The sequence below is a fragment of the Chrysemys picta genome, chromosome 12 (assembly GCF_011386835.1).
Source record: "Chrysemys picta bellii isolate R12L10 chromosome 12, ASM1138683v2, whole genome shotgun sequence".
Taxonomy (NCBI): Eukaryota; Metazoa; Chordata; order Testudines; family Emydidae; genus Chrysemys; species Chrysemys picta.
This window is the reverse complement of record NC_088802.1, coordinates 15,550,240-15,672,888: the sequence shown is the minus strand read 5'-3', so window position 1 is coordinate 15,672,888 and position 122,649 is coordinate 15,550,240. Positions and strand designations below refer to the sequence as shown.

General features: G+C 51.0%; 3 protein-coding genes across 3 annotated transcripts in view; all 3 read left to right on the top strand.

The window, feature by feature from the left end:
- Window positions 1-5,373: 5,373 nt before the first annotated feature.
- On the top strand, window positions 5,374-64,787 carry LOC101931954 (butyrophilin subfamily 1 member A1). The gene is given in 12 exon segments (XM_065565096.1): window positions 5,374-5,551; window positions 8,278-8,349; window positions 8,548-8,664; window positions 11,461-11,808; window positions 36,342-36,623; window positions 42,173-42,289; window positions 48,350-48,382; window positions 48,616-48,648; window positions 51,196-51,216; window positions 55,158-55,178; window positions 55,282-55,308; window positions 63,743-64,787. Coding segments are annotated over 11 exon segments (1,563 nt in total). The 5' UTR covers window positions 5,374-5,551; window positions 8,278-8,345; the 3' UTR covers window positions 64,303-64,787.
- Window positions 64,788-76,250: 11,463 nt separating this feature from the next.
- LOC135974851 (erythroid membrane-associated protein-like) lies at window positions 76,251-90,379 on the top strand. Its single transcript, XM_065563889.1, has 5 exons — window positions 76,251-76,281; window positions 76,376-76,408; window positions 76,502-76,534; window positions 76,628-76,660; window positions 89,231-90,379. Exons 1-5 carry the CDS (start codon window positions 76,251-76,253, stop codon window positions 89,827-89,829), a joined length of 729 nt encoding a protein of 242 aa, XP_065419961.1. The 3' UTR covers window positions 89,830-90,379.
- A 27,775-nt stretch (window positions 90,380-118,154) lies between these two features.
- The window catches only part of LOC101950682 (E3 ubiquitin-protein ligase TRIM39-like), a 17,951-nt gene continuing 13,456 nt past the window's right edge, over window positions 118,155-122,649 (top strand). The window contains exons 1-2 of the mRNA XM_065565032.1: window positions 118,155-118,673; window positions 120,333-120,428. Coding sequence (XP_065421104.1) covers window positions 118,257-118,673; window positions 120,333-120,428 — 513 coding nt within the window. The 5' untranslated portion in view covers window positions 118,155-118,256. The remainder of the gene's footprint in view (window positions 118,674-120,332; window positions 120,429-122,649) is intronic.

Below are 122,649 nucleotides of genomic sequence, written 5' to 3'. Positions count from 1 at the left end.
AACCACCTGATCAGCATCCTATACAGCAAACAGGGAAAGATTAAGAATGAGCTCTCAAAACTGGATACTCTCATAAGAAACCAACCTTCCACACAAACTTCCTCATGGATAGACTTTACAAAAACTAGACAAGCCATTTACAAGACAAACTTTGCCTCTCTACAAAGGAAAAAGGACACTAAACTATCTAAACTGCTACATGCCACAAGCAGCCACAACAGTAGTTCCCTTAACCCACCCAGCAATATTGTTAATCTTTCCAGCTATACTCTTAGCCCAGCAGAAGAGTCTGTCCTATCTCGGGGCCTCTCCTTTTGTCCGTCCAGACCCAAGAACATGATACAGTTCTGCGGTGACCTAGAATCCTACTTTCGACGTCTCCGACTCAAAGAATATTTCCAACATACCTCTGAACAGCATACTAACCCACAGAATCCCCCCTACCAGCACTACAATAAAAAGGATTCTGCGTGGACTCCTCCGGACGGTCGAAACAACAGACTGGATTTCTACATAGATTGCTTCCGTCAACGTGCAAAGGCTGAAATTGTGGAAAAGCAACATCACTTGCCCCATAACCTCAGCCATGCTGAACACAACGCCATCTACAGCCTCAGAAACAACCCTGACATCATAATCAAAAAGGCCGACAAAGGAGGTGCTGTCGTAATCATGAATAAATTGGAATATGACCAAGAGGCTGCTAGACAGCTCTCTAACACCACATTCTACAGGCCATTATCCTCTGATCCCACTGAGGATTACCTAAAGAAACTACACCATCTGCTAAAAAAACTCCCTGACAAAGCACAGGAACAAATCTGTACAGACACATGCCTAGAACCCCGACCAGGGGTATTCTATTTGCTACCCAAGATCCATAAACCTGGAAATCCTGGATGCCCCATCATCTCAGGCATTGGCACCCTAACATCAGGCTTGTCTGGTTATGTGGACTCTCTCCTCAGACCCTATGCTACCAGCACTCCCAGCTATCTTCGAGATACCACTGACTTCCTGAGGAAACTACAATCCATCGGTGATCTTCCAGAAAACACCATCCTGGCCACTATGGACGTAGAAGCCCTCTACACCAATATTCCACACAAAGATGGACTACAAGCTATCAGGAACAGTATCCCTGATAATGTCACAGCTAACCTGGTGGCTGAACTTTGTGACTTTGTCCTCACCCACAACTATTTCACATTTGGGGACAATATATACCTTCAAGTCAGTGGCACTGCTATGGGTACCCGCATGGCCCCACAGTATGCCAACATTTTTATGGCTGACTTAGAACAACGCTTCCTTAGCTCTCGTCCCCTAACGCCCCTACTCTACTTGCACTACATTGATGACATCTTCATCATCTGGACCCATGGAAAAGAAGTCCTTGAGGAATTCCACCATGATTTCAATAATTTCCATCCCACCATCAACCTCAGCCTAGATCAATCCACACAAGCGGTCCATTTCCTGGACACTACTGTGCTAATAAGCGATGGTCACATAAATACCACCCTATACCGGAAACCTACTGACCGCTACACTTACCTACATGACTCCAGCTTCCATCCAGGACACACCACACGATCCATTGTCTACAGCCAAGCTCTAAGATATAACCGCATTTGCTCCAATCCCTCAGATAGAGACAAGCATCTACAAGATCTCTATCAAGCATTCTTAAAACTACAATACCCACCTGCTGAAGTGAAAAAACAGATTGACAGAGCCAGATGAGTACCCAGAAGTCACCTCCTACAAGACAGGCCCAACAAAATAACAGAACACCACTAGCTGTCACCTTCAGCCCCCAACTAAAACCTCTCCAGCGCATCATCAGAGATCTACAACCTATCCTGAAAGATGATCCTTTACTCTCACAGATCTTGGGAGACAGACCTGTCCTCGCTAACAGACAACCCCCCAACCTAAAGCAAATACTCACCAGCAACCACACATCACTGAACAAAAACACTGACCCAGGAACCTATCCTTGTAACAAAGCCCGATGCCAACTCTGTCCACATATCTATTCAAGTGACATCATCACAGGGGGTAATCACATCAGCCATACCATCAGGGGCTCGTTCACCTGCACATCTACCAATGTGATATATGCCATCATGTGCCAGCAATGCCCCTCTGCCATGTACATTGGCCAAACCGGACAGTCTCTCTGCAAAAGAATTAATGGACACAAATCTGACATCAGGAATCATAATACTCAAAAACCAGTGGTAGAACACTTTAACCTGACCTGTGGGTGGCTATTTTACAACAGAAAAACTTCAAAAACAGACTCCAACGAGAGACTGCTGAGCTGGAATTGATATGCAAACTAGATACAATCAACTCAGGATTGAATAAGGACTGGGAATGGCTGAGCCATTACAAACATTGAATCTATCTCCCCTTGTAAGTATTCTCACACTTGCTTCTTATCAAACTGTCTGTACTGAGCTATCTTGATTATCACTTCAAAAGTTTTTTTCTCTTACTTAATTGGCCTCAAAGAGTTGGTAAGACAACTCCCACCTTTTAATGTTCTCTGTATGTGTATATATATCTCCTCAATATATATTCCATTCTATGCATCTGAAGAAGTGGGCTGTAGCCCACGAAAGCTTATGCTCAAATAAATTTGTTAGTCTCTAAGGTGCCACAAGTACTCCTGTTCTTTTTGCGGATACAGACTAACACGGCTGCTACTCTGAAACCTTAGGCTCCAAGTGAGTTTAGGTTTTTGCTACTAGTAGCAGATTCTGATGGGAAGCAGTTCCTGACAGGATGACCAGCTTTACCTGCCTGCCTCTCAGCCCCTTCTCAACCTGTGCTCCAGTGCTGGAGTTCCCCCCCTTCTCCCTCGCTCAGACCCCCTGTCATGAATCCTGCCTTCCCCTGTATGAAATATGGAGCAATAATATATGAGAGCAACAACAAGGGCCTGATCCTGCAAACCTTCCCATTTCACACATCACGTTGGTCTCAGGGGGTGCTGCTGTGACCACAGGCACCGACTCCATGGGTGTTCCGGGGCTGGAGCACCCATGGAAAAAAATTAGTGGGTGCTGAGCACCCACCGGCAGCTCCCCAACCCCCTTGCCCCTCCTGTTCCAGCTCACCTCCACCTCCTCTGCGAGCGCACCATGGCATCCTGCTTCTCCCCTGTCCCTCCCAGGGCTTGCGCCGTGAACCAGCTGATTCGCGGGGCAGGAGGGGGAACGTGGAGCGCTGGGGAAAGAGGCTGGGGCAGGGATTTGGGGAAGGGATCCAATAGGGGCAGGGAGGGGGTGGAGTTAGGGCAGGGACTTTGGGGATGAGGTTGGAATGGGGGCTGGGCCAGGGGTGGGGAAAGGATGGAAGCGGGACGGGACAGGGGGAGGTGCGGGCACCTACTGGCGCCAGAGAAAGTTGGCGCCTATGGCTGTGACTAAGGGCTGCTGGGGAGATGGGAGAGTTGCAGGAGGTGTCGGTGGCTGTGAGCATCTGTGCTGAGCAGCAGGGACACGGCACCTGATCTGGGCTCTGCTCCCCCACGTGCTCCTGTTCCCTGTTTTGGAAGGAGCGGGGCTGAGGGGAGGAGAACTCATGTGATTCACAAGGATCCAGCCCTTTGGCTCAATGCCCAGGGACTCTTCCTCTCCGGCTTCCTGCTGATTACAGCAGTGACGGGACCCTGCTGCTTCCCTGCAGGAGCTGCCTTCAGCACCAGCCTTGAGCCCCCCAGAGACGTTACTGAAATTCAGTTTTGGTCAGGGGTTGGGGGACTTTCTCCGATGGCTGGAACCAGCTCCTGGGGCAGGCCCGGGCTCTGCCAACACCAGTTCCAGAGCCTGCAGCTGAGGGGAACAGGGGCGGCGAGTTGTATGGGCCCGTGGTGCCCAGGCTCCATGAATATTCAGGGCCCGTGGGCCTGGCTCCACCAATGTTCGGGGCCGGGTCTCTCCTCCGGCCCCACCTACCATGCCCGCATGCCTCCCAGCCCCTCCTGATGCCCGCAGGTGATTTAAAAGGGCCTGGGGACCCCCAGCTGCTGCTGCCACCACCACCGGCAGCACAGTGGGACTGCCCATGTTACACAGCTCTCCCGGAATGGGGGTGGTTGCTTTATCGCCAAGAGCGCGGCTCCTGGTGATAAAGCGCTGCCTATACTGGCGCTTCTCAGCACTAAAGTGAGTTCTCAGTGTGTTTTTTTTTCACTCCCCGAACGACTATAAAGTTTTAGCGCTGAAAGTAGCAGGGTAGACACAGCCTAACGTGGCTGGCTGCCTGCCTGCTCTGCACCTCTCTGGGAAGCGGCCATTACATCCCTGCGGCCTTGGGGGGGCGCCACATGTTGCCCCCGCCCCGAGCACCAAGCCACTGCCAGAGGGGTGTGCGGGTCGCTTTCAGGAGCTGGCGCCGCCCGAGTTAAGCGCCGACCCACTGACCCTCCTGCACCCCAACGCCCTGCCCCATCCCAGAGCCTGCACCCAAAGTCCCTCCCAGAGCCTTAGGCAGGGGGAGGGGAGGTCTTGGACCCGTTCTGGGCACCACCAAAAATTATCCAAACCTGCAGGGAGAGACCCGGGGGAAAGGGCCGGGGCCAGGCAGGAAAGTGACTTTGCACCAAAAGCCCCTCCTTGTCCCAGCTCTGCTCCTGGTGGGGGGGGGGGGGGGCGGTGGTCTGCAAGTCCCAGAGCCGCTGCCCTCCCTGATCCCCCCGGCTCTGCTCCCCTGAGCGCCTGCAGAAGCCGAGCCAGCTACAGCCGGGCAGTTCCTGAGTCACATTCAGTCCATTCTGATCTCCGCCCCCCACTCATTGATCAGCTGTTGCTTCCCACCCATCCCCACTCAGTCACTCCGGATTTGAGATCCCCTCCCCCTGCAGCATTCCCCCCCCCCTTCCACCTTCCTCATTCTGCCTCCATCCAGGAAGGGGTGCCGTGCGGTAGGGTGACCAGACAGCAAGTGTGAAAAACCAGGACAGGGGATGGGGGGAGGGAGGGGGGTAATAGGAGCCTATATAAGACAAAGCCCCAAATATCGGGACTGTCCCTATAAAATCGGGACATCTGGTCACCCTACGTGCGTGGGGTGTGTGTGTGAGAACTGGCTGGTGCTTTTTGCTGCTGCTGCTTTATTTCCTCAGCCCGACAGAGCTGTGGCGGGCGGTGCTGGGTGGGGGAATTACTGAGACCCCAGCGATCCCTGGGGAGCAGGAACAGCAGCTGGGGGGCATTGACACCCCTACACTGGCTCACCCAGGAAACTGCCCATACCAGGCACACCCTGCCAGCTCCGGGCCCTGCGGGGGGGGGGGGGGGAGGACGGACTGGTACTTTAAGAGGAATTTGCTCCGCCCCAACCAGGCAGGGACACGGACCGTTACTTTCACTTCCCCTTACTTCTGTACTTTCAGTTTTGAAGCATGTGGAAGGCCCAGGCGTGGGGCTCAGCCCTGTCAATTCAGCTACAAATGTAACAAAAATAACGATGACGGGTTGGGTCTCAAACCCTCCAGCTTCGTGACCCCATGTGCGGAAATGGTGCTGCAGACTCGGTAAGTGACATGGGGACCAGGGCCGGATTTAGGGGTACGTAACCGAGGCGACTGCCTGGGGTGCCAGGCTTGGGGGCGCCGGGCTCAGGGGCTGTTTTTGTTGTTAGCGATAAAAGGAAAAATTAAATGTTTGAAGTACAAGGTTTCAGGATTTCCTTATTTCGGCTCATTTGTCACTAACCTCCTGGAACGTTCTAGAACTTTGTAGAATTTTGTGGAACCTTCCAGACTTTCTGTTTCAAAGCTTCTTTCTGTGATTCAGCAGGGAGGGGAGTTCCAGGCTCTGAATCCCCAGCTGCACGGCTCTGAGATTTCTGAATACACGGCACTGAGGTCCCTTCAGATAGGCTGTTAACACCAATGGGCCTCACTGAAGGGATTCTCAGGGAGAAACAAGTGTAATGTAGGAAACTGCTCTCTGTAGGAATTTGCTACTTAGGGTGCACTCAGCAGTGTCACACAAACTGAGCATGCTCAGTAACATCGGCTGAAGCCACTGCCCTTCACCTGGCCCTTACTAGGGATAAGATTCCGCTTGCAGCTTTTTACAGGGGTTAGAAAGGGGCAAAGGGGGCAAATCGGAGCAGGGTCTGAGCAGGGGGTGAAAATTGCCTGGTCAGGGGGGTCAAGCAGCTAAAAGCAGGGTTAGGATAGGGGCTGAAGGGCAAAATCAGGGATGGGGGCGGAAGGAGCCGGAGTTAAGCCCAGAGGTGAGGCGCTGCCAGAGGGTGACAAGAGGGCAAAACCCCAGTACAGGCAGGGGCAGATGGTGTGTGGAGCAGAGAGGATTTTTTATTTCCCCTCTCACAGACAAAACCTCTCAGCATCGGCTTCCCAGGGCTGGGTTCTTAAAGGCACAGACATCCCAATGCCTAGTCACTGCAGCTCCTCTTTGATGTAACCTTTCTAAAGCTCCTAAGGGTTTCAGGAGCACAAGGCGCATTGGTCCTAACTCCCCTGTGTTTGTGAAAATCTCCCCCTCTGAGTGTAAATTGCACTGGTCTGTGTCCTTGAGGCCCTTTGCATTCTGGGGTGGGGGGACACTCACCCCAAGGGAGGGTAGGGGATGCTGCTGTTTCCCTTAGGGGGGTTTCTGGCAGGGAGGGGGGAACTTTACCTCTCACTGGCAGGCTATCAGCAGCCGGCACCGAATGCAGGTGCTCAGTGAGTGACTCACCTGCCAGCCCTGCGCTCACCTACTTCCTCCCCAGCGCGGCTGCTCTTTGCCGGCCCCTGCTGCTGTCCTGGCCTAAGGCAGGTTACAGCCATTTCCCCTTGTCACAGCCCAGACCCAGCCAGAGCTTCCACCAGTGCTATGTGGTGTGAGCCCCGAGTGACGTCAGCCCTTGTCAGCAGCCGCCCGCCCTTCACAGCAACGCTGCCTCTTGCAGGCGCTGGCGGCCATGGAGGCCTAGGGCCACATTTCCAAGAGAGCTCAGCTCTGAACTGCTCCCAGGCAGGTGCCTGTGTGACGTGGGCAGGTTCCCCAGGGGCTCTGAACAGCCGCACTCGGGAGGGCAGGGCAGGCAGTGACGCAACCCCTTAGGTCTGGATTGCACCCCAAAATATCACAGACACTGCAGAAAAGGTTCACAAACATGATTTGGGGGCTGGAGCAAACACCTCACAGTAGGAGACTGAAGGAGATCAATCTGTTCAGTTTAGCAAAGAGAAGATTGAAAGGTGACTTTCTGTCATGGATTCACAAGGGCTGGTCTGTGCCCTGGCCTTCAGCCAGGCCCTTGGGAGTGACCCCTTGATTGTGCTGGACCCCACGATCCACACAGTTCCACAGAGGCAAGTCCATGGCTTCAGTGACTCAGAAACTGGGCCTTTGAGCACCAGCGACCCCTGGCTTTCTCCACGGCTCCCTGCAGCAAGTCCAACAAGCCAGACTCCTGCAGGAGACTTGTTCTACCCCTTCAGGGCTCAGTGTTCTCAGTGAGTATCTGCAGAGACACCAGGCACCTTTTCCACACCAACTAACCATGTGTTAGTCACCTGGCCTATGGAGTCTGAAAGTCCTTAGGTCAGCACAGAGAAGCAAAGTTTAAGAGAGGGTTCAGCCTGGCCAGAGCTGGGGCTCTGCCGAGCCGTGCTCCTGGAGGGTCCCGCTTGGCTCGCTCTCTCCCTGTCCCTTTTTTGTCTCTCAGTCCCAAGTGAGTCCCTGTGTCTCTGTCAGCCCAGTCCTTTAACACAGACACCTGGCACCTTCTCCCTTTGTGCTCCAGCTCCCGGCTATTGCTCCTCTTCCCTGCAGAGAGGTGGGGGGAAGAAACTTGCTCTAGGAGTTGATGCTTAATCGTTGAGGCTTCCCATTGTCTTTTCAAGAGCCTCCATTGATATGTGTTGATTCCAGCCCAGACAGTCCGAGTGGCTCTATATCTCAGACACCTAGCCTGTTCGGCCACGTCCCAGCGAGAGAAGCAATTCTTTCCCCCGAAGCAGCAGCAATGCCAAGGGGATTGGTACAGAGTCCTACTGATAGTTCATAAAAATATTTCAGTAAAATTCCCCACCTGTCACACCTTCATGAAGAAAATACAGGGTACTAAAGGGCTCTTTAATACAGTGAGGAAAGGCATAACAAGAACCAATGGGTGGAAGTTAAAACTGGACAAATTCTAATTAGAATTAAGGCACAGAATTGTAACCATGAGGGTGATTAATCACTGGAATAAACTACCAAGGGAACTCGTGAATTGTCCATCTCTTGCTGTCTTCAGATAAAGACTTGGTGACTTTCTGGAAGATGCTTCAGTCAAACACCAGTTTGGGCTCAGTACAGGAGTAAATGGGTGAGTGTCTTTGGCCTGTGCCACAGATCAGACTAGATGATCTAATGGCCCCTCTGACCTTAGTCTATGAATATTGGGAAGTGCGCTAATGTAAACATAACTGATCCATGGACCAGGGCTATGAAAGTCAGACAACCTGGCACTGTCACTGCATCCCACTCACTCGCCGTCTGGTTTGTTGTTTCTCCTGTTCCTCAGACCAAGCTACGATGACGGGGAAGGTTCCCTCATTCTCCCCCGGCACCACAGTGAGCTCCGTTCTGCCTGGCTACGTCACTCTCTGCCTCGCTCTACAGGTTCACAGGCTGGTGTCAGGTAGGAGCTCTGGGATCCTCTCTGGGTTTGCTGCTGTTGCTATTGCTGGTCATCACCATCCACCTCACATCACTGCCTTGTCTTGTAAATCACGTCTGATCAACCTGCCAACAACCAGCAACATGGAGAAATCATAGGGCACACCTGGGTCCCCAGTAACCATGGTTACTATCTATACATCATCTTGTCAGGCCTTGACACTACATCCATCCTACTGCTTTGGCTGATTTCTGGCAGCTTCTAAAACACAGAACACAGTGAACACCACTACAGGGCTCGCAAACTATTTAAAAGGACACCATTCAATCCCTATACACTGCACTGACAGACTGTATACATCACAAATCAGACTCTTCAGCCACAAAGGAGTCCTGAATCCTAGGCTCTCCAGTTTAGACGTAACAACCCACAAGTCATTCATGCTGCATTAGGCACATCTAACTAGGGCTCAGAGCTAGACCTCATCTCACAGTGAGGATGTGAGGATATTTACTGGCTTCTTCATTCTGTGCCTTCAGTGAACTCCTTATATTGTCCCACTCAACCCCTGGGACAGCTCCACAGCTACTTGGGCATTCTGGTTCCCCCCTTGCTGTGGTTTCCATCCTGTTAATTTAACCAGCTCTCTCTGTCTCTCCTGATGCTGAGTCTCTGCACCGAGATACCCACATCCTGTGCTGTTCCACAGTGACCGATTCTCTGTTTCTTGCTCTTTTCTATCTGCCTCCTTCTCCCTCTCCATTATCTGACCTCTGACTTTACCTTTATAGCCATTGCCTGCATAGTGATGACCTATTTTCATATCTTTACACCTTGTCAGCCTTTACACCACCCCTCCTGCAGATGAGGAGGCCCCTGTGCTGGAGCAGCATGAAAAGGCCTTTGTGTATCAGAGAACCAGGCCCCCAGTACCATTATCCCCAGGGTGTCCATGAGAAGTTAGAGCTTTATTCAGAGATAATAGGGACAGTGTATAACACTCACATGTGAACTGTGTGTGACAGATATTGCAGCCATGTGCGGCATTTTGGGGTCTATCAAATTTACTTTATGCATGTTCTGTTTATTTTTGTACCCCCTTTATTATTGGTATCTATACATGCTATATGTATCTTTGTGGGTTTGAGATTGTAATCTATGCCATGGGGGAGGTGTGACGGGTTGGATGACAGAAACCCCCTTGGGAGCTGCCACCCGATGTGCCAAGACTACTTCTAGCCCTGCTTTCCCTGCCAGCTCAGGACTCGAGCATCTGTCTTGCTGAGCCAGACACTCCCGTCTGCTCCAACAAAGACCCAGGGTCTGAACTACTTGCCCCAAAGTTGCAGGTTTACCTGAAAGCAGCTAGAAGAAGTGTGCTTGTCTTTAACACCCAGATGCCCCACTCCCAATGGGGTCTAAACCCAAATAAATCCGTTTTACCCTGTATAAAGCTTATGCAGGGTAAACTTATAAATTGTTCACCCTCTATAACACTGATAGAGAGATATGCACAGTTGTTTGCTCCCCCAGGTATTAATACATACTCTGGGTCAATGAATAAGTAAAAAGTGATTTTATTAAATACAGACAGTAGGATTTAAATGGTTCCAAGTAGTAACAGACAGAACAAAGAAAGTCACCAAGCAAAATAAAATAAAATGCGCAAATCTATGCCTAATCAAACTGAATACAGATAATCTCACCCTCAGAGATGCTTCAGTAAGTTTTTTCCTCAGACTGGACACCTTCCAGGCCTGGGCACAATTCTTTCCCCTGGTACAGCGCTTGTTCCAGCTCAGGTGGTAGCTAGGGGATTCTTCATGATGGCTCCTCTCCCCCTTTGTTCTGTTCCACCCCTTTATATATCTTTTGCATAAGGCAGGAATCCTTTGTCCCTCTCTGGGTTCCCACCCCCTCCTTCTCAATGGAAAGACACCAGGTTAATGATGGATTCCAGTTCAGGTGACATGATCACATGTCACTGCAAGACTTCATTGCCCACTTGCCAGCACACATGTATACAGGAAGACTTACAGGTAAAACAGAGCCATCTGCAGACAGTGGTCCTGGTTAATGGGAGTCATCAAGATTCCAAACCACCATTAATGGCCCACACTTTGCATAATTACAATAGGTCCTCAGAGTTATATTTCATATTTCTAGTTTCAGATACAAGAGTGGTACATTTATACAAATAGGATCACATTCAGTAGATTATAAGCTTTGTAATGATGCCTTACAAGAGACCTTTTGCATGAAGCATATTCCAGCTACATTATATTCACTCATTAGCATATTTTTATAAAACCATATAGACTGCAACATCACAGGAGGGTTACCCCATCTCCTTCAGAATTTGCAAACCATGGGGGGTAATTACTTGTGGGACAGGTAACAGCTCCAGAGAAGTACCACCCCTAGGGAGAATTGCATAAACTGGGTTAGACCAGGTCCCAGAAGCCCAAGAGAACAAAGATTTTTGGTATAAAAGCTGGATTTGAACTGACCAGAGGCCCAATATCTTGGGCTGCAAAGTGACAGGACCTGTTAACCAAGAGGACAAACCCTAAGAGAAATGTTTGAAAGACTTTGGAACCTACCAGAGAGTCCCATGTGCTACATGAGAATTTTTTGGGATAAGTGTAACATGTGTTCAGACCTTTGATTGCTTTATGCTTCGTCAAGCTTTTGTCATTAAATGGTCTTTCACTTCTGACGCAGGGCGCTCTCTTACTGTGTGCCTGACTGCTGAATTAATGCCAAACCCCAGCCCCTCACCAATTTAATTTCCTTTTTTCATTGTACATTTCACAGCACAATTCACAGTGACTGGACCTGACCGTCCAATCGCTGCCTTCATAGGTGGGGAGGCCGTCCTGCCCTGCCACCTCTCCCCCAGGATGAGCGCTGAGAACATGGAGCTGAGATGGTTCCGATCCCGGTTCTCTGCAGTTGTGCACCTGTACCGTGATGGGCAGGATCAGTATGGACAGCAGATGCCAGAATATCGAGGAAGAACTGAGCTCTTGAAAGATGACATCACCAATGGGAGTGTTTCCCTGAGAATACGCGATATCCGACCCTCCGATGATGGACAATACAAATGTTTTTTTCAGTCCGGTGTCTCTTATGAAGATGCTATATTGGAAGTGCAGGTGGCAGGTCAGTGACTTGTTCTGATGTTTTAATGTCTTCAGCAGGGTAATAAGTGGAGTCAGGAGGGTTCATTGTGAGATTACACAATTTTATTCATTATAGTGGGTCAGGGTCTCTGCTCTGGATAAGGTTGATTCTAGTTTGCTGTTTAATATCCGTTTTTTCTAAGTTCTCTAAAACCTTGACGCATACTCAGGTTGTCTTGAAAATTGCTGTGACTCATTGGACTCTGGGGTGGGACTAGTGGCCCAAGTTTGAGGGCATTAGAGCAAGGAGTTAATGAGACACACTAACACCCCTAAACAGTCAGGTGACATTAACATGTTGTGGTTATTACAATTATTTTGTGCACACGGGGGAAACAATGGCTGATCCTCCCCAAACTGATGCCACCAGTTGGAATTGGTCTCAGCTCGTGTCTGACCCCTTCAGGGTAACAGGGCCCTGTAGCCCAGAGCCTGGTCTAAGAGTGGGAGAATTGAGGAAGTCCCCGCTCCCAGGACAGGTAGAGACAGTGGGCCTGACCCCTGAAGTTGCTGTCAGAGAGAACTGCAAGGGAACACAGGTGCGGCTAGTTCTGTAATGAGGACATGAGGTTTAGGCCAGGTGTAGTGAACACCTGGGTTTACACTCAAACACTGAGACTACTCCACACTCACCACCCCCAACTTGCAAAATGTTATCACCTCGTCACCCTTGCCCTGTGGGTGTGGATTTCTTCTGGGACGTTACCTTATTCATAGATTCATAGATTCTAGGATTGGAGGGGACCTCGAGAGGTCATCGAGTCCAGTCCCCTGCCCTCATGGCAGGACCAAATACTGTCTAGACCATCCCTGATAGACATTTATCTAACCTACTCTTAAATATCTCTAGAGATGGAGATTCCACAACCTCCCTAGGCAATTTATTCCAGTGTTTAACCACCCTGACTGTTAGGAACTTTTTCCTAATGTCCAACCTAAACCTCCCTTGCTGCAGTTTAAGCCCATTGCTTCTTTTTCTATCCTTAGAGGCTAAGGTGAACAAGTTTTCTCCCTCCTTCTTATGACACTCTTTTAGATACCTGAAAACTGCTATCATGTCCCCTCTCAGTCTTTTCTTTTCCAAACTAAACAAACCCAATTCTTTCAGCCTTCCTTCATAGGTCATGTTCTCAAGACTTTTAATCATTCTTGTTGCTCTTCTGCGGTGCCCTCTCCAATTTCTCCACATCTTTCTTGAAATGCGGTGCCAGAACTGGACACAATACTTCAGTTGAGGCCTAACCGGCGCAGAGAAGAGCGGAAGAATGACTTCTCACGTCTTGCTCACTTACCCCTCACCAAGCCTTGGTGATCACTGGCATATCTGACAGCAGGCTGCTGACAATCCCCACGGCAAGGAGTCTGAGCCCTGCTACTGACAGAGCCTGCACCGCTTAGTGCTGAAATGAGGCATGATTGATCCCTCAAGGTACATCTGCACCTCTCCTGATATCACTGTGACAGTTCTGCCCAAATGCTCCAAATAATCCCTCCACTGGTCATTACAGCTACACCAAGCATAGTGGATGCAGCTTTAGTGCATGCAACCAATTCCCAGTGGTTGTTGCCAGCTCCAAAGGGGCAGAGTTAAGGTTGTTTGGGTGTTTACCTTCCTAAAGGATTTCCTAGTTTTAGAGGTCTGAGTATTGCTGAACTCAGCATTCTGGAAGTGCATGAGATAGTACAGAGTTAAGGTTGCCTGAAGGTAACTAAGGTTACATGTACACTACAGTCGGGCTCGACAGAGTGGAGATCGATGCACCTGCAGTCGATTTAGCGGGTCTAGTGAAGACGCACCAAATCAACTGCAGATCGCTCTCCAATCAACCCATGTACTCTACCCCCGATGAGAAGAGTAAGTCAACGGCAAACTGAATAATAATAAGTATTATTCATGTAGCTGGAGTTGCATACCTTAGGTCAACTTACTGCGATAGTATAGACCTACCCTAAGTTTTTGTCAGTGAATAGACATGAGGAAGGATTACAGGAAGGGGGCATTGTTTGTGTCGTGTTCCACAGATTTGAATTGCAGCATGTATCTGCCTGCACTGCAGCTGCATTCCCTGTGTTCAGTGTAGCTGTACTGACCAGTGGAGAGAGTAGTGGGGACAGGGTCTCAGAGCTGTCACTGTGCTATGGAAGGACAGTAGATAATATCACCAGGCAGTCTGAATTCTGTGCTAACCAAGGTTTTGTCACTGAATTTTCTAGCTTTTTTAAATAGAAAGGGAAATGTTTGTTGTAGGAGTTAGTGGCCATTTAGGTGGTTGTAGTCATGGGCGGTGGGTATAATAGGCATGAGAAGGCTAAACGTTCCCTGCTACCGACCTGCCACTAGATGCCTGTGCCAGTGGCCCTGCCACTTCACCACCACCCCTCCAGAAGTCCCCGCTGCTCACTGTGTCCCTCCTCCTCTTGGGAGGGGGAGTGAGGAAGGAATGCGGCAAGCCAGTGGGTGGCCAGCCAGGGGCGTCTGGTGGGGGAGTGGGGCAGCTTGGTCATGTGCTGCCTGGTGCTGGGGGGGCTGGTGGCTTGGGGTTGAGGGGCAGTGTCTTGGCTTGGCGCTCGGGTGGTTGGCGGCTCAGCCCAGCGCTGGGGCTGGCCTACCGCTCGGGGGGCCAGCGCCTCAGCCCAGCACTGGGGCTCAGGGGCCGGTGGCTCAGCCCGGTGTTGGAGCCATCTCGGCTTGGCTGGGGGGGGCTTCAGGGTCGGGGAGGCCGACTGCTCAGTCCAGCGCTGGGGCTGATTGCCCCGTGGTTGCTCAGTGTCCCTCCCGCTGTGCACTCTGGTAGTGCAGTGGGGATAATGGTCGTGCTGTGCAATGTTTGCAGTGTGTAACTTGTAACAGGGCTGGTGAGAGAAATCTCATCCCAGGTCTCTGTCCCAACACCTTGACAGTTTATTATATAGTGGCTAATTTAAGCGTGTGAGAGGAAACTGGTGTGTCTGTCTCCTTCTCCACCATCCCCCACAACATTTAGCTCCCCTCTGCCCTACGTTTCTGGGTGCCCACATCACAGGCAGCAGCTGATTTGTGGGCCACACACTCCCTCGGTTATGTGAGCTGCACACTGAGTTGGGTTCCTCACCCCAACTACCAAGCCGAACTGGGCCCCCCAGCCCTGGTCCAGCCAGACTTCCCCAGCCATGTTGCAGGCCCACCCAATGCAACTCCCCCTCCCCCACACACTCTGGTAACCCCACACAGGGGTGATATGTATTTTAACTATTCATTTCCTGCCTCCTTTCATTTCATTTCTTTTCAGGTGTTTACATTTTCATCACATTCAGCCCCCCACCCCACTTCCCCTTGATCACAGATTACATGAAGAGGTTAGACACCCCAAGAGTCTCCCAGATCCCAGGCCATACAGGGGCAAAAGAAGGAGTGCAGAGGGGTAGGGCTTCCCCAGATCCCAGCGCGGGGAAGGGGAGAATTTGGGGCTGACAGGACTCCCTGCCCCGAAACCCACAACTTTTACACCACCCCTCACCATACCATATTCTTCCTATCCCACTCCTTACCCTTACCTGAGGAGGCTTCAACCCCTCTTTCCCTCCCTACTACAGGCAAGCCTGTCCTGTAGTAGGTGACTTCTGGGTACCCTTCTGGCTCTGTTAATCTGTTTCTTCACTTCACCAGGTGGATAGTGTAGTTTTAAGAACACTTGATAGAGATCCTGTAGGTATTTGTCTCTGTCTGAGGGATTGCAGCAAATGCAGTTGTATCTTAGGCCTTGTCTACACTACGAGAGTAGTTCGATTTTACTTAAATCGAATTTTTGGAATCGATATTGCAAAGTCGAACGTGTGTGTCCACACTAAGGACAGTAATTCGACTTTGTGAGTCCACACTAACGAGGAAAGCGTCGACATTGGAAGCGGTGCACTGTGGGCAGCTATCCCACAGTTCCCGGAGTCCCCGCTGCCCATTGGAATTCTGGGTGGAGCCGCAAATGCCTTCTGGGTAAAAAAAATGTGTCCAGGGTGCTTTTGGGTAACTGTCGTCATCCGTCCATCACTCCCGCCCTCCCTCCCTGAAAGCGCCGGCGGGAAATAAGTTCGCGCACTTTTCTAGTCAGTGACAGCGCGGACGCCACAGCACTGCGAGCATGGAGCACGCTGCAACCATCGCTGCAGTTGTGGCCGCTCTCAACGCCTCGCAGCTTATCATACAGGTTTCCCTGAGGCAGATGCAGAAAAGTCAGGCGAGGAGGCTACGGCACCGCGGTGAGGGCCTGAAGTCTGAGAGTAGCACAGTCCTCTCAGAAAGCACGGGACCCAGCGCCGAGAACATCACGGTGGCAATGGGTCATGTTGATGCCGTGGAACGGCGATTCTGGGCACGGGAAACAAGCACTGAGTGGTGGGACCGCATAGTGCTGCAGGTCTGGGATGAATCCCAGTGGCTGCGAAACTTTCGCATGCGGAAGGGAACTTTCCTGGAACTTTGTGAGTTGCTGTCCCCTGCCCTGAAGCGCAATGACACCCGGATGCGAGCAGCCCTGACTGTCCAGAAGCGAGTGGCCATAGCCCTCTGGAAGCTTGCAACGCCAGACAGCTACCGGTCAGTCGCGAACCAGTTTGGGGTGGGCAAATCTACCGTGGGGGTTGTTGTGATGCAAGTAGCCAAGGCAATCGTTGATGTACTGCTGCCAAAGGTAGTGACCCTGGGAAACGTGGAGGCCATCATAGATGGCTTCGCAGCGATGGGATTCCCAAACTGCGGTGGGGCCATAGATGGAACTCACATCCCTATCCTGGCACCGGACCACCAGGCCAGCCAGTACATTAACAGAAAGGGATACTTTTCCATGGTGCTGCAAGCACTGGTGGACCACAGGGGACGTTTTACCAACATCTACGTCGGATGGCCGGGCAAGGTTCATGACGCTCGTGTTTTCAGGAACTCTGGTCTGTTTAGACGGCTGCAGCAAGGTATTTACTTCCCGGACCACAAAATAACTGTTGGGGATGTGGAGATGCCTATAGTCATCCTCGGGGACCCAGCCTACCCGCTAATGCCCTGGCTCATGAAGCCCTATACTGGCGCCCTGGACACTGAAAAAGAACTCTTCAACTACCGGCTGAGCAAGTGCAGAATGGTGGTGGAGTGTGCTTTTGGCCGTCTCAAGGGGAGATGGAGAAGCTTGCTGACTCGCTGTGATCTCAGCGAAACCAATATCCCCATTGTTATAGCAGCTTGCTGTGTGCTCCACAATCTCTGTGAGAGCAAGGGGGAGACCTTTATGGCGGGGTGGGAGGTTGAGGCAAATAGCCTGGCTTCTGATTACGCACAGCCAGACAGCCGGGCGATTAGAAGAGACCAGCAGGAAGCGCTGTGCATCCGGGAGGCTTTGAAAGCTAGGTTCCTGAGTGAGCAGGGTAACCTGAGACTGTAAAGTTTGTGTACAGAGAAGCAGAACCTGCCCCCGTTTCTTTACCCAGTTAATGTTGACTATCCTCTCCAGTTACATACCCCCTTCACCCCCCCTTCCAACACACGTTTCGAAATAAAATCAGTTCTACTTTGTTAATGAACACCGTTTTCTTTACTACTGTTTTCGCGGGAATTTTTTAAAACTGGGACGCAGATTGTGGTGCGGAGCGGGTGTAGTGTAGTGACGCAAATGAAGCTTCTAAACTCAAGGATTGACAGGCTCCGCTGTGGTGGGCTGGTTCTTTCAACGGAGCCTGTCACCCCTCCTGATCGGGACTGTGTGTATGGGGGGGCTATGTGACTTTGTGGCAGGGGGAGGACGGTTACAGATCTCCTGCTGCGTGGCTCTGTGATCCTGCATAAGGACCGCCGCTTAAGATCTGTAACTGCCCTCCCCCGCCACAAAGTCACAGAGCAACCCACCCCCCACTACAGAACATGAAAACCACCTCCCAGACTGACCAGGGCAACTAGTCACTGCACTGTGTATGTGCCCTGCTGCTGTACCTGCCCCCGCCTATGTACCCTGCCAAAGGTGACTGTCCTGTCCAATTACCAACCCCCTTTCCCCCCCTCCTCCAAAAGAACATGATGGAAACAGTAGTTAACAGAAACGTATTTTTTATTATCAACTACACATGGAACTGGGAGGTGAAACTTGGACGGGGGCTTGTGTCAGGCGGGAAGGAAAGAACTTGTCAAATTTTGGGGAATGAGAGCCTTCTGCTACTCGAGCTCTCTGCAGGGGTGGAGTGATAGTTAGCACGGACTCTGCCGCCTCTCCTTCTGTGCACTTTGGGTGAGGGGGGTATGGGACTTGGTGGCGGGGGAGGGCGGTTAGAGATGGACTGCAGCGGGGCTCTGTCCTCCTGCCTCCGTTCCTGCAGAACATCCACAAGGCGCCGGAGCGTGTCCGTTTGCTCCCTCAGTAGTCCAAGCAGGGTTTGAGTCACCTGCTGGTCTTCCTGCCGCCACCTCTCCTCCCGATCCATGTTTGCTTGGTGCATTCGGGTCAAGTTCTCCCGCCACTGGGTCTGCTGTGCTGCCTGGGCTTGGGAACAGGCCATAAGCTCCGAGAACATGTCCTCCCGTGTCCTCTTCTTCCTATGCCTAATCCTCGCTAGCCTCTGGGAGTGTGATGCCAGGCTAGGTTGTGAGACAGTCGCAGATGGGGCTGTGGGAATGGGAAAAAGGGAGTGAATTCCTCAGAAAGATAAATGTAGTTGTGAACAAAGAACATAGTCTTTCTCTGTGAACAAGACCATGCACAGCACCTATCACATGCGCACTCAGCACAAGGTCGAATTCTCGGCCTTCGCATTCAGTGCCTGGGGTGTTGCACAGCACATTTGAGAAGCTTCTCAGGACAACGGAATTTCTGTTGCAGGCAGACATGGTAAGCCGTAGACTTGTGGCAGCTTAAAACTTTAATATTAGCACTGGCCTCATTTCACATTGAAATCAATGTCAGTCCCTGCTGCCAGCAATCCGGCAAGCAGGAACTCTGCTCCTGTCCCACACCCTCGCGGCTGTCCCCGGGAACGATCCCTTTCGGCTGCCCCTCTCCCGCCTCCACCGCGTGGCTGCAAACCAGCGGTTACAGTTCTGTAAAGGAACGGGCAAGCAGTCCCAACACTAACATTCCACTACCTCATTCAAAGCAGGTCACCATGAGCGACATCACCCTCATGAGGATCTCTGACAGCGAGAAAGAGAGAATGCTCCGGGAAAGCCTCCAAAGACCAGGGCCGTATGCCGCCCTGCTGTGCAGAGCAATGATTCCCGAGTACTTGCTTGTCTCGTGGCGCGGCAATGTGTCGTACTACGGAGGACCCAATAAGGCCGCTCTCCCCAGGAACCTAATGCAACGGATTTCCAATTACCTCCAGGAGAGCTTCCTCGAGATGTCACAGGAGGATTTCTGCTCCATCCCCGGACATATAGACCGCATTTTACTCTAGCTGCTGTAGCAGTGACTAAACAGTAGAGCGGCTTGGGCAGGACAATCATGCAAAACTGGACATTGCTAGATTTTTTTTCAATAGTTGCACTGCCCATGACTGAACCGTTAAGCGCCTAGGGCAAACTAATCATGAGAAACCCATTCTTTAAATTGTTAATATTCCTGTTCTGTTAAAAATAAATGTTTAGATGTTTACAACACTTACTGGCTGATCCTTCCCCAGATTCTGTGTCCGGGGTAACGGCTGGGGACGGTTGGTAGGGGATCTCTGTAAGGGTGATGAAGAGATCCTGGCTGTCGGGGAAATCAGCGTTGTGAGCGCTGTCGACTGCCTCGTCCTCCTCATCTCCTTCCTCATCTTCCCCGTCTGCTAACATGTCCGAGGATCCGGCCGTGGACAATATCCCATCCTCAGAGTCCACGGTCACTGGTGGGGTAGTGGTGGCGGCCGCACCTAGGATGGAATGCAGTGCCTCGTAGAAACGGGATGTCTGGGGATGGGATCCGGAGCGTCCGTTTGCCTCTTTGGTCTTCTGGTAGCCTTGTCTCAGCTCCTTGATTTTCACGCGGCACTGCGTTGCATCCCGGCTGTATCCTCTCTCTGACATGTCTTTAGAGATCTTCTCGTAGATCTTTGCATTCCTTCTTTTGGATCGCAGCTCGGAAAGCACGGACTCATCGCCCCACACAGCGATGAGATCCAAGACTTCCCGATCAGTCCATGATGGGGCCCTCTTTCTATTCTGAGATTGCACGGCCATCACTGCTGGAGAGCTCTGCATCGTTGCCAGTGCTGCTGAGCTCGCCACGATGTCCAGACAGGAAATGAGATTCAAACTGGCCAGACAGGAAAAGGAATTCAAATTCAAATTTTCCCGGGGCTTTTCCTGTGTGGCTGTTCAGAGCATCCGAGCTCGTACTGCTGTCCAGAGCGTCAACAGAGTGGTGCACTGTGGGATAGCTCCCGGAGCTATTAGCGTCGATTTCCATCCACACCTAGCCTAATTCGACATGGCCATGTCGAATTTAGCGCTACTCCCCTCGTCGGGGAGGAGTACAGAAGTCGAATTAAAGAGACCTCTATGTCGAACTAAATACCTTCGCGGTGTGGACGGGTGCATGGTTATTTCGATGTAACGGCGCTAACTTCGACATAAACGCCTAGTGTAGACCAGGCCTTAGAGATTGGCTATAGGCAATGAATCGTGTGATGTAGTCTGGATGAAATCTGGAGGCATGTAGGTAAGCCAGAAGGGTACCGAGAAGTCACCTACTACAGGACAGGCCTGTTAGAGGGCTTATTCCTTCACCTGCTCACTTCCCTGGTCCTTCTCGCATGAACAGAGAGCAACAATACCCGAAGTAAAAAGGTGCAAACAATTTGATGTTTATTGGGGTGAACTTCCAGCAAGCATGATTCCAGTTTCCTTCCTCAGTGTCCCCCTTCCCAGCTCTGACACCACAGAGCCTTGCCTGTGTCCCTGTTCCCATTTCCTGTTCCCATTCCCCCCTTAGCGAAACATGATTCCAATTCCCCCACCCCCATTCCTCCCTTACTTCCTGATTTACTATATAGTCTGCAGTCAAACTTGAGTTCTGCTTAGCTATACCTTAACCAATCAATCATTTTATTTAAATTTAACTAACCAACGTTAACATATTGTAACATGATTATTTAACCAATTATATCCCACCACCTTAATTGGCTTACACCCAACAAAATTAATTATACAGCAGACAGAAACAATCACAGAACCAGACAGAGATTATACAGACAAACAATAGGGAAGTGGAGACTACAGTGATAGAACAACACAGAAATTAGGATTTCACATCCCAGCTATTGATAAGTGAGTTCTTGCCAGACAGGATGCTATCAAACTAAGTTTCCTTTTACATCTTCTAGGCTCTTCCCTTTCTCTGGAGGTGATAGTGTTGCCAGCCCAAAGGGCCCGAGGAGGCAAACAGCGAGGTTCGTTGCCCGGTGTGCTTGGCCCCAATAAAGACACCGAGGGGAGAAAGCAAGCCAAGTTTATTTCAGAGCTCTGAAATGGCACTAGGAGACCAGCATGTCTCAAATCAAGTGCAACAAATACAAACAAATTTTACCTTTTATATTCCAAACTGTTTGCATACATCTCTTTGTCTGGCTGTTCCCCCTTACCCCTCCCTTCCAGACAACAGTTACAATAAGCTCTACATTGGGAAACTTTCCCAGTCTCATGCATATCTGTGACCTTGGGTTTAGACGCCTGCAAACTAACTACCCCCTCCCTTCCCTCGCTCCTTATCTCTACTATTTCTGCTAGTGTAAGTGAAACTGTAGCCATCTGCTAAAAAAGCGGACCATTACATATTCTGCTTCAGCATCAAGGCAATTAGCATGAAAGTAGGTGAGAGTTCACAAGATGGAGTTCTGTGGTTCAGGTAGGCCCAGAGCAAAAGAGTTTCATCGGCACTTTTGGCCTTCCACTCTCCCGAGTTACCTGCTAGCTATGCCTAGTGGACCCCAACAATCCTTCCTTTGAGAACACTTAACAAACCTTTGTCGGAGTTTTCTCATATTCTAAAGACAAAATGCGATTAAGCTCCATGCAATCAGGATTATCAATGAGAGGGTATAAGGGAACTTCTGGGGTATGGGAGGTACAAATCTTATATATGAGCACTTTACAGCAAATGAGCAAAAGAAAAAGAACAAAACATATCACCACATCTGTGAGCAAGATGCGAACAATGCTTCCCCCTATACCCCCTAGTTCCCCTAAACCAGGTATCCAACCCCAAAGGGAATCCAAAATAGTGGGTTCTCTTTCCTGGGCCTTCCACTGGTTAAAGGCCCGTTCAGCTGACAAGATGTGCTTGTTAATGTCCTGTGAAAACTCTAGGACATAGGTACAACACTCTTCTCCAATGTGGGGAAAGGGTAAAGAATGCAGCGCCGGTTTGCCAACCGGTGGCATTCAGTAAAGGAACAGTGAGACTTATACCAGGACCAATATAAAATCTACACTTACTAATGCCTGCAAACCAGGTATGTTTACTTGTACTGGTTTGCTGATAACATATGAGACCAGTGGGCGGAGAATGTAAACGAATAGGCTGGGGCTTATGAGTGCTACTATAATGGGAAATCCAAGAGCCATTGTGGAGGCCATAAGGAGCTTCCGCAGTACAGTTAGATCGCAAACCTAAATTGTCAGAGGTGCTGCTGCTGGTAACCATCCACCTTTGACCATAGTCTGACCAATTTTGGGGTACTACTCTCCAGGGTAATCCCGCTGAATGATGGGGAGTCTGGGCACATATCCAACAGTTGGAGAGATTGAACTCACGGGCAAAGGCAATTTTCAGGGCCTTGTATGTGCTGGTAGCCATATCTGCAGGGATGGCTCCCGATCCTGCATGCGATGTGGGTGAAACAGTAGGTAACAGAAGAATTGCCTTTGTGATAAAAAGAAATCCTGTGAGAGACCCTAAACCTGAACCCATATTGTAATTACCACAACCCAAATGCCCAGAAGATAATAAAAATTGTTGACACTAAACAAGTCAAAAAATAACAAGACCAAATACATAGGCCAGGTCGGCCTTCTGTGAGAAAATAAAACCAATGCTCAGGGTTCTCGCGGGGAATATGCTGTGGCTGTTCAGAAAGATCACAACGCACTCCCAGTGACCCTTACTGTCTTTTGAATAGCAGCTTAAGTCCCAAATCGTCGCTGGAAGCTTTCTCAGTAGGTTGGACAGTCCACTGTTTAGGAGTGGGCACTGCTTTCAGTCGAGAGTGATGAATCCAGTTCTTGTGTCCTTCGATCTTTGCCGCTGTATGGGTGACAAGCAGGACGGTGCGGGGTCCCTTCCACTTCTCTTGGAGAGGCTCGTCCTTCCAGGTCCGCACGAGAACGGAGTCACCAGGCTGCAGGGAGTGGACCGGAGTATCCAGCAGAAGAGGCTGTGAATCTTTGGTGTACCTGTGAAGAGAAGAAAGAACAGCAGACAGAGAGCACATGTACTGAGACAAGAAACCACACCCCACTTCCCGTTCCCCTGCCAGAACTGGTACCATTCATAGGCCATGCTCTTCCAAACATAATCTCGAAGGGACTAAGCCCTATCCTACCCTTGGGGAGAGCACGAATGCAGAGTAACACAAGGGGCAAAGCATCAGGCCATTTAAGAGAGGCCTCCTGACAGACCTTTGAGAGGTGTCGCTTGAGTGTCTGATTTGTGCGTTCCACTACTCCACTGGCTTGTGGTCGCCAGGGTGTGTGGAGTTTCCAGGGGATTTGCAGAGTACTTGTTATCTTTTGAACAATTTGAGATGTGAAGTGTGTTCCATTATCAGATTCCATCCACTGGGGAAGGCCGAAGCGAGGAATGATTTCCTTGACAAACTTAAGAGCCACTGTTTTGGCAGTATTGTTGTGACATGGGAAGGCTTCAGGCCATCCGCTGAATCGATCCACTAAGATGAGAAGGTACCTGTACCCTTGGGTCCTGGGAAACTCAGTAAAGTCTATTTGCCACACCAATCCTGGGCCTGGGGTAAGTTCCAGGGTGGCTGGTGGCACTGCTACTCCTGGTCGAGGGTTATTCTTTTGGCAGATTAAACATTCAGCTTGTACCTGGGATGCTAGGGGTTTAAGTCCAGAGGTTAGAAAATATTTATTCATAAGCTGGGTAAGAGCCTCTCTGCCTGCGTTTGTGGTTTGATGCAGTTTCTGCAACACTGGTCGAATTAAGCCCTTGGGCAGGAAGATTTTTCCCTCTGTGGAATAAAGCCATCCCTCCTTTTCCTGGAGACCGAGACTGTCAGCCAGGTTTCTGTCCTCTTGGGAGTACTGAGGGGCTGCAAGCTCACCTACTGATGGGATGAGGGCATGCATTTGGGCATTCTCCTCAGTTGGTGACTTCAGGGTAGCAGCTCGCTTAGCTTCCCTGTCTGCTCTGGCATTGCCCTTAGTTACATCTTGATCTTCCCTTTGATGGGCTTTGCAATGCACCACTGTTACTGCTGAGGGGAGTTGTACCGCTTCTAAAAGCCGGAGAATTTGAGACCCATACTTGACCGGAGAACCTTGGGCTGTTAGCCTTCCCCTTTGCTTCCACAGACCAGCGTGAGCATGCAATACCCCAAAAGCATACTTTGAGTCAGTAAAGATATTAACCCGTTAGTCTTTTGCCAGCTCGAGTGCATGAGTCAGGGCCACTAGTTCAGCAAGCTGGGCAGATGTTCCCGCCGGTAAACTCTCAGCTTCCACGGTATCATGAAGAGACACAACAGCATAACCAGCCCTCCTTTGCCCATCCACAACAGTACTACTGCCATCTGTATACCATTCCAAGTCAGCATTTGGGAGTGGCTGATCTTTTAGATCTGGGCGGCTAGAATACTGAACATCTATGATTTCTAAACAGTCATGTTCCTGCTTTTCTGTCTCTGGTAGCAGGGTAGCTGGATTAAGGGAGGGACAGATCTGCAGGGTGACTTCAGGATTCTCTAACAGCTTCGCCTGGTACCGAGCAACTCGAGTCTGTGTGAGCCAGAGACCACCCTTAGTGTCCAGCAAGGCTTGAACCATATGGGGAACATACACTTGCACAGTTCCTCCCAGTGTCAGCTTTTCAGCTTCCCCAAGCACTAGAGCAGTAGCTGCGACCGCCCTCAAACAGGCTGGCCATCCCTTTGAAACTTGATCCAGTTGTTTAGAGAAGTATGCCACAGGACGTTTCCAGGCACCTAATAGCTGGGTAAGCATTCCCAAAGCTACCCCTTTTCGTTCATGCACATACAGTTGAAACGACATAGATAGATCCGGCAGACCTAGGGCTGTTGCTTTCACCAGCTTCCTTTTCAAGATTTTAAATGCCCTGTCCGCTTCTGGGGACCAGTGAAAGGGGTCATGTTCCGCTCCCTTAACACATTCATACAGAGGTTTAGCCCACAGTCCAAACTCTGGAATCCATATTCTGCAAAAACCTGCCATGCCCAGGAATGCCCTAAGCCGTTTACGGTTGCTGGGGATGGGAACTTGGCAGATAGCCTCCTTCCTTTCGTTTGAGAGCTGTCTCTCTCCCTGCCTGATGTGAAATCCCAGATATTGAACCTCTGAAGGAGCAATTTGGGCTTTGCTTTGTGATACCCTGTATCCTCGCAGTCCAATAAAGTTTAGGAGACTCACAGTAGCTCTGAGACAAGGGATTAGACCCACAGCAGCAATTAACAAGTCATCTACATCTTGCCTGATGGTATCCCGAATACGCTGCAGGAAAGCCCCTGAACTTTCTTTCGAGTCCTGGATTAGTTCATAAGGCTTAGCCCAATTGTTATGTCTGACAGCTGAGTGTCGGAGACCATGCATAAGCAGTTCCTTATAGGAGTTAAGCAGCCTCAAATCCCCTTCCTCATTCGGATTCCACCGGTGGTCCACTAGAGGGACAGCGATGTCCGGCAAGGGCTTGCCTTCTCTATCCTCATCATGCCTTTTCTGTGCCTCCTCCCTGGCTTTGGCTATGACCTGATTCCGCTCCACTTCAGACAACAAGGTTCTCATAAGTATATTACAGTCATCCCAGTCAGGCTTATGGCTAGCTAGACACCCTTCAAAGATAGAAATGAACTTGCTTGGATTCGTTGAGAATTCTCCTGCCTCTGCCTTAAAAGCAGCTAGATGGACTGGATTAAAAGGTACATGCGAATATACAGACACTATCTGGACTGCCCGTTCCTGTGTTCCTGGATGGGCTACCACACTCTCAGTAATCAACGGATACAGTCCCACTGGGGGGGTACTCTCTGAAGCCTGTGGGGGTGGAGGAGCCAAAGGGGACACCAATTCTGGCATTACAACAGTGGGAGGGTTCTGGGGTTTAGCAGCCGTTACTACCGAGTCTGTCTCGGTAGTGCCAAATGGCACTTAAGCAAAATATCAGTCTTATTTCTTAACACCATAAACGTATACGCATAGAGATGTTCATTCCATTTACCTGTCCTCTGACAGAACAAAAGCAACTGAAGGATCGTGTTGTAATTAAGTGATCCTTCCGGTGGCCACCTTTCTTGGCACTCTAGCTGGTACTGAGGCCAATCAACTGTACAGAACCTTTTCAATTTACTTTTAATCAACTGGTCTGTTCCAAACACTTTCCAGTTCACCAGAATGCATGCTAAGGGTGTACACTGTACCCTGCCGGCTATACTCTGTCCCTGCCCCATACTCTAGGGAGACCCTGGGCGTCCCCAGGTCAAAACAGGTAAAGTCCCCAGTGGACTGTTCCTACCTTATCCAAGGGTCCGGTTCTGCACTGTCGCCCGCAGCTGCTTCTCCACTGTCCGTGTGCGTTGCACCGTTGTGCCCTCCGGGGTCGATCAAATCACGTCTCAGCTGAGGCCCCCGATGAAGTCACCGGTGAGCTCTGGGCGTCGGTCGTCGTCGAAATCCGTCGGCTGCCAGGAGGGATCCGGGCAAGGCTAAATTTCAGCCTCGAGCCCACCCAGGGATGCCAAAACTGTTGCCAGCCCAAAGGGCCCGAGGAGGCAAACAGCGAGGTTCGTTGCCTGGTGTGCTTGGCCCCAATAAAGACACCGAGGGGAGAAAGCAAGCCAAGTTTATTTCAGAGCTCTGAAATGGCACTAGGAGACCAGCATGTCTCAAATCAAGTGCAACAAATACAAACAAATTTTACCTTTTATATTCCAAACTGTTTGCATACATCTCTTTGTCTGGCTTTTCCCCCTTACCCCTCCCTTTCAGACAATAGTTACAATAAGCTCTACATTGGGAAACTTTCCCAGTCTCATGCATATCTGTGACCTTGGGTTTAGACGCCTGCAAACTAACTATCCCCTCCCTTCCCTCGCTCCTTATCTCTACTATTTCTGCTAGTGTGAGTGAAACTGCAGCCCTCTGCTAAAAAAGCTGACCATTACATATTCTGCTTCAGCATCAAGGCAATTAGCATGAAAGTAGGTGAGAGGTCACAAGATGGAATTCTGTGGTAGGCCCAGAGTAAAAGAGTTTCATCGGCACTTTTGGCCTTCCACTCTCCTGAGTTACCTGGTAGCTATGCCTAGTGGACCCCAACAATAGGAATATCAGGACAGGATTGTATTCCTAACAGCCCAATAGCACCTTATTTCAATGTGACTAGTTTGGAATGTGAGGATGTGACCATACACTTCCTAGTTTATGGCTGGCCTCTGCTACTTAGCCGAAGGCTTAGCCTAAGAACCAGGCCTCAGACTGTCACAGTAAGAGAAGGTCCTTACACCGGCAGAAAGTGATTTTGATTCTTTCTTTTATACCTCTAAAACTAGCTAAGTGATAAGAATACACCTAAATTCTTAAAGTATAGGCCTTTGCAGACAGGCCTGAATATCTATATCCTAACAAGGCCCAACAAAGAAAGTAACAGAACGCCACTAGCCGTCAACTACAGCCCCCAACTAAAACCTCTCCAGCGCATCATCAAGCATCTACAACCTGTCCTGAAAGACGATCTCTCACTCTCACAGATCTTAGAAGACAGGCCTGTCCTCACTTACAGACAGCCCCCCAACCTGAAGCAAATACTCACCAGCAACTACACACCACACAACAAAAACACTAACCCAGGAACCTAACTCTGCAACAAACCCCAGTGCCAACTCTGTCCACATATCTATTCAAGGGACACCGTCATAGGACCTAACCACATCAGCCACACCATCAGGGGCTCGTTCACCTGCACATCTACCAATGTGATATATGCCATCATGTACCAGCAATGCCCCTCTGCCATGTACATTGGCCAAACTGGACAGTCTCTATGCAAAAGACTAAATGGACACAAATCTTACATCAAGGATTATAACATTCAAAAACCAGTAGCAGAACACTTCAGTTTCCCTGGACACTCAATAACAGACTTAAAAGTGGCAATTCTTCAACAGAAAAACTTCAAAAACAGACTCCAATGAGAAACTGCAGAACTGGAATTAATTTGCAAATTGGACACCATCAAATTAGGCCTGAGTAAAGCCTGGGAGTGGATGGTCACTGTAAAAACTAAATTTCCCCCTGCTGATACTCACACCTTCTTGTCAACTGTTTGAAATGGGCCATCTTGATTACATTGAACTCATTAGCACTACAAAAGTGATTTTTCCCTCCCTTTTTGTCAACTGTTGAGAATAGCCCACTTCCACCTTAATTGAATTGACTCATTAGCACTGACCCCCCCACACTTGGTAAGGCAACTCCCATCTTTTCATATGCTGTGGATTTATACGTCTCTACTGTATTTTCCACTCCATGCAGCTGATGAAGTGGGTTTTAGCCCATGAAAACTTATGCCCAAATCAATTTGTTAGTCTCTAAAGTGCCACAAGAACTCCTCCTTGTTTTTGCTGATACAGACTAACACTGCTCTGAAACCTGTCACTGTGGGTAGCTATCCCACTGTGCTATTCACCACCATCTGCAGCTAGGAGTTGTGGGAAGGCAGAGTGGATTGCAGTGCATCATGGGTGTGGGTTCAGCATCCCATGATGCGTTTTTCCATCCCAGCATTCCATGAGACTTGGACTGCGTTTCGCTGCATTTTTTAACTGCCCCTGTTTACTGTGCATCCGCCATCTCTACCTGAAAGGATGGCCCCACATTGCTCTCTACTGTTGTGGTTGCTGTTATGAACACATCGCAGATGGTCATGCAGTATATCATGAGATCCCGATCTGAACAGGAATAAGAGCTGCCCAACCTTCTATGTCCCATTTAAAGAAACAACACTAGATCACTATTGGCATTCACGGAGCAGCTGCACATGGTGGACCGTCATTTTTGGGCTCAGGAAACAAGCACTCAGTGGTGGGATCGCATTGTTATGCTGGTCTGGGATGACGAGTAGTGGCTGCAGAACTTTTGGATGCAGAAAGCCACCTGCCTGGAACTGTGTGTGGAGCTCGCCCCAGCATTGTGACACAAGGACATCAGAACGAGACCGACCCTCTCTGTGACTATGAACGGAACATGGTGCAGTGCCGTGCAAAGATAAAGGAAATGAGCAGAAGGCAAAGGAGGCAAACTGTCACTCTGTTGCTACACCGAAGACCTGCCGCTTCTATTAGGAGCTGGATGCCATCCTTGGCAGTACCCCACCGCCAAGAGCCCTGTGGATACTTCAGTGGGGCTGGAGACAGCGGACAGCAGACTGAACCCTGATGATGAAGTCGTGGACGAGGAGGTCGAGCTGGAGGATGATTTGGAGCACATTGCCGGTGGTGTGACGAGTCAGGATCTCTTTTCCACTCCAGAGGGGTCCAGCCAGTCCCAGCAGTCTATCTCTGGCGTGCGTGATGCAGAAGAGGAAAGCCTCAGTAAGTGATCTTTTTGAGTTGATGCTGCTCATTTATATGGGGTTCAGCTGTCCTTTGGTCTGTGTATTGTAGAAGTGGATGAAGGGATACAAATCTGCAACACTAGCTGTGTTTCAATGTGCTCCACATTTCCGTGTGAAGTTAAGAAGTGCAATGGAACAGTGTGTTAATGCACGCCGACATTTCAGAGGAATCCTCCAGAGAGATCTCCAGCAAACTTTACAGGAGGTACTCGCCAATCCTCTACCAAAGGTTTCTTGTCACAGCTGCTTTGTTCCTTCCACCGTTGTAGGATACTTTCCTGCGCAACTCGGCAATCACTTGTGCTGGGACCAAATAGGCACACACGTGAGCAGCATAGGGACTGGTTCTGAACCTTCATGCGTGTAGTAGATGCAACTTTGCTTAACCTCAGGAGTGAGATACCAACTTCAATAAACCCCACCTGTGGAAAATGGGGGCAGAATTTGCATTATTGTCCATGGTCGCCCTCAATGATCCCCTGAAAACATCTTCTAAACCCTTCCCTTATCTTGAATGCCCACAATCTGTCCAGGCCTCACTTATTATGCTTAGGGTGTTCGTGGAGATGTGTGCTTTCCAGGGTTCATAGAGAAAGTGATTGGTATGTTACAAGAGGTGAATTTTTCTGTAAGGATTGAATACTGTGTGTGAACTAACAATGATGCTTCTGTGTATTGTTTCTTGTGCTAATGCAAATGTTGCCTTCAGGGGAACTCCCTACACACTGTCCGAGCACCATCGCCAGGTAAGGAAGTGACCAAGGTGGAGCAAGGAGAACAAATTCCAAGAGATGCTCCAATCCTCAGAGAGAAAAGAGAATGCAGGAAGTGGAGAGAAAAGGAAAGGCAAGACAGAAAGAATGAGGAGCACATTCTAAAGGGACAGGAGCGAATGACTAATGTGATGGAGGAGCAAACAGAGATGCTGAAGTCCCTAATCATGCTTCAGTCAGTGCAGATGCATGCTCACCTCCCCTTGAAGCTGACACAAAACTGTTTTCCATGCTCTCCACAAACTCTGCTCACACATTCCTTGCAACTTCCCGGCACATCTTGGTACCCTGTTCATTCCACCCCTTCGGACACCTTCCAGAATCACAGCTAGACGTATGCACAGCTCTGAGAGCCTCCACTGCTCTTCACTGTTATCTCCCTTCCCACCAAGCCTTGTGTGTGTGTTAATTGATGTTTAACAAAAACAAAGTCTCTGAGAGATAACCAATCTTTATTAGTGTCCTACACGGAGTGATTCATGCTGGTAGAAATACATAGAAGTAGTTTAATCACAATGGTTAAGCAAAATGAGATAACTGAAGTTAGTCAAGCATGGCAGATTGATGTATAAAAATACAGATTACTGTTGCTCATTATCAGAATATTGCCTCAAAGCCCCTTGATTCTCACAGCCCCCCGTTGTGCCCCTCTAATAGCCCTGGTATCTAGTGCTCAAATTCGGCACCCAAGCAATCTGCCTCAGTGCTCCATCCTGGGGAAACTTTTCACCCTCCCCCTCACAAATATTATGTTGCACACAGCAGGCTGCTATGACCATGGGAATATTTTCCTCATTTATGTCCAACCTGCCCTAAAGGCAGCACCAGCGCACCTTTAATCTGCCGAAAGCACATTCTGCAGTCATGCTGCACCTGCTAAGCCAATTGTTGAAGCCCTGCTTGCTGCTGACCAGGTTTCCCATGTAAGATTTCATGAGCCATGGCAGTAAGGGGTAGGCTGGGTCTCCCAGGATCACTATGGGCATTTCAACATCCCCCACTGGAATCATTGGTCTGGAAAGAAAGTCCCTGTTTTCAGCTTTCTGTACAGGCCAGTGTTCCTGAAGTTTAGTATATATTAGTATATACTAATACTCATATATTCTCACTTATTTATCTGTTTAGTCATGTAGGCATCTGTGGTCATCCCTCCCCATCAGCCTTCAGTGTGGCCACACACCCTTGCTATCACATTTCTGTAAAGGCAGTCCTTAGTGGGGAATTAGCAGTCGCTGGAGCTCAGGCCCTCTGGGCAGGGCAGAGCACCAGACAGTCTAGGGAGCTTGGGCACTCAGGTCAGGGAGGAGCACCAGACAGTCTATCACCTGACGACATGGCTCAGGCAGATGGCAGACAAATGCAGGCCTCTTGGTCTAAGGTGGGTAGGTGGCCACCCCGGGGTGGGGCAGCCACTGGGGATAGAGGGACCCGGGAGCAACCTACTCTACTGGGTCCGAGCCCAGGGCCCTAGCAGTGACAGAGGGCTCCACCACTGGGTCGGTGGGGATCCCACCACAAGACGCTGATCAGCACTCTGGCACCACCACCATACTATTGTCTGGTGTCCCTGGGCTACTTCCTACAACACCCTTGTCATGCACCTTTATCTTGTGGGGTGTCCTCCCTCTCCGTGGGTTACACATCTAGTGGCAGTCCCATCAGCTCTTCAGTGTCCTTGTTGGTTGAGATCTCTGGCAGCCCTTGCGAGTCCTCAGTGCTGCAGAGGTTCCTCTTAGGTGCAAGACCCAGCAGGGGGTGGGAGGCATCTGTCTCCTTCACCATCTCCAGCCCCACTGAGCTGCAGCGCCCACCTTTTAAACTTCCTGTCCGGCCCCTCTGCTTCCAGCAGGATGGTTGTGTTTTGCTAGGCTCCGCCCACTAGGGGGTGGGTGGTTTTTTTCTCCCTGTCAGGCCTGGAGTGAGGGTATGCGCCCTTGCTACAAGTCACTTTCATGGAGATATACCTATCTCATAGAGCTGGAAGGTACCCCGACAGCTCATCGAGTCCAGCCCCCTGCCTTCACTAGGCAGGACCAAGTACTGATTTTTCCCCAGATCCCTAAGTGGCCCTCTCAAGGACTGAACTCACAACCCTGGTTTTAGCAGGCCAATGCTCAAACCACTGAGCTATCCCTCCCCCATAACTGATGCCCTGCATGAACTCTATGGGTTCAAGTTTTTTGTTTGTTTTTGCTTTGTTTTTCCCCAGATTTTGCAGATAATGAATGTAGTATTTTGTTATTTATATGCTATTTCCATCTAGTGCAGGGGTTCTCAAACTGGGGGGTCGGGACCCTTCAGGGAGTCATGAGGTTATTATATGGGGGGTCACGAGCTGTCAGCCTCCACCCCAAACCCTGCTTTGCCTCCAGCATTTATAACGGTGTTAAATATATAAACAAGTGTTTTCAGTTTATAAGGGGGAGTATCACTCAGAGGCTTGCTATGTGAAAGGGGTCACCAGTACAATAGTTTGAGAACCACTGATCTAGTGCATGTTTTTGCGTTATTTGTATATATAAGTTTTGTTCATTATGTGTTTACATTTTATATAAAAACAATAAAAATAAAGTTTAAAAGAAAAAGACTCCTGAGCGGGGAAGGCTCCAGACATACATCCCTTCTCTACCTCTCCATAGAGGATCTTCTGTGTGAAATTTCTAAACAGCGTAAGGCCTTCTCTGCACACCAGCTGCAACCGAAATAACTAAATCAGTTTGAATTCACACCTTTGGGTAAATTGAAGCCTCTTATTTCAGATTAAGATCATTTTATTTCAGTTTAGCTCATCAGTAAAAGTGTGATCTGGGGCAGAAGGCATTACCTTAACCCTGCATTTCTTTATCATCTAATGTCTATGTTTTGTGGGTGTGTTTTTTGGCTCTCAGAGGAGTCCAGTTTTCTGCTGCCAACTTCTTTTGTGCTCTGCAAGGGTACAAGGCACAGCCGAGGCAACCTGAACTTCCCAGTAACAAAGTTTGTTGTTGGTGAATTAATTGAAGTTTTGTCTATACAGACACATGCACTGGTTACAATGAAGTAGTGCAAAACCCTATATGGACACTTTTAAATGACTTGGAAATGGCTTATATTACTTTAGCTTGAGTCGATTCCTTCTTGATTTAATAATGTCCACACAGGCGTGTGCACTGGTTTAACCAAATCACTTTAACTAAACTGGAGCAAGTTTGAGCATAGAACAGCCCTGACATTAACATTAACTTTACTTGCTGTATATTAAATGGGAATCTGACCAGCTTAACTGACCAGCCGCACTCGTGGACTCACATTTGATTATTAGTTTAATAGGAAATGGCTTTTGATAACAGTGTAATAAAACTTTTTGCTCATTACACTGGTCTACAATTTTTGAGAAGTCGTCTGCTTCAGAGATAAAATGTGCTATTTATTATGTATTTTGATGTGCTGAATTCAAATATGACAATTAAAACAACTGATTGGCTACTGTTTCTAAGATATTTAAGTTTTTACATTTTATGTCTATGTATATTGTGTAGATAGTAGAGTTTTAATCATAAATTGTAAACCTAGGTCTTTTCATGTGTTTATGGTTGCTTTACAGGATAATATTTCACCTGACCTGTTTATGTAACACTTTAAAAATCAGCAAAAGGGTTATAGAAATCAAATTTATTATGAAACAAAAGGCAAAAAACTATTCTGTACGTAGTTTAGTCCTATTCAGTGTCTACTCGGCGCTTCTTGGCTTGTCTCTTGTATTCATTAAATGGAGCATCTCTTGTCACTGTAAAGGAATAGTCTGCAAGCATTGATGGGCTCCATTTGCCCTGATAGCGTTTCTCCATTGTTGCAATGTCCTGGTGAAATCGCTCTCCGTGCTCGTCGCTCACTGCTCCGCAGTTCGGTGGAAAAAAATCTAGATGAGAGTGCAAAAAATGTATCTTTAGTGACATGTTGCAACCAAGGCTTTTGTATGCCTTGAGGAGGTTTTCCACCAACAACCTGTAGTTGTCTGCCTTGTTGTTTCCGAGAAAATTTATTGCCACTAACTGGAAGGCTTTCCATGCCGTCTTTTCCTTGCCACGCAGTGCATGGTCAAATGCATCATCTCGAAGAAGTTCCTGAATCTGAGGACCAACAAAGACACCTTCCTTTATCTTAGTTTCACTTAACCTTGGAAATTTTCCATGGAGGTACTTGAAAGCTGCTTGTGTTTTGTCAATGGCCTTGACAAAGTTCTTCATCAGACCCAGCTTGATGTGTAAGGGTGGTAACAAAATCTTCCTTGATTCAACAAGTGGTGGATGCTGAACACTTTTCCTCCCAGGCTCCAATGACTGTTGGAGTGGCCAATCTTTCTTGATGTAGTGGGAATCTCTTGCACGACTATCCCATTCACAGAGAAAACAGCAGTACTTTGTGTATCCATTCTGCAGACCAAGCAAGAGAGCAACAACCTTCAAATCACCACAAAGCTGCCACTGATGTTGGTCATAGTTTATGCACCTCAAAAGTTGTTTCATGTTGTCATAGGTTTCCTTCATATGGACTGCATGACCAACTGGAATTGATGGCAAAACATTGCCATTATGCAGTAAAACAGCTTTAAGACTCATCTTCGATGAATCAATGAACAGTCTCCACTCATCTGGATCGTGAACGATGTTGAGGGCTGCCATCACACCATCGATGTTGTTGCAGGCTACAAGATCACCTTCCATGAAGAAGAATGGGACAAGATCCTTTTGACGGTCACGGAACATGGAAACCCTAACATCAGCTGCCAGGAGATTCCACTGCTGTAGTCTGGAGCCCAACAGCTCTGCCTTACTCTTGGGTAGTTCCAAATCCCTGACAAGGTCATTCAGTTCACCTTGTGTTATGAGGTGTGGTTCAGAGGAGGAGGATGGGAGAAAATGTGGGTCCTGTGACATTGATGGTTCAGGACCAGAAGTTTCATCCTCTTCCTCTTCCTCGTCTGACTCAATTGAGAATGATTCTGGTGCATCAGGAACCGGCAGTCCTTCTCCGTGGGGTACTGGGCGTATAGCTGATGGAATGTTTGGATAATGCACAGTCCACTTTTTCTTCTTTGACACACCTTTCCCAACTGGAGGCACCATGCAGAAGTAACAATTGCTGGTATGATCTGTTGGCTCTCTCCAAATCATTGGCACTGCAAAAAGCATAGATTTCCTTTTCCTGTTCAACCACTGGCGAAGATTTGTTGCACAAGTGTTGCAGCATATGGGTGGGGCCCACCTCTTGTCCTGATCTCCAATTTTGCAGCCAAAATAAAGGGGATAGGCTTTCTTAACCATAGTGGTTATACTGCGCTTTTGTGATGCAAAAGTCACTTCACTACAAACATAGCAGAAGTTATCTGCACTGTTCACACAAGTACGAGGCATCTCTGCTCACTTTGGCTAAACAGAAATGTGTCCCTTTGCAAAATCAAACACTGACAAATAAGAGAGCACGACACTGTATGACTTCTAGAGCTGATATAGGGCAATTTGTTCAGCAGAGTGATGTAAGCTTCGTTATGATTGCATCATCCATGACTTCTAGGAATAACATGATGCAATTCATATCATGTATGACGCAATACCAGCTTCAGATTGCATCATTCATTGTTTTGCCTAAAAGGCAAGTACTGTCCAAACCCAGTCATAGATTTATTCATAGATCCAGTCAAAGATGTATTTTAGTCATTTCTGGTTTAAATTGAGATCTCTTCCCTTTATAACTCACTTATCCTCCGCCATTCCCAAGTCAAGGGTCGTATATACTGACCCAATAGCATATCTTGAAAACTAGAGCCAATCAACAATTTTAAGCATCATTTTCATTCTCAGTGACCCAGAATTAGTAAAGTTTGACTACATTTATTTCAGAAGCATTTTGGCTGTAGAGCAGTGTTATGGGACACTGTAGGATTATCACAAGTTCATTTATTTTTTCTGTAGGTTTGGGCTCTGCTCCTGTCATCTCTGTGGAGGGACATCAGGATGGAGGGATTCAGGTTATATGTCGATCATCTGGATGGTACCCAAAGCCCGAGGTGCTGTTGAGAGATCTCCAGGGTCAGAATTTACCATCAACCTCTGAAAACATATCCCAAGAGGCCAATGACCTGTTTCAAACAGTGATTGCCACTGTTATAACAGAAGAGTCCAACCAGAAAGTGTCCTGCTGTGTCAGGAACCCGCGACTCAACCAGGAGAGAGAGTCAGCGATTTCCATAGCAGGTCAGTGCCCGTCCATACCACACGTGGATAGACTGAGACGCTGCAGACATGGGCAGAGAGTTTTTTATCATTGTGTCTCCTGTTTATTGGCCTGGACCTTCAATGTGCTGAGCATGTCTTGGAAAGTCCTGAGCAACCTCTCAAGTCTCTTTGACTCTAGTAGGAGCTGAAGGTGTTTAGCACCTTACAAGCTGGGATGCCATGGGCCAGGTTTTCATAAGAGCTCAGCACCCAGCAAACATCGTTCTTCTCAATTGGGGGTGTGGGCGGGGAGAGGATGGAATTCTCCTTTGATCTTGTGCTGTAGTGAGGACTGTGTCGGAACTGCAAGCTGTCACTCTCAATTTAAGAGTGGGGGTTGGGGTGCAGGTTTTCCAGGTCCTGTTTGCAGGCTAGTGGGCTCTGCAGCAAAGCGAGCAGAATCAGAGTTTGTCTACAGGAACAGTTAGTTTGTGGCAAGGTGTAAATCTGCCTCACTGTAGCCTGGTGCGCACTGTCTGTGTGGACCCTGCTACATGCACTAACAATTCCATAGTGCACTTTGATCTACCCTGCTTTGAAATGGGAACAATTCGAAGTGCACCAGGAAACTTTTAGTGTGGTGTAGCAGGATCCACACAGCCTGTTAGTGTGCAGCAAGCTAGTGCAAGGTAGATTTACACCCCAGCCTGCCGCGCACTAACTGTTCCTATAGATGAGCCAAGTTGAAGCAGGGTGAGGTGAGTTGTGCCCGCTGGCTTAGGGAGCAGCCCCTCTCTCTGTTGTGGGTTCTTGTGTAGGGTTACCATACGTCCGGTTTTTCCCGGACATGTCCGGCTTTTTGGTAATCAAACCCCCGTCCAGGGGGAACTGGCAAAAAGCCGAACATGTCCGGGAAAAATACCACCGGCCGGGCACTTCCCCTCCCGGGCTCCGTCGGCGGCGGCTGCTGTGCTCCCTACCCTGACTCTTCTGCTCTGTTTTAAGCCGAGCTGCCCGAGTGCTACCGGCTTCGGGCAGCCCCCATGCCTCCGGACCCTGTGCCCCCGGAGCCCGGGAGGGGAAGTGCCCGGCCGGCGGCGCAGGGTCCGGAGGCATGGGGGCTGCCCGAAGCCCGAGCGCTCGGGCAGCTCGGCTCTTAAACAGAGCCGAAGAGTCAGGGAGCAGCAGCAGTTGCCGGAGCCCACTGTAAGGCAAGCCAGGGATGCCGGCAAAGCTGGGAGTACAATGCGCCGCTGATTGCACAGGTGGGGGGCAGCGCTGGGGGAGCTGCTCCGGGGAGTCACCAAGAAGCACTGACTGCAGTGGGAGAGAAGGGGAGGGCAGTGTAAAAAAGGCAGGAGTGTGCAGAGGGATCGGAGCTCTGGCTGCGATGGGTATCGGGCTGCCTTGCCTGCAAGTGGATCGGAGCACCTGGGGCTGGGGTGTGCTGTATGGCACTCAGCTCCCCATTTGTGATGAGACACAGCAGTGTGGTGGATCACTGCGAAATACCTGCCCAATCAGAGCTGCGGGGGCAGGGCTTTTCCCAGCCAATGGTAGCCACTGAGCTTGGCTTGTGGCAGGCCCAGCACGTGGAGACCCTGGTTGCCCCTGATCCTAGGAGCAAACACAATGCCAAAACGAAAGTGTAAATTCACTGCAGAACTAAAGACGAAGTTCCCATGTTTTCGAAGTGGTAGAGATGAATGGGAAGCTGAGTGCATGGTATGTAGACCTGGTACTTACATCTCTGTGAAAAATAAAGGTGCTAATGATTTACAAACTCATGTGGACTCAGACAAGCACAAAAAAGCAGTTCAAGGAGAGAGCTCATCAACAAAATTGACAGATTATTTTGTAAAACCAGGCAGCGAATCAGAGGATGCTGTTACTGCAGCAGAGGGTGCGTTTGCATTTCACACTGTTAAGCATCATAATAGCTTTAAGTCAATGGATTGCACATCTGTCTTGTTGAAGAAGACATTCCCTGATTCTGAAGTGGCACGGAAATTTTCAAGTGGTAGAACCAAGACAGAAGCAATTGTTATCTCTGTGCTTGCACCGCATTCTGTTGATGTTGTTCTGAAAACGTTTGAAGAAAATGACATAGCTTACTGTGGAGTTGCTACAGATGGAAGCAATCACGGTTCAGTGAAAATATTTCCAGTAATTATTCAGTATTTCAACTGAAAGAATGGCGGTTTGCAGTCAAAATTGATTGAGGTCCAGAACACACCTAATGAGACTGCCTACACAATTGCTCATTACATAAAAGAAACGCTTGAAAAAAAATGGTTTGTTTGAGAAGTGCATTGCATTTACAGGTGACAACTGCAATACAATGTTTGGAGGACTCCGGCGTGATGAAGATGGAAAGAACGTGTTTGCAAACTTAAAGAAGTTGTTGCAGAAGAGAACATTAATTGGTGTGGATTGCCCAGCACACATTTTGAACAACTGTGTTCACCATGCAGCAGAAAGAATGAACATTGACATTGAGAACATTATTTTTAAAATTTACCAGTACTTTCATATCTACACTGTCCAAACTGAGCGGCTGAAGGAGTACTGTGAGTTTGTTGATGTTGAATACAGAAAGCTGCTTTCTCATAGCAAGACACGATGGCTGTCATTATTTCCAGGCATTACAAGGCTGATACAGATGTTTCCGGCATTGAAGTCGTTTTTTTTTTGTCACAGGACAAACCACCCATAGTGCTTAAGACATTTTTTGAATATGAATTAAGTGAGATTTACCTCTGGCACATGCATTCACTCATGAGTGTATTCCAAACTTACATCCAAGAAATCGAAAGGGAAAGTAATTCTGTCGTGGAAGTGCTGAACAGTTTGAACTCGGTTCAGACTATCCTTCTTGAACGCAAGACTCACAACTTTATGTCCCTGAAAGTTAAGGGACTACTGGCACAAAAGCGCATGGAAGGAATTGATGAAGAGTGTGACAAATTCTGTGCTGAAGTTAATATGTACAGCAGATGCTTAGAATATTTGGAGATGTGGCTTAGACCCCTGGAAGACTTCTCTTGTTTCAGGTGGATTACCCTGAGTGAGACACCGAATTGGAGTGATGTGGAACCTTGTATCAAGTACCTGACCGATAAGGGGATGCAAATTGATGACGTGAAGTGTTTTGATCAGTTCAGCAACCTGAAGAAGTTTACAGAAAGTTGCAACAGTGATGAAGAGTTCAGTAATTTGCTAGCACACCAGAAGTGGACCAAATATTTTGAGAAATCCAAAAACATTGAGTGTCATTCAGAACTGTTAAAGATTGCACAGTTCTTCTTTGCTATTCCTTCTCACAATGCAAATGTAGAGCAAATTTTTTCACTGCTGCAAAGCCAGTGGACAAAGGAAAGGACCAACTTGAATGTTGAGTCGTTGAAAGGAATTCTACTTGTACAGTACAACTTCAGACAAACTTCTTGTAAAGACTTTCATGCCTTCTTAAAGAGCAATCAACCACTGCTTAAAAAAATTGTGATCTGCAGAGAAGTATGCGTGGGCACATGAGGAGAAAGAAAACTGAAGAACTGGTGAGAGGAAAGGACTCACTACGTATAAAGAATTACATCCGGGAGGAATTTTTAAATAGCTCAAAATGTCTGGGATTTTACCAGGCGGGGAGGAGAACTGGGTGCTCCAAGACATCTGGGGAGCTGGGAAACAGAACAGTGTGAGCTGCGTGTCCTGACTGCTCCCGAAAACTGAGCGCCGGGGCAGATCCTCCACTGGTGTAAACTGAGCAGCTTAATTAAAGTCATGGGAGTCTACACTAGTGGAGTGCCTGACTCTAGAATTGGTGCAGCTGTTCCACATGGCTGGGAGGGAGGAGGGGGAATGCGGGGCGCTCAGGGGAGGGGGCGGAGTTGGGGCAGGGACTTTGGGGAAGGGGTTGGAATGGGGGCAGGGAAGGGGCAGAGTTGGGCAGGGGCGGGGGTGGGGGAAGGGGCAGGAAGGGGCGGAGTTGGGGCGGGGGCGGGGCCCCGTGGAGTGTCCTCTTTTTTCAATGTTCAAATATGGTAACCCTATTCTTGTGTGTTAAGATTATGGATTCTAAGAAATAAAGTCATGTTACTCTGCAATCTCCCAACAGGAGTATTTATGTTTGTAGCTAACATCTCTGTGTGTGCTTGAACATCACAGTCAGTAGGCCTGGGGGAGGGAATTCTCCTCTGTTCTAAGTGAGAGCTGCTGGGTGCTGAGTGTTTATGAAAATCTGGCTAAAAAAGTCATTTTTCCCAAACAGCAGAAGAGACCCCTGGGTATGGTCTGAGCATTGCTACTTAGATTACATCTGAAAATACCAGCAATAAAAGTTCAGGCCCAAAATATGCAGAAACAAAATCTTACCTAAGAGCATCTTAATTTTTAGGGGGAAAAGGTTGTGATTTTATGTATTATCTGCCAAATAACTTGGTTAATACCGAACGAATATTTCATCTACATAATAAAAATGTTGCATTTGTAAAGCACTGTTCATCTGAGATCTCAAAGTGCTGGTTAGTCTATGATATGCCCAGTATTACCTGACTGTTGTGTTCACGGCATACACACCGAGAGTTGAAAACAAAACATAAATACTCTTCCTGTAAGGCTGCAATGTCACACTGCTTTATTTCTAAGAATCCAGAACACACCAGAGCCAAATACAGAGAGAAAAAAAAAAACAGGCTGCTCCCTAAGGCAGAGAACCAGAACTCAGCGCACCTTGCTCTAGGCTGGCTCTTTGCAGAGTGACTTCAGAGGACCCAGATGCACACTCCCTACAGAGCCCCCTAGCCTGCAAGCGGCACCAAGAAACTCCTCTGTATTTAAAGTGTTAGTTCATAATTTTTACAGTTTTCAATACACCAATCACTTAACAAGGACTCTCTAGTCAGCCTTTGCTCCAAGGCCCAGGGAAGAGGACTCTAGAGGAATTTTTACTCTAAATTTCCAGGCTCAAGTTTTGTTTTTATTAAAATTCTGTATTAACATATCTTGGGCCTGACTCTCTTGTGTAACTGAACCCCAGTGAGCACAGGAGAGTCGGGGGTGTCAGGTCACAACTCTCTGATTCTGAGGGCCAGTCTGCACTGGATGCAGCCTTGGCATCACTTAGAGCAGCCTAGGACAGGGGTAATCAATTATTGTTTGTCAAGGTCCAAATTTCTTGGTCAAGGTGTAGTCAAAGTCCAGACTCCAGTGAAAATAATAAAAAAAAATAACAATGATAATAATAAATAAATAAAAAGATTCCAGGGTCCATTCAAAAACATCTGGTAGCCAAAATTTGGCCCTCAGTCCACCTACTGACTACCCTGACCTGGGGAATGCTTGAACTAATGTCAGTGGGAGGTAGGTGTAGCATAGCAGAGTCCCCCCCACCCCCTCCCATTAATTAACCATGTTCAGTAACCAGGCTGGGACTTTCATTGGTTTAAATAATAAAGCACAGAGGAGCCACATCTCACTGTGTATTTCCCTGTGAGACTCTTTTAACTAGTCACAGAGTCACCATTATCACAGTGTCCTGCCTTCATTCTGCGCGTTTGCTCCCAAATCAATGGCACTTTCTCTTGCAGAGCTGTTTTTCCCGAAGGTCAATCCCTGGATGGTGACTCTATGGGTGATCCTGGCTCTCCTGGCTGTTCTCATCCCCCTGGCCAGTTACTGCGTCTGGAGGCAACACAGAGCGAAAGGTGAAGTAACGAGAGGGGGGAACTTGGTGAGAGAGAGACAGAGCCATTTAAAAACAAAACCAAAAGGAGTGATAAAGGCATTGAGGGGCTTTGATTCAATGTTTGGAGGAGTTTCAGGCAATGGGAGCTGGGCTGAGGGTGAGGGGGGAGCTGAATGAATTATGACTTCACATGTGAACCGAGAAGTGTCAAGTGGTTGTTGGATCTCACTCAGGGATCCCAGTCAAAGTGATTCTGAACTGTTCCATGGGGATCAGCCTGGCTCCGTTTGAAACACCCATGTGGGGCTCAGTGAGCTGGGCTTGGAGCTCCAACATATGGCACTTGGCTGCTTGCAGGATAAACAGAAAGCAAAGTAGGAGAAGAGGGGTTTATTACGGCCCAATTCTGCCCCCTACTCTGTGCTTGCAAGTAGGAGCTGTGGATGGGTGAAGTAGTGGCTGTGCAAATGGAAAGGTTAGCAATTTAGCTACACTAAGATTTGGGGTATGTCTACACTACGGGATTATTCCGATTTTACAGAAACCGGTTTTTGGCAACAGATTGTATAAATTCGAATGTATGCAGCCACACTAAGCACATTAATTCGGCGGTGTGCATCCATGTACCAAGGCTAGCGTCGATTTCCGGAGCGTTGCACTGTGGGTAGCTATCCCATAGCTTCCCATAGTTCCCGCAGTCTCCTCCACCCATTGGAATTCTGGGTTGAGATCCCAATGCCTGATGGGGCCAAAAACATTGTCGCAGGTGGTTCTGGGTACATCCTCCCCCTCCCTCCGGGAAAGCAATGGCAGACAACTGTTTCGCGCCTTTTTCCTGGGTGAACAGTGCAGATGCCATACCACGGCAAGCATGGAGCCCGCTCAGCTCAAGACAGCAGTCATGAACATTGTAAACACCTCGCGTCCGTGCAGTTTATGCTGAACCAGAACCTGCAAAACCAGGCAAGGAGGAGGCAGTGACTGCAGCACGGCGACGAGAGTGATGAGGACATGGACACGGAATTCTATCAAACCGCGGGCCCCGGCGCTTTGGAGATCATGCTGTTAATGGGGCAGGTTCTAGCCATGGAACGCCGATTCTGGGCCCGGGAAACAAGCACAGACTGGTGGGACCGCATAGTGTTGCAGGTGTGGGATGATTCCCAGTGGCTGCGAAACTTTCGCATGCGTAAGGGCACTTTCATGGAACTTTGTGACTTGCTTTCCCCTGCCCTGACGCGCCAGAATACCAAGATGAGAGCAGCCCTCACAGTTGAGAAGCGAGTGGAGATAGCCCTGTGGAAGCTTGCAATGCCAGACAGCTACCGGTCAGTCGGGAATCAATTTGGAGTGGGCAAATCTACTGTGGGGGCTGCTGTGATGCAAGTAGCCAAAGCAATCACTGAGCTGCTGCTACCAAAGGTAGTGACTCCGGGAAACGTGCAGGTCATAGTGGATGGCTTTGCTGCAATGGGATTCCCTAACTGTGGTGGGGCAATAGACGGAACCCATATCCCTATCTTGGCACCGGAGCATCAGGGCAGCTAGTACATAAACCGCAAGGGGTACTTTTCAATGGTGCTGCAAGCACTGGTGGATCACAAGGGACGTTTCAGCAACATCAACGTGGGCTGGCCGGGAAGGGTTCATGACGCTCGCGTCTTCAGGAACACTACTCTGTTTAAACGGCTGCAGCAAGGGACTTACTTCCCAGACCAGAAAATAACCGTTGGGGATGTTGAAATGCCAATAGTTATCCTTAGGGACCCCACCTACCCCTTAATGCCATGGCTCATGAAGCCATACACAGGCAGCCTGGACAGGAGTCAGGAGCTGTTCAACTACAGGCTGAGCAAGTGCAGAATGGTGGTAGAATGTGCATTTGGATGTTTAAAAGGTCGCTGGCGCACTTTACTGACTCGCTCAGACCTCAGCCAAACCAATATTTCCATTGTTATTGCTGCTTGCTGTGTGCTCCACAATCTCTGTGAGAGTAAGGGGGAGACCTTTATGGTGGGGTGGGAGTCTGAGGCAAATCACCTGGCCACTGATTATGCGCAGCCAGACACCAGGGCGATTAGAGCACACCAGGAAGTGCTGCGCATCAGGGAAGCTTTGAAAACCAGTTTCATGACTAGCCAGGCTATCATGTGAAAGTTCTGTTTTTTTCTCCTTGATGAAAACCCACCCCCTTGATTGACTATTTCTCGGTAAGCAACCCACCCTCCCCCTTCAATCCCAGCTTGCTTTCAAAGGAAATAAAGTCACTATCGTTTAAAAATCATGAATTCTTTATTAATTGATTATAAAAAGAGGGAGAGAACTGACAAGGTAGTCCAGGTGGGGTTTGGAAAGAGGATAGGAGGGAAGGAAAAGGCCACTAAAAAAGTTCAATATAATGACAGCCTTTTGGTTGGGCTGTCCTCTGGGGTGGAGTGGGATGGTGCACGGAGCTTCCCCCCCCCCCCCCCGCGTTCTTACACGTCTGGGTGAGGAGGCTATGGAACATGGTGAGGGGGGAGGGTGGTTATACAGCGGCTGCAGTAGCACTCTGTGCTCCTGCTGTCGTTTCTGAAGCTCCACCAGACGCCGGAGCATGTCTGTTTGATCACGCAGCAGCCCCAGCGTTGCAGCCTGCCACCTCTCATCTTGAGCGTCCCTCCTCTCATCTCGAGCGTCCCTCCTCTCATCTCGAGCGTCCCTCATGGCCTCACGTTCACTGGCATCTTTCTTGTACTTTGCTACCGTGTCCTTCCACTCATTCAGATGAGCTCTTTCATTGCTGGTGGATTCCATGATTTCCAAGAACATTTCGTCTCGCGTCCTTTTCTCTCGGCGCCTTATCTGAGATAGCCTTCGGGACGGAGGAAGGAGGCTTGAAAAATTTGCAGTTGCGGGAGGGAGGGAAAAAAGGTAAAGTATTTTAAAAGATACATTTTACAGAACAAGGCTTATATTCTTTCACGGTAAACAACACTATTCACATTACATAGTACATGTGATTTTGGTACAAGGTCGCATTTTGCATATTAATATTGAGTGCCTGCGGCTTTGGTGTTAGAGAGCACAGACGCAGTTCCGGGCAACAGAATTCAGCTTGCATGCGGCCATGGTAAGCCATTGTCTTTCGGCTTCTGCAGCTTTCCTACAAGCAGCGCCCGCCTTTCCCACATACCAAGCAAAGCCCGTTGAGTGCTGCAGGTTTCCTCTTAACGTGCAGCTGCAGCAGAAACCAAACTAATTCCCCCACATCCAATTCTCTGGGATGATCGCTTTATCCCTCCTCCCCCCACCGTATGGCAGGTATCAGGGAAGATCCCTGCAGAAACCAAACTAACCCCCCCCCATCATTTTAGCCCTCCCCCCACTGTGCGGCTGGTATCAGGGAAGATCCCTGCTAGCCAAACGCGAAAAGCTCAGCGCCAATGATCCCCCTTCCTCCCCCCCCACCCCCGCTTGGCAAACTGCAGGGAAGGATTTCTTTTCAGCCAGAGGCAAACAGCCCAGTAGGAACGGCCACCTCTGTCCCCTATTAAATTCCCGTATTTCAACCAGGTTACCATGAACGATATCACTCTCCTTAGGATAACACAGCGAGATAAAGAACGGATGTTGCTTGAATGCCAGCAAACACCGGGACCATACGCTGCCAGGCTTTGTCATGCAATGATACCAGATTACTTGCTACTAGCATGGCGTGGTCAAGTGTCCTACCATGGAGGACGGAATAAGGCTGCACTGCCAAGAAACCTTGTGGCAAGGCTTTTGGAGTACCTCCAGGAGAGCTTCATGGAGATGTCCCTGGAGGATTTCCGCTCCATCCCCAGACACGTTAACAGACTTTTCCAGTAGCTGTACTGGCCGCAAATGCATCCCAAGTCCTCAGGGCAAATTAATCATTAAAAAACGCTTGCTTTTAAACAATGTTTTATATTTACAAAGGTACACTCACCGGAGGTCCCTTCCATGGCCTCATTGTCTGGGGGTTGGGAGGGTGCTTCAGTCAGGCTGAGAAAAAGATCCTGGCTGTTGGGGAGAACGGAGTGTTGGGTGCTCTCCACAAGCTCATCGTCATCCTCCTCCTCCTCCTCCTCTTCCCCGTCCGCAGAATCCTCAGGTATGGCTGAGATTACCCCTGCCTCGGAATCCACGGTCAGAGGTGGAGTAGTGGTGGCGGCCCCCTCTAGAATTGCATGCACCTCAGCGTAGAAGTGTCATGTCTGCGGCTGTGACCCGGAGCGACCGTTTGCCTTCTTTGTTTTTTGATACGCTTGTCTGAGCTCCTTAACTTTCACGCGGAACTGTAGTGAGTCCCTATTGTGGCCTTTCTCCATCATGCCCTTGGAGATTTTTTCAAATGTTTTGGCATTCCGTCTTTTGGAACGAAGTTCTGCTAGCACAGAATCCTCTCCCCATATGGCGATCAGATCCAGAACCTCCTGTATGGTCCACGCTGGTTCTCTTTTTCGATTCTCGGACTGCATGGTTACCTGTGCTGATGAGCTCTGCATGGTCACCTGTGCTCTCTATGCTGGGCAAACAGGAAATGAAATTCAAAAGTTCACGGGGCTTTTCCTGTCTACCTGGCCAGTGCATCCGAGTTCAGATTGCTGTCCAGAGCTGTCACAATGGTGCACTGTGGGATAGCTCCCGGAGGCCAATACCGTTGAATTGCGGCCACACTAACCCTAATTCGAAATGGCAATACCGATTTCAGCGCTACTCCCCTCGTCGGGGAGGAGTACAGATATCGATATTAAGTGCCCTTTACATCGAAGTAAAGGGCTTCGTTGTGTGGACGGGTGCAGGGTTAATTTGGATTAACGCTGCTAAATTCGAGATAAACTCCGAGTGTAGACCAGGCCTTGCTCAGCCTGAGATCCTGCTACAGGACCAGGGCAGTGAACTTTCTATTGTAGTAGAAGTGCTCAGCTGTAGTTTTTTCTCTGGTCACAAAGGGGAGATATTGGCCTTCAGTGATCTGTGAGTGTATAGGGAGCTGAGGGTTTCAAAGCTGCCAAAGGGGTCTGAATGCTAAATTTTTGTTTAAATGAATGGGCACCGAGTGTGCAAACCTGCAAGGCTGCTGTGAAAGTCCCACCCAGAGGGTTTTCTTGCCTGAAGAGCTGTGAACTTTATGTAGAAATTTGCAAGTGTTGGAAGAATTGGGAAGGGGAAATGTCTGTTCAAATGATTTCCCAGTGGGATGGAAGCAGGTAATTCAGAGAAGCAGAGAGGAGCTGTGCTGTTTACTTGTGAAAGTTGGAACGGGGTATTGTACCTTCAGAACTGTCACCACTAGGTGTGAATTGGTTAGTTCCTGGCTTTAACAGATACATTATGTGGGTCGAGTCCACATTTAGGTGACAGGGATTCACTCATTTTGAGTTGTATGTAAAGTTTGTCTGTGTGCCCAGAGAGAGCTATGCTGGGCTCATTTCCAAACACGAAACAATCAACTGTCACTGCCTTGTTCCCTGGGCCTTTTAGAGAATTCTCCGCACCAGCTGCACTGGTGAGCTGTGGCTGGGATGCTGTAATAACACAAACACACTCAGGATTTGCACGGCTGGTCTGAGACGCTGCTCACACTGGGCACAAGATGCTCTCGCTCAGGCTGTGCTCAGCAGTGACTGGCAGACATGACGCGACCTCCATTTCCAGCAGTGTTGGTACCCAGGGCTGACACCAAATGGATGAGCTCCACGTGGGAAAGAGCTGATCTTAGAGGCGATGCCTGTAGGGGCCCATCCACACCCCCCTCCCTGGCTCATGCTGACCTGAGCACCCAGCTAAAGAAAGACACCTCCACCCTATTCTTAGCTAGGGAACCACCCAACTAATAGGCCTTACAGGGAGCTATTCCCATGTGTCACTAGGATCAGGGGACAGGCACCACCCACAAACTCAGGAGCTGGCCTAGGAAGGGGGTGCACGGACCGTCACAGATGAACCTATTAGTGTCTCTCCATTAGTTTCTCTATTGCATAACTACAGCAGAGCTTCATAAACAATAACAGGAACTTCACCATAAACATGATGGAATGAAATCTCACCTCTCCCTCTTTTCTCCCCCTAGAGACGCTGCGATCTGAACTGGAGCGAGAGAAAGGTCAGTGTCTGGGCCAGTTACATTAACTGATGTAAGGGTTATTCCCATAAATGTGACAGGGGACTCTCACCTCTCCCCCTCTTCTCCCCCCAGAGCAGTGGTTTTCAACCTGTGAACCACAGACCCCATCAGGTTTGCAGACTATGTCTAACATTTCCAAAGGGGTCTGAACCACCATTCAAAATTTTGTAGGCGTCTGCAAATGAAAAAAAGGTTGAAAACCACTGCCCTAGAAATGCTGTGATCTGAACTGTAAAGCGAGAAGGGTCAGTGTCTGGGGCCAATGGGGTGGCGTAAAGATTACATGAGAATGTTTCCCAAAAATGTGGCGGATCAGTAAACTGGAGATTACCAGGCAGATGAGACATTTGGAATGAAGCTAAAAGGAGGCTTTGACTTAGGCTTTGTCCACACTACACAGCTTTTAACGACACAGCCATGCCGCTAAAAGGCGCGTAGTGTAGCCGCTGTTTGTCGGTGGGAGAGAGCTCTCCCACGGCCAAAAATCTTCCACCCCTAATGAGCGGCCTTAGCTTTATCAGCAGGAGAGCTCTCCTGCAGACAAAGCGTTGCTCACACCAACGTTTTTCGCTGGCAAAACGTTTGTCTTTCGTGTGTGTGTGTTTTTTAACAACTCTGAACTACAGAAGTTTTGTCATTCAGTTGCCAGTAAGACAAAGCCTTAGTGTAAAGATCATCACAGGACGGGGATTCCCTCCCTTGCCCTGGGGACCCGGCTGTGCCTGGAGGCCCATGGGAAGTGATGGCTCAGGCTGCGGCTATGGACTGAGTGGGCTGCAGCACCTGAAGTGGGGGCACAGCAGAGCAATGGGGGGATGGGTGGGAAATGAGCAGAGCCCCCATTTCAGCAGGGGTGGTGGGGGGAAGGTATTTGCACAGAGACAATTCAGATGGGGTGGGAGGGGGCTACACGTGTGTTGTGGAGAAAGTACAAAACACATGTGGGTTGGAACAATTACAAATAACGTGCTGGTGTTTGAATGGGTGATGGGGAATGTCTCCGACTTGTCACCAGAGCCCAAGCAGTGAGCTCAGGGCTGCTTGTGCTGACACAGACGGGCTCTGAAGGGGAAGGGGCCAATTGTCCTAAAACCCCATGGAAATTACAGACACAACACCCTGAGCCCAGGCCCTGAGTCGCCCTAGACAAGCTGGGCCAGGGGCCAGGGTTATTGCTGGGGACTGTTAGACGTGTCCAGTGTTTAACAGAATCCCACACATGGGATCCCCTCCCACCCTCCCCCATGTCCTGGCTTTTCATGGCCATGTAACATGAGAAGGGACAGGATTTCACTCTCAGTGACTGTGTGTGTGTGTGTGTGTGTGTGTGTGTGTGTGTGTGTGTGTGTGTTCTGGTATCAAGGAGACATTTGATACTGGGAGGAAGGAGGCGGAATGTATCTTCTCTCTTCCCGCCCTGTTTTACCCTGCACAGAAGTCACCCTGTATTTGGATGGAGGTGGGGGGGGGGCTTGAATTCACTGTTCCTCACCCAAACAACCTTTGAAGACAGGTAGCTGCCCCAGTGCCCCTCTCCCCAGTATCTGCCCTTTCATCCAGCTGTGAGGGAGAAGCACAGAAGTTGGATATTTCTGTTAAAATAATCAGCAGTGAGCTAATTGCAAATGGTGACAATTAAATTGTCATGGATCAGGTTTAAGTGTCACCATCCCAACCCCATTGTGCTGAGTGTGAGCAGCAAAGAGCGCTGCCTGCAGACTCAGGCAGATCGCACTGGGCTAGAGCACTGCTTACACCCAGGTCACTTGCTCAATGCTACCTTCATACCCAGAAAGGCTGGGCACGTTTTAATACATGGAGGGTGAGATTTTTCACTCCCATCTCAACGCCGTTATGTTAGTAAAAGGACCAGAGCAGCATAAAAGGGCTCCAGAAGGCCTGTATCCAGCTGGGGGAGGATTCCTCCAGTGCAGGCAGTGCAGAGAACAGCTGCAGGCTGCCCTCTGAGGACCCACTTACAAACCCTATTGTAGGGGTGTCTGGGAGAAGGGACTGGGAACAAGAGGGATATGTCAGGGCGGAGCCACAGTGCACAGACCTGCAGAGATTCTGGGCCGTGCTGCTGCCCATATGCACCCAGGGAAAGGCTGCTGGAACTAAAGGTATAAGCTAAACTAGAAAAACTCACTCTCATTACGGAATAACAGCGCTGACATGGGCGTTATACCGGTGTAACAAGAGCGGTTTAAATTCCCACCTTACCATGTACTGGTGTAACCTTCCCATGCAGACAAGCCCTGAGTTACAGAGGGGGCTGCTTTGGCATCCAGAGCACCCAGGATCTGGGGATGTGGAGTTTGTGGTAAAAGCCACAGTCGCCCTCACCTTAAACCCTAACCCTGAGGTCACTGCCCCAGCCTGTATCCTAAGGGATCAAACGGTGAGTTAAGTGGAAATCAGGCTGTTACCAATTTCCAGTTTTCACCAAAATCCGGAGGGGTCTGCCCATTGATAGCTAGAACATGCCTTGTAACGCTGCAATTGATTGGACGTGGTTATGAAAAGTGATCCCATTCCAGACAGATAGAAACACCATCGAGTTCAGTGTGGGGCCTCAGCCAGAGGGGAAAGGAGACAGCCATTTACTCAGCGTTTTACCTGCACGAGGCCTTGTGTCCCCAGTATAACGCTGGCAGTGGGAATAGCTAGAGGCAGAGCCCCCCTGTGTGTGTTCTACTTTCTACCAGTAGAAAAATGACTCCTATGAGTTTGCAATACTTATAGATAAATCTTCTACCTTGTAACCCACCTCTCCTGTTCTTCACTTCCAGCGGCGCATCATGCAGAGAAAGGTAAAGTCCCTTTGTTCATTGCAATGGGAGGGGAGGGGAATCTCAAACTTTGCAACAAGTTTCATAGACCCCTGATGCAGGTATTGAGAGCTTGCACTGTAAACAGAAAGTCAGTTTGGTTTGTGTGGTGCACAGAGAAGCTCGGCTCCTTGTCCCTCACACTCGGGACACGGAATGAACAGACCCAAACCCCACTCACTGAACTCACAGGGGTTTATTGCTCCCACACAGCTGGGGGAGGGAGCGGGTTTGGTTCACTATGCGTGTAGCCAGCACTGTGCCCAGGCTGTGAGCTGGCTGTAGTCGTTAGCACTCGCGGTGTGATCTGTCAGGCAGAAGATGGCAGGGACATGGTGGCTGATGATGTCCTCATGCTGCTTGCTACACTGTCACTCTGCGCATCTGTTCTCCTGTGCCATTGGTTGTGGGCTCCACCCCCCTCCCACCCAGTCCCTTCACCCCAATGATAGAGTAATCTGCTCCCAGGGAGAGTTCCCTTGAATTCCTCCTGACCCCCGTCAGTGTTTTGGTTTGTGCCCTGAAGCTGGAGGGGGTTTCTCTTCCTTCCAGAATGCTTGTGTTTTTGAAAATTATCACAACTCTGGATATTTTCATTTCTCTATCAGTTCATGGGCCTTTCTGAATCCTATGTCTATTTGGGGTTTTTGATTGCTTGTCCGTTTTGTTTTAACCCTACTCACTGTAAAACTGCATGTTCTGATTAGCCATATAAATGTCCTTTAATTTTATTTCTGTTAAACTCTTGACCTCAATGCTATCTTGTGGCAAGGAGGTCCACGGGCTAATTATGCATCATGTAAACCATATTATTTCCTCTTATAGTTTGAAATTTGCTACCTTTCAATTTAGTTGAGTATCCTCTTGTTCTAGTAGTAGGAGGGAAGGTAGGGCTGAGAACCCAATTTCTCTCTCTCCCACTCACTGTTTTCTATTTCTCTGTCAAGTCTCCTATCGAAACTAAAATGTCCCATCTCTTTCAACCACTTTTTATATGGCTTTGCCTTCAGGGCTCTAATCATTATTATTGCCCGTCTCAGTAACATCCTTTCTGAGATAGGGCGACCAGTACAGGTGAGGATGTATATAAGTGTGATTTTCATTCCTGTTCTTTGTGCATCTTGACATTCATTCTTTAAATACCGCTGCACATTGAGCAGAGCTCTTCACAGAGGTGTCCACAGTGATGCCCAAGTCTTTTTCCTGAGTATTTTAAAGCCAATAACCTGCATGCCTAGGTCTAATTATTCGTGTAATGTGCATTACCTCACATTGATCATCACTGAATTTCATCAACCATCATGTTGTTCAAACTTGGTCCCTCTGAAATAACTCAGACTTCTTTGGTAACCTAAATCATTGTTTATCATCTGCAAATTTTGCCACTTTAGGACTTATCCTTTCCAAGTCACTGATAAATAGCACAGGGGTTCTCAAACTTCATTGCACCGCAACCCCCTTCTGACAACAAAAATGACCCCAGGATGGGGGAACGAAGCCTGAGCCTGCCTGAGCCCCACCCCCTGGGTGGGGGGCCAGGGCCAAAGCTGAAGCCCAAGGGCTTCCGTCCCAGACGGGGGCCTGTAATCTGAGCCCCAGTGCCCAGGGCTGAAGCCCTCAGGCTTCAGCTTCAGCCCCGAGTGGTGAGGCTCAGACTTCAGCCCCAGACCCCAGCAAGTCTAAACCAGCCCTGACCCACAGTTTGAGAACCGCTGAAATAAACTAAACACCAGTCCTAATACATGACTTTGAGGCACCCCACTGCTAACCTTTTTCCATATGAAAATTGACCATTTATTCCTGCTCTTTGTTTTCTCTCATTTAGTGGGTTTTTAATCCAGGACAATACTTTACCCCTCACCCCATGAAGACTTTGGCTATGTCTGCACTACAGAGCTTCTAACGCTACAGCTGTACCGATGCAGCCGCACCACTGTAAGATCTCTAGTGGAGCCACTCTGAACCGACGGGAGAGAGTTCTCCCATCGGCATAATGATTCACCTCCAGCGGGCGGTGGTAGCTATGTGGGCAGGAGAGTTTCTCCCACCGGCATAGCACTGTGCACACTAACACTTATGTCAGTGTAACTTATTTTGCTCAGGGGGTGGAATATTCACACCTCTGAGGGCAGGTCTTCACTACAGGGGGGGGTCGATTTAAGATACTCAAATTCAGCTATGCGAATAGCGTAGCTGAATTCGACGTATCAGAGCCGACTTACCCCGCTGTGAGAACGGCGGCAAAATTGACCTCCATGGCTCCCCGTCGACGGCGCTTACTCCCACCTCTACTGGTGGAGTAAGAGTGTCAATTCGGGGATCGATTGTCACGTCCCAACGAGACGCGATAATTCGATCCCCGAGAGATCGATTTCTACCCGCCTATTCAGGTGACATAAGTTTTGCAGACATAAGTGGTAGTGTGGACAGCCTTAGTTTCCTTAATAACCTTTTGTGAGGAACTCTTTCAAAGTCTTTTATGCCATCATCAATTATGCCATTGGGTTCTCCTTTGTGTCATACTGTTCTGACATACTCACTGGCATTGAATAGATTAGTGAGACACAACCTAGTCTATTCTAGGAATTTATATTGGCATAGCTATATTTTTCTGAAGTCTGAATCCACACCCCTGAGAGATGTAGTTTATAATTACCAAGCTAACGCCTGGTGTAGACAGTGCTAGGTCGACGGAAGAATGAATCTAGCTACTGACTCTGGGGGAGGTAGGTTACCTGTGACGATGGGAGAATCCCCACCCTCAGCATAGGGAGTGTCGATGCTGAAGCCCCACAGCAGCAGTGGTGCAGCTGCACTGCTGTAGGGGTTTAAGTGTAGACATACCCCCAGTTTTCTTTTCCAGCTGTGCTAGTTGGACTTTTCCCCACCATTCTCATACAGCTGATTTAGAATTCTGGTTTAGTTCTTGTTTCAGCCAGTTTACCAGGCCTTGACGTAAGGCTCACTGGGCCGTAACACTCAGAATTACTCCGGCCAAATTTTTAAAGCTGGGGACAACATTCCCAACCCTCTGAATCTCCGGAAGTGTAGCTGATTTTAATGAGTGATGCGTATGATTGTTAGCAGCTCAGCCATATCGCTCTGACGTCATTTCAGAACTCTTGGGCGTTTGGCACCTGGCAGGGATCTACACTGCTCTTGGTGGCTGCTGGCTCTTTAACTTATCAGTTGTTCCAATATCTCCTCTTCACTCCTCAATCCCTGATATTCAGTTCATGAACAGAGCAGCTCCAGGGCAGGTCCCTCCCCAACATTCTCTGGGGTGAAAATTGATGCAAAGAAATCAGCCCGTCTCTCAGCATTGTCCTTACCCTTCCCAATTGCTCCCTTTCCCCCCTGCTGATCCAGGGGACCCATCGATTCTCTCACAGGCTTCCTGATTCTGCTGGACTGAAATAATTCCCTGGTATATGTTTTATATCTCTGGCTGTTCACTCTGCTAATTCCATTTAGCCTCCTAATTCCCATCATGCACTTCACCCGATGTACTGCATGCTCCTTTCTGCTGACATCACAGGGTTAATATTTTCCACTTGCTGAGGGATCCCTGTTTGGCTCTAACACCTCTTGCACCTGGCCAGGTGGGGTTACAATATTCCTCCCCTTGCTAATTCCTTCGCTGCTCAGGAGGTGCCAGGCTCTGGTTGCTGACGTAGCCTCTGGGCTGAGTCTAAGGATTGTAACTTCCCTGCTTTAAAGTCTTTTTGACTCACTTCTCTTCTGCCAGATAATGTGATAATTTAGGGTGCCCAGAGAGCAAGTGTGAAAAATCAGGACAGGGGATGGGGGGTAATAGGCGCCTATATAAGACAAAGCCCCAAATATCGGGACTGTCCCTATAAAATCAGGACATCTGGTCATTTTATGTGATATTGACTCATTTCTCTTTGTTTTATTTTTAGACAAACTCCAGGCTGAGCTCAGTAAGTTCCATTCCCCCTAGTATCACCCTGTGTGACATTGTCTCCTGCTCAGCGTGTCGGTGTTCAGGGATGTTCTCACCCCTCTGTCTGTGTTTGGTTGCAGGGTGGAGAAGTGCCCAGCTCTATGCAGGTACTGTACATACCGCTGATATTTTATCCATGCTGAGACCCACCTCCCCCTGGGAGCTCTCTGCTCCTTTCCTTGCACAAAGCATTTTCCTATGACATTCAATAGGCTAGAAACAGCAATATCACTGGGGTGGATGGAAAGGGGCAGGCAAAACCCCAGGTTTATTGCAGAGCAGGGACATGCCCCCTTTTGGAAAGGGCTGATTGGTGAGGGAATACTGCTCCCTGGTGTCACCTTTCCAGGGCGGTACCTGGGCTCTGCAGGATGGACATTCTTATCTGGCCTCATTTGCACTGAACTGTTCAGCTCTCTCTTCCCAGCAGCAGGGTTTCTATGCTCAGACCGGGCTTTAGCCCACAATTTCCTTCTAGCGTAACAGGACCAGACAGGAGCTGTTCCGTGTCTGGATTTGGGGTGAGTGAGGCCCTGTCCCCACTGCAAGGGCAGACAGGTTTTTATAACCAGCTTGTGACGCTCCCCTGACCCAGTTGCAACAAATTGTGCCCACGCGGCAGCTTTTCGACCTCACAGCTGAACTGTGTGTGTGTGTTTGCTCCCAGCCTGCTGCCTGACTGTGTGCACGCCCTGGTGCATGCTGGGAGAGTCTGGGCAGCTCCAGCAGGGATCAGGGAGCCCAGGGGACATGCACACACATTGCAGCACCACTGGCCCAGGGGTCCATGCACTCTGGGGTATCCTACCACATAGAGCTGGGAGGGAGGGGGGCACCCAGGGCAGTTACACAAACAACACTGGGGTTCCTGTTAGGGACACCACCTCTGAGGTGCAACAAAACAGGAAATCTGCCTGCTTCATGTACACCACCTGTCCCCTCACCCGGGCACTGTCTCCCCATCCGAATCCTGGGAGAGGGCACCAGCCCCCAGAGGCTCCTGCTCCTGGACTGCCCCAAATACCAACCTCACCCAGCGGGACATGGTACCAGATCTACCTCACTGCCCCTGGCGGTGACTCCCACAGCTGGTACCTGCACAGTGTTGACTGGGCCCTGCTGGCCCTGAGCTCCGGATCTCACTCACTGCTCCAAGCTGCCCCCTGTCTGCAGCTCCCAGACACTCTATATCCAGTATCAGAGGGGTAGCCGTGTTAGTCTGGATCTGTAAAAAGCAACAGAGAGTCCCGTGGCACCTATACCAGAGCTGCCTTTGTATAGTCACCAACACCTCGCAGCCCCCGCTACTGCCACCGACACACCTGGGACTTGTCATGTCCTGGGCAGACTCACAGATTTCCCAGGAGAGTGACATGGACAAAGGGACAATCCTGGGAAAACCTGGACAGGTCGGGTTACCAATTTTCTAATCTCACAAAACCGAACACCCCTGCCCTGAGGCCCTGCCCTTCCCCTTCTCCGAGGCCCACTCCATCCTCCCTCCCTCTGTCGCTGGCTCTTCCCCACCTTCAGTCACTTTCACTGGGCTGGGGCAGGGGTTTGGGGTGCAGGAGGGGGGTTAGGGCTCCGGCTGGGGGTGTGGGCTCTGGGGTGGGGCCAGGGATGAGGGGTTTGGGGTGAAGGAGGGGGCTCCAGGCTGGGGCAGGGTTTTGGGGTGCGGGAGGTGATGAGGGCTCAGGTTGGGGGTGTGGGCTCTGGGGTGGGGCTGGGGATGAGGGGTTTGGGGTGAAGGAGGGGGCTCCGGGCTGGGGCAGGGTGTTGGGGTGTTGGGGTGTTGGTGGGAATGAGTGGTGTGGGCTCCAGGAGGGAGCTTGAGTGCGGGAGGGGACTCCGGGCTGGGGCAGTGGGTTCGGGGTGTGGGAGGGAGTGCGTGAGGGGGTTCAGGGTCCCGGCAGCACTTACCGTGGTGTTGTAGTGACCAGGCAAGGTACTAACAAACTTCAACAGGACTTTATTTTTAAAGTGGAAACCTCTTTACCAAGCTGCTGCTGCACCCTCGGTAGTTATCTCTCAGCCTCCTCAACTCCTCCCCCCTCCTTCCTGTTTTCTGTCCTTTCAGACTCCCAACAGCCAGTGCTCCCAGTTCTAATAATTACAAACAACATCTAAACACCACATTCCCTCCTCTCAAGAAACTCTCCCAATTAAAATAAACATTGGTGTTCTAACCACAGGAACAAATAGGAAACAAGACATTATACTGTTGGCAGAAATATTACACTGAAAACACTGTAGATACTACATAACATAATCTCTAGTCCAGACAGGTGGTCGTCTGGGTCTGATAGACCATCTCTCAAGCCCCGGTTCCAGTGCAATGTCTTGTTGTGTTGGTTCTACTGTGAAGTCATCCAATGCAGACTGGCATAATCTCCTCTTGGTGCATAGGCAGGTGCAAGATAAGAAGCATTCCATACCCGCCCATCAGAAAGTCGATAGATGTAAGGTCCCTTCTTCTCTATGATTTTAAGAGGAGCTGTGAATTTATGGTCCTCTTTGCGTAAAATTCCAGGTTTTCGTATTCTAACGAAGGAACCACACTCAAACTTTGGTTCCTTAACACCCCGCCGCTTGTCTGTGAAAGCCTTAGACGTTGCTTGGTTCCGTTCAAATGTTTTTTTCACATCATCCTCGGTTGGGGCCTCAGGTCGTGCCTTTAACAATCCAGCAGTGTTCAGTTTAGTATTCATCTGTTTCCCATGTCGTAACTCTGCGGATGATCTTTGCATTGTGGCATGTTGTGTAGCCCGATATGCTTGCAAGAAATCGGTAGTGAAGGGTATCCACAATTGCCCTTCCAGTTTAGCCATTTGCAAACTCTCTTTCAAACTTCTGTTAAACCATTCGATTTCCCCATTGGCTTGAGGGTAATATAGGGATGACCTTCTGTGTAAAATTTTCCTCTCTGCTAGAAAAGTTTCAAACTCCAGGGAAGTAAATTGGCGGCCGCTTCCAGGAGCCGCACAGAGCTAGGGCAGGCAGGGAGCCTGCCTTAGCCCCGGGCCCCCACTGCGCCACTGACCAGACTTTTAACGTCCCAGTAGGCGGTGACAACCGGAGCCACCAGGGTCCCTTTTCGACCAGGCATTCCAATCAAAAACCGGACGCCTGGCAACCCTATGGACAGGTGCCAGCCCTAGGTCCTGTCTACACGGCCCAGTAACCCCTTGCTGAGCCAGGTACAGGCAGCCATGTGCCAGCCCAGGCCCCTGGCAGGGACGCTGAGCTGCCAGCTGCCATAGTCACTAACAGTGTTAACTCTGCCATGTGACACACACCACGCTAGAGTCCCCAGGACCCTGGGCCCAGCTCCAGAACAGCTGTAACCTAGAAACAGAGCAATGCAGGGCTGGAAGGGACCTCGAGAGGTCACCTAGTCCAGCCCCCCAGGCTGGGTCAGGGACTAGACTATCCCTGGCAGGGGTTTGTCCAACCTGTTCTTATAAACCTCCAGTGACGGGGATCCCACAACCTCCCTTGGAGCTGGGTCCAGAGCTTCACTGCCCTGAGAGTTAGAAAGTGTTTCTTCATCTCCAGCCTCAACCTCCCTTGCTGCAGATTGTGCCCATTGCTCCTTGGACAGACCCTCGTCTTTCCAGCTGGGGGCACTGGCTCTGTCACCAAGTGTGAGCATCACTGTTCCTGCACTGAATGGCTGGCGGCGCTGGGCTGGCTCAGGGGGACAGTGAGGGCAGCTGGGCAGGGCCGGCTCCAGGCACCAGCGTAGCAGCTGGTGCTTGGGGCGGCACATGGAAGGGGGCGGTACGTCCGGCTCTTCGGCGGTAATTCGGTGGCGGGTCCCTCACTCCCTCTCGGGGGGAAGGACCTGCCGCCGAAGAAGCGGCAGCAGTAGAGTCGTGGCGGAAGTGCCGCAGATTGCGATCGCGGCTTTTTTTTTTTTTTTTGGCTGCTTGGGGCGGCAAAAACCCTGGAGCTGGCCCTGCAGCTGGGGCCTTTCACTCCCCAGTCACCGATCTCAGCCCAGGCTGAGAGTCCGGTTCCCAGCAGACAGGAGCTCACATCGTAACTCACATTAACGGCAGCCTCACCGGCCACCTCCGCTGGGAGGCCAAGAGCTGAATGGGCCTCAAGGATGATTCCTCCCCAGGGAGAGGCTCCAGCAGGTGTCAGGGCTGAGCCATGTTGGCAGGACAGTGGGGGGCTCACACGGCTGCTGTGACGTCCTCGTACCCTCAATACACAGAGTTCCAGCAGTCAGGGTGTAAACCCCACTTGTACCCCCAGCACTGAACTCACTGACACTTCCCCAAGGGCCCCTCTCCTCCTGGGGTTGGGGGGGGGGGTTGAGTAAGGGGCACTGGAAGAGTGGGACCAGGGGCCATGGCCAATCACTTTTACCAATGGGAGGGCTATTCCCTCCCACTTTTTACCAGCTGTAAGGGTGAGGGGGGAGAGGGCCGAGAGGAGCAACCAGGGGGTCAGTGTGTTGGGGGGAAGAGGTGGTGTGAGGGTGGTGGCTCGGGGAGAATGGGTGATGTGAGGGCGGGGACTTGGGTCAGGGAGAAGGGGCGGTATGAGGGCGGGGGTTCAGGGAGAAGGGGTGGTGCGGGGGCAGGAGCTAGGGAAAAAGGGCCGGCATGAGAGTGTGGGGCCATGGTTTGGGCACCGGTGACCCCTCTACTTTTAGAGAGGTTCCATCACTCCTGGGGAGAGGACCATCCCGGATCCTGATCCACGGGCACATCTGTGTATTTGCTGGGTGCACAGAGCTCTCTGGGTGGAGACACTTTTACGCTCACCCAGGAACCTTTGCTGGGAGGCCCCAATGCCCAGGAGGCTGAAGGCTCTCACTGCCCTGCCCTGGGGGTGAAGGGAGGGGCTCTGGGGCTGCTGTTCCCCATCCCAGGAATGGGGCGAAGGGGACGTGGACACAGACAATGTCCCCGCTTGCGCTGGGAGGGGCAGACCCGTCTCCACCCAGGCTTCAGAGCCTGAGCTCCAGCCTGAGCCTGAACGTCTACGTGGCTATTTTTAATTCTAAAGCGGGAGCCCCACAAGCCTGAATCTGTCCAGCCCGTTCCGAGACTCGCTTCTGCAGGCTGTGTAGAAGGACCCAAAGTGTCTCCAGAGTCTGGGTGTGAAAGTTCCCAGCATGTCTGACCCAGGACTGGTTAATGAGAGCGAGGGGGGTGGCTAATAGTCGTTAGATGGAGACATCTGAGTCCCTGGGGCTCTGAGATGGTCTCTGTGACCATTATCCACTCTGGGAGATGTCCAGGAGCAGCGGCAGAGGGTCTGTGCCACTAGCAGTGTCCATGGGACAAATCGCTCTGGGCAGAGAGTTCAGGCTGGAGCCAAGTATCCATTTTCAGCCTGATTTGTGGGGGTGAGATCAGGGGCCCAGGGGGCATTTGTCTGCAAAGGGCAAATTAAACAGCAGCTCTGGAGTGTCCTGACCCTGGCCTGCCTGTAACTGTGCGTTTCTGGGGTTGTTGACAGTCTCTCATTGCAAGTCACTGGGATTCAGGCTCCTATGTTGCTCAGACAGGTTTGCAGTGGAGCTGGGTGAAATGTTTTGGACAAATAGTTTATTTGCTGCAAAATTATTTTTCGGGTCAACAGAAACTATTCGCGAATCCACGTCGAGTTTGCTGACTAGTTTCAATTAAGAGAAAAAGGTGCTGCTGCTTCCCCTCTAGCCTTTAGCCCAGCGGCTGGGTCCTCAGCTGGGAGCCCAGGTTCAATCCCCCCGGGTGATGTCATGAGGGCTCAAACCGCTGGGCTCCAGGTGTCTGATGATGTCCCCCAGTGTCTAAACACTGCCATGGGTACTGGGCCAGAGCGTACGAATGAGAATGACTCTGCAGCCCAGGGGGTCAGGCCCCGACCTGAGAGCCCAGAGTCCAGCTCCTCTGCTCCAGTGACCCTATAATTATTGATCCATAACCCCAGTGATGGGAGGGGTTACGACCCCTGGCACAGCAGTGTCTATGGTCGTGTCTGCTGGGGTTTCCTTGCACCAATGTAGCTGCACTGGTGCAAACCCCTAGTGCAGACGCGCTGTGCGGGTGTTAACTGGGACTGGTCCCCGGAGCAGCTTCTCCCAGATGGAGGGGGCAGGAAGTGGGGAAATGCCCCCTCCCCACTGCCCTGGCCTCATTAGCAACAGCCCATTAGTCCGCATTTATCCCCCCCCCTCCAGAATCTTCCACTGTAATGCCCCCCAAGTGAGTCCAATCTAGACAACTGCCCCTGTGGGGGTGGGGCTGGGCCGGGCAAGGGGAGGGGCTGGCTGTGGGGTTTTCCTGGCTGGAAGGTGGTGTCCACCAGCATGGAGTGTCCCAGCTGCTCCCCCTGGGGCAGGGCTGCACCCCCAATGTGTGTGGGGCCAGAACCGACCTGCTCTGAGCGAGAAACCAACCACACATGGCCCGAAAGCAACAGAGATTCCCTGGGGCCTTCCTCTCCATCACCTCCTGCCCCTTCCTTACCCTTCCCTCACCCCTGTGAGGAAAACTGGACCCTGCGTCTATTCTGACCCCTCACCAACATCCCTTCCTTTCTTCTCACTCCCTTTCTGCTCCCCTGGGCCCCTGCCCCTCTACTCTCACTTTGCCTCCTTGGCACGTGCCCCTGCCCTCCACCCATCTCTGCCCCAGTGGAACAGCCCATTCCTTCTCCCCCTGCCATCCTGGCATCTGCCCCTCTCCCCCAAACATTCTCTGCACCCTGGAGCCCACCCATCACTTCACATCCCCGCTATGTCCTAGCATCCACCTCTCCCCTTTCCCTCCTCTATGCCATGTCTCCCACCCCTCCCCTCACCCCCATCTGATTCCCTGGTGCCTACCACTGCCATCACCCCCCCCCACCCTCTGATGGCCACCCCACCCCTCACCCTCCTCTGCTGTCCTGGCTTTTGCCCTTCTTACTCCCCTCAGCCCTCCTGACACCTGCCCCTCTCCCCACACTCTCTGACCCCTGGCACCCACCCCTTCCCTCACCCCGCCCTGTGCCCAACCCTCCTCTAGCCCCACTCTGACCCCCTGGCACCTGCCTCTGCCCAATCCCCTCTCCTAACACCTCCCTCTACCCACCTGCCCTGCCTCTCTCCTCTCCCTTCTCTGCCATCTGGTGCTTGTCCCTCCCCTCCTCTGCCCTCCCTGTGCCTGCCCTTCTGCTCAACCCCCTCAATCCCCCTGGCACCTGCCCTTTCCCTGCTCCCCGCACCCTTCTGCTGCCTACCCCTTCCTTCCCTCCCCCTGCCCCCCAACACCTGACACTCTCCTTTTCCCCTTCCTTCCTGGTGCCCACCCCCTCAGCACCCTCTGCCTTACTGACCTGCTCTCCTCTTTCCTCTCTGCCACCATCACCCATGCCACCTTCTCTTTATTTCTCACCCTGCCCGTCCCCTCGCCCTCTGGCTCCATGACATCTGCACCCCTCACCACCCCTCCAGTCCCCTGGTGCCAGCTCCTCCTCTCCCCCAAGTCCCAGCTCTACCCTTGCCCCATCTGCCTCCCTGGTGCCTGCCATTTCCTTTGCTCCCTCTGCCTGCCTGGTGCAAGTCCCTTCCTTCACCCCCCTCTGGGACCCCTGATCTCAGCCCTTCCCCTCACCTCAGCACTGCCCCACCGCTCACCTCTCCCTCTCCTAACCTCTGGGTCTAGGGTGACCAGATGTCCCCATTTTATAGGGACAGTCCCGATTTTTGGGTCTTTTTCTTATATAGGCTCTTATTACCCCACACCCCCTGTCCTGATTTTTCACATTTGCTGTCTGGTCACCCTATCTGGGTCCCACCCCTCCCTTAATCTTCCCTCTGCCACCCTGGTGCCCACATCTCCCTTCACACTGCTGTGCCCCCAGGGCTCACCCTTCTCCACACCCCTTTCTTTGCCCCCCCTTCTGCTCACCTGCTCCCACACCCCCCATTCTGCCCCTCTGGCACCAGTGCCTGCCCATTTGCTCCCCCGCATGGTTCCACCTGCCCCACTCCTCATCATCTCACCCCCTGGCAGCTCACCCTTCCCTTGATTTCCCCTGCCCCACTGGAGCTGCCCCCATTCCCTCACATCCCTCTGCCCCCTGGTTCCTGCCCCTTCCCTTGCTTCCCTGTGCCCCCTGGGGTCTGTCCCCTTCTTCTGTCCTCGTGCCCACCCCTCCCCTCACCCCCTGCAGCCCCCAGGAACCTGCCCTTCACCCCCCTCAGTCTTCCTGGTGCCTGCCCCTTCTCTTGTCTCTCCATTGCCCTTGTGCCTGCCCCTCCCCCTATGTCCCTCCCTCCACCCCCTCTGCTCCTGTCACCTCCCCCTCCCCTTTCTTCTCCCAGCATCGGCCTGCCCCCTCCCCTGCCTCCACTGACACCTTCCCACCCCTCCCCCGCTCCTCCTGCCCTTTCCCCCCATTGTCTCCTCACAGGCAGACGGGCCCTGACTCCCCTCAGGCAACAAACCCCCCTCCCCCTCGCCCAGCGATTAACGGGGGTGCAGGTTAATTTCCATTTGATCCAGTGACCAGCCCCTGCCCCCGGCCCTGACTCTGTGACTCTCTCCCCAGTGGACGTGAGGCTGGATCCAGACACTGCAAATCGCTGGCTCATCCTGTCTGAGGATCGGAAACGTGTGAGACATGGAGACACACGCCAGGATCTGCCCAACAACCCTGAGAGATTTGATCCTTGTCCCTGTGTCCTGGGCGCTGAGGGGTTCGCGGGCGGGAGGCGTTACTGGGAGGTGGAGGTGGGAGACAAGAATGGATGGACTCTGGGGGTTTGTAGGGAATCTGTGAGCAGGAAGGAGTGGCTTACATACAAACCTGAGATTGGATGCTGGGTCGTGTGGCTGTGGGGTAGGGGATACAAGGCCGGCACCTCCCCCTCAACCCCCCTCCCTGTGAGCGTCAGGCCCAGCCGGGTGGGGATTTTCCTGGACTATGAGGCGGGCGAGGTCTCGTTTTACAATGTGACTGACAGGTCCCATCTCTTCACTTTCACTGGCACCTTCTCCGGGACGCTCCACCCTTATTTCTGTCCTGGTCTAATCGCTGGGGGTACAAACGCGGCTCCCCTGATAATCTGCCCGGTCCCAGCTCAGGCCGGAGGGAATCTCTGTCCCTGACAGTGACCCCGCGGCACAGTCTGTCCCCTCCCAGCCCTGCTGCTCTTCCTGTGGTGGGGGCCAGTTACTGCAGCAACTGGACTTCGTGCTGACCGGACGCTGCCAGTTTCCCTGTTCAACTGGAGCTTCCAGTCGAAAACCGGACACCTGGGAACCCCCAGCCCTCACCTTTCCCCGTCCCCTGCCCCAGGGGTAGCAGATGGGGGTGGATGGGGGACATTTACCCCTGTCAGAATTTTCTACCCCTGTGAAAACTCAATGTAAAATATGAAAGAAAAAAATATTATTTTAATTTAGAAAATATTATTGTAACAAGGTGTAAATATAAGAATATTTGAATTTACATTTCAACAGTATTTCAAAAGCAAGCATATAAATATATTTGTAGAAATGGAATTATTTAATTTTTTTTTATTTTTCCCTCAAATCTATAGTGAAGTTTAACTTCTCTAAATAACATCATTTGTATTTCAATTGTGGAATTTCAAGAAATCCAAAATATTTATCTTAACAAAATAAACTATTAAATTATCAGATTGGGTTGTTCAGTTATGATGTACATGTGTCATAAACATCACAACTACACACATGTGCAGCTGCTCTCTGTTCTCTCTCCCTCTCTCTTTATTGTCTTGACTGATTCTCTCTGGAAGGTAGAGAACACATGTTCACCTCCTGCACTACACCTTTGAAAATGAATAGTTGAAAAAATGATAGAATTAATTAAGTATTATATTTAAATTAACTCACACAAGATTATATAATAATCTTTGAACTTCTGTCTGCATTAATTCATGTGATTTTTAACTTTCTAGCTACATATAATTGGTAATCAAGATATGATCCTTCCTTTCTTTTTCTCACATCAATTAACAAAACACGGTCCCCAACCTCAAATGCTACCTTTCTATAGATAGAAATCTCTTCTACAATCTCCATTTTTTAGTTTATTTTTCTTTAGACATATTATTTGCAGGCAATGTGCTGTCACTGTGCACTGTTGATTTCAGTGTACTGCCAGGCTGTTCATGGTCTTGGTTATAAGGACACAACAAATGTAGTTTGATAAAGAAATAGAGAAGGGGTTGTATTCCTTTACTCAATCATCACAAATTACTTAATTGTATTAAAGATGCTGGCACTTAATTACACATAACATGAAATTTGGTGAAGCTTTTTGGCAAACCTTTCTTCTCAGCCATAAATCAGTTGAAAGGGTGATATTTTTGTTGTCGTGTGAAGTTTAGAGTACAAAGAAAAGAAAGTTGTTCCAGGAAATTCATCACAATTCCTCTGGGTTCTGTTCACCACCTTCTGCAATGCTCTGTAAAAATAGTGACCGATTGGTCTAATTCCTTGAAATCAGTGACTGAGCCTAATTTCTTGAAGATCGAGTATGAGGGGAGGCATATCACATGGCATTGCTAGGACTACTTTTTGTTTTAAACATGATGTGTTATGAACATTTTCAATGTAATAATTCAGTTTTGAAGATTTATTCACAATATGCCATTCATGACAGAGTGCCCTAAACGTACCTTGATTATCTGAAAATAAATACCCTAAATTTATCTTTTGATGGATTCATTTGTGGTTTTTATCCCGTCTGCTGGTGTCTAGGTGGAATGGGCTCCTGAAGCTATGTGTTCTTCCTAGTTTTTAACACAGGGAAATTTTAATCTAAAAATAGATAATTTTTCCCTAAAATTTCCTTCAGAAATATCTGCGTTCCTTTCCCTATTTCTCGAATTATGTATAATTACTGTGGTTTCTTATTAACTTGTGTTATTACATGGGAAAATGTGTTGGCAAATAGGTTAATATACAACATGGTTTTTACTCTCTGACAAGACATAAAAATGTGTTGTCACTCACAATTTACAGCATGAAGTGCCATGAAGAGATTGCAGGCAATGTTCATTTTTAAATTTCTAACTATGAATGGGCTCCCCCATCAGTTCCTGCAACCCCTGGCTGGCAGACCTCTGTGTGAATTAAGCAGCAGGCAGTCTGCCAGGGAACCTCCACCAAGTGTCTTTATGACTTTTTATGATGCATCACAACAGAGCAGCAGTTACGAGGAGCCCCCTTCCTGCTCCCTGGTTCAGACTTTTATACTGCTGCTTTCTTCTCAGCGCTGAGCTAGTGACCTCACCAGGCTCCCTACAGGTGCAAGTGATCCCCTCTGCCCTTCCAAACCCAAACTACTCTAACTGCACCCGGTGCCCTGGGTGTTCTCAGTGACCAGGGTGCTGGCTTCCAAATGGCTCCATTTGTAGTTGCTAACAGCCCGTGTCACACTGCCATGATTGTGTAATTGACCATAGAGTCTTCAGATGTATTTAACATGGGGAAAGATGCAAAGTGTTTGATTTAACGGGGAGCCATCCGCTCAGGTCCACTTCGTTGCAGGGGTTGTAAAGTTAAATCCAGTCCAAGCAGTACATTTGCCTTGCATGAAATCCTGTATGAACCCCCTCCTGGGGTATCCTCATTTCTGTCCCCACCAACTGTGTCTGAGGAAGGGGGAGGACAGTGCTAATGTGGCTGCGTTCTCCAGACTTTCCAGAGTCCCCCATCCTAGCTGTGGAGGGAGGGGGCTGCATGAGGGGATTTGCCCATCCCAGCTGTGGAGGGAGCCATCCAGACATGCAGGACTATAGTCAGAGATATGACTGAGAACAGGAGGTCTCATGGGCACTGTGAGATGTGTATTGAGAATTGGTCCTAGAGTCAGTATTTTCTGTGGCCACCATCAGGGGGTTCTATTGTTTCTGGTTCTGTTTTTGAACATAAAGAATTTAGGGGCAAAAAGAGCAGGGGGGATGGGGAGAAATTAACAAAGGGGAAAGTGAGGCTAAGTCTCAGGGGAAACATCCTGGCAGTGAGATCTGTGGGGCTGGGGAACCATCCCCCCAGGGCCAGCGCTGGGCACCCCATTATTCCATGTTACCTCTGGGAACCCTGCATCACGAAGCCCCCCGAGACCTCCCAGTGCATATGAGCTGAAATAGCCCCACAGCCACCTCTGTGCCCTGCTCTGGGCCTCTCCCTGTGCTGCCTGCAGGCTGAGTGAGACACAGGCATCGGTAGCAGCCTGGTGTATTGCAGCCTCCAGGACTCCCCAGTGGCAGCAGGCGGTGCTGCCCCCCACAGTGTGTCAGCTGCACTGCACAGCAGTTACATTCCTGCTGGGACTTCACTCCACCCTCCCCCAAGAAGGAGCTGCCCCTGCTGGTGACAGTTCTCTGTAGGGCCAGGGCTAGGGTGACCAGACGTCCTGATTTTATCGGGACTGTCCCGATATTTCCTTGTTTGTCCCGCGTCCCGACCGATGAGCAGTCGGGACACTGGACAAACAAGGAAATGCTCTGGAGCCCGGAAGTGCTCGTGCCCCCCCCTCACCCCGACTCCGCCCCCTCCTCACCCCATTGGCTCCCTCCCCGAATCCCCGCCTCTTCCCTGGGCTCACCATTCCTCCTCCCTCCACAAGCGCTGGAGGGAGGCCCGGGAGACGCAGGGGAAGCGCGGGGCCGGGGTGAGTAACAGTCCGGCCTGGCCCCGAGCGCAGGCAGGACTCAGTTGGGTGGTAGGGAGAGGAGGGGGGCGGCCCGCAGGGCCAGGCGGTGGCTGTTCTCCCACCCTTGGCAGTGGGACTCGGGAGCAGCCACTGCTGCAGCTCCCACTGCCGCGGGGGAGGAAGCGGTCAATGGCCAAGCTCGGCGGCTGCGGCTCTGGCGCCCCCGAACCCACCGAGCCGGGGCCTGCTGCGGGGACCCAGCAGCGCGCACGCTGGGCCCAGCCCCTGGCCAGTCGCGTCTGGGCTGCTGCCCAGCTGGTGCAATCCCGCGGTGGCCCCGGGGCGGAGGCATCGGCAGCCCAGCCCCGTTCGTTCCCCTGCGGGAACCAAGCGGGACGGGGGGGGCTGCGGCCTGCTGCCCCCACTCCGGGGCCACCGCGGGATAGTACCAGCTGGGCAGCAGCCCAGACACGACTGGCCAGGGGCTGAGCGCAGCGTGCGCGCTGCTAGGTCACCACAGCAGGCCCGGGCTCGGGCGGTTTGGGGGCGCCAGAGCCGCAGCCGCTGAGCTTGGCCATTGACCGCTTCCTCCCGCCGCGGCAATGGGAGCTGCAGCAGCGGCTGCTCCCGAGTCCCACTGCCAAGGGTGGGAGAACAGCCACCGCCTGGCCCTGCGGGCCGCCCCCCTCCTCTCCCTACCACCCGACTGAGTCCTGCCTGCTCGGGGCCAGGCCAGACTTTCACTCACCCTGGCCCCGCGCTTCCCCTGTGTCTCCCGGGCCTCCCTCCAGCGCTTGTGGAGGAAGAGTGGTTTTTTTTTTGCCCCGCCCTCTCCCGCCACGTCCCCCCGCCACGCCCCCCCCGCGTCCCGATATTTGACTTGGGTGATCTGGTCACCCTAGCCAGGGCCCCTAAGCAAAAGCCCCTGGTGAGTCGCACTGGAACACACAGTGCAATAGGAGAGAGTCAAAGGAGAGATCCTGGGGGAAGCAGAATCAATTGTGCACAGGCCCTAAAGTGCCAGGGTTCAGGGCTTTTGGCTGTTCTGCCTGTAGCTAGTTCCATGAGGTGAGGCCCATTGTTGTGAAATGAATGAATGAGACTGAATATCCCCTGCCTGTTCCTCTCCCAGGGCCCTGGCTGCTGCAGCCCCCCCACCCCACCCCCGCTCCATCTCTAGGGGGCTCTCACCTGCCCGGTCTAGCTTGATTTTGAACTGTGGGCAGAATTTCTGCTGAGTCTGCATCACTCGCAGCTGGGAGGAGTTAGCGGGAGAATTTCACCAACAGGTGTAAATACCGTCCACCGTCACAGCAGGGTGTGTGGAGGCCTCCTGCAAAATCCCTGCCCTGTTCACCAGAAGCAAACTGGCTAGGGCAGGGGCTGCCCCATGAGGAGTTATTGTCCCTCCCATTGCTGTAGGTGGCTTCTCAATAGACCACAGAGGGGATTAAAGGTGCAGTTACCCCCAACTCTGTCATCAAGGGCTCCCATTTGCCCACCCCACCCAGTGCCAGGGGCACCAAGTGTCTCCCATTTCCTGCTTCCAGATTTCTGACACAATCAGTGCAGTTCTGCCCGCTGATGCCTAGAACATTCGCTGAAGTGTTGGAATTGATTAGATGCAGCATTGAAACATTATTGTGTTACAGACAGAGACGTGAAATGTATTGAGTTGAATGTAAGGCCTCTGTACCTCAAAGCAGCACCCGGGACCCCCATATTCACCACTGTCTCATAATTATGAAATGTTTTGTACAAAGTATGCCTTGTGAGGCATCATTTTAAAAGTCTTGATCTGTTGGGTTGTATGTGTTATTGTATGTGAAGTTATGAATTATTGCTATATGTGTTACTAAAATATGTGCTAAAATATGTTGTCAGGTTGGGAACACCACAACTAGCCTTTCAGGTACAACAATGGAGTAGCCAGACAGCAGTTAATGGCTCATCAACACCCATCAAGGAAAGAATCCACTATCCAGAGACTGTGTACCATGGAGACTGCTTGACCAATGGGGACTGACTGATCCCCATGTCACAGCAAAAGATCTTTCCACTAAGCTGGAGGAAACTATAAAAGAAGGGGGTCATAGGCTTGAAAAGAGTCCCAGCCTGTGTATTAAGGAACTAGACCAGGGGTAGGCAACCTATGATACGCGTGCCGAAGGCAGCACGCGAGCTGATTTTCAGCGGCACTCACACTGCCCGGGTCCTGGCCACTGGTCCGGGGGGCTCTGCATTTTAATTTAATTTTAAATGAAGTTTCTTAAACATTTTAAAAACCTTATTTACTTGACATACAACAATAATTTAGATATTATAGGTATTATAGACTTATAGAAAGAGACCTTCTAAAAATGTTAAAATGTATTACTGGCACACGAAACCTTAAATTAGAGTGAATAAACGAAGACTCGGCACACCACTTCTGAAAGGTTGCTGACCCCTGAACTAGACCATCTGTCAGGGTGAGACACTGCTTGATTCAAATCCTGCTTAGTTTGTAGAATTTAGCCTGCAACTGTATTTGTATTTCTTAGGTTACCAGCTTCGATCTTTACATTTGCTACGTATAACCAGGGCCGGCTCTAGCTTTTTTGCTGCCCCAAGCAGCAAAAAAAAGCCCCGCCCCCCGAGGCCCCCCGCCAAGCGCCGCCGGAACGCCCCCCCAGAGCACCGCCCTCCCGCACCGCCCCCCCGCTGAGCGCCGGAACCCCCCCCCGAGCGCCGAGCCCCGTGCTGCTCCCCCCGAGCTCCGCGCCGCCTGAACCCCCCCCGAGCGCCGAGCCCCATGCTGCCCCCCCACCCGCCGAGCTCCGTGCGGCCGGAACCCCCCCCGAGCGCCGAGCCCCGTGCTGCCCCCCCGCCGAGCTCCGCGCCACCGGAGCCCGCCAAGTGCCGCCGGAAACCCCCCCCGAGCACTGCCCCCGCGCCGCCCCCCTGCCGAGCGCCAGGCCGCGCCGCCGGAGCACCCCCCCCGCGGAATGCCGCGCTGCGCTCCCCCCGCCGCCCCTTACCAGGTGCCGCCCCAAGCATGTGCTTAGGTGCCTGGTGCCTGGAGCCAGCCCTGCATATAACCACTTAAAATCTGTCTGTAGTCAATAAATCTGTTTGATATTTAATGTAAAACTGCTTGGTTGAAGTGCTTGGAAAATCTCAGCCCAGTTTACAAAGGCTAGTGCGTGTCCTCTCCACATCAAGGGAGGAGGCAGACTGGGTAATGCACTTATATTGGCCAGGCTTCTGACTAGTGCAAGACAAAACAGTTCTGGAGTGCAAGGCTGGGGAGCTGGGGGGAATTGGCTGGAGCCTCCCTATTGATGATTCTTGTGTGTCTGGGAGATAATAATATATACAGATATACATATCTCATAGAGCTGGAAGGGACCCCAAAAGGTCATTGAGTCGAGTCCAGCCCACTGCCTTCACTAGCAGTACCATGTACTGATTTTGCCCCCAATCCCTAAGTGCCCCCCTCAGGGATTGAGTTTATAAACTTGGATTTAGCAGACCAATGTGCCAACCACTGAGATATCATTCATGTAACTCAGTTGGGTGTGACCCTGCCTGTGGATGTCTGTGTAAGTGCAGCACAAACCTGCCATTGGTTTGTGGCTTGACATCAGTATCACAGCGTGAGAGGGATACTCCAGGGTGGTGGGAAAGGGGGCTCAGTGATCCCAAAGTCCAGGTTGCACCCTGGGGACCCCATCACAGCCTACCAAACTCAGTCAAATATGGAGGAAGGGCTGAACACTGCAAAGAGTCAAGTTCCTAAGTCCCTGTTTTAAGCACTAAGTCCTGGTTTTGGCACCACTGTGATGCTCAAAACCTCTGTCAAACCTGTAGGTGCCTAAATTCACTTGGCCCCTACATTTTTTAAAGTAAAAGTTCCCTTTGCATCTATACTTGAGTCTCTAGGCACGTGCAATTCTGCCTCCCTGTGGGCATCTGGCCTCCTGCCTCAGTCCCAGAGCGATGTACAAACCAGTGGAAGATAAGCTGACAAACTTCTATGGGTCTGGCTGCACCGCAACAAAAGACCCGAAGTAGCGAGTCTCAAAGCTTGAGTCTACAGACTTGGGCTTGTGCTATGGCACTAAAAATAGCCCTGTCATAGTTTCCACTCAGGCTGGAGCTTGGGCTGTAAGACAAACTCCCTGGCTGGGTTTCAGCACCCAAGTGGGAACATCTACAGAGCTATTTGAGTGCCATATCATGAGCCCTGTGTGAGTCTGAGGCCTTGGCTACACTTGCAGATGTACAGCGCTGTGAGTTAAACCTGACTTCGTGCAGCTGAGTAGGGAAAGCGCTGCAGTCTGTCCACACTGACAGCTGCCCAGCACGCTGTCATGGCCACATTTGCGGCAATTGCAGCGCTAGTGGGAGCGGTGCATTATGGGCAGCTATCCCACAGAGCACCTTTTCCCATTCTGGCGCCGTGGGTTGTGGGAAGGGGGCGTGGGTGCGGGGGATTCTGGGTCCTGTCCCAATGCCCCGTGATGCATCGCTTCGCATCCCAGAAATCTCTTTGTTTCCGTTGACCTTTGGCGCCATCTTTCAACAGTTTCTGTGCAGCGTGATCTGTCTGCGGGAAATGGAGTCCGAACTGCTGAAACGTATGCTGACGAGTCTCGCCAGCACGTCACATTTGGCTGTCAAACTATTTCTCTCTGGTTCTCCAGGCGCTTGTGGATCACCGTGGGCGTTTCATTGACATTAACAGGCTGGCCCGGAAAGGTGCATGACGCACGCATCTTTCGGAACACTTGGCTGTTCAGGAAGATGCGGGCCGGGACTTTTTTCCTAGTTCAACTACAGGCTGAGCCGGTGCCGAATGAGTGTGGAGTGTGTCTTTGGCCATTTAAAGGCCCGCTGGCGATCTCTGTATGGGAAGCTGGACTTGGTCGAAAACAGCATCCCCGCGGTTATATCTGCGTGCTGTGCTCTCCATAATATGTGTGAAGGGAAGGGTGAAAGCTTCACTCAGGCATGGACCTCCGAGGTTCAACACCTGGAGGCTGAATTTGCACAGCCAGAGAGCAGGGCTATTACAGGGGCCCAGTGCGGTGCTGCAAGGATTAGGGATGCCTTGAGGGGCAATTTGAGGCTGAAAACCAGCAGTGATATCTGGTGCCCTGCACGGGAGTGAAGTGCAGTAGTTCCAATCTTTAGGAATCAGTGTCTGCTTAGCAGACAAGCAGATGTGCAGTGCCTGTTTATTTCCTGGGCTAAGGAGTCTTTTACTTTATGCAATAATAAAGAATGTTTTCAAAGCCAAATAATCCATTTATTGAAAAGAAAAAAAATTTATTTATTGAAAAGAAACAAGGGGGTGGAGTGGGGAACAGTACAATCACAGATTCACATATGTTCTGTCTGGTGTGCTGTGCAGTGAGTGCTGCGTTTTCCTGGCGGATCCTGCTTTCTCTCTCCCTCCAGTCCTGCGCTTTCTCATTCTCTTTAATAGATTGCCGCATCACTTCTTGCAGCATGTCTTCTTTGCTTTTTCACGGTCTCTTCCTGAGTCTTTGCAGTCTCTGAGCAGGCGATAAGAGGGACGGCTGAGGTCTCAGGGTTGATGCAGCTGTATAGGCAAAACGCAACATTTAACAGAGGCAGCATTGTTTATACCAGACAGAGTAGTGATTCCCCCCGCACTTAAGGAGTAGAAAATACACAGGGTCTACACAATAGCATAATTTTCCCGTCCCAAACAGAGCACACATATCCAATGGGAGCCTCAAAATGGTGAGTAATGGGGACTGATTGTTTTAGGGCTGTACTGTCCTCTGGGTTTCTGTGCCTTGGGGAGAGCCAACAGCTTCAGGGGGCACCTACACTAAACACTGTCCCAACATTTTCCACAGGAGTTCATCCTGGACGATATCTCACTGCTGAGGATGAGAAGCAAGGGAGGGTCTTCTACTGCGATGCGGCTTCCGCCCTGGCCCATATGCAGCTTGCCTGTGTGCAACAATGGTCCCCCCGCCCCTCACGGCACAGTGGCGCGGACACGTTAGCCTGGCTGGGACAAGGACCACGGTGGCTCTCCCGATAAACCTGCGTAAGCACATTGCACACGTTCTGAATGAGACATTCAAAGAGATTACCGAGGCCGATTACCGCGATGTGATAAAACACATCAATGCACTATTCCGCATCTAGGCATGCATGCCTAGCCCTCCTCTCCCAAAGAGCCCGCACCGAAAAAATTCCTTCCCGAAAAAAAACCGCTTACCGGGAACCTGCTCTTCTGTTTGTCCTCCACCAAGTACTGGCCGCTGCGACTGGCTACCTTCCTCCTGGCTCGAGAAGAACTCCTGGCTGCATGGCTCCAGGGATTCCGGGGTGTCTCCATCCGGCCCACCACCCTCACTCCCGTTTTCCTCCTCCTCCTCCGCCCTCCCCCCCCACACCGTCTCTGAAGTGTCCATGATGGTGCTCAGAGTGGAGGTGGGGTTAACCCCAAGTATCGCATCCAGCTCTTTGTAGAATTGGCAGGTTGCGGGGGTAGCACCCAAGCGACCATTTGTGTCATGGGCTTTGCGGTAGGCACTCCGCAGCTCCTTCACTTTAATCCTGCACTGCAGGGCGTCCCGGTCATGGCCCCTTTCCATCATGTCCTTTTGATACCTTCCAAAGGTATCGTAATTCCTATGGCTGGAGCGCCGCTGGGACTGGACAGCTTCCTTCTCCCAAACACTGATGAGGTCCAGCAACTCGCCATTGCTCCATGCTGGGGCTCGCTTGGCGCGTGGAGGCATGGTTACCTGGAAAGATTTGCTGATAGCACTCCACGCCACGCAGGGCTGAGCAAACAGGAAGGGGATTTTTAAAATTCCCGGGGAATGTAAAGGGCGGGTCACATAGTTGGTTACCTGAGGCCAGGGCAGTAGAGTTTGAACTGATGACCAGAGTGGCTAGAACAGGCATTGTGGGATACTGCCGAATACTTCTGGAGGCCAGTCACAGTGCATTGGGCGGCCACACTGGCGCCACAGCACTGCAGCGGCAGCGTAATGCACACTATTCCTCTCGGGGAGATGGAGTACATGCAGCGCTGCAACCACGGAGATACAGCGCTGCAAATGCCTTGCCAGCATGGACGGGGAGTGAATTACAGTGCTGGGGGTGGCTTTACAGTGCTGTAACTCGCAAGTGTAGCCAAGGCCACAGTGGCTTGGCAGTGTGTACACCTCGGGAGTTACAATGCAGAACGCTGCTTTACTGGTCAGTAGCTTGACATTGTAGGCAAGGCCTATAAAAAGTGAAATAAGGAAAGCCCGGGGAATTACAGATCAGTCAGCCTAACTTCTGTACCCGGAAAGATAATGGAGCAAATAATTAAGCAATCAATTTGCAAACATCTAGAAGATAATAAAGTGATAAGAAACAGTCAGCATGGATTTGTCAAGAACAAATTGTGTCAAATCAACTTGATAGCTGTCTTTGACAGGGTAACAAGCCTTGTGGATGGGGGGAAGTGTTAGACATAGTATATCTTGACTCATAACAAAACTAGGAAAATGCAACCTAGATGGAGCTACTATAAGGTGGGTGCAAAACTGGTTGGCCAATGTACATGGCAGAGGGGCATTGCTGGCACATGATGGCATATATCACATTGTTAGATGTGCAGTTGAACGAGCCTCTGATGGCATGGCTGATGTGATTAGGTCCTATGATGGTGTCCCTTGAATAGATATGTGGACAGAGTTGGCAACGGGCTTTGTTAGTGTTTTTGTTGTGTGGTGTGTGGTTGCTGGTGAGTATTTGCTTCAGGTTGGGGGACTGTCTATAAGCGAGGACTGGTCTATCTCCCAAGATCTGTGAGAGTGAGGGATTGTCCTTCAGGATAGGTTATAGATCCTTGATGATGGCCTGGAGAGGTTTTAGTTGGGGGCTGAAGGTGACGGCTAGTGGCGTTCTGTTATTTTCTTTGTTGGGCCTGTCCTGTAGTAGGTGACTTCTGGGTACCCTTCTGGCTCTGTCAATCTGTTTCTTCACTTCACCAGGTGAGTATTGTAGTTTTAAGAATGCTTGATAGAGATCCTGTAGGTGTTTGTCTCGTTCTGAGGGATTGGAGCAAATGTGGTTGTATCTTAGAGCTTGGCTGTAGACAATGGATCGTGTGATGTGGTCTGGATGAAAGATGGAGGCATGTAGGTAAATATAGTGGTCAGTAGGTTTCTGGTATAGGGTGGTGTTTATGTGACCATCTCTTATTTGCACTGTGGTGTCTAGGAAGTGGATCTCTTGTGTGGACTGGTCCAGGCTGAGGTTGATGGTGGGGTGGAAATTGTTGAAATCCTGGTGGAATTCCTCAAGGGCCTCCTTCCCATGGGGCCAGATGTTGAGGATGTCATCAAACTAGATGTCAGTAAACAAGTAAACAACTCTCCCCATTTTTCTCCCCCTAGAGATGCTGCGATCTAAACTGGAGAGGGAGAAAGGTCAGTGTCTGGGCTAGTTACATTAACTGATGTAAGGGTTATTCCCATAAATATGACAGGGGAATCTCATCTCTCCCCATTTTTCTTTCCCTAGAGACGCTGCGATCTAAACTGGAGAGGGAGAAAGGTCAGTGTCTGGGCTAGTTACATTAACTGATGTAAGGGTTAGTCCCGTAAATATGACAGGGGAATCTCACCTCTCCCCCTTTTCTCCCCCTAGAGACGCTGCGATCTAAACTGGAGAGGGAGAAAGGTCAGTGTCTGGGCTAGTTACATTAACTGACGTAAGGGTTATTCCCATAAATATGACAGGGGAATCTCATCTCTCCCCCTTTTCTCCCCCTAGAGACGCTGCGATCTGAACTGGAGAGCGAGAAAGGTCAGTGTCTGGGGCCAATGGGGTGGGTTAAGGGTTATATGAGAATGTTTCCCAAAAATGTGGCAGATCAGTAAACTAGAGATTGCCGGGCAGGGGAGACATTTGGAATGAAGCCAAAGGGAGGCTGGGACTCAATGTAAAAATCGTCACAGCTGGGGATTCCCTCCCTTGGCCCTGGGACCCGGGGCCTGGTGATTTAAAAGGGCTTGGGGCTTCCGGCTGCTGCCGCCGCTACTGTGGCCAGAGCCCCGGGCCCTTTTAAATCACCGCTGGTGCTCCGTGTGGTGCAGGCCAGGGAGTGCATATGGGATGGCTGGGAAAGGCTGAGCCTCCAGCCCCGCCCCTTCCACCCGAGGCCCTGCCCCTTCCGGGGGACCCGAGATGGGCCCCCATACCAGTAAGTCTTGTATGTACTTTCACCCCTTGCAGAGCTCCTCCCTTCATCAGACGTTGGGGGGGAAGGGTATTTGCACAGAGACTATTCTAATGGGGAGGGAGGGGAGAGGGAGAGTAAATGTGTGTGTTGGAGAGAGTGCAAAACACCCGTGGGATGGTGTGACAATGCGGTTCTGGCGGAACCCAACTGAGAGTGCCAACTCAGGACAAATTGCTCAAACAGGGCAGTTGCAGCCCAAGGTTGGGGTTTTCTCCACCTCTAAGGCAAACCAAACCAGCCAGACTAAGAGGACTTCGGTCTCATCCCACTGGCTAACCGCAAGTCTCACAAGCAATCTCCTTAGACACTCCAGTTTCCCAGTATCATCACCAGTGCCACTCGTTATGGGGACAAATGGTTATGAAAACCAATACCCAAGTAAAAGAAAAAGATTCTCCTGATCCCAAAGGACCAAGCCCCAGACCCAGGTCAATATACAAATCAGATCTTACCCACAAATCACGCTGTTCCCAATCCTTTAGAATCTAACATCTAAAGGTTTATTCATAAAAGGAAAAAGATAGAGATGAGAGTTAGAATTGGTTAAATGGACTCAATTACATGCAGTAATGGCAAAGTTCTTGGTTCAGGCTTGCAGCAGCGATGGAATAAACTGCAGGTTCAAATCAAGTCTCTGGAATACATCCCCCGCTGGGATGGGTCCTCAGTCCTTTGTTCAGAGCTTCAGCTTGTAGCAAAGTTCCTCCAGAGGTATGAAGCAGGATTGAAGACAAAATGGAGATGAGGCATCAGCCTTATATAGTCTTTTCCAGGTGTAAGAACACCTCTTTGTTCTTACTGTGGAAAATTACAGCAAAATGGAGCCTGGAGTTACACGGGCCAGTTCCTGCATACTTTGCTGAGTCTGAAGGCATATTTGCCTTCTCTCAATGGGTCCATTGTATAGCTGATGGTCCTTAATGGGCCATCAAGCAGGCTAGGCAGAGCTAATCCCAGCTTGTCTGGGATGTCACCCAGCAGCATAGCATAAGTTTGCCATACAGACAGTATAGAGCCAATATTCATAACTTCAACTACAAAACTGATACACACATACCGAGAGCATAATCATAACCAGTAAACCATAACCTTGTTTTAGACACCCCATTTGACCCCCTTTATACAAGATTTGGGTGCCACTACAGGACCTTGGTTGCAACAATGATCTACATGGTCCCAGTTTATGCCAATAATGTCACAGATGGAACAATTACAAATAACGTGCTGATGTTTGAACGGTGATGGGGAATGTCTCCGTATCGGCACCAGAGCCCAAGCAGTGAGCTCAGGGCTGCTCGCACTGACACAGACGGGCTCTGAAGGGGAAGGGGCCATTTGTCCTAAAACCACTTGGAAATTACAGACACAGCACCCTGAGCCCAGGCCTGAGTCCGGGCCAGAGTCAGTGCTGGGGACTGAAACTTGTCCAGTATTTAACAGACTCCCTCACATGGGATCCCCCCTTCCACAGCCATGTAAAAAAGGAAGGATCAGGATTTCACCCTCAGTGACCATGGGCTGTGTGAGTGTATGTGTGTGTGTGTTCTGGTATCCAAGACCAAGAGGCATTTCGTACTTGAGGGAAGGGAAGGAGAATGTATCTCCTTTCTCCCCTCCCTGTTTTAGCATAAACCGAGATCACACTTTTCAGAGTAGCAGCCGTGTTAGTCTGTATCCGCAAAAAGAACAGGAGTACTTGTGGCACCTTAGAGACTAACAAATTTATTAGAGCATAAGCTTTCGTGGACTACAGCCCACTTCTTCGGATGTATGCATCCGAAGAAGTGGGCTGTAGTCCACGAAAGCTTATGCTCTAATAAATTTTAGTCTCTAGTGGGCTGTAGTCCACGAAAGCTTATGCTCTAATAAATTTGTTAGTCTCTAAGGTGCCACAAGTACTCCTGTTCTTTTTGCGAGATCACACTGTATTTGGATGGGGGAGGGAGGGGCCTGAATTCACTGTTCCTCACTCCAGCAACCTTTGATGACAGGTAGCTGCCCTCTGCCCGTGCCCCACTGCCACCCTCCCAGTACCTCTTCTCATCCAGCTGTGAGGGAGAAGCACACGAGCTGGATGTTTCTGTTAAAACGATCAGCAGTGAGATAACTGCAAATTGTCATGGATCAGGTTTTAGTGTCACCATCCCAACCCCACTGTGCTGAGTGTGAGCAGCAAACAGCGCTGCCTGCAGACTCAGGCAGATCTCACTGGGCTGGAGCACTGCTTACACCCAGGTCACTTGATCAATGTCACCTTTATACCCAGAAAGGCTGGACACATTTTAATATATGGAGGGTGAGATTTTCACCCCCCTCTCAACCGCGTTATGTTCAGTAAAAGGACCAGAGCAGCGTAACAGGGCTCCTGAAAACCTGGATCCAGCTGGGGGCAGATTCCTCCACTGCAGGCAGGGCATAAAACAGCTGCAGGCTGCCCTTTGAGGACCCCCTCACAAGCCCTATTGTAGGGGACATATGTGAGATGGGACTGGGAACAAGAGGGGTGTGTCAGGGCAGGACCACAGCGCAAGGGCTGGGCCTTAAGGAAAATGGTGCCCTGGGTGGACTTGTATTTTGGTGCCCCTGGCCCCCATGGGCACACTGCTCCCCCCATTTCCCTGTTCCCTGTGGGTGCCCCCCAGTGATCCTGGCCCCCACGGGCTCCCCCTTCACTCCAACCCCTGCACTGTGCCCCCTCCACACAAACCCCAGCCCCCCATGTCCCTAATCCCTTCACTCCCCACCTCCTGCGCTCCTAACTCCTGCCCCCATCCTGTGTCCCCAACCCCTGTACTGTGCCCCCTTTGCCCCAACCCCAGCCCCCCCGTGCCCCTAATTGCTTGATTCCCCACCTCCTGCGCTCCTAACCCCTGCCCCCGTCCTGTGTCCCTAACCCCTGCACCCCCTTCCTGCGCCCATGTGGGAAAAGTGACCTGAATGTACGGAGCATCTGGCATTGCTGCTCCCTCCCACCCTTGAACACTGCTCCTCTGTGCACCCCTAGGGGCTGTGTGTGTGGGGGGGGGAGGGGGGATCGAGGAGCGATGTCAGGGTTCCCTGCATCCCAGGTCACTTTCCCCACCTGGGCTGCGTAAGGGGAGGGCAGGAGAGCAGCAGCTCCTGATGTCTCACCTCTGCGAGTTTGCGGTGCTCCCCTGCGAGCTAGGAGCAGTTTCTGATATTACATAAACTAAGCCAGAATAACTCACTCTTCTTATGGAATGTGCGTGTTGACAAGGAACGTTATACCGGTGTAACAAGAGCGGTTTAAATTGCCTCCTTACCATGTACTGGTGTAACCTTCCCATGCAGACAAGCCCTGCGTTACTGTGGGAGTTGATTTGGCATCCAGAGCACCCGGGATCAGGAGGATACGGGGCAGGGCTTAAAGCTGCCTGAGCCTTCACATGCTCCTGGGCTGCAGGTTCTGAGCACAAAATCTCACCCTGAGAGTTTAGGTCACGGAGCATAATGATGTGGCAAATCTTTAACAAGAGGGGAGCACATTTTGTTGATTACATAGGCCCAGTAGTAATCCCGGCTGGGCTCCTCCCCCTCTCCATCCCCCTTCATCTGGGTCCCTCTTCTCCCCACTCTGCCATAACCTTATCGAGCTTGGTGAAAAGCAGAAAACTGGAAAAAACTAATTTCCACTAAAATCAGGCTTTTCTGATTGTCACCCAAACCAATGGAGTTCAGACCAGAGCGCAGATGAGGACGGCCTGGCTGGAATACGGGGGTGAGGAGACCAGCTGGGTGTCCGGCTGACACTGGGGCAAGAAGCCCAACTGGGGCAGGGGTGACTGGAGTGGGGTGAGGGGCCTGCTGACCTAACTCTAACCTCACCCACAGCTTAAACCCTAACCCTGAGGTCACTGCCTCACCCTGTGTCCTGAGGGATCAAACGGTGAGTTTAGTGGAAATCCGGCTTTTACAGTTCTCCGGTTTTCACCAACATCAGGAGGTTTCTGCCCACTGATGCCTAGAACATGCCCTGAAATGCTGGAGCTGATGGGACGTGGTTTTCAAAAGTTATCTCATTGCAGACAGACAGAAATGCCATCGAGGTCAGTGTGGGGCCTCACTTCTCTCAGCCAAAACGGAAAGGAGACGGCTATTTACTCAGCATTTTAACTGAACTAGGAATTGTGTCCCCAGTATAATGCTGGGAATAGGTAGGCAGAGCGCCTCTGTGTGTGTTCTACTTTCTACCAGTAGAAAAATTATTCTTATGAGTTTGCAATAATTGAAGATAAGTCTTCTACCTTGTAACTCATCTCTCCTGTTACTCACTTGCGGGGGCACATCATGCAGAGAAAGGTAAGGTCCCTTTGTTCATTGCAATGGGGAGAGGAGGGGGAATCTCAAACTTTACAACAAGTTTCATAGACCCGCAGGGCAGGTATTCAGAGCTCTCACTATGAACTAGTATCAGGGGGTAGCCGTGTTAGTCTGTATCTACAAAAACAACAAGGATTCTGGTGGCACCTTAAAGACTAACAGATTTATTAGGGCATAAGCTTTCGTGAGTAAAAACCTGAGGTTTTTACTCACGAAAGCTTATCCACTATGAACTGAGAGTCAGTTTGGTTTGTGTGGTGTGGGATCTTATTGAATAGCCTCCTTTTTCTTTTATCATATGTTTACTCGTTTCTCTTTGCTTTACTTTTAGCGAAACTGCAGGGTGAACTCAGTAAGTTGTCTTCTATTCCTAATATAAACCTTGCTACAAAATTGTCTCATATTCGGAGTGTCTGTGTGCAGGTGAGATCTCATCTCTCTGTCTGGGTTTGGTTTCAGAGTGGAGAAGAGCCCTACTAAATGCAGGTAAATAAATTTGCATTTTTATTAATAGACAGTTATCCTACAGAAATATATTTTTCTCATATCATAAAATGTTGTTAGAGATTGTTTTCTATTCAGCAAGTTTGTGTTCAGGGCAGTTCTCATCTCTCTCTATTTGCTTGATTTCAGGTTGGAAGAAAGCCCGACAATATGCAGGTAACTGTACTGTAAACTCCGCTGAAATGAGATCTGTCAAAACCCCACCAGCCCCTGAGAGCTCTCTGCTCCTTTGCTTTGGAAAAGTGCTGAATCACGAGAGACTGTTGGGTCGTGCCTGATAGACATTATCTCACCTAACCTTAATAGGCGTTAAACTGCTAACATCTCCCCTCCCAACAGCAGGGTTTTCATGCTCATCCAGGTCTTTAACCTGCAATTTCCTTCTACAATACTCTGAAGGGCTAAGAGCTGTTCAGTGTCTCCATGGATTTGGGGTGAGGAAGGCCCTGTCCCCAGTGGAGCGGCAGATGTTTTTATAACCAGATTGTGAAACTCACAAGTAAAACAAACTGTGCCCACCCGTGGCGTAGCCAGGTTCTAGGAGCAGGGGGAGCGAACACGTAAAAAAAGACGCCACCCGCTGTGAAGCAGCGAAGAAAAAAAATGCACTTCCATCCTTTAGAGAAAAAAAAAAAGGACTGGACCATGCTTCCAGTTCCACCGCTAAGTGATACTGGCAGTACCCAAATGCCATTCCAGCTCCTCAAAAACATGCTAGAATGGGGTTCCGGAGTGTTCCAGCACAGTTCAAGCCCTGGGTGATCTCTCTCGCTGGAGCCCCGTTACCTAGCTTCTGTAACCTTGCTCTTTCCTGCCCAGTGCTTTCTCTTCCTGTATGACTCTTATTTGTTCTCCTCCTGGTACAGTTTTCCAATGCTCCTACCTTCCCTCCCCCTCCCTCCTAGAGGCAGCTAAACTGGTTTTCTAAGGATGCAGCTCACTCATTATCCCAGATGTTTACACCTGAATAGGGTCGTTAAGTCCTAAGCACCTTCTTAATGCATCTGTTGGGTGCATATGTGCTCCAGGGCCTGTCAGCAGTACTGGCTCTACTTCTAGAGAGACGTTCATAACACAGCAGGTTTGCATACTCAGCTTCACAATATCAAGCAGAATTCATAAGTTGTACAGATCTAGCCCTAATCCATCACAGGAGGACACTATGGGACATAGCTGATGCACAATTAGCTCTTCTATGGCCGAAGAGGAATGAGAAGCAAGCAGAGCCATATAAAAGGTGCACTAAGTACTAAAGAGCACCCAGGGAGTTGGCGCCTAAGGCGCCACTTTTGAGAATGTGCTCAGTGGGGGAGGGGCCGCTCCCCCTGCTCCCCCCAGCTACTGGTGCTCACACAGCAGCTTTCCTGTCTCAGGGCTGTGCTGAGCTGTGTTTTACATTCACACCCAGCCGGCTGCCTGACCTCTGTGTGCCCTGGTGCATGCTGGGAGACTGGGCAGCGCCAGCAGAGGTTAGGAGCCCAGGGGACAGGCACACACATAGCAGCACCAGGAGCCCAGGGGTCAATGAACTCTGCGGTATCCTACCACACTGAGCTGGGAGGGAGGGGGTGCTCTGGTCAGTTACATGGGAACTGTTCGGGGGTCGGGGCCACAGAGCATTGTAACAGCCTGATGAGCCTGGTACAGGCAGCCAGCCACGAGCCAGCCCAGCCCCTGGTGGGGATGCCAAGCGGCCGTGGTCACTAACGGTTAGCTCCACTGTGGGCCAAATCCTGTACTTATAGCTCCCAGGGGCAGGCCCCATGCCCAGTAACAGCTGTAATATGTGTGGGGCCCTGCTTGGGGCACTGGGGGGGGGGTCAACAAGTGTGAGCATCACTGTTAACGCACTGAATGGCTCAGGGTTCAGAATGGACTAGCTGGCTCAGGAGGGCAGTGAGGGCAGCTGGGGCCTGTCACTCCCCAGTCACTGATCTCAGCCCAGGCTCAGAGTCCGATTCCCAGCAGTCAGGAGCTCACATTGTAACTCACATTAACGGCAGCCTCACCGGCCACCTCCGCAGGGAGGCCAAGGCCTGAATGGGCCTCAGGGACGGTTCCTCCCCAGGGAAGAGGCTGCTGCAGGTGTTAGAACTGAGCCACGTCAGCAGGATAGTGGGGGGCTCACATGGCTGCTGTGACATCCTCGTACACTCGATACAGAGCTCCAGCAGCCGGGGTGTAAACCCCACTCGTACCCCCAGCACTGAACTCACTGACACTGCCCCAAGGCCCCCTCTCCTTCTGGGGTGGGAGCAGGTGAGTACCAGCCCCGCCCCCTCATCCCACGGGCACATCTGTGCATTTGCTGGGTGCACAGAGCTCTCTGGATGGAGACACTTTCACACTAACCCAGGAATTGGTACTGGGAGGCCCCACTGCCCAGGAGGCCGAGGGCGCTCGCTCTCCTGCCCTGGGGGTGAAGGGAGGGGCCCTGGGGCTGCTGTTCCCCGTCCCACGAATGGGGTGAAGGGGACGTGGACACAGACAATGTCCCCGCTTGCGCTGTGAGGGGCAGACCCGGCTCCACCCTGGGTTTCAGAGCCTGAGCTCCAGTCTGAGCCTGAACGTCTACGTGGCTATTTTTACCGCCACAGAGGGAGCCCCGCAAGCCTGAATCTGTTGACCTGGCTCTGGGACTCACTGCTGCAGGCTGTGTAGACAAACCCAAAGTGTCTCCAGGGTCTGGGTGTGAAAATTCCCAAAGTGTCTGACCCAGGGCTGGCTAATAAGAGAGAGCCGGGTGGCGGAGGAAAGTAGTTACATGGAGAAGTCTGAGGCAATGTGACCAATATCTGCTCTGTGAGATGTTCAGGTGCATCTGCAGGGGGTCTGTGCTGCTCGCAGTGTCCATGGAACAAATCACTCTGGGCAGAGAGTTCAGGCTGGAACCAAGTCTCCATTTTCACCCTGAGTTTGTGGGGTGAGATCAGGGGTGCAGGGGGAATTTTTCTACCAAGGGCAAATTTAACAGCAGCTCTGGAGAGTTTCATAGCCGATGTCCTGAGCCTGGCCTGCCTGTAAGTTTCTGGGGATATCGACAGTCACTCACGGTGAGTCACTAGGATTTGGGCTCCTAAGTTGCTCTGACAGGTTTGAAGTGGAGCTGGATGAAATGTTTTGGGTTGATTGAATCCATGTTGAGTTTGCTGAATAATTTCAATGAACAAACAAAGGTGCCAGCACTTCCCTTTTAGCCTTTAGCCCAGTGGCTTGGCCCTCAGCTGGGAGCCCCAGGTTCAATCATCCCCGTGTGATGTGGGGCAGGAATTGGAATGTGGGTCTCCCCACCTCAGATAAGGGCTGGAACTGCTGGGCTCCGGGTGTCTGATGTGTGGCTCCCACAATCTCTCCTGCTGATGGCATTCCCCTGTGTCTAAACACTGCCATGGGCACTGAGCCAGAGCGTGGGAGTGAGAATGACTCTGCAGCCCAGGGGGTCAGGCCCCCACCTGGGAGCCCAGAGTCCAGCTCCCCTGCTCCAGTGCCCCTGTAATTAATGATCCATAACCCCAGTGAGGGGAGGGGTTACGGCCCCTGGCACAGCAGTGTCTCAGGTCGTGTCTGCCGGGGTTTTCATTCAGTGATAAAGCTGCCCTGGTGCAAGCCCTTAGTGCAGACGTGCTGCGCAGCACCCGGTGCAGCTTATCTCCGATGGAGGGGGCAGTAAGTTGGGAAATGCTCCCTCCCCTCCCGATTGTCCCGGACTCAAGAGCAACAGCCAAATAATTTCTCATTTACCCCACCCCGGAATCCCCCACTGCACTGCCCCCTCCTAGTGAGCCCAGCCCAGACACACTGCCCGTGCCCTATGGGAGGGGCTGGGCCGGGGGAGGGGAGGGGAGGGGGTTGTCTGCCTGCAAGCTGGAAGAGTCCCAGCTTCATCCCCTGGGGCAGGGCTGCCCGGCCAGTGTGTGTAGGGACAGCACAGACCTGATCTTAGCGACAAACCAACCACACATGGCCCAAAAGCAACAGAGAGTCCCTGGGGCCTGCCTCTCCTTCACCCCTCTCTGGCTCCTGCCCCTCCCGTACCCTTCCCTCATCCATGTGCTCACCTGGCCCCTGCCTCTATCCTCACTTCTCCCCTTCGCACCTCCCCTTCTTCTCACCCCCTTTCTGCTCCCCTAGGCCCCTCTGCCCCCGCTTTGCCTCCCTGACTCATGCCCCTGCCCTCCACCCACCTCTGCCCCACTGGATTCCCCCTTTGCCCCCTGCCCTCCTGGCACCTGCCCCTCGTCCCCAAACAGCCTCTGCATCCTGGAGCCCACCCATCACTTCACGCCCCTTCTACCACCTGGCATCCTCCTCTCCCCTTTCCCCCCTACTGCCCATCTTCTCCCCTGGTGCCACCCCACCGCTCACCCTCCTCTGCTGTCCTGATTCCTACCATTCTCCTCCCCTCAGCCCTCTCTGACCCCTGGCACCCACCCCTTCCCTCACTCCCCTGTGCCTACCCCTCCTCTGACCTTCTGGCTCCTGCCCCTCCTCGATTCCCTCTCCTAACACCTCCCTCTACCCACCTGCCCTGCCTCTCTCCTCGCCCCTCTCTGCCCCCTGGTGCCCACCCCTCCCATTGCCCCCCCACTCTGCCCCCTGGTGCCTGTCCCCCCCTCCTCTGCCCTCCCTGGGCCTGCCCTTCTGCTCAACCCCCTCAATTCCCCTGGCACCTGCCCTTTCCCTTACCCCCCCGCACCCACCTGGTGCCAACCCCTTCCCTCACTCCCCGTGGCCCCTGACACCTACCCCTCCCCTCACTTCTCTCATCCCTGGTGCCTACCCCTTCTGCCCCACTGACCCCGCTTTCCTCACGCCCCTCTTCCCCAATCACCCATGACTTGCCCCACCCCCTGTCTTTCTTGTGCTCACCCCTCCATTCACCCCCACTCTCCTGACACACACTCCTCCCCCACCCCCTTCCTTCCTTTTGTCTGCCCCTTCCTTTTCCCCCTTCGGTCTCCCAGAACCTGCCCCTTCCCCTGCCCTTCTGGTGCCCACCACTTCCCTTGCTCCTCCTCTACCCCCAATACCTGCCCCTCCTCTTTCCCCTTGTTGGTGCTGTTGCTTGCCCCATTCCATGCCACACCACTGTCCCCCTGGCACTTGCCCCTCCCCCAGCCCCATTGTTGCCTGCCCCTTGCTTTCCCTCCTGTGCCCCCCAGCTATCACACCTCCTTTTGTACCCCTCTATCCCCCTCGCATCCACCCCTTCCCATGCCCTCCCACCCACTGACGACTGCACCTTCCCTCACCCCCTGCTCATTTGTCCCTGGTGCCTTCCCCATCCCATGCCCCACCACTGTCCCCACTGGTCTCTTCCCCACTTTGCCATCTGGTGCTTGCCCCTTCCTTCTCCCACTCTGGCTCCTACTTTTACCCTCAGCACAAGCCGCTTCCCTCATCCTCCCACGCCCTGGGGCCTGCCCCTTCCCTCGCACACACATACACCCTCCACCTTCCCCTTAGTTCTTCCCCTTTCCCTCTGCCTCCCTGACACCTGGACCTCTCACCCCGCCAATCCCTTTGTGCCAGCCCCTCTGTTCATTCCTCCTCTGCCCTCCTGAGGCCCATCTCTACCATTGCCACCATCTGCCTCCATGGTGCCTGCCCTTTCCTATGTCCCCTCTGCCTGCCTGATGCAAGTCCCTTCCCTCATCCCCCTTTTGGAATCCTGGCCTCTGCCCTTCCCCTCACCCCATCTCTACCCCACTAGTGCCCTCCACTCCCCTCAGCCTCTCCTAACCTCTGGGTCCCGCCTCTCCCCTCACACTCCCTCTGCCCCTCTGGTGCCCATGTCTCCACACCCCTCTACCCCCCTAGGGCCTGCCCTTCACTCTGCTCTCTCTGCCCGCCTGTGCTCATCTGTTCCCTTGTCCCCACTCTGCCCCCTGGTGCCCGCCCATCTCCTCTCTCCCCTCCTTCCATCTGCCCCTCTGCTCAATCCCCCCGATCCCTCCTGGTGACTACCCCTTCCCTCCCACCTCTGTCCTCCTGGCACCCACCCTTCATGCCCCTCTCCTCCTTGATAACTTCCCTTTCCCCCACTGCCCTGTTGCCCCCAGGGCTCCCTCCACTCTTTGCCCACCATACCCCTCAGGCACCTGCCCTACACCTCACCCCTCTTTGTCCCCTTCTAATCTGTGTCTCCCCCTGCCCCCTCCTTTTCCCCTGGCGCCAGCCCCTTCTTCTACTCCCCCTCTGCCTCCCTAGCAGCTGCACCTCTGTTCACCCCTTGTGTCCCCTGGTGCAAGCACATTCCCTCTCCCCTCTTTGTCCCCCCAGTGCCTGCCCCCTCTCCTGACCTCCCTCCTTTGGACTACTGGTGCCCACCCCTCTCCCTGTCTCTCTCTTTCCCTTGGCACCAATCCTACCCCTCACTCATGCTGTACAGCCCTGGTACCTGCCCCTTGTCATCCTACTTAGCCCCCCTCTCCAGTGCCCGACCCTCCCATCACCCCACTCTGCCCTCGGCACATGCTCCTCTCCTCACACCCCGCAGCCCCCTGGTACCTGCCCCTCCTCCTCTTGCCCTCTTCCACCTACTGGTGACACTGTCCCTGCCATAGCCAGCCCCTCTGCCCCCAGGCTCCTGCCTCACTCTGTCCCCCTGGAGCCTGCCCATTTGCTCCCCCCCGCCGGTCCTGGCGCCTGCCCCACTCCTCATCCCCCCCATCCCCTGGCATCTGTCCCTCCCCTTGATTCCCCCTGCCCCATTGGAGCTCCCCCCATTCCCTCACATCCCTCTGCCCCTGGTGCCCGCCCCTTCCCTTGCTTCCCTGTGCCCCCTGGGGTCTGTCCCCTTCTCCCCTGTGCCCGCCTCTCCCCTCACCCCCCTGGAACCTGCTCTTCCCTTCACCCCCCTACATCCCACTGGTACCCCCCATTCCCCTCACCTCCCACAGTCCCCTGGGGTCTGTTCCCTCTCCTCCCCTGGAGCCCACACCTCCCCCATCCCCTGCAGCCCCCTGGAACCTGCCCTTCCCTTCACCCCCCTCTGCCCTCCTGGTGCCTGCTCCTCTGGCCCCCCCATTGCCCTTGTGCCTGCCCCTCCCCTATGTCCCTCCCTCCATCGCCTCTGCTCCTGTCACCTCCCCCTCCCCTTTCCTCTCCCAGCATCTACTTGTCCCCTCCCCCGCCTCCAGTGACAGCTTCTCCCCCCCCCCCTCCTCCTGCCCTTTCCCCTCATTGTCTCCTCACAGGCAGACGGGCCCTGACTCCCCTCAGGCAACAACCCCCCCGCAGCGATTAACGGGGATGCAGGTTAATTTCCCTTTGATCCCAGTGATCAGCCCCTGCCCCCGGCCCTGACTCTGTGATTCTCTCCCCAGTGGACGTGACTCTGGATCCAGACACAGCAAATCCCAACCTCGTCCTGTCTGAGGATCGGAAACGTGTGAGACACGGAGACACACGCCAGGATCTGCTGGACAACCCTGAGAGATTTGATACGTACCCTGAAGTTCTGGGCGCTGAGGGGTTCCCGGGCGGGAGGCGTTACTGGGAGGTGGAGGTGGGAGACAAGACTGACTGGGTTCTGGGGGTTTGTAGGGAATCTGTGGAAAGAAAGGGGGAGAGCTTTTTCTCACCTGGGAATGGATACTGGGCTGTGTGGCTGAGGGATGGGGGATACAAGGCCCTCACCTCCCCCTCGACCCCGCTCCCCGTGAGCGTCAGGCCCAGCCGGGTGGGGATTTTCCTGGACTATGAGGCGGGCGAGGTCTCGTTTTACAATGTGACTGACAGGTCCCATCTCTTCACTTTCACTGGCACCTTCTCCGGGACGCTCCGCCCTTATTTCAATCCCTCTCTCAACGCTGGGGGTACAAACACGGCTCCCCTGATAATCTGCCCGGTCCCAGCTCAGGCCGGAGGGAATCTCTGTCCCTGACAGTGACCCCGCGGCACAGACTGACCCCTCCCAGCCCTGCTGCTCTTCCCGACCTCAGTGGTGGGGGCCAGTTACTGCAGCAACTGGAGTTTTTGTGCTGACCAGACGCTGCCAGTTTCCCTGTTCAACTGGAGGTTCCAGTCGAAAAACAGACACCTGGGAACCCCCAGCCCTCACCTTCCCCGTCCCCTGCCCCAGGGGTAGCAGATGGGGGTGGATGGGGTCATTTACCCCTGTCAGAATTTTCTACCCCTGTGAAAGCTGAACGTAAAATATGAAAGAAAAAAAGATTATTCTAATTTAGAAAATATTATTGTAACAAGGTGTAAATACAAGAACATTTTAATTTACATTTTAACAGTATTTCAACAACAAGCATCTAAACGTATTTTTAGAATTGGGATTATTTACATTTATTTTTTGATTCTTCCCTCAAGTCTATATTGAAGTTTAACTTCTCTAAATAACGTCATTTGTATTTCAACTGTGGAATTTCAAGAAATCCAAAATATTTATCTTAACAAAATAAACCATTACATTGTCAGAGGAGGTTATTCGGTTATAATGTACATGTGTCGTAAACATCACAACTACACACATGTGCAGCTGCTCTCTCTCCCCCTCTCTTTATTGTCTTGACTGGTTCTCTCTGGAAGGCAGGGCACATACACCCACCTCATGCACTACATCTTTGAAAATTAATAGGTGAAAAAATGCTAGAATTAATTAAGCAATATATTTAAGTGAACTCACCCAAGATTATATATTTGTCTTTGAAATTCTGTCAGCATTAAGTCATTTGATTTTTAACTTTCTATCTACATATAATTGGTAATCAAGATATGACCCTTCCTTTCTTTTTCTCACATCAATTAACAAAACAGTCCCCACGGTGTCCTCTGTACAGTGTGACTTTGCACGCGTGGTACGTGTAAAGTCACGATGGCAGGGGCAGGGTCAAGCCAACGAGGGTGGGCCCATCCTGTTCCAGAAGTTCTGTAATATCCAGTAGTCTGGGGATGTGTCAGTGGCCACCCTACTTGTCTACACAGGGGGGTTAAACTGGATTAAGTTGAGTTAATTTGATTTAAAAACGTATGTGCACACATACCACAATCCTTCCCAGCACACTAATTCTGCATTCATGGTGAACTCTGGAGTCCTCTTGCAAAGTGGATCCCCATGCTGCGAATAAAGTTCCATCCGTCTATTGTTTGAGTGCACACAATCCTGCTGCACACCACTTTGGCAGTCCTCCAATAGCTATCCCACACTGCTTTACAGGGAACTGTTATTGACCTGATTACCTGCGTGTCCTCTGGTGTCTACTTCCCAGGATGACCCATCCCCCATTCAAAAGTTGGGATGGGGCCGAATTTTGCCCATTTCCTCCTGGGTTTGAGTGTCTCACTGTTGCTGCAATATTACCCCAGGATCCCTACAACACTCCTTGAGCAGCCTCTGGGAGCCGCGCTGAGACCTGGATCTCAGCAACATTGGGGAAGAAGCGTTGGTTCAGGAAGCTCTTGTAGCCAGTCACTGCGATAGAGATCTGTCTGTGGTGTCACTGAGGGGCCGTGACTGGGATGCTGACCAGGGCCTGATAAAGGAATTTACATCCCTCTTATTCACAGTGACCAGCACAAGAGAGACCTTTATCTGTGCTGATAGGGCCCCACTCAGCGTTACCTGGCAGGGCTGTGTCTGCGCAATAGGGGGAGTGGGTTTGCGGGATTCCCAGGTCCTCTCAGGGCCATTAACTGTGTTATCTGACTCCGAGATGGGAACCTCCCGGCATTTCCTGCCCTGGGGGAGTCTCTGCCCAAGGAGGGGAGTGAAACAGCCCCAGGGGCCAGCGCGGAGGCAGGAGTGAGAGCGCCGGGGCCCTGCTGTATGGGATGCTCTGCGCTACAGACTCAGCTGTGTGGGGGAGCTGGTCCCAGTGCGATGAGGGGTGGAGTGAGCTGGGGAAGGGGATTCGGTGGCTGGGCCAGGGGAAGGGGAGTGAGAGCCCAGCCCCAGGGCTGTGTGAGTGATGGGCCCAGGCTGGGTAAATGGGACCCGCTCACAGGAAGGAGACCAGGCAGCTTGTTTCCCATTCTCGACACGTGTTCACCTGACCACACGGCTCCTCCCCAACTCCACGTCCTTCACCTGGGCACCTTCCTGTACAACCAGAACCCCTAACGCCTCCTTGCTTTGCTCTGTACCCAGCAGCTCCCGCCCTCGGTGCTGTCTGTGGGGAGGGAGCTGGTGAGCCTGAGCTGGGCGAGTGTTGTGCTGAGGTCAGACAGGGGAGGCTGGAAGCAGGTTGGCTTTGCAGTGTTAAAAGGGCTTCATCGCACACACCTAGTGACACGGGTGATTTAGCAGCCCACACACACTATGGGAATCATGAGATCCTCACAGACATTCACTTTCCTTTGTGTTTCTCTCTGTGTATCCCCCTTGTGTGCTGAGATGCTGCTGCTGGGTGTGACATTAACCCCGTCATTTCACAGACCCAATAGAGATGTCACTGGGATCCATGTTACATTATTCTTGTTTTCCTGGCTTTAATTTCTGGCCTGGCTGCCTGACAATGAACAGAATTGGGACCACGCTGGGACAGAGCAGGTTGTGCTGGCCCCTCCCCTGTCATTTCCCATGGCCCCAGTGGGAGGCCAGCAGCAAAAAGGTCAGTGCAGATCAGGGACGGTGCTGTGGAGGGGAAGCCCAGGATGGAGTCATAGAATATCAGGGTTCAAAGGGACCTCAGGAGATCATCTAGTCCAACCCCCTGCTCAAAGCAGGACTAATCCCCAGACAGATCCCTAAATGCCCCCCTCAAGGATTGAATTCACAACCCTGGGTTTACCAGGCCAATGCTCAAACCACTGAGCTATCCCTCTCCCACCACTGAGCCATCCCTCTAAACATATCTGTGCCATGTCTGTAGATACCTCATATGTAATTGGGCATGAGATGTCAAAAATATGCATGACACCATGTGCCTGAGAAAATGAAGGCAATTTCTTGCTGTCATTTGTGGGCTGGCCTGAACTGACTCTAGGAGACTGGTCAGAGTGTTGAATCTGTGCAACAGGAGGAATTCTGTTGCTTAAACTGCATCAAGTTCAACCCCTATAAACTCCAAATGCTTTACTGGAGTCAAGGCCAATTTCTGGGTATTGAGTTGTAGACCCAGTTGCGCAAAAATGTCCTTTGTGTGGCTCGTAGGGCATCTTTGAAGGAATGAGAAGGCAGTCATCCAGATATGGGTAGATTACGCTATCCAATGTTTGTAGATGTGCTGCTATGACAGAGAGGACCTTGGAGAATACTTTGGGTGCCAGTGACAGACTGAATAGAAGTACTTTGTACTGGTAGTGGTCCTGCCCATAGGTAAATCAAAGGAATCTTCTGTGGGATGGTAGGATTGAGATGTAGAAATACTGTACGTCAAGGGCAGAGAACCAATCTCCCTGCTCTAGAGATGGAATAATTGCTGCTAGTGTGATCATCTTGAATCTTTGCGCCTCAGCGGGAGTGGGGTCCCTGCACTCACAGAGCGGCTGATTGGGATCAGCCAGGCTGCTGACGAGCCGCTCCCAGGCTATGGGACAAACTCCCGCAGGAGCTGAGAACCCCCCCAAACATCCCCACGCTGGGTTCCCAGTGCCAGGGGACGTGTCAGACCTGCCCCCAGTCCCCAGCACACAGAGCACGGCAGGCACCACATCCACCAACAGATAAACAGAGTGAAAATCCCTGGCACTGGGGAGAGAAGGGAGCAGGAGAGAATCCCAGGGGACGAATGCGAGTTGTGTGGCTGGTGCCCGGTTAGAAGGACTGGGACCCTGCAGGATGCGGAGCTGTAAGGACTGAATAGAACAGAACAAAACATGGGGGATGGTGCTGCCTGGCTGCTAACGGGCCAGTGGGCTGGATCCCTTAAACTCCCAACTACGCATTAAATATTGATGTAATATCCTCTGCAGACTGTGCCCCCTTCCCCCAAATTATTTATAATTAACCAAACCCAGACCCCGACCCCCAACAGTCAATCACCTGCCCCTCCTCTGCTGCTGCCCCCCACCCCCAAGTGCCATGGGATCTTCTGGCTCCATCCCCCACCCTGCCCCTGTTCATGTGCATCACCCAGGGCTCCTGCTGTCCATGTCAGGGAAAGGACTGGGTGGTGGTAGGGTGACCAGAAGTCCCAATTTTATAGGGACAGTACCGATTTTTGGGTCTTTTTCTTATATGGGCTCTTATTACCCCCTATCCCCTGTCCTGATTTTTCACATTTGCTGTCTGGTCACCCTAGGTGGTGGTGATGGTGGGAAATTAAATTTAGATTTTTGACCCTCTGGGTGCTGCCTGTGGGGAGGAGGGTCCCAGTCACACACCGAGAAGCCCCCATTGGGTGGAGAGTGACCCCTCATGCTGCTCTGTCTGGGGCTAGAACCAGATCAGGTCTCGCCAAGTGACCTTTCCATGACTCCTTGTGTTTTTCCCACACTTCTGCAGTGAAATATACTAAAAATCCCCATGGCCCAATCACAGCCTTATTGAGAATTACAGGGACAGGCAGGAAATCAGAGGGAATTCTAGTATCAGTATTGGATTATGGAAAAAAAGCATCAGAATTCAGAAGATTTAATATGAATATTCAATAATTAAAGGGGAAAACTCAATTCTGCGGGAGCAGCAGCGGCTCGGCCTGGGCTCCTGGTTCCCAATGGCAGCTGCAGCAGCATCTGTCCAGGGACAGGAGCGAGCAGCCTCCCCTCCCTGAGCAATAGCCAGAGCCCTCTGGTGGGGGCAGCTGGGGAAACAAACAAACCAGAGACAGGTTTCATGACAAGTAGCAGCCGTGTTAGTCTGTATCCGCAAGAAGAACAGGAGTACTTGTGGCACCATAGAGAACACACCATGCATCTGAAGAAGTGGGCTGTAGCCCACAAAAGCTTATGTTGAAATAAATTTGTTAGTCTCTAAGGTGCCACAAGTACTCCTGTTCTTTAAACCAGAGACAGAGACCCAGAGAAATGTGGCCCCTGCTGCCATTCAGGGCCCTACAACACCCTCCCTGGGGCCAAGTTCCCATCAGCCCTGGTGGCCCTTTATTTTGGCCACTCCCAGAATAATCTCAGGTCCCTCAAGACACTCCGCTCCTGGGGTGTCCTCATTTCTGTCCCCACCAACTGCGACTGAGGAGGGGGGAGGCCAATGCTAATGTAGCTGCATCCTCCAGACTTTCCACACTCCCCCATCCTAGCTGGTGGGGGGGAGGGGGCTGCATGAGGGGATTTGCACATCCCAGCTGTGGAGGGACCCATCCAGACAGGCAGGACTGTGGTCAGAGATTGGACTGAGAACAGGGGGTCTCATGGGCAGTGTGAGATGTGTATGGAGAACTGGTCCTAAGGTCAGTATTTTCTGTGGCCTCCATCTGGGGGGGCCCTATTGTTTCTAGTTCTGTTTTTGAACATAAAAAAAAATTAGGGGCAAAAGCAGCAGGGGGGATGGGGAAAAATTAACAAAAGGGAAAGTGAGGCTGAGTCTCAGGGGAAACATCCTGGCAGTGAGATCTGTGGGGTTGGGGAACCATCCCCCCAGGGCCAGCGCTGGGCACCCCATTATTCCATGTTGCCTCTGGGAACCCTGCATCACCAAGCCCCCCCCCGAGACCTCTCAGTGCGTATGAGCTGGAAAAGCCCCACAGCCACCTCTGTGCCCTGCTCTGGGCCTCTCCCTGTGCTGCCTGCAGCCTGAGTGAGGCACAGGCATTGGTAGCAGCCTGGTGTATTGCAGCCTCCAGGATTCCCCAGTGGCAGCAGGCGGTGCTGCCCCCTACAGTGTGTCAGCTGCACTGCACAGCAGTTACATTCCTGCTGGGACTTCACTCCACCCTCCCCCAAGGAGGAGCTGCCCCTGCTGGTGACAGGTCTCTGCAGGGCCAGGGCCCCTAAGCAAGAGCCCCTGGTGAGTCACACTGGAACACACAGTGCAACAGGAGAGAGTCTAAGGAGAGATCCTGGGGGAAGCAGAATCAATTGTGCACAGGCCCTAAAGTGCCAGGGCTCAGAGCCTTTGGCTGTTCTGCCTGTAGCTAGTTCCATGAGGTGAGGCCCATGGTTGTGAAATGAATGAATGAGACTGAATTTCCCCTCCCTGCTCCTCTCCCAGGGCCCTGGCTGCTGCAGCCCCCCACCCCACCCCCGCTCCATCTCTAGGAGGCTCTCACCTGCCCAGTCTGCCTCGATTTTGAACTGTGGGCAGAATTTCTGCTGAGTCTGCATCACTCGCAGCTGGGAGGAGTTAGAGGGAGACTTTCACCAACAGGTGTAAACAGCACATGTGGAAGCCTCCTGCAAATTCCCTGCCCTGTTCACCAGAACAAAACTGGCTGGGGCAGGGGCTTCCCCACCAGGAATGATTGTCGCTCCCAGTGCTGTAGGTGGCTTCTCAATAGACCATAGAGGGGATTAAAGGTTCATTTACCCCCAACTCTTTCATCAAGGTTCCCCATTTGCCCACCCCACCCAGTGCCAGGGGCCCCAAGTGTCTCCCATTTCCTGCTTCCAGATTTCTGACACAATCAGTGCAGTTCTGCCCGCTGGTACCTAGAACATTTGCTGAAGTGTTGGAATTGATCCGATGCAGCATTGAAACATTATTGTGTTACAGACAGAGCAGTGAAATGTATTGAGTTGAAGGTAAGGCCTCTGTACATCAAAGCAGCACCCTGGAACCCCCATATTCACCACTGTCGGATAATTATGAAAACACAGAGGTGAAATGAATTGAGTTGAATGTAAGAAAAAAAATACACGTCTGCCGGCTGGCTGGGATGAAGAGGGGTGTTGGGGGCAGAGGAGTAGGCGGCATGGGGAAGAGGGGTTTTGTTCTGCATCGAGGGATGGGGGATTATACAGATGGGAATACGTGGGAATGGGTGACAGGGGAGGGAAGAGAGGTTGAGGGCTCACCTGAGAGGGTCCCCACAGCACAACCTGGACTATGGGACCACTGAGCGCCCCAAACCCACCAACCGGGGCTGCCTTTCACCCTGTGATGCTGGTGTCAAGCTACTAGCCTTGACAGACACTGCACATACACAGCCATTCACAGGCAGGGACACACCCAGCAGTGTTACATGAATGATCTCCCAGCCACTCATGGACCGTCAATAGGGAGGCTCCAGCCAATTCCCCCCAGCTCCCCTGCCTTACATCCCAGAATTATGCTGCCTTGCACTGGTCAGGAGCCTGGCCCGTGTAAATTCATTACTTACTTTGCCACTTCTTCACAGGAAAGTGGACATGCACCCAGGGTCGGTGCAAGGATATTTTGTGCCCTGGGTGAAACTTCCACCTTGCGCCCCCCCTCCTCCACCCCTCCCCCCAGAGCATCGCTTATTATAAACTTTCAAAAATGAATACTGCATAATGTGGCATTGTTCATTAGAATTAATACATGTTCAGCTTGAAATTTTATTTATTTCATTATTTCGTCTACATATTTAATGAAAATAAATGACCTTGGGTCTCCTGCATGTGGCTAGAGTCCCTCCTGCCCTCCGCCCCATGGATGTGGAAAGGGCTGTTTTGGGGATCAGAGCACAGAGCTGGGAGTCGGGATCTGGCTTCTATTCTCCACCCTGCCACCAACTCACTGGATGACTTCAGGCAAGTTACTTACCCGTTCTGGGCTTCAGCTCCCCCCAGCGCTAAGGTGTGAAATGGTTCCTTGCTCCTGGGCTGGAAAGTGCAATGCAGGTGGGAGGGGGTGTCTGAAGGCCTGTCTTCCCCACAGGTGTGAGGCGAGGACAGAGTTCCAGCCTCCGTCATGACCGTCCTGGTTGCTTTACTCTGCCCCACACCAATCACTGATGAAGCCCCTTGCTCAGAGAGCTCTGGCCCAGGGCAGAGGTGTCAGTGTCATTCTGGGCCTGATTTTCAGAGATGCTGAGCACCTGCGGTTCCCCCGATGTCTGTGGGAACTCCAGGGTTCTCAGTACTTCTGAAACTCAAGGCAATTTATTTCAAATGCTGGGCCAGGACTGAGCCTGCAAAGGCAGGTCCATATAAACCCCTCAATCCACAGCAGATCTCCCATCAATCACAATACAACCAATCAGGAGAATGATGAGGGCCAGTTGGCCCAATGCTGGGAGTGGGGAGGATATGGCCCTAATGTCGTCACTAAACTTCTACCTAGTAAAGTTACTGGTGCATCTGCTGTCATTCAGTGGGAGAACAAAAATCTCTTGGGTGCTGCAGCCTGCCCCGCCGCACTTAACCTGAGTTGCTCACACACTGAACTCCGCTGCACTTAACCTGAGTTGCTCACACACGTGCAGTGGTTGTGCACCACACAACTGGTCACCCATGTTACATGAAAATCTGGCTCTGATGGTGTTGTAATTAGACTTAACAGTTACTGCCACTGTTCCTAGAACTGTTGTCCCAGGCTGGCTGCAGACTCAGGCCGACAGAACTGTGTCGGTTAGATGCCCACCACCTTTGGAAGATTTTCCTTGTAGCCATAAGGGCTCGAGACAGCCGTGTTTCTTCACTGAAAACTTGCAGTGTGCTGCCCCTGCATCCCAGATTAATACCTTGTGTGGGCAGGTGCAGAGCTCAGGGCTTGAAGGCCTCTGGTCTAATGGTCCGAGCCAGTGCAGAACTAGGAGCCTCAATCTCCTGTGTTCAAAGCAGGACTCTGACAATGACTCCCCGGGTGATCTTGGGCAACTCATGTCCCTGTTCTCTGCCTTAGTTTCCCCCAAAATAGGGCTCTATTTCCCTGCTCCCCGGGGCTGCAGGGATGGAGGGGGACGAAGCCTTGGAAGGTGGCACGTGCTGAGGATGGTTACACTTTTGCAGCTCTTTAACCCTGTATCCTCTGGCAGGGCCGTGATCCATCCCCGCAGGTGGACCGGTGGCCATGGTCTCCTCTTCATTTCCCCCACCCCCACCGCTGCATTGCTGTCAATAGGGCCAGCTGCAGGCGGGCTGATGTCACCCGCTCCGATCAGCCGGCAGCCCTTGGGCAGCAGCCACTGCTGCGGCAGGGCGTCCAGGACTGCCAGAGCCGGAGGGAGCAGGCTAGGGAGCGATGCGGCTTGGGGAGGAGGCGACTCTGGGCTGGCAAGGGGGGTGTTGGTGGGCAGTGATGTGGGGCGTGGCGGAGGGAGGTGGTGGGGCCCGTGGTTGCAGAGGATGCCCGCAGAGGTAGGTGCTAATGCTGCTGCGAGTGGCCCATCTCCCCGCTGGGAGCAATAGTGTAAAAAAAATTGGGGGGCACTGCTTTTTGGCGCCCCCAAATCTTGGCGTCCTGGGCAGCCACCTAGTCCGCCTAGTGGTTACACCAACCCTGGGCTTAACTCCTCCATCTTGTTGGTAGTTCCCTTTGGTATTTTAGGTGGTTTACCACCAAGTGTGCTGGCTTTTATGCATTTTATTTTTAGGGGCCTCTCTCTCCCCATTCAGTTTATAGGGCGCCTAGGAACCTTACTTGTCTTTCTGGATCATAGTATCGTTCCTGTGATTGTCTAGGTGCCTAAAAGTCAGGTGATGTGACACTCAGCCTTGCACTAGCTAGATCCTTTTGTGGATCCTACCCCCTAGTACTTTCTATTCCCTACTTGGAACAGGCTTTAAAGAGGAAGGAAATAATGAAGCCTCCTCTCTCCCTCTGGCTGAGTATCTGCCCCACAGCTCCTAGTCAGGTGAACAATTATTTCTCTTCTATGATTCAGGATATCAATATGTTCAAATGTATTGGAAGGATGAGCAGAAATATTGTTATTCTGCAAGGTGTTAATAAGTGCCATTAATAGATGACAGCATCTACATGTGTCCCCCATTTTCCCTCTTTCAGTATTTCATTCCCTCCAGAGTTAATTGGATTCTGTCCATTGGTGACGTCAACATTCCCTGAAATTCTGGAATGAATTGGATATGACGACATTCTGACGTTATCATGGGAAAGGTCCCATGACGGATGGGAAAAGAAAATAGTGAAAGGCAATTGAGCTGAATGTAAGTCCTCACAAGCTTGGCCAAATACTACTTGAATTTTAAATTCAATTATCCAGTCACAACACTGGGAATGGACTCTGTGCAGTACTATTCATGCTCGTATAGTCATAGTATCATTATTATTCCACACTTTATAAATCACACTGTTACTTTTTATAACACATTCTTCTCTCTTCCTGATGACATCAAAATAAGGAAATAAAAAAGTCTTTGCAGCCGAGCTAAATATGATCAGCTAGCACATGCCTCAATAAGGCCCAGCCAGAATAGCTGCCTGCAGCTACAGAAACATATCAGAATGGAAAAGTAGAGAAGCAGAGGAAAAAACGTCAACTTGAAGAAGATGCAAATGCTATTAAAGGAGGTGATCTTAAATTTGCAGTGGAAACTGGAGATGCTGTCAGAGAGCCAGTTGATATTGGTAAAACATGATAAGTCGAGCACACAAAACTGAATTTCAAGAGGTTGCAGGAGGAGGTGGAGAAGCTGCGGCTGCACCAATGGATGGATTATCCTGCGTTGATTGGTAATTAGTACTAGCACGGTGTCTGCTCTAGCTACAGACAGAAACAGCTATATTAATACACCAGGGATATCTGACTGAACTTTGACAATGTTTCACATTCAGTTCCCATTTATTGTGTTAATACAGAGGTAATATTTTAGACATGTTTACAGGTGGGCTTGTTACTTGAAAATCTCTTTGTCTTCACAAACAAGGTCAGCTCCCAGACTGCTGCACTGGGCAGCACAGCATGGGGAGGAGGTGACCAGCCCTCTGTGGAGAAAGAAGTGGTTCAGGACTATTTAGTAAAACTGGACGAGCACAAGTCTATGGGGCCGGATGCCCTGCATCCGAGGGTGCTAAAGGAGTTGGCGGATGTGATTGCAGAGCCATTGGCCATTATCTTTGAAAACTCATGGCGATCGGGGGAGGTCCTGGATGACTGGAAAAAGGCTAATGTAGTGCCCATCTTTAAAAAAGAGAAGAAGGAGGATCCGGGGAACTACAGGCCAGTCAGCTTCACCTCAGTCCCTGGAAAAATCATGGAGCAGGTCCTCAAGGAATCAATTCTGAAGCACTTAGAGGAGAGGAAAGTGATCAGGAACAGTCAGCATGGATTCACCAAGGGAAAGTCGTGCCTGACTAACCTAATTGCCTTCTATGAGGAGAAAACTGGCTCTATGGATGAGGGGAAAGCAGTGGATGGCTTATTCCTTGACTTTAGCAAAGCTTTTGATACAGTCTCCCACAGTATTCTTGCCAGCAAGTTAAAGAAGTATGGGCTGGATGAATGGACTATAAGGTGGATAGAAAGCTGGCTAGATCGTCGGGATCAACGGGTAGTGATCAAAGGCTCCATGTCTAGTTGGCAGCCGGTTTCAAGCGGAGTGCCCCAAGGGTCGGTTCTGGGACCGGTTTTGTTCAATATCTTCAATAATGATCTGGAGGATGGCGTGGACTGCACTCTCAGCAAGTTTGCAGATGACACTAAACTGGGAGGAGTGGTAGATACGCTGGACGGTAGGGATAGGATACAGAGGGACCTAGACAAATTAGAGGATTGGGCCAAAATAAATCTGATGAGGTTCAACAAGGACAAGTGCAGAGTCCTGCACTTAGGACGGAAGAATCCCATGCACTGCTACAGACTAGGGACCGAATGGCTAGGAAGCAGTGCTGCAGAAAAGGACCTAGGGGTTACAGTGAACGAGAAGCTGGATATGAGTCAACAGTGTGCCCTTGTTGCCAAGAAGGCTAACGGCATTTTGGGCTGTATAAGTAGGGGCATTGCCAGCAGATCGAGGGACGTGATCATTCCCCTCTATTCGACATTGGTGAGGCCTCATCTGGAGTACTGTGTCCAGTTTTGGCCCCCACACAACAAGAAGGAGGTGGAAAAATTGGAAAGAGTCCAGTGGAGGGCAACAAAAATTATTAGGGGGCTGGAGCACATCACTTATGAGGAGAGGCTGAGGGAACTGGGATTGTTTAGTCTGCAGAAGAGAAGAATGAGGGGGGATTTGATAGCTGCTTTCAACTATCTGAAAGGGGGTTCCAAAGAGGATGGATCTAGACTGTTCTCAGTGATACCTGATGACAGAACAAGGAGTAATGGTTTCAAGTTGCAGTGGGGGAGGTTTAGGTTGGATATTAGGAAAAACTATTTGACTAGGAGAGTGGTGAAGCACTGGAATGGGTTACCTAGGAAGGTGGTGGAATCTCCTTCCTTAGAGGTTTTTAAGGTCAGGCTTAACAAAGCCCTGACTGGGATGATTTAGCTGGGGATTGGTCCTGCTTTGAGCAGGGGGTTGGACTAGATGACCTCCTGAGGTCCCTTCCAATGCTGATAAACTATGATTCTATGAGTCTATGGTACTGAATGGAGAAAGCTGAGTGTCTACTGGCAAGTTCTACAGCTTTCTCTGTGCTGGAAAAAATAATCTGCCCTTCAAGCTATAAGTAATCCTGAAGTGAAACTGACAGCAATGATCAACATTTATAATTATTTTATTTCTTATGTTGTTTGTGTGTAATTAGTAGTAAATATTGAAATGTGATATCATTTAAAAATTCTTCATCTTGACAAACAATATCCATCAAAAGGCAGAAGAGGATAAGAAATGGGAAAGGGTGATGGATTTCTTCACAATTTCTGAAAACCCCTTCTGATCATTTTTACTCATAATTTCTAAAGATCTGCAGACTTAAAGTAAAATTCCATTGTATTGATTTTGTGTGTGATGTGAGTGTATACAGCATCAATTTCTACGTATTGTTCCCAATGTTTATATAAACAATTCAGAAGTTCAGCATTTCTCAGCATAAAACAGTTAGTTCTGGCTGTCAGTTAGAGGAATGAGTTCCTTATTTTGGAATAGGAAAGGAGTCTAGTTTTCTGAGTGATAATTTCTGCACTTATTCAAATCAACTCTCACACTATTGCATGTACTGCAAAAGGAATATTACTTTATATCATGAAATAAATTTAATACTTTATTAAACAAATATACATAAGATACGTAGCGACCAGCACTCTGAGATGACCCCGGTTCTATCTTTGAATGAAATAAATGTGTCTTTCACGTGTCCAATTTGGAAAATGACAGCAAAGTTAGGGACAAAGTAGGAAAAAGATGATAGATCAGGAAATCTGACTGGTCAGATTTTGCTGCATACTGCAAATCCTACACAATCAGAAGAACATTTTGAAACAAACAAACAGTCACAGATGGAAAACACTTTTATTGGAAGACCCTCCAGAAATGAAAATACCACAACAAAATATGGAAAATAAAATAAAATTCACTTTGAAAGGGGCTCTTATTTTCAGCAACTCACAGAAGCAACTGGTATTGTCCAAAAATGTGGAATTTCATTGTCTTTATAGTTAGGCAGGACTTAATAACATGACTCAGTATAAAAAATGAGGAATTATTATAGAAATGATTTTTTAAAATCAAGTCTTGGGGACTCTAAATAGAGTGGATGGGAGAGTGGGCAAAATGAGAAGATCCAATATCCCACTTCTATTCCTCTAAATCGAGCATCAGCATCATACAGACGGCAGCCAGTAGTGGAGGCAAAGGGAGGATGAAAATGACCAACTTGCCCTTTTCCAGTCTCCATTCAGGCCATCCCCCAGGCACTACACACAGACTTCCCCCACTCACATCTCTCTGTACACACTGTACTATGGAGCTAGTAAGTAATTGTCCTGGAGCAGGCTCAGAGCCCTGAGCCTGCTACGGGAGGGGCAGTGGCGGCTCACACACCTGGGAGCCGCAGAACCCGAGCATGGTGAGGGGGAAGCTGGGGGGCGCATGGGGGCCGCTGCCTGCATGCATCTGCTGCAGCCTGCAGAACCCCCCGGGGGGGGGGGCGCCGGGCTGCAGCCTGGGCAGGAGGGGCAGGGGGCGCGGCTGCTCCCCAATAGCGGCGCTGCTGCCTTTGCAGGGATGCTGCCCCCCCTGCACCGCACTGGCTCCTCCATGGCTTGAGCTCGCCGCCCCCGTAAGCCGATGCTTTGGCTCTCTGGTCCTCCGGAAGGTGGCTCCTCACTGCCGAGCCAGGGCACTGCTTTTTACCTCCAACCACTTGGTGCCCTAGGTGACAGCCAAGTTCGAGGGGGGCCTCTCGTGTTCTACTGTGTAGTCGGTGTCGTCCCCACAGTGAAGAGTCATTGAGTGGGGTGATCCAGGGGAAGTAGCTCAAATATCCAATGTGGCTGGATGGGGCAGGACATCAGCACTGCAGGGGAGGGGTGGTGTGGCAGTGACATCACAAGGGCCTTTGGCAGGACAAAGGTGGTGGGGAGGTGATGATCTCACAGAGAGATCTTGACATCAGCCAGGAAGGACAGGGGTGCAGGACAGGGGCAACCTTGGAGATCTCTGTGGCTTTGCTTCAGCATGTCTCCTTCTCGATGTCTCTCCTTGAGGACTGAGAGAGAATTCAGTTTCACGTACGTGAGTGAAAGGAGGACACTCTTTGGAGTTTTCTCCTTTTCTTTTACTGATTTTGCTAGAAAACAGATGTCCCTGTATAGAAGGTAAGAGCCTCTGAGAGGTTTGGAACCTGTTCAGTCTGATCCATCAGGTGCTGGCTGATTTTCAGGAAAGGAAAACACTAGATTGGGGGAGCAGCATTTTATTTCCGATCTAGGATTTTGTCCCTTAGAATTACTGGGGACATTTGGGGTTTCTCCTTTTTGTTTTCCCTTTTCTTGTCTCTCCCTCCTTTCTCTTCTTCTCTTATATCTTTGTCCTTTTCCTCTGCTCTCTGTTCACCACCAGGACCTGTCTGTGCATGTGGAGTGGGGGGTGGCGGGGTTTGCACTCCAATTCTCATTGCGGGAGGCCCTCCCAAAGACATGTGGCTGGAATAGTGCTCTAAGAGTGACTCCCTCCGGTGGTGACCTGGGACATCTGGTGACAACTCTCAGCTTTCTGATTCTCAGAGTCTCAATCAGGGCCGGCTCCAGGGTTTTGTCCGCCCCAAGCAGCCAAAAAAAAAAAAAAAAACCACACCGCAATCGTGATCGCGATCTGCGGCGGCAATTCGGCAAGAGGTCCTTCGCTCCGAGCGGGAGTGAGGGACTGTCTGCCGAATTGTCGCAGAATAGCTAGACCTGCCGCCCCTCTCCGGAGCGGCCGCCCCAAGCACCTGCTTGCCAGGCTGGTGCCTGGAGCCGGCCCTGGTCTCAATGCTGATTGGGTGAGCATGGGGCTCTTGTGAGGGAGGAGACTCAAGTCCTTGTTACTCTCTTTTAAGACCAAGGAAATAAGCCAGAACCAAACATGTATTTGATTGCTCTTGCCGCTTTTCTCCATTCATTGTGTTTGAGTAATTCATGATTCTCTCTCTAATGGGCTAGTTCTTCTAAAATACTTACTGAATAATTAGGTTTTAATAAAGCCATATGCAAACCCATACTTCCAGTAACAAAGGAGTCAGGCAGCACCCTACAGAATGGGGGACAGTCCGCTGGAAAGCAGTGACCCTGAAAAGGATTTTGGGGCCATAGTGGACGAGCTGCTCAACATGATCTGTCAATGTGAAACTGTGGTAAAAAAGGTTAAAGCCATTCTTGGATGGATAGAGTAGTGAGTATGGAAAGGGAAGTGATACAGCATTGGTGAGACTGATATTGGAATGTTAAATCCAGTTCTTGTGTCCACATTTTGAATATTATGTTAAAAATATTGGAGAGGGTACAGAAAAGATTCATACTTGAGTGATGGGGATGATGCCTTTTAATGAGACATTGAAAAAGCTCAATCTGTTTAGTATATACAAAAGAAGAATGAGAGGTGAGTTGCTTCACTTCATGGAGAGAAAATGTTGAGTATAAAAGGGCTTTTTTTATCTAGCAGAGAAAGGCATGACAAGACCGCATGGATGGAAGCAGAAATCAGAAAAAGTATAATGACAATAAGACCCAGATTTGTAAGAGGGTGATTCGTCATTGGAACAAACTACCAAGAGAAATTATGGCTTCTCCATCTCTTGATATCTTCTAATAAAGACTAGATGCCTTTCTGGAAAATGTGTGAGTAAAAGAAAAACCCAGCTCTTCTGACATATTGGAGGTCTTAGGATACGCAGGGGATCAGATTAAATGCTCTAATGGTTCCTTCTGGCCATAAAGTCTACTAACTTATGAAAAACTGATTGCGGCCTGCAGAAGAGCCTCTCGTGTTCTACTGTGTAGTCGTTGTCACCCCCACAATGAAGAGTCATTGAGTGGGGTGATCCGGGGGAAGCAGCTCAAACATCCAATGTGGCCGGACAGGGGCAGGACATCAGCACTGCAGGGGAGGGGTGGGTGTGACAGTGACATCACAAGGGTCTTTGGCAGGACCTCAGCCTATTGGACAAAGGTGGTGGGGAGGCGATGATCTCACAGAGAGATCTTGACATCAGCCAGGAAGGACAGCGGTGCAGGACAGGGGCAACCTTGGAGATCCCTGTGGCTTTGCTTCAGCATGTCTCCTTCTTGAGGTCTCTCCTTGAGGACTGAGAGAGAATTCACTTTCACGTACGTGAGCCAAGGAGGACCCTCTTTGGCGTTTTCTCCTTTTCTTTTATTGATTTTGCTAGAAAACAGACGTCCCTGTATAGAAGGTAAGAGCCTCCGAGAGGTTTGGAACCTGTTCAGTCTGATCCATCAGGTGCCGGCTGAATTCTAGCAATAGAAAACACCAGATTGAGGTGGCAGCACTGTATTCCCAACGTAGGACTTTGTCTCTTAGAATCACTGGGGACATTGGGGTTTCTCCTTTTTGTTTTCCCTTTTCCTCTGTCCCTCCTACCTTTCTCTTCTTGCTTCCTTTGTCCTTTTCCTCTGCTCTCCTCCCACCACCAGGAGCTCTGTGTGTGGAGTGAGGGCCGAGGGCATTGTGGGAGGCCCTCACAGAGAGGTGAGACTGGAATAGTGCTCTGAGAGTGATCCCCTCGGTGATGACCTGGGCCATTCTTTGGGCTATTTGATGAGAACCCTTCACCTCCCACCCCTCAAAGTCTCAACCTTGATTGGCTGAGGAGGAGGCTATTGACAGGGAGGAAACTCTGGTCTTTCTTCTTCTCTTTTATGACCAAGCAAATAAGTCACAACCAGTTATATGTTTGACCAATGTTGATCCTGCTTTCCATTAATTGTCTCAGAGCAGTTCATGATTCTCTCTAACATTCCAATTGTTCTAAAATACTTGCTGAATAATTACTATGAACAATTGTTGGTCTGTAGCTGATTTGAGAGCAACTCTGCTACTGACTGGCTGCATCAGCTAAGACAAGTCACTGCTCCTTTCTCAGTCTTAGTTTCTCCTTCTGTCAAGTACGAATAACAATCCTCTCCCACCTACCTCACGATGGGTGGATGATGGGGATCCATTGAAGCGTGTCACTAGTAGCAGTGCAGAATAGGAGGTGTCCTATCACATTGAGCCATATCAGATTATGACATAATATTCTATTTTATTTGTATTTTATTCTTTTGAAATTGTTAAGAGCAGCAACTACTTAGCTCAGCCTGAAGTATCTCGTCTAATTTTCTAGATCATAGTGTCTCCCCTTTGAGTAGGATGAGACAGTTTAATGCACTGTGACAAACAGGAGATGCTCTTGTTTTGCAAACAAAGATTTTTGCAGAGAATTTTCATCCTACTTGTTATGATTTCAAGAAACAAAGTGGTTTAGTCTGAATGGATTTTCTGACAGAAAACGGTTTCCATGAAAATTTTCCTGGGTTCTATCCCTGGCTCCGGGGGCGCTGATGTCTGTTACTTAGAACAGGAGTCAGGACTGTTGGTTTCTCTTTCTGGCTCTGTCACCGCTTTGCTGTGTGACACCTTGGGTAGGTCCAATGGGAATAGGGTCAATTCTCTCACTCCAGGCAGCAGTGAGTGGGGTGGGAAGGTTCACTCTCTCCTGGCTGGGGGCTGTTCTTTTCACTCCAATAACATTACAGAGGCCTTGGGGAGGGGCTCACTCCCGGGCTCAGATACAGGAGGGGCAGCAGGCTCCAGGGAACAGGCGCTATTCCTCTCCTGCCACTGTCTGTCTGAGACCCCTTGGCCTTGTCATTCCCTAGCTCAGTGCCTCAGTTTCCATTCTCGCCAGCCTGTGCCTATATCCCTGTGGTTTCATGTCCATGTTGGCGACAGTCCCACCCCCGTACTGCACAGTCTAATACCAGCTCCTCTCTCTTGCCAGCACCATGACACCTGCCCTTGAGCCAGACCTAGAGACCCAGCTCTTGCGAGCTGCCCTTCACTCCGTCTTCACCCTGGGCACGGAGAAGGGCACCACCCACCTCCAGGTACATCCTCCTCCTCCATCCTCCTACTCTTCCAAAGTGGTCCTTGGTCCCTGCTCCCTTGATTCGCTGGAGCTCCAGATTTAGGGGTGGGGTAGGCAGAGATGGAACAAGCTGCAGGGTTGGATCCTTCCCTCCAGAGGATTACCCCTCCCTGGGGGATTTCTTTCTTTCTTCCATATGCCGTGTTTTGCCCAGAAGCCCAGCTTCTATCCATAGCAACTTGGCTGTTTCATACTCTTCTGCCTACAAGGCCCTCTGCAGAGACCTGCTAAGCTCATGGATCAAAGATCCAGGTGTCATCAATCCTTGCTAATTGCCTGCAGTGGGATGTGAATGAGAGAGGCCAGGATATGTGTTTGGGAGTCACACTAATGCTTCCCAGAGACCCCTCTTCCCATCCTGTGGCAGGTGTAGGCCCAGTTTCCCTAACTCTGACCCATGCTTTGCAGGCTCTGCACAAAGTCATGACAGAGCTCCAGGATGCCATACTGGGGAACCTGCTGGCAGAGTCCCCAGACACAGACAGGCTCCACTACATCTTGGAGGTGAGCCCCATAAGGAGGAGTGGGAACCAATTTTACCTTAACTCTTTGGGGGACTAGAAAGGAGAGACTGGAAGATCCATTTTCTATTCTGTTCTCCTAGCTGGGTCCCCAGTGGGGCATCCAGTGCAATGCAGTGTCAGGTCCTTCTTTCTTGAGGGACAGAGGAAGGAGCTGGGACTTCAGGCCAGAGCTCTGCCTGGTTCTGTTGAGCACTAACCAGAGGGCCCTTGGCTGTCTTGGGGAGTGAGAGTCTGAAAACCTACCCTTCCTTCTCCCGCCCCCCCCAGCACACACCCCATGAGATTCCAGAGATGGTTCTCAGAGAAGAGGCACACACTCCTTCCTAGAGAAACAGGAGGACCCCAGGGAATCAGCCCTTCTCTCTGATATGCTCTGAAATTCCTGGGGGGATTGTGCTCGCAGTCACTCCCTACATCCCACCAAGGATTTTAGTAGCAGGGAAGGGCGAGGATTCAGTCTCCTTTCTGGTGAACTTAGGGTGACCAGATCGCAAGAGTGAAATAGCAGGACACATTGGGCGAGCAGGGGGAGGCGGGTGGGGGGGGAAGATGACGAAGACAGACAGGTGCCCAGAGCCATGAGAGGGGGCCCTAGGAAGCTGCGAGAGGGGTTGTATGGCCCCAGCTCCAGCCCCCAGTAGAAGCCACGGGGCCAGGGGCACAGGGCTCCGGCTCCAGCCCCCGGCTGAAGCTGCAGGACAGGGGCGCAGGATCCTGGTTGCAAAGTCAGATCCAGTTGCAGGGCAGGGGAGTGAAGGGTCCCGGTTCTAGCTCTGGCTCCAGCCGCAGTCACAGAGGGGAGGCCCCAGTCCTGCCTTCAGCCCCAGCTTCAGCCACTGATAGCTGAAGCAAACCACGTCACAGAGGTCTGGAATCAGTGAGTCTAAATTATAGACTTAGTTGTAATACATATTTAAACATACAGATTGATTTGAACACTAAACAAAGAACAGGGGTAAAGGGCCGGGTTTTTTATTCAGTCAATAAATCAACTTCCCAATTTGCATCTCTCTCAGATATGCCAGAAGTCTAGTACTTTTTGGCTGACTTTGCCATAGCCATAACTTGCTTCTGGGCAATCACAAAGTTGTAGAAGTCCTTGCAACTCATCTGGAAATTCATTTTGACAAGGGTTTCACTCCGCACCAAGTCTATGCTGCTTCGATTCCGGACATCAGTCCATGCACCTTTCATGATTGAAAATACACGCTCAGAGTATGCATTGCTTATGGGTATACTGAGCACGTATGACACCAGCTTTGCCATGTTCGGGAATTCAGTGCTACTGTCCTTGTTTCTCAGCACTTGAGACCAGAGTTCCCCAACTGAATAGTTTCCAGGCTCCAACTTGGAGTTGATGTCTTTGATGATACAGTACTCATCATAGAGCTGATCAAGATCCACTGTTTTCGGAAGGTTTACAGCTGTCACGGCTGCAGACAGATCCTTGAATTCGAATACCCTATTAACTTTGATGTTCAAGCACTGGGTATTGAACAAGTAGACAGCTGTTGAAAAATCAAACCATTTCTCCAAATATAGGATCGACACATCATAAAATTTCATGAAGTCTTTCTGGAGACATACAGCAGTGACAGGCAGCATCTCAGTTAATGCACTTTCAACTTTGGAGCCAAAGAATTTGTCATTTTTCCATTGCTGAAGTTTAATTCTCAGAGTATTCATTATGCCATACACTTCACATGCCGTCATACTCTCATTTTCCAAACACAGCACAGTATCATTGAAGATTTTCAGGACATTCTGGAGGAAAAACAGATGAACCTCAACTTCGCTAGGCCCCTCACCTTGTTCACCGTTTTCCCTGTCCGAGAACAGCATCCATAGAAATTTTGGACACTTCTCACTGCCCAGAGAAACAAAGTAGCACTTAACAGCCTGCCACGTATTTACAAGCCTGTTTACAGCTGGGAAAAGACCCAACCAGCGCGTTGGAACATGGCGCAGTAAAGTGGCATACTCCATATCCACAAAGTCAAACATATCCTTCAGTGCTGCTACTCTCTTAGCAGAACTGCTGAAATGATTGAACATCTTAATCACCAGAGTCTCAGTGTTAACTTGTAGGTTATTGCTACCATGTTTCACGGCATGGTGCACAACATGGGCAGGGCAGTTTGCTGGCAAGATATTTTCATTTTGTTTTTTTAAATTCTGGTACACTGATTGTCGCTTTCCATAATTCACGTTTGCACTATCAGCACAGTAGGAAGACACTTTGTTTAGGTCTAGTTTGTGTGTCGCAAGTTTTTCAAGTAATGTGTTGTTTATTGCCTCTGCAGTCTCTTCGCTTTGCTCATAGAAGTCTAACAGTTTATCTTGGACCCCATGTTCAGGTGTCCAGTATCTCAGTGATAAGGGGAAAGTTTTCACATTGCCCGTGTTAGATGCATGTGTCTGTCAGGTAGCTTCAGACAGGCATAAGGATGTGTGACCAAACCACAGATAGAAGAGCTGATGGGGAAAGCGGGGGTCACATTCCCCTGGTTAGACTCTCAGAGCATGGGCGGCACGTTTAATAGGCAGGGGAAGGCTGAGCCTGCCCAAACAGCCCCGTGTGGCCACGCCCATGCTCCGCCCAGAGGCCCCCTCCCTCCGCTGCTACTTGGCCCCAGCCCTGGCAGGATGCTCCCCACCCAGGAAGGGAAGCCGGCTGGGGCTGGGGCTGGGGTGGCTGGGACTTGGTGTAGCTGGCACTGCCCAGTGCTGGGGAGGCCCTGGTACTGGGGCCATGCCTTTCAGTACTCCAGAGCTGGGGGGAAAGGAGAGCTGGGTGCCACCTGCCACTCTGGGGTGTGTGTTGGGGAGGGTGTCTGCCCCTGCCTGCTGCTCTGGGGGGCTGCTACTCTGAGGCTGGCGTGGCATGTGCCCGCTCAGTGCTCCGGGGTTGGGGGAGGCTGCTCGGCGCTCTGGGGATGGGGGCGGGGTCTGGGCCACCCGGTGCTCTGGGGGGCTGGTGCTCTGAAGCTGGGGTGGCATATGCTGACCTGGTGCTCTGGGACTGGGGGCCATGTGCCCGCTCGGTGCTCTGGGGGGATGCCCGCCCAGTGCTCTGTGGGGCCACTTGCTGCCCGCCGGCCTGGTGCTCCAGGGTTGGGGGAGCTGCCCGGCACTCTGGGGATGGGGGTGCTCGCAGCTGCAGGGGGATCTTGTTATGCAGACAAAACTACACAGGATCATTTCAGGGGGTAAGACAAAGATGCCACATTTATTATGATAACACAATTTGATCTATAACCACTAGCTAATGCCTTAATACTTATACACCCCCCCCCCCCCAAATGTTCTGCAGCTGCTGGATAGTTACCAGTCCTGAACATAGCTTGAGTTCGTGGCTTGAGTTTGCAGTTTGGGATCGTAGCTCATGGCAGATAACTGGCCAGGAAAGCTGAGCACGAGGAAGGGCTGGGTCTGTGTCGGGCGCGCACCGATGCCCCTCGACATTGATAGCAGAACGTTACCCGAAGTCTCCCATCTCACCCGTCTCTTTTATAGGCTTTTAGATTGAATTCAAAGTCTCTAGGTCTCGCCATGTCACGCTGCCTCTGGGTTTGGTGATTGATCACCCATCAATTGCAGACCTGACTTTCAGCCTCGGACTGGGCTTTGATCTTCCTTCTATTGTACCTTTGTTCTTCTCTTTTTAGGGTGGACTCTTCTCACTTTGTTAGGGCTCTTGTCTGCATCCTCAGCCCTTGGTGTTTGAACTTTATTTCATCAGGACAGGCTGGTGCTGGAGGTTGATTCCATCATCCATACATACCTCATTCACCCATCTGAAATAAACTAATAAGATTACAACAGGGTTTGTAGCAAGCTTTTACTAAATGGAGTAAGCGTTTTTGTTTTAAATGGGGTTTGAATTACAATATGGCAAAGAGTGAACAGAAGGTACAATATAGACAAGTAAAAAGCAAAAGTGGGTCCTGTGGCACCTTTACGACTAACAGATGTATTGGAGCATAAGCTTTCGTGGGTGAATGCCCACTTCGTCAGACGCATGTATAGACAAGTGTAGTGGATGGCACACAGTGAACAGAAGTTACAATGTAGGCAAACGTAATGAATGGTGAACAGAAGTTACAATACTGAAACAGTGCAAGTCTCAGTGATTTAAGGAGGAATTGGATTGACAGTGAAACTTACAAAGGTAACTGGCTGAACAACTGTGGTTCTTAACAAGCAGCTTAATTATCAATTAGCCAGTTATTGGGGTAACCGGTTTATGAATGAATGTTGATTCATTCATAAAACTTTACTTATGAAGTTACATTAATAAAGTGAACAATTAAAAATAACTTCATTCATCGGTTCTACAATCTGGGCTTGGGGAGGGGAAGGGGAGGGAGAGGAGGGACCTCAGGTGGAACGGGTGGGCCAGGGCCTAGCCTCCCGAAGCCGGTGGCTCACCCACCGCCCATGTCCCAGAGGAGTTAGGTGACACCCCCACGTTTGCAGCCAAAGGCCTGAGGAGGAAGGGGGTGAGATCCCTGCTGCTCCGGAGAGGGGACAGGACTTACTGACTGAAAGGGAAATCTGCTGGGCCCTACAGCTCAGCTCAGGGAATTAATCTCTCTGCTAACCCATTGGAGGGATCCAGGAGCTGTACAGACCATGAGGTTGGCAGTGTCCCCAGCCACTAGGAGGGACACGGAGTCAGCTGCAGTGCACTGCCAGTCTATGGCACCCACCCAGGGGGGAATTCCCAAGCGGTGGATCAGAAGCTGCTTGGGAGATGGTGAAGGATCCTGAGCCAGAGGGAGAGGGAATTCAGCTCATCTTGACTCGGGGTGGGAGGGGGAGGACCTTCATCCAGCACTGGGGCAACCAACCCTGTGGGGGACAAAGGGACCACCACAAACTCCCTAGACACTGCATGGGAGGAAGGAGGGGGAGAACCAGGTCTCAAGTTTACATGCAAAGATTTTGGGCTCTGGCAAGGGTAAGAACTGGCATGTGAAAGCTCAGCCCCATGGGATCTGAACTGAGAACTGATTCAGGATGGTTGACAAGCGACTCTATGGATTTCGGAAGGATGCTGCTGGCTTACTAGCCGAATGTTATCTGAAGAGGTGAAATATGAAACTGTGAAAAGCAATAGCAGAACTGCCATCCAGGGAATACACCCATCAAGGCAATAAGCCAATGGGTTCCCTAGGGTGCCGGTCATCACCCTCGTTACATCCACCTTGGTAGGTGCAAGATGTGACAAACTGACAATATCCTGTAATATCCTGAACACACCTTATGGAATTAAGATAAACGTGCTTGAATTAAGTTAGACCTTATAGAATAGGGTGAATACTTTTGGAGTCCATTGTCTTAAAAATGCAATTGTGTGAGTGCTGTTGTTGCATTGTACTTAGGGAGGGGGGATGCTAATGAACTGCCCCCATTATCAGCCTTTGAAGTCTCCCTCCCCCCCCCGCGAGATCTGCATATGCTAGTTTTAACTGGATTCTCTAGTGACCCAGAGACAAAAAAAAGCTTTTTGTATAAAAGTCTGAGTTTAAAATGACTCAGGGCCTTCTTCCTGGTCCAGCAAATGAACAGAACCCTGGTCCCCTGAGAGCCCCAATCCTTAGGGGAGGATTGAAAGAACTTGGCTTGCTGAGGCCTCACAACATTGTGTGCTTGTTCTAAGTGAACCTCTGATGAGGTTGAACCACAAGGACATGTCCGGGGAAATATGGAGGCTAGGATCTCCGAATCTGTGTGTGTGGGTCGCCCGCTGTGACATCATCTCGGTGCGACACTCGGCTCCTGCCCAGGGCATGCTGGGGGCTGTAGTCCGGCCGGGCCTCACGCTCCAGGGAGAGCCGGGAGAGGGGAGCGGCCGAGAACTACAACTCCCAGCGGCCCCTGCGACGCGACCAACCTGCCCATGAGGCAGCAAGCCATCGGGGGAGGGAGGGCGTGGGCCCCTGTCCTTTGGGTGGGGGGTGTCTCTGGGCGCCGCTTGGCAGCCATCGCAGGGCTTGGGGGCGCCCCAGGGGGGGTTGTGGACACCAGTGCGTTGCGGGGAGCCGGCACTGTCCGGATTTGCGTCCCCCTGGGGCTGGAGCTGCACCCCCGGCCCCGGGCACCAGTCACGTAGGGTTACCATACGTCCGGTTTTTCAGCAATCAAACCCCCGTCCGGGGGGAATTGCCAAAAAGCCGAACATGTCCGGGAAAAATACCGGACGGGCACTTCCTCTCCCACGGCTCCTCTGCTCCTCCCCTGACTCAGACTTCGGCTCTGTTTAAGAGCCAAGCTGCCCGAGCCAGCGCTACCGGCTTTGGGCAGCCCCCGTGCCTCCGGACTCCAAGCCGCCGGCTGGGCACTTCCCTTCCCGGGCTCCAGCTGTGCTGGGGAAGCGCCGGCTGGGGGCGCAGGGTCTGGCGGCTGCCCAGCAAACCATGAAGCCGGTAGCGCTTGGGCAGCCCTTTTCGCGTGGCTGGGAGGGAGGAGGGGGAGTTAGGGCGGGGACTTTGGGGGAATGGGCGGAGTAGGGGCGGAGTTGGGGCGGGGTCGGGGGTGGGAAAGGGGCGGGGCCAGGGCCCATGGAGTGTCCTCTTTTTTTATTTTTTAAATATGGTAACCCTACCACAGGGCCCCTGGCTGCCTTGAGGTGTGATAGTCTGAAAACCCACCCTTCCCCCGCCTCCCCCCAACACACACACCCCATGAGATTCCGGAGATGGTTCTCAGAGAAGAGGCACATGCTCCTTCCTAGAGAAACAGGAGGACCCCAGGGAATCAGCCCTTCTCTCTGACATGCTCTGAAATTCCTGGGGGGATTGTGCTCTCAGTGACTCCCTACATCCCACCAAGGATTTTAGTAACAGGGAAGGGCGAGGGTTCAGTCTCCTTTCTGGTGAACTGTTCAGGAATCAGGAGTTCTGGGAGGATGGGACCAGCCCCGACACCGAACCTTGTCCCAATCTAGAGAGACCCTGACAAGTTGTGACCTGCAGGATACAAGCTGCGTCCTGGGGGAAAGAATCCTCTTCTAAAGCTCTGTGATCAATGACTCAGCTATTCCCCCCTGCGCATAATGTCTCAGGCCCCTGGGGTTGGGGGAGGGGGGGGGGCTCATTTGCAAAGCACGTGCACCTGCCCATTGATCCTGACCTGCCTCCTTTCCCCACAGCATGTCAACCTCTGGATCGTGTCCAGGGTGTCGCGAGAGAGAGAGCCAGGGCCATTAGGAGCAGCACAGCCCTGCTCAGATACACAGTCACCCTCCCTGAGTTTGACGTAAGTGACCTCTGACCCCAGCTTCCTGACTCTAGGCGTAGGCAGGCTGGCTCCAAGGGGCTGTAGGATCTGCTGCTGCAGGAGCTGTGGATTAGGAGTGTTCCTCATGGGGAGGCAGAGTCAGAGCAGGGAATGAGCCGGGCTTGAGTCAAGTTCTTCTTGTCCCGGTTAAGTGTTGTCCCTGGGCCTTTAAGGGGACCATGCTCCAGCCCCTGTTTGGCATCCCAAAGCAGCTCCTGGCTCCCTTGGCAGCAGAGCAAATGAAGGGTCTATCTCAGGCTTCTCTCCCCCAGCATCTCCTGCAGAGGGGCTAAAGGGAAGGAGCCTTCTGGCCCAGGGGGACAGGGAGCTGACAGGAAAATGCTGATGGAGTCCCCTCTCCTCTCCCTTCCATTAGATCTCAGCAGAGTTCCCTAGGATGGATCACCACGTGGCACAGCTGGCTCTGTTTGTCAGTGACCCAGACAAGGACATCAGGCGGCAGGCCAGGGAGGGGACTTACTGGCTCTACCAGCTGCTGCTCCAACAGAGGGGTAAGGAACCCGCTGGGACACGGAACCCAATAGGGGACTGAGAGTGACCACAGGTGGGTAATGGGACCCCAGACAATTTCTCTCAGACTGACCCCAGCTGGAGGACAAGTCTCTCTCTGCCTCTGTTCTTCTCCACTCCACTGTGCAGCCACCAATGGGATTGGAAGGACACAGAAACTGCAACCAGAAAGATAAAAGTGCCCACAGCCCGGCTCCATGCGCATTCCCACACCTTGCCCTCTCTGTCTATTTCCCTTTCTATTAACTCTGCTGTTTTAGATAAACGATGGCACTAAATTAGGGGGCTCTCCAGGGGTAGCAGATAGAGTTTTAAGGCCTGAGTTCTCAGTGGCACGGGATTACCAACCCCAAACTTTTGAAAATCATGAGTCAGGACCCCCAAAACGATGCAACCGCCTTTTATGAGACATAAAAATAAAAATGATAATAAATGTTGAGTTCTTTCGATTTGCTTTCTGGCCTCTCAGCCCTTTAGGCTGCACTTAGATCACCTTTTTATAGTTTTTCTCTGTAAGCAAGAAACTTCCTTTGTTTAGGAAACAAAAGCCAAGAGTCTCACCTCGTCACATGCTTCCAGGAGCTGGGACTTTAACAAACACACCAAATATCAGGCAAAACCATGCTCTGAAGTGTTCCTAGCCTCTGTTTGCCAGAAGCTGGGAATGGGTGACAGGGGATGGATCACTTGATGATTGCCTGTTCTGTTCATTCCCTCTGAAACACCTGGCATTGGCCACTGTCAGAAGACAGGATACTGGGCTAGATGGACTATCGGTCTGACCCAGTCTGGCCATTCTTATGTTCATGAGACTCATTATAAAATCATGAATGTTGGCAACACTTTTGACACTGGGTCTCCTTTACACTGAGGCAGAGCTGCCTTAGCGTATGTCAGAATCAGGCCTTTGAAACACTGATTCCAGCTTAGCCAAGTTTTTGGCCTGTGAATTGAATATCCCTAGACTTGGAAGGATGAGATTTTATTGGTAGATGTCAGTAACTGTTGATTTCACTGCACACACACAAACCATGGGACAATATTTCCATTGATAAGTGAAATTTTCAATAGGCACAGTAAGAAAAATGCTGCTTGAGAACTTACTAGAGTTTGATTTAAGGAGATTTACTTGGTATATTTTGACATGTGATGTTGACAATTTGTGTTTTAACAGTTACACTTTTAAACTTTTTGAATCTCCGTGTCTACTGTCATAAACTAATTATTGTCTGACTAAAATATTGTCTGAATATCCCCCCAGTTTCCCACAACTGTGAACAATAATATTGATAAAAACTGAAACTTTGAAAGTTTAAACAGATAAATATATAAACATTCTTACAAATAAATATTAATCTTATCAGTCAAAATTACATATTAAATCAAATGAATTCTGCCAAGACTAAATATCACTCTTTAGACACGCAGTTCTGTCAGCTCATCAGGACAAGGGGAAGCTGATGTCCATGTGAATCCCCAGTGACCCCCCACACCAGCAGAGGGGGCTGATTGCAGGATCGGAGCCTTATTGGGACATTTCTCACCAAAGCCTCCAGGACTGGAATGTTACCGGTTATCTGAGTCAGTTCCAGGAAGGGAAACACCCAATTGCTGCTGCTTCTTCAGGCGGGACATATTTCTGAGCTCAGGAAAGTGAAACTAACCCTGTTACACTGTCCAGAGGGAGCCATGGCCACAGACAACCCTGTGGAAAGTCTCCAGGAAGAAGCTACATGTCCCATCTGTCTGGAGTATTTCACAGAACCTGTCACTCTGGAGTGTGGGCACAATTTCTGCCGAGCCTGCATCGCCCAGTGCTGGGAGGGATCGAATACAGATGTCTCCTGCCCTCAGTGCAGAGAAACTGTGCAACAGAGAAACCTCAGGCCGAACAGGCAGCTGGCAAATGTTGTAGAAATAGTCAAACGGTTGAGTTTACAGGCAGCAAAGGGAGCAGAAGAGGAGAGGGTGTGTGGGGAACACCAGGAGACTCTGAAACTGTTCTGTGAAGACGATCAAACTTCTGTCTGTTTGGTTTGCCATCTGTCCCGGGATCACAGAGATCACAGGGTGGTTCCCATAAAGGAGGCTGCCCAGGAGTACAAGGTAGGGAATTGCTGTCAAGTTTAATGGGTAATAACTTTGGATTTTAATTACAGGCTGATTTCATTGAATGTTGCCTGTCACAGGTGTGACGCATCACTCAGCTCTGTAAAGCCTTCATTGTATGGGAGATGCTATAACAAAATTAATGATCTGGCAGTGTGGAGACAGAATCAGAATATCAAGTCTTAAAAGATATCTGCTGTGGGAAACTTTTCTCTGAGATTCTGAATGTTTTTCAAACCCAGCTTCCACTGCTGAAATAAGGGGACTTTTTACACAATCGCCGGTGTTAACAATCAGTGAGGTTTAAATCACAAGAGCTGCAGGCCAGTCTATGTGAGTGTGTTACTTTGAGACTGGAGAACTGATCATTTAAATATCAACACTATTAATTATTTTGTTCCCCTGTGAGAGGAGAGAGGGAGAATTACAGCTCGGCACCATTTATTGCCAGTGATGCCTCCTTCCAGTGCCACAAGCAGGTGATGTTTGGGAGATGCCACCTCTTATTTTTTCCCCAGTAAAGGAGGACCAGGCCCAGAGAGCCCAGCAGAGTCCAGTGGTATAACTAGCCCCATGAGGGAAGTCTGGCCCCAGGAGCCCCTTGGAGCCAATCAGCAACTCCATCCTGTTTTGAACATTGCACCATCTACTGTGAACAGATCCTGGTGTTTCCTTTTGGTGACTCACATGGGTGGAGCTTATTTTGTCGGTGGAGCTTCAAAGAATCCAACCACCTTCTCCCCCCCCCACCCATTCTGATCCCTGCTTACTTAAGAAGCTGTTTTGCTGGATGCAAAGGCTGCTTTTCCCTCTCCTGTCTCTCACTAGCCCCTGCTGGCTCCTCCCTCCCTCACTGCTTCCCTGCAGCACCGCAGGGGTGTCACCGAACAGCTCCCCAGGAGCTCTCAGCAGCAGCTGCAGCAGCAGCCTGGGCCCTTGGGCAGAGGGGGGAGAGAACTCGAGGGCTCAGAGAAGAGTGAAATGGGGAAATTTCTGGAGGGGGCTCCGGGGGGCTGCCGGGGTGTTGCACAGAGTGGGGCTGATGGGGCAGCAGCACGTTGCTGTGTTTTGTGAATGAATCACAAGGGGAAGAGAGCCCTGGGTTATTACAGCTCTGAGCAGTTATTATGGGTGGCACATTCCCCCAGACCGAGTGTGTTCCCTGTTCCTCACTGACCTCCAGCCACATCACAGCTTCACCCTGTACAGTTCATGGGACTGCGCTGGCTCCGGTGCTCAGCTGCTGCCTGAGGGAGGCCACATGGGAGCCTGGACAGATGAGAGCACAGGGGGGTCTTGTTCCTGGCCTGGGTCTGGGCACAGGGCAGCGAGGTGCTGTCCAAACCTCTTCACTCTCACTGGCAGGAGGGATCGTTCAGAACCTTCCCAGCTGTTTCCCCTCTGGCCTGTGCTCGGTGATGGGAAACTTGAGCTAAAACACAGGCTCTGAGAAGCCCTGAGTGTCTGCAGGAAGCAGAGCCCCTGCTCTGAGACCGGCGTCTCTGCTCCCATGAGGCCTTGGGGCCGGCAGAGCCGAGTCTGCTGCTCGCGTCCAGGGTATTTACTGCTGGTGTATGAAATGCCAATATGGACAGTACTGTCCACCCATCGCACAGGCAGACTAATGGCTGTTTATCGCACACGATGCCCCTGCAGGTAAAACTCCAGGGAGCCCTGGGCCCTCTGAGGAAGGAGCTGGAAGAGTCCCTGGCTCTGACGTCTAAAGAGGAGGAGAAAACCACAGAGTGGCAGGTGGGTGTCCGGGTTTATTCATCCCTGAGCCCTTCCCCCTGCAGCTCCCAGGAATGACGGGGCCGTAAAGCTCCAGGATGAGGTTATGAACCTGCTCTGGTTGTTTGCTCCATTGCACAGGGTTGGTGCCGGCCATGGGCAGCGCATGCCTCCGGCATTGGGGAGGCCGGATATGAGTGCCGGAACCTCCCCTGCGCCCGGATCATCGCCCTGCCCACTGCTCCACCCCCATTTGTCCTCCTCTCCCCGAGGCCCCACCCACACTCCCCTCCTGCTCTGCCCCATGCCCTACTCCAGCTCAGCCCCCTCCCCAGAGTCTCCCCACTCACCGTTCACTGTTGCAGCTCGCTCCTCTCCCCCTCCAGACCGCCTCGCCTGCCGCTTGCTCCTTTGTGCCCCCTCCTGCCTTAAGGGTGAGTGACGGGGGAGGGGCGGAGAGGAGCAAGTGGCGGGGCCCCCACTCAGCTGACAGGCAGCAAGCAGCGGGTGCTGTGGGTTTCGGGGAAAGAGCAGGAGCGAGGTCTCCGGGGGGAGCACAGGCAGCACTCCAAAGGCGGCAGGTCTGCAGCCTGCCCCCAAAGGGAGGGGCGCTGCAGCCTGTCTGGGGAGGCTCAGCCTCCCCTGGCCTATGGTACCTGCCATCCAGGGTGCTGGCAGCATCAGGCTGTTTCTCTGGGGCGGATCTCAGAGCAGCAGCTCCCGTAGGCAGAGGAGGAGGGGCAGTTCCTGGCCCTTGTACAGTGGTGCAGACCCACCTCTGAGATCTCTGATGGGCAAATTCTCCATATTGGGTGCAGTGTTTTCACTATTCCATGGCTCCTGTTTCCCTCCTGCAGATGGGGATGGTGTGTCGGCTGCTCCAGCCATTGGTTTTCAGTGGCCTCCATGACAAAGCTCTGCAGCTTCTCTGCAGCCTGGAGGAAACAGATTGTTCCTTCTCGCTCTGCACCCACAATCCCTGCAGTGAATCTGCCCAGTGCCTGGGCCAGACACTGGAGCTCGGAGGATGATTTGCCCCCATGGGTGAGGTTCAGAGTCACTCAGCTGGCTGGGCTGGGGCCATGCTGGGAGCTGAGCTCTTCTGAGCATCGAACCCAGTTGTGGATGTGGAGCTCTGTGGAAAATCTGCCCCTAGGCTGCATCTACATGGCCCGAACAGCCAGCTGCAGGCTAGTCACTGAGTAACACCCAGGGGTCTGGGTGGGCTTGTACAGCCCGTGCTGCTGCGGCTTCATACATACCAGTACCCGAGCTAGCCAGATCAAAGCTAGTCTGGGTGTGTCTACACACGGTGCTGTCACACCTTCATTGCAGTGCGGACACCCCCTGAGTGAACAGAGCCAGGGGCAGGTCAGAGTAAAGCCAGGCAGCGCTCGGCCACTTCACAGCCTCTGTTGCCATCACGTGGCCGCTTCATCCCAGTCACCTGCTACTGTTACTGTGACTTTACCTGTGCTTGTCTGTAGCCAGGTGATGAACCCAGGGGACAAAATGTCTGTTCCGGTTCACCTGCCTTTTACAGTGAAATCCCTGCCGAGAGCATAGGGGGTGTGAGGAAGGTGCCAGCAGCAGGGATGAGAGGAGAAGTAGGTGTCCCACTATTCAGATAAAAATGGCCATTTACAAGAGCTGAAATGCTCAGAGCTGGGTGCCTCTGGTTCTGCATCTGAAGCCGTATTTAGAGCCCGGCGGAAGTGGCTGATTTCCAGAGGACAGAATCGCAGCAGCTCCCACTGCCCGCACCGGAAGCAGTTGGTGCTCAGTTCCCCAGACAATAGGGATTTAAGTGGATAACAATTAACAGCCAGATTTGAATGTGTCCCGCAAAGTGACCAGCCGGCGCCATGGAGACGGCTGCACCTTGGGACAGTCACTGGTGTGGTTCTGAAACCATTGATTATTGCCCCGTGAGAGCGAGTTACGTCCTACATCACCAGAGGTCACGGCCCAATGATCAGAGTCACTCGGCAGAGTAACTGCAGCTCCAGCGACTGTGAGACGAGGCCCAGCAGGGGCTGCCAGTCACCCACTGAGAGGGGCTGTCATGGCTCTGAGCCAGGTGGGGGTATCCCCAGGGGTGGGAGCAGGGCCGGGAGGTGACAGGCCCCATGAAGGATGCGCTGTCCGTGTCTGACGGGGGGAGATGTTAGGAGATATGATAACGCTGCGCCACTCGGGTTAGCCGGGGCAGAGGTAGGAGGTGGAAGTTCCAGCACTCAAG

Coding starts and splice junctions, on each gene's coding strand:
- LOC135974851 (XM_065563889.1), top strand. CDS start 76,251: ATGCTGCGATCTAAACTGGAGAGGGAGAAAG. Junction 76,409..76,501: donor TAAACTGGAGAGGGAGAAAG/GTCAGTGTCTGG, acceptor TTCTCCCCCTAG/AGACGCTGCGATCTAAACTG. Junction 76,661..89,230: donor TGAACTGGAGAGCGAGAAAG/GTCAGTGTCTGG, acceptor CCCAGTGATCAG/CCCCTGCCCCCGGCCCTGAC.